This window comes from Cyclopterus lumpus, chromosome 4, assembly GCF_009769545.1.
Source record: "Cyclopterus lumpus isolate fCycLum1 chromosome 4, fCycLum1.pri, whole genome shotgun sequence".
NCBI lineage: Eukaryota > Metazoa > Chordata > Actinopteri > Perciformes > Cyclopteridae > Cyclopterus > Cyclopterus lumpus.
In genome coordinates, this window is record NC_046969.1 from 25760321 (window position 1) to 25866271 (window position 105951).

Consider the following 105951-nt stretch of genomic DNA (forward strand, 5'->3'; position numbering starts at 1 on the left):
GTCTAACCTCACACCAGGACATGGTCTAACCTCACACCCAGGACATGGTCTAACCTCACACCCAGGACATGGTCTAACCTCACACCCAGGACATGGTCTAACCTCACATCCAGGACATGGTCTAACCTCACACCCAGGACATGGTCTAACCTCACACCAGGACATGGTCTAACCTCACACCAGGACATGGTCTAACCTCACACCAGGACATGGTCTAACCTCACATCCAGGACATGGTCTAACCATACACCCAGGACATGGTCTAACCTCACATCCAGGACATGGTCTAACCTCACACCCAGGACATGGTCTAACCTCACACCAGGACATGGTCTAACCTCACACCAGGACATGGTCTAACCTCACACCAGGACATGGTCTAACCTCACACCAGGACATGGTCTAACCTCACACCAGGACATGGTCTAACCTCACATCCAGGACATGGTCTAACCTCCACCAATCAGCTTGTAGCTCCTTCACTTCGAGCTAAACACTCAACACAATCACGACTGTTTGCTGTGCTGGCTCCTCATTGGTGGAACGAGCTCCCCATTGACATCAGGACAGGAAGTCTCTACAGACTAAAACACATCTTAGTGACTACACCTTGAATAGGGAAGGTAGAGCTGTAGTAGCACTCTAGTAGCACTTAAATGTCTCTTACTGATGGCACTTTGTAGTTTAACTTTATTGAAGAAATTGTACTTTCTTGATTCTTGTTGTTCTGAGTTTGGACTCATGGTTTAATCACTTATTGTAAGTCGCTTTGGATAAAAGCGTCAGCTAAATTACATGTAATGTAATGTAATGTAATGTAATGTAATGTAATAGCTTCACTAATACCACATATACTAATACCATACTAATATATACGGGAGGAAAAAAACTAAACAATGGTCATCGGAAAAAAAGAAGAGAGAAAGAAAACACAAACAATGAATTGACGGTAAACATGCGTCAGTGAGACTCACTGTGGTGGGGAATAAATGAGCTTCAGATACCATCAGGTACCACGCAAAAGTAAAGCACAACTGAATATATATATATATATATATATATATATATATTAATATCTATAGAAGGCACCTGAGTGAAAAACGCTTCTTAACACAATGAGCTTTTTTTCTCACTATTATCTGAGCTTAACTGACGATTAACTGATTATTCCATCCATCCATTTTCAATACCGCTTATCCTCATTAGGGGGCGCTGGAGCCTATCCCAGCTGACATAGGGCGAAGGCAGGGGACACCCTGGACAGGCCGCCAGTCCATCGAGGGCACATGTAGGGACATACAACCATTCACTCTCACATTCACACCTATGGGACATTTAGAGATCAATTAACCTGCAGCATGTCTTTGGACTGTGGGAGGAAGCCGGAGAGCCCGGAGAGAACCCACGCTGCCACGGGGAGAACATGCAAACTCCACACAGAAGGACCGCTCCGACCGGGAATCGAACCCGCGGCCCTCTTGCTGTGAGGCGACAGTGCTAGCCACTACACCACCGTGCAGCCCCCTGATTAATACAAGAAAAATAATAAATGAATCTGGCTGCTGCTCTCTAAATACTTTGAGAGCAGCAGCCAGATTTTGAACTCTAGCCAAAAAAATTAATTAAAAAAACCGGTGGTTCACATGACGCTTCCTCGAATCATAGCTGTGATCTCTGTGTCTTTTTATTTTATTATATTATTATCATCATCACCCCCCCCCCCCCCCCCCCCCCCTCAAAAGAACTGGCATTGGCTCCCCAGCATGTAGCTCAGGGCCACGGTCACGTTCTTGACCTTGAAGCCGGCGGTGGAGGTCAGGCGCAGGCTAACCATCTCCTTGTCCATCAGGTAGGCGGTGCTGTGGAGTCCCCTGCAGACCTCCAGCGAGGCCCTCAGGGTGAAGGAGCTGACGGGCGCCGCCCTGCCGGCCGCCAGCAGCTGCAGCGCCCCGCGGGCTCGATGCCCGCCCATGTCCTTGTAGCACAGGTACATGTAGAGCACGTAGGGCCCCGTGCAGCTGACGTAGATCTGGTCCCGCTTCTCGCCGGCCAGGCTCATCAGGTTGCTGCTGTAGACCTCGCCGAACTCCACCGTCACGTTGCCGGAGAAGTCTGGAGGGGGAGAAAAGAAATACATTTTTAATTTTAATTTTTTAATTTTTAATTTTAATTTTAATTTTAATTTTAATTTTAATTTTAATTTTAATTTTAATTTTAATTTTAATTTTAATTTTAATTTTAATTTTAATTATTTTAATTTTTTTATTTTAAATGGCTCGTGAGATTTTTTACAATTTTTATTTACTTTTTATTTATTTATATATATAATTTTTTTGGAAGTCTGCATCATGAAGTCAACTTTTTTTTTTAATCAGAACATGAAGGTCTTCTCACCTGAAACGGGATTAAACCGGATGTGGACGTTGTCTTTGGACGCCTGCTCTGCTCTCGGCGTTCGGCTCTGGGAAAGCACAAAGCATGTTTGTTTGTTTGTTTGTTTGTTTGTGTTGTGGTTAAGGGATGGGAACAAGGGGAAAGTCTCACAGGGGGATGATTGATATCAATAGTGAGAGAACGAAGAGTCATTAAAAGATTCACACCGCTCATAAATTGGTCGTTTTGACCAGAGAAAAAAGTTAACCTCTTCGTGCTCGTACAAGGGGAGTTTCCAAAAAAATAAAATAAATGTGTCTGAGGAAATAAAAATGTTTGTGTCCGATATTTAGAATCCACTAAATATACTTTTGTATTACATCGACTAAATATACTTTAGTATTACATCGACTAAATATACTTTTTTAATACATGCATTAAATATTATTTTGTATTACATCCACTAAATATACTTTTTTAATACATCCACTAAATATACTTATGTATTACATCCACTAAATATACTTATGTATTACATCCACTAAATATACTTTTTTAATACATCCACTAAATATACTTTTGTATTACATCCACTAAATATACTTTTTTAATACATCTATTAAATATACTTATGTATTACATCCACTAAATATACTTTTTTAATACATCTATTAAATATACTTATGTATTACATCCACTAAATATACTTTTGTATTACATCCACTAAATATACTTTTGTATTACATCCATTAAATATACTTTTGTATTACATCCACTAAATATACTTTTGTATTACATCCATTAAATATACTTTTGTATTACATCCACTAAATATACTTTTGTATTACATCCATTAAATATACTTATGTATTACATCCATTAAATATACTTTTGTATTACATCCACTAAATATACTTTTGTATTACATCCATTAAATATACTTATGTATTACATCCACTAAATATACTTTTGTATTACATCCACTAAATATACTTTTTTAATACATCTATTAAATATACTTTTGTATTACATCCACTAAATATACTTTTGTATTACATCCATTAAATATACTTATGTATTACATCCACTAAATATACTTTTGTATTACATACACTAACTATACTTTTTTAATAGGACACTCAATAAGTTTGTTTTAAAAAAAAGTTTAATATTAAGTTTTAACTCATTAATTAAATTAAAAAAAGTTAATTAACGAAGTGTTTTTTCAAATGTCTCGATTCCAACGTGCACGTCGGCTCCTCCCCCTCGCTCACCTGGACGTCCCAGCAAAGGTAGAGCGTGACCGCCAGGCACGCGGTCACCAGCACGTTCTGCACGGCGACGACCAGCGCGAGCTTGCTCGTGCGCCTCTCCCGGTGGAGCGCGCGGCCTCCGTCAGCATCCATCACGCTCCGCTCCGTCCGCGCTGTGAGCGCGAGCTCGGCGGAGGCTTTTTAACACGCGAGGGGGCACCGCGCGAGGAGGGAGGGGGGAGGAGGGGGGAGGGGCGGGGAGGAGGGGGGAGGAGAGAGGAGGAGGGGGGAGGGGGGAGAGACCGCTGGTGAGCTCGACTCTTGTGTGTGGGTGGGTTGCAGCGCGCACATGCACGCGCACACACACACGCACACACACACACACACACACGGGGAGCGCGAGAGAGTGAAGTTGAGCCGCGGCGTTTTTAAATCTTTTATTAATTATTACACTGAAAACAATTCACTAAGACGTTAAATTAAAAGAGTGAATCCGTTTTCATTAAAGTCACGTGTGAGTCTTTAAAGCAGCTTTTACAACTTAAATCAATGCTTGTGAACATGAGCAATACTTTATGTTTCAGTGTATTGTTTATGTTTCAGTGTATTGTTTATGTTTATGTTTCAGTGTATTGTTTATGTTTCAGTGTATTGTTTATGTTTATGTTTCAGTGTATTGTTTATGTTTCAGTGTATTGTTTATGTTTATGTTTCAGTGTATTGTTTATGTTTCAGTGTATTGTTTATGTTTCAGTGTATTGTTTATGTTTCAGTGTATTGTTTATGTTTATGTTTCAGTGTATTGTTTATGTTTATGTTTCAGTGTATTGTTTATGTTTCAGTGTATTGTTTATGTTTCAGTGTATTGTTTATGTTTCAGTGTATTGTTTATGTTTCAGCTGTACATCAGTGTATTGTTTATGTTTCAGTTTATTGTTTATGTTTCAGTGTTACATTAGTGTATTGTTTATGTTTCAGCTGTATTGTTTATGTTTCAGCTGTACATCAGTGTATTGTTTATGTTTATGTTTCAGTGTATTGTTTATGTTTATGTTTCAGTGTATTGTTTATGTTTCAGTGTATTGTTAATGTTTCAGTTTATTGTTTATGTTTCAGCGTTACATTAGTGTATTGTTTATGTTTCAGCTGTACATTAGTGTATTGTTTATGTATTGTTTATGTTTCAGCTGTACATTAGTGTATTGTTTATGTATTGTTTATGTTTCAGCTGTACATCAGTGTATTGTTTATGTTTCAGTTTATTGTTTATGTTTCAGCGTTACATTAGTGTATTGTTTATGTTTCAACTGTACATTTGTGTATTGTTTATGTTACAAAGTGCTGCAAGACGTCCTCGTCCAGGTGAGTCGAGCTAAGTGAGACCAGACTTTTATGTTCATAGAACATCTAGCCATCAACTACCATCATGTCTTGTCATGACTTCAACACACACACACACACACACACACACACACACACACACACACGATCCTAGAGGGACATCTAGTGTTTGTGGTTCGTAGTAATCAGTTAAAAGTACTCTTGTCCCGAGGGGCTCAGAAACTGCTGAAACATGCGAAGCAACAGATATTTAGAGACAACCAGACTCACTGTGTGATGAAAAGACTTCAGGAAGCTCGAGTGTGAAGCGGCTCAGGAAGCCGGTAAAACACCTGCTTAGCTGAAACTGAACAGGTGTCCTGCAGCTTCTGGCTCGTTGCACTCGTAAACAAAGAGCGGCCGAGAGTGAACACCTGCTTGTGGGAGGGAGGGCCTGCGACCATTAAGTTTCCCTTCACTCGAATCAGGTTAAGACTAGTAACTGTGTAAAACCACCAGCGCCATGGCGACCAAACGAGCTGAAGCACAAATGTCAAAGTGGTGAGGATCCACTCCTGTGGTGAGAGGTGATCGGTGACGCTGAAACGGGGGAAATCCATCACCAGAAGAAGCGCCGTACACTCAGATTCTCTTCACAGTACTCAGAAATACAGTTTCAAGGATCAACTGGTGGAAAAAAGAAAAAAGGACAAATGAAAGATTTGAGTTTGTGGAAGGAGAGCGGAACTATTCCTAACAACTTTGTATTATTAAGCTTTAAAAAGAGACGATGTCGTGAATTTACTTTTTATTGTGTGCAAACCTTTTTCATTCTTTTACTCTCGTCAGCGTGTTTTATAAAAGAGAAAAAAAAAGGAACTGCTCATTAAGGCGGATTTGTGTGTTTGATGCCGGCGCTCCGAACATCAAACCCGACTAAAACCCAGCTGATAAAGTAAAGTTTTAAAAAGTTACTGCCGCCTTCAATTTGAACTAAATTTAGGCTCCGAGAGGCGAATGAATCAAAACTAAACGTTCCGGAAAAGTTGAGACGAGGAAAAGAAAAACTCTTAAATCAAAATGTCAAATAGAACCAGATATGAGTCTCACAACCAATAAGAGTAAATTAAAAATATCTTTTTTTTTTTTTTAAAGTAGCAGTGACATCATCAACACTTTACTTCACGACATTGTGTGACCACACGGAGAAAAGAGAGAGAACCACAATTAAATAGATCATAGTTTAATGCAGAAGATGAACCCACACACACTCAAGTCCGTCACGTCAGTAGCTTTTCTTATTCACGGCATAATATGGCACTCTTCCACACACACACACGCGCGCGCTCGCACACACACATTTATTTAATATCATAATCCACAGATGTATATTCTCTTGTCTCATAATTCTAGGTCACTACTTAGTTTAAGTATGTACACAAACGAAGGAGGAGGAGTCAGAATTCTCCTCAAATGGATTTAAAGTTCCTGAACTTCCTTCGACCGGAAGTCTTCAGCTTCTTGGACTCTGAGGCTCCAAACAGCCGGCGGCCATCTTTTCACCGAGACGCCGGAGGCTCATTTTTCTCCTCCTCCTCCTCCTCCTCCTCCTCCTCCCTTTTTTGAGTTTTCCGCATCTCTCTCTCTCCCGAGCTCCATCCGGCCTCCTCGGGCCGGGAGGAGGAGCTGGACGGGAACGGAGAATTTGGCACGAGCGAGAGAAAGCAGACGGCGTCCCGTTGTGCACAACAGTCCTGAGGGAAGTTTCTATATCGTTGAGTCAAACTTTACTCGTCTCTTTACCTCCCGACGCCCCGGAGGAGAGAGGGGAGGGGGGGTCCCGGCTGTCTGCTCCGGTCCCTGGTTCCTACGGGTGCGGGAGGTTCATCCGGTCCTCGATGAGAGTGTTGTCGGGGCTCTGCGCCTCCATGCACTGCTTCACGGTCGCCATGACTCCCGACAGACGGCGGTCCAGGGCCGCGAGGTGCGGCTCGGCCAGCGCCGGGCGGATGGGGTCGAAGGCCAGGGCCTGGCGCACGGCGGAGCTCAGGGCGCCGCTCTTCAGCAGGTTGAGCCGGTTCCACGTGGACACGCGGACCCTGAAGGGGACACGGAGCGACGTCACGGCGAGGACGGACACGGAGCACATTTAAAAAGAATAATTAGGATTCAAGAGCACTCACATGCAGCACTGGTAGAGCGGGGCGAGGATGCTTCGCTCGTCCAGAGCTGCGTTCCCAAAGCTGCACACGGGGGTCAAAAACAACGACATGAAACTAAATGACATAAAACGGGTGTGAAAGTAGGAATAAAAAGCATCAAGTAGCATTTCTAACAAACCCGTCAACCACCTTTCAAACTGACTCAGATCAAGAGGATCGATGTTAAAAAATCCTGCACATTATCACTATTAAATTAAAAAAACAATCTGTGGTCGGTCCCAGTCCCGTGAGCACTCGCCTCTTGGCGTTGTCCAGCAGGATGAGCATGCTGGCGCCGCCGTCGTCCTGGAAGCTCTCGTAGTGATGCCGATCGGCGTTCCCGATGAGGTAATCGAATATGGCCGTGTCGATGACGTCCAGCAGCCTCGGCCCGGCGTCGTACGGAGGCATCTTCTTCACCGCCTCGCAGTAGCTCTCGTCGTACTCCCACCTGGAAAATTTTACACACACACACACACACACACACACACACACATTCAATCACTCATTAAATACTCAAAAGTACATTTTTAGAGGATTTTTTTTTCTTTTCATGTTTCACGGAGAAGGTGGCTGACGACGATTTCCATTCCCTTCCACTGAAAACACAACAACAACAACAACAACAACTGGGTGAAGCACCGGGATGTTCCCTGACCACCCACCTGGCCAGCTTCCCCTCCCGGTACGTGCGGCCCCAGGGGTGTCGGTGCTTCTGCAGCGGCCAGACGTCCGGCAGCCAAAGGGTCAGCGACCCCTCCATGATCTCGCCCTCCGCACACGCCGGCTCGCTCTCCCGACAGTAGTAACACTTCCCGTAGAAGCACGTGTTGTTACCTGCAGAGGGACGAGGGGACGATGTGAATATGAATCTTACACGTGGAAAGAGATGCAGCGCTAACGTCGGCAGACAAAAAAGCCGTTTGTGATGTTTCACATTTTAAACCTTGAAAGTCTAGTTTTTTTAACGCACACACAGATGCTGAAGTACTATTAACACAAACAAACGATGCAAATTTGCGTCACCTTTTTAATAAAAAAAGGTTAAAAAGTACAGTTCATAAAATATATATATTGAATAAATAATACTAAATACCTGAACCCACAGACAGGTGGCGCCAAATGTTTCCCCCATCGCTTCGTTTAGTCTCGATTTTGTTGCTTTTTCCCTTTAACGTTCTACTTTTCGCTGCTTCCGTCTCACTTCTGTCTTTACTTTTGGGGTGAATTGGGGTTTGTGGTGGCGTTCGAGGTCTCAGGTCCGTGGTTCAAAGTCAGCTCTTTGAAACCGGACCCACGAAAACAAGATGATTTAAAAACCTGGACGGACGAAAGCTAAACGTACAGAGGGAGCAGCCCGTCTTAGTTTTGCTTTCTCAAACTGTGAAAGCTGAGTGACACATCTGTGGAGCTGCCGGTGGCCCCTGAACCACTGACTTTAAGACCCCCCCCGCAGGTGAGTCATGTTAAGGCCCCCGCAGGTGAGTCATGTTAAGGTCACCGAGTGGCAGCTTTCGACATGAAAGCATCTTACAGGACACCAAACAGCTGGTGAGTCAGCGGCAAACAAACACATAAAGAAGAAGAAAAGAAGTCTGCTATGTGACAGAAACCCAACATGATATTATTGTTATGATACATCATAATGAGCGGTGGTCCCACGTTCACCTGTAACACCGACATCTGAAATCATTCTTATCACCCGGAGATAAGGCGCACAGAATCATTAACTTCTTTTAAATCACTTCTTATAAAACCACTTTTTATACAATTGCTTTTATGCTTTTCTTTTGTTACCCTAATTGTTGGTTTGTTGTATTTATTTGTTTGTTTTCTATTCCATTTGGTTGTTGTGTTGTGTTCATTGCCTTTATGTTTACCTGTATTGACGTTCTCTTTATAAAGACACTATATATATATATAAATAAAGTTATTATTATCACAACTTTCTGTCTGTCTGTCTAAAAATTAAAGACATTATATCAACGGTCACACCATCAGCAAACATGATGAGGCGACGGACATCCTGGTGTAGTGCTGACTGAGAAAGAGATTAAAAAAAGAGAAGAAGAGGAGCGGCGAGGTGAGATCAGACGGAGAAAGAGGGTTGACTCCTCCCTCTCTCCCTCTCTCCCTCACTAGAAAGCTCTCTACTCACCCTGCATGAGGAAGGTGCCCAGCAGCTGGTCTGTGGCCACGGGTTTGATCTCCGTGCGCACGTTGACATTCCTCCCGACCACTAGGGGCGCCCTCCTGAAGCCCAGGATCCTGACGGGACACCAGAACCTCGTCACACAGCAGTTTACAGAACCGTAGTCACGGTTACATCTCTTTGTAAATCACTTGTCATTAAAAAAAATATGTTTTATTGCTTTTATTCTCTTTAATTGTACTGTTCTTTCATCAGATCGTAGAGGCCTAAATTGAGTGCCGTCGACACACCTGTCCAGGTGGAAAGCGGCCACCTCCGCGTTGTGCCGGTCGTAGCCTGCGTACGGCTCGCCTTCGACCACGTAGTCTCTGTTGTACCTACGTGAGGACAGAAAAGGAATGAGACGTCTGAATTACGCGAAGCCTAAAATAATACTAATACTAATAATAATAATTGGATTACCTCTTGGGCTTGAAGACCACCTTCTGCCCCCCGTCCAGCACCAGCAGGGCCTTGAGCTGCGTGCCCTTGTAGCCGACGTCCGCCCGCTCTATCCGGGCGCTGCTGAGGGCGGTGAGCACGGCCGCCAGCTCGGGGGTCTCCTCCGGGTACACCTCTCTGGGACCCACCCACTGGCTGGCGATCTCCCACGGGGACTGGAGGGTGTGCGTGAGGCGGGCTCCCCGCGACAGAGAGAGGCCAGCTTCCATCTGTCGGGAGAGTGTTGACGACACGGTGACGACACGGTGACGACGACACGGTGACGACGACACGGTGACGACACGGTGACGACGACACGGTGACGACGACACGGTGACGACACGGTGACGACGACACGGTGACGACGACACGGTGACGACGACACGGTGACGACGACACGGTGACGACGACACGGTGACGACGACACGGTGACGACGACACGGTGACGACACGGTGACGACGACACGGTGACGACACGGTGACGACGACACGGTGACGACGACACGGTGACGACGACACGGTGACGACGACACGGTGACGACACGGTGACGACGACACGGTGACGACGACACGGTGACGACACGGTGACGACGACACGGTGACGACACGGTGACGACGACACGGTGACGACACGGTGACGACGACACGGTGACGACGACACGGTGACGACACGGTGACGACGACACGGTGACGACGACACGGTGACGACGACACGGTGACGACGACACGGTGACGACGACACGGTGACGACGACACGGTGACGACACGGTGACGACGACACGGTGACGACGACACGGTGCCGACGACACGGTGCCGACGACACGGTGACGACGACACGGTGACGACGACACGGTGACGACGACACGGTGACGACGACACGGTGACGACACGGTGACGACGACACGGTGACGACGACACGGTGACGACGACACGTGACGACAACACGTGACGACAACACGTGACGACAACACGTGACGACACGGTGACGACGACACGGTGACGACACGGTGACGACGACACGGTGACGACGACACGGTGACGACGACACGGTGACGACGACACGGTGACGACGACACGGTGACGACACGGTGACGACGACACGGTGACGACGACACGGTGACGACACGGTGACGACGACACGGTGACGACGACACGGTGACGACGACACGGTGACGACGACACGGTGACGACGACACGGTGACGACGACACGTGACGACAACACGTGACGACAACACGTGACGACAACACGTGACGACAACACGTGACGACACGGTGACGACACGGTGACGACGACACGGTGACGACACGGTGACGACGACACGGTGACGACGACACGGTGACGACGACACGGTGACGACGACACGGTGACGACGACACGGTGACGACACGGTGACGACGACACGGTGACGACGACACGGTGACGACACGGTGACGACGACACGGTGACGACGACACGGTGACGACGACACGGTGACGACGACACGGTGACGACGACACGGTGACGACACGGTGACGACGACACGGTGACGACGACACGGTGACGACACGGTGACGACGACACGGTGACGACGACACGGTGACGACACGGTGACGACGACACGGTGACGACGACACGGTGACGACGACACGGTGACGACGACACGTGACGACAACACGTGACGACAACACGTGACGACACGGTGACGACGACACGGTGACGACGACACGGTGACGACGACACGGTGACGACGACACGGTGACGACGACACGGTGACGACGACACGGTGACGACGACACGGTGACGACGACACGGTGACGACGACACGTGACGACAACACGTGACGACAACACGTGACGACACGGTGACGACACGACATGGTGCTACCGGTTGGTAAACAAAGAATGAACAATGGAAAAAACAAAACGGTTTAACCGGGAGTCTGACCTTGCGAAACGCTCTGAGGTCCCTCCGGCTGGCCGCCGAGCCCTCGCCGCCATCCAGCAGGAAGATCTTGGCCAGGCCCAGCAGGAGGAGCACGGCACACAGGACCACCATGCGCTGCTTGAGCTTCATCTCCTCACCCGACTGTGTGTGTGTGTATATATGTGTCCTTCACCCCTGATGCATGGCCCCCACGCAGCTCGCTCCCCGTCACCAGACCTGCCCACCCGCCTCAGACCAGCTCTTCAGGACAGGGTGCTCTCCTCTTGTGCTACGATCGGAGCCAACGGGGGAAGTCACCTGGAGGGGGAGACACAGAGGAGGGAGGAGGGAGGAGACAAGACGAGGATTCACAAAAAGGAAACAAACATGCTGTCAATAATATGTGGCAAGAAAAAGTGATCGATGTACTGGCCGCTCTTGCCTGTTCCCTCCCCCCCTCCCTCCCTCTCCCCCCCTGGGGGGAGCTGATGACCCACTACTGCAGCACAGCCGGAGCCCGTCCAGGATGTGCGAGTAGGTCTGGATGACGCGCCACTAAAGTACACACAACAGCAAAGTGGACTTTGGCTGTCAGATAAAGAATACATTTTTAAAAATGTTAAAAGGTGCCACAGAAGTGGGGGCCCTGTGTCCCTCTACAACACTGGCTTAATTTCCAGTGAGCAGAATGATTGACAGGTAGTCCTGCTGTGGTGCAGAGGGGTGTGTGTGTGTGTGTGTGTGTGTGTGTGTGTGTGGGAGGGGGTCATACGAGGTGGTGGTCTAACCGTGCATCAGAGAGCTTGACCCCCCCCCCCCCCGCCCCCACAGTGACGTTCCTCCAATTACAAAGCGTCACGTTGACTTCATCTGCACGTTAAAACATAATAAATAAAAGGGGAGGGGGGCCTTTAACTGTTAAACGTGTCAGCCTTTTAATGACGGCAGTCAAAAAATGTACCTTAACACAACTGCCACGTTCACCTGGCCGTCAACGGCCGGTTGACGCCGACGGACGCAGCGCAACGCGCAAAAGGGCTAAAATAGATTATATATAAATACATTATATATAAATATATATATATATAATGACGGTTGACTGTTTTTAAAACGGCTTAAGACGACACAAGCAACCGCTTCATTCACACAATCGCTCTTTTCACGCTTTTTTTCCTTTTTTTTAAACCAACGGCTGCATTAAAAACACACGCACGCGCACACACGCTCGTGCCTACCATGATCACTCCGACGTTAAACTGCCCCCCTCCCCCCGTCAGGTCACCATGACTACAAGGAGATAGTCAACCGTCCTGTCGCTAACAGGGTTTCTTGTTAGCCGCGTTAGCCGCGTCGGTTAGCTTAAAGCCGCCAGCTAGCTCGTCAACGTCGGCGGGTGTTCCTACTGGCTGCCGCCCGGAGAGGACTCACCTTACGGCCGCTAGCCCTTCCCGAGGAGACGGCTGTGGAGTCCCTGCGATGTTGGCGTTAGCGAGGATATATCTGCGTAGCCCCGCCGCTAAAAGTCACGATGTGGTGTGTGTGTGGGGGGGGGTTAAAAAATATATAAACACTAATTCATTTAGTTCCGTTCCGTTCCGTTTCTCCCCCCCCCCTGGTAGCGCCCTCTCCTCCGCCCTTATCCCTTCGATTCCTTCCGTGTGTCCACTTCCGAAAACACTTCCTCCTTCCTGCAGGAGCTCCAGGCGGCCGCCAGGTGGCGGTGGCGCACTGTGTCCGCACTGTGTCCCCTTTTTAGTTCTTTTTTATTTATTTATTTTTTACAAAAGGCTATATCATTTCATTAAATAAATAAATATAAAAAATCTATTATATCATAGTTATGTAAACAAGAAAATATGTTGAATATCTTTATTTATTAAATACATTTATTTATTTATTAAATGGGTGAAATTCTATATTCTCAGGACGAGTCAACACCGATGTAACCAAACTATTTGGTAGTATGCCAGAAAAAAAAAGAAAGATTTAGGCTCAATCCCAAAGCCTTAAAACCCTGAACCCTCAGGGACTTAACCTATTAAATGGCTGAGTGAGAGGGACTAATGGGACGTCACTTTGGTGCAATTGTGAGCATTTATTTTATAATTTAAACTTAAGCCTGGAGCTGAACGATTTCAACGTCTTCCACACTCCTAGTTGTCAAATAATCTATTTACTTTTATCAATAACACAATTAAATGTTTGATGCTGCTTTCATGGTCCATCTTTAATCCCCGTGTTTGACGTCCCCTCGCTATGAATTGTGGGTAAAACCCTGAGGCAAAGTGTGCACTCACGGAAAGTGTTTCCTCGAGGGCTCTAAACGTCTGCGAGACTCAAAAACACTCAGCGATTTGAAAAGTGTGACAAAGTCTGAGTCCGTGAGTGTGGACGTTGGGTTTGGGCCTCCAGGTCTCAGGACGTCGACTGCAGTATGCCAAAGAAATACCAGGATGTTCATTAGTGCAGTTGTGCAAAGCCAGCATTAGGATGGAAATATGTCCACATTGAATGCATTCTGCATGGGACAGTACACACTTTGGAAGAGCAGCTGTGGTATGTACAAGAAAAAAACATCAGCTTCTAGCTTGTGAGTGGACATTTTTATTTGAACTTCTTTAATAGAGCCCTTTCCCTCAGTAACTCACAAAGAAAGAAGCCACATTTAGAAATATATATATATATTTATCTTTCAAATTTGATTTGTCTGTTCCGATTTGACATTAGGAAATACCTTCAGGCACATTTCCTGGCAAAGAAGAAAAGATGGAACTGATTGTCAGTATTTAAATAGGAATCAACCATGTAAACCCCCCAAATAAACAGTCACAGTCCAACAGAAAAATGAGCGTGAGGCCGATGTGGAGTAAAAAAGGGCAGAGTGTTTATTGGTTCAGTCTTCACACCAGGCAGCGCATCACTCAGTGTTGAGGTCACAGCGCTCGCCACAGGCACACACACACACACACACACACAGAGCCAGGCTAAAGGGCGTGAGGGTCAAAGGTCATTTAAACATCACCTTCGTCGCCCTTCGGCGAATGACGCCCGTCCAGATTCACATTTGATATTTCACAAAAAAATCTGAAGACAAAAACGCACTGAAAAACACTTTTTCCTCCGGTCGAGAACCTTCATCTCGACTGTTAAAAATAAAGAGAATTCATTCTGAAGGCAGATTCAAAGGAGGGGGGGGGGGGGGGGGTCGATTCTAAAGGGAAACGACACCACAGAAAACAAGTTTCTTTGCAATAAACCAAAAATCTGACCTTTGAACTCTCCCCTTTCACCCCAAAAACAGGTGATCGCCGGGGGGGTCAATCTGAGAAATGAGTCGGCTAAAAACACCCAACCGCAAATAAAATACAAATCAAACGTGCGTTCCCATTATTTTGACCACACACACTGTACAGAAATGACAAAAAAGACGGGAACGTGACGACATGATGGTTCTCGATGGGAAAAGACCGTTAAACACAAATTCATTCAAAGGAACCTCCCATCAAATAAAGCAGAAAGAAGGGACACGGGATGGAGATGCTTTTTAAAAAAAGGACAGTTCATCCCAAAATTTAGATTTTTCTTCCCAATTAATCTATTTAGCATTTGTAATTGTTTTGGTGAGAGTATAAATGGGAGAGTATAAAAAACTAATACTCTTCCTGAAGATGATCCACAGACCTCGTTGCGAGTGGGTTTTCCCTGCAGGGGAACTACTTTCTTTCCACCGAACTACACGCGCCCACGTGGACGAGAGGCTCGGGACGAGGTCCGCGGATCATCTTCAATTCAGTGGACTTTTGGGGTGAACCGTCCTTTTAACTGAACCAAAATGACTGCAGGTTTAAGCTCCACACAGGTAAACAACCTCTAAACCCCCCCCCCCCCCCATTTCATCCAGACCCTTTTAGCCCCCCGTCCTCATCTGCTCTCGAGTCCCTTCCTTCACACACTTCTCTAGTCGTGGAGTCACACTGAGGAGCAGCAGTGCCCGTCTTTGGCTTCCTCGTCCACTCGTCCACTGGTTCCTCCGCTACCATCCGTCCTTTAGTCGGCGTCCCTTTAAGGGCTCCTCATTGTCTTCACGTCATTGTCTTCACGTCATTGTCTTCACGTCATTGTCTTTCGTCTCGGTTTGTTCTTGAAGCGGCGGACACGTTCACCGTCTCCTCGTCGACACCTTGGAACCCAATGAGCTCAAAAACATATCCGGCCAATACTCTCCAGCGTTGAAGGGATTTATGGGGCAAAAAGATTGCGTAAACATACAATGTAAACAGCTGTTTAACAAAAAAAGAAAAGAAAAAAAAAGAAGAAGAATTTGATGAATATTTCTGGGCGAAAACAATCTTCCCGTCATCGTCATCTCAAATCCTCCAGATCCCGTTTGGACTCAACGAAGAGACAGAAACGGCCGTTTGTGGCACCGTGAAAAACATCGGCGGTCCGATTCCAGCTCCGCTCTCCCCCCCCCCCCCCACACACACTTGGCACTAATTATAACCCTCTATGGAAGAGGTCTAAAATGAAGCCGGGTCCTGGTTGATAGAACGAGGGGCAACAAAAAAAAAAGAATACATAAAAGATACAATGTAACTGCTCCAAAAGGAGAACATTAAAAAAAAAACACACCACAAATATGTAACATTCAAATTCAACAGACAAAACTACACAGACGTGCGATCGTTTACTACGTGGTAATACTGTGTAATGCACCCAAAACAGGAAAACAACAACAACAACAACAACACAAAACCAGATTTAAAGTAGAGCTCCAGAACACAATCGAGCAACCGGAAGAAGAGATCACATCACGGACTGGAAGTTCTCGTCGCCTCTTTCACAGTTTCAAGTCTTTTAGTGTTTAGTGTGTGTGTGTGTGTGTGTGTGTGTGTGTGTGTGTGTGTGTGTGTGTGAGTCTGGTGAAACAGAGAGCACAACCCTGGAGAAAAAAAATAAAATAAGAATATATAAAAGGATGAACTCTCGTTAGCTTAAACTCTGGGATGATCGTACCTTTGGGGAACACGAGGAATATAAGCAAGTATGTGCGTCTCCACCCCCCCCCACCCAACGCAGATAAACAAGCACACACATACGGACGAACACTTGGCAAGTATATGAGGAGAGAGAGAGAGAGAGAGAGAGAGAGAGACCTTTCATAAGAACGAGACACAATCAGGAAGTGTGGGAATCGTCTCAGCTGGATCGATAGCGAATCAGAGCCCTCGACGTCGACGCGTCGAATATGAGTGAGAGTGAGAGTGAGAGTGAGAGTGAGAGTGAGAGCAGCCCGTGACTCCAAGACCAACACGTGAAGTGAGTGGGTACGTTTGTAGTTCGATGTGATTGTGTGTCAATAAAAAAGAAAAGAAAAGATCTTGCGATTGAGAACGGTGGCGACTAAAAAGAGTCGACCCCTTAAAATGAAGATAAATGGAGGAGAGGACCACAGTCTGTCTGCGAGAGAGGAGAGTGGAGAGGAGGAGGAGGAGAGAGAGGAGGAGAGGAGGAGAGAGGAGAGAGAGGAGGAGGAGAGAGAGAGGAGGAGGAGAGAGTAGAGTGTAGGAGAGAGAAAAGGAGCGTAAAAACAAAGACGCTGAGAGCAAATGGAGACGAGAGCAGTGGTGCAGTTCATGGTACACACGCGCGCGCGCGCGCACACACACACACACACGCACGCGCACGCGCACACGCACACGCACACGCACACGCACACACCTCTGGCTACTAAGGCAGTGGTGGCCGGGGCTGAGAATCTGAGAATCGGCGGTCAGGGCTCATGGCAGTGAAAGCTCCCACTACTGATACAACACTCCTCCTCCTCCCCCTTCTCTCCTTCCTCCTCTCCTCTCCTTCCTCCTCTCCTCTCCTTCCTCCTCTCCTCTTTGCTCAGTCACACTCCTCAGTGTCGGTCACTCGAATGACATCAGATTGGCTGGCACCTGTGGAGAGGGGGAGGGGGAGGGGGAGGAAAAACAAAGGTGAGATGTGTGTTAAATAAGTTGAATAAGTTGAATTTTAATTGACTCATTTGGTTCTTTTTTTGTTACATTCAGAAGTTACATTGATTTAAGGTTCTTGTGATTCATATACTGAAACACACTGAGGCAATAAAGTTTTGATTTATGTTATTATTATCTACTGTAAAAATAAATAGATACCAGTATTTCCAAACCAATGTCATTACAATACATTTTTTGCATAGTTTTACATTCATTAATTGAAGATTGCCAAAGTTAAGCGTCACTTTCATGCTTTCGATAAAGAAATAGACCTTTATATCAAGACGATAACCAAATGTAATGTTTCCATTTAAAAACAAATATAACGGTTGTTATAACACTTACTGTACCTGAGGTGTGTGTGTGTGTGTGTGTGTGTGTGTGTACCTGTTGCCTGTTGCTCTGACAGGCAGCACTCAGATGTTTGAACCACAGCAGCGCGTTCATCCGGTTCCCTGCTTGGTACTTGTAGGTGTTACCTAGGCAACGGAGACAAACACGAGTGACTACTGTTGGTGAAACTCACCAACAGTAGTCAAAAAAAGGCAGACACAACCCACTCCCGATCTTACCTTTCAAAATAAAAGCCTTAGACACACGATATTCACAGACGAGTACATTTCCCCCTTTATACGCGTAACATGCTGATGCCCCGCCCCCTCCTCTCTACCTCCTTCTGTTTCATGGATTGGAGTTCCATTCATACATTGTCATATTCATGTAATGTGTTTATGTAACTCTGTAACTCTGTTCATCTGGTCACATGACATCTATTGCTTCTGTCCATCCGGGGAGAGGGATCCTCCTCTGTTGCTCTCCTGAAGGGTTCTTCCCTTTTTTTCCCTGTGAAAGGTTATTTTTGGGGAGTTTTTCCTGATTCGATGTGAGGTCAAAGGTCAGGGATGTCGTATGTGTACAGATTGTAAAGCCCTCTGAGGCTAATTTGTAATTTGTGAAATTGGGCAATACAAAATAAACTGAATTGAATTGAATAAAGGCCTTAAACATGAGCCTATAAATGCTTCTATCCCCGGTGTGTGTGTGTGTGTGTTTGTGTGTGTGTGTGCGCGCGCCTCACCCTGCTCGGAGTCCGTCAGCAAGAAGACGTCGGGATGTTCGGGGTCGTCGGCCATGATGGCCATCAGTCCCACCACACACACGCTCTTACTGGACGTGGACTTGAACTGCGCCGGAGGGACAAGCGGAAACGGGAGTTTATTTTTTCTTTCTCGTGGCGACTCTGTTGTGTCTGAATGCTACTCAAGAAGAAGAAGTCATGTTGTGTGTGTGTGTGTGTGTGTGTGTGTGTGTGTGTGTGTGTGTGTGTGTGTGTGTGTGTGTGTGTGTGTGTGTGTGTGTGTGTGTGTGCGTGCAGGCGCTCTCCACAAGGTTCTCATTAGCTGGTGAGTGACACACAGCACTGCAGTGATGTCATTGGTCTCATTATTCAATGAGTGCTACCATCTGTCTGTCTGTTGCAACACACACACGCACACACACACACACACACACACACAGCCATGATTTCCATTTTTCTTTTGCAAACAAACACAAGAAGCACGATTAAGCGTGTGTTGGCCGGAGTTCATTGTGTACTCAAACGTTCTGAATGAGTAAGTAATGGCTATCGTGTGTCGTCTCCTCGTTAAACGGGGGGGGGGGGGGGGGGGGGGGGTGTTTTGGGGGCAATCCGGTGCATTCACTCTGATTTTTATTAACAACTGCGGTTCACGTGGAAGGAATCGGAGACTTTTTCAGATATCGATGTCGATTTCCTCGCCTCCAGAAAACAAAAGAAACGGGCAATAGATGGCGTCGGCGTGCAGGACTTACGTGTTTCCTCTCCGTGGCCTTCAGGGACTTGGCGGGGTAGTAGTAGAGCTGCGTTTCGCAAAGAGCGACCCAGAACTTGGTCCACGACGCCACCTGGGCGACATTAAAAAAAAGGTGAAGTCGAGCCTCTGTGTGGTCCTCGTGTGCCACCAGACCGGGATGTTACCGTTACAGATAAAGAGATGAAGCAGCTGCACTTGAACACAACGCAGAGAAGCGCAGCCAAATTGCTAATTAGCACGAAGACGTTCTGCACCCGCATGACAGGAAATGACCCTCCAGACCAGCAGGGGGCGCTTTTGTCTGTTTTTGCCAGAGAAGAAGGGAAACCGGAAGACTCTACTGCGGAGACACACTTATAACCAGGTGTCTCTCCACTGGCCGGTTCAAAAAGAAGTCTGGTTGTACTCATGCTTCATGTGTTAAAGCTGCATTCTCTCTCCTGACCACCAGGGGGCGACTCGTGTGTGTGTGTGTGTGTGTGTGTGTGTGTGTGTGTGTGTGTGTGTGTGTGTGTGTGTGTGTGCTCACGGTTGGTTTCTTGCCCTCCTTGAGCACCGTCTTCCTCCTCAACACCCCCTGCACCGTGACCGCTCCGGGATACAAGTGCACCGCGAGCTCCTCCGACTCCGCTGAGCTGCAACGACGGGACAAAGACAAACGATTATGGGATGCATATGCTAACGCGTGCGCGCGCACACACACACGCACAGGAGAAACATGCATGTTCTCACGCACGCACGCACGCGAGATCAAAAGAAATCAAAGGATGAAAAAAAAGAAAAAAAGCCGACGCAATCTGCTAAGCCACCTTAAAACTCTGCATGGTACTTTTTTTTTTTTCTTTCATCTATTTACGTCTTGTTTTTTTTCTTCGCAGGACTGAATTTCACAGACATAAATCTGAACACAGAGGTTTGGACAAGGTGGTGTGCAGATTGTGTCTCTCTGGAGGATCAGAGCAGGAGCCCAGTGAAGCCTGGTGGAAAGAGAGAGAGAGAGAGAGAGAGAGAGAGAGAGAGAGAGAGAGAGAGAGAGAGAGAGAGAGAGAGAGAGAGACCCATCTCTAACCGCAAAAGGGACGCTTCTATATGCAACGTCCCTGAGAATTGGATTCAAGGACCCCGAAGAGTCGGTTCCTCTCTCCCTTTAGGAATGAGGATGCAACAGTTGTTTCCAGCCACACACGGAGCTCCATGTGACTGGAAACGCTTTTTTTAAAGCTCCAAGCTGTGAAAATATCTTGGAAGAAGAAGTCCAGGCTGACCGTGTGTGTGTGTGTGTGTGTGTGTGTGTGTGTGTGTGTGTGTGTGTGTGTGTGTGAGAGAGGCAGACATGCAAGATATGTAAGGAAAGCAAAAAGGTGGATTATACACTGATGGTACGCAGCAGAAGATGAAAAAAAATCATGACCCCCCCACCAGACAGATCCTTTGCCCTGCACCTGATTTCACCAACACACAGGTTTCCCCACCACCAGCTCTACACACACTCTTAACCCCCCCACCACCCCCCACCACCCTTATCAGGGACTGAAGGGTCTGTGAAGTGAGGACAAGAGGGGGTTTTGCTTCAGCTCGGGTTGGTTTCCGGTCGGGATGCGTGTACCTGCTGGACCTCAGGACTCCTCTGTAGGGGATGCGTGCCACGCGGGTCACCGGGCCCAGAGAGTGATAGAACCGAGTCCTGTTCAGAGTAGGATAAGACAGGACAGGGAGGGGTGGGGGGGCACGGGACACTGTTAAGGCTGTGAGGGTGTCTTCCCCCCCCCCCCTTCTTAGATTGCATGGTTGAGGGCTGATGGAGGAGCCGTCGTTTGGTTAGAGGAAACATCGATGGATGTGACCCTTGTTTGCACAGAGGGACTCGTGGTTAGAGGGGGGGGGGCTGCAGAGGCATCTGCGGTGGAGGCGTGACAGCGAGGTGGGGCACTCGGGCGCCAGGTTTTTAATGGCCGATCACTATACAATCACATCGGGTATGCGGAGGACTTCATGAAACACTGGCGGCGCGGCCGTAGCGACCTTACCTCTCGAACGCCGGCCAGGACACCTCTTCGCTGAGCTCGGAGCCCTCGCTGCTCCCTGTGGGCGGAAAGAAAAACACATCATTGAAGATGACACACTGTGTGTGTGTGTGTGTGTGTGTGTGTGTGTGTGTGTGTGTGTGTGTCCTACCAAGTGAAATGCCACTGGACAGGGTTGAGCTCTCCGCTTGGCCCCTGGTGGGACTGTGGCTCTCCATCACACTGTCGTCCAGCAGGTGGCGAGAACCGGCGTTGGGGAACGTGGCACTTTTAAACTCCACTGTGTTCATCTTGTGGATAAAACTACGTGGACAATTAAAAGGGGGGGGGGGGTACGGATTTGTTACGCAACGAGGAACAAACGCCCCATAGGTCATGCAAACCAAACAATAAATGACATTTAGACAACTGACTTGTAGCCCAAGCTGTGGCACTTCCGGTGTCCGTAGGGCAGCAGGTTCCTGGGGGAGGGCGGCGTGGCCGGGACTTTGGTTCCCTCGGCCGCTATCGTGCATTTGCGGCCGCAGAGAGGAGACGCCGACGCTTCCTGGCCTGAAGGTGAGAGCCGGGGGTGGGGGGGCATGAGACAGTGTGGACGTAGTCTTGGACGGATTCACGGATAATAAAAAAGGGCTCCAAGGACGACCTCCTGTCACTCAAGGTAGCCCCGCCTTTACTCATGCATAACTTTAATACGGCATTTAACACCCGACTCACCCACGAGATCGTCTTTGGGGGCGTTGGCTCGCGGCGTGCAGGTGCCCGGCTCGATCTTCTGAGACAACCTTAAAAAAAAAAAAGAACATCGATTAATCCAAAGTGTCTCGAAGAAGACAGACTTTGACCCCCGCGGCGAGTTCGGTTCACTCACTTGTAATTGTCGTCCTCCACGAACTTCTGCAGCTCCTCGATGTAGCGCACCGAGTTGAGATACTTCTGCACGTGAGGCAACACCGTGACGTCTGAGAGGGGGAAGATGGAGACGAGCGTGAAGCGCGTCTGGAGTGAGGACAGAAATACGGACGTGTTGGAGGAAGAGGAACCCACCGTAGGTACAGGACCTCTGCAGGTCCGATATGATCCGGAGCATGTTGTTCATCAGGTTCGACCTCTGCTCGTTCTCCAGGATGCTGCCCGTGGAGGGGTAGGCCGAGTCGATGTAGGTCAGGTCCGACAGGTACATCCCTGAAACCAAGCGGAACAGAAGAAGACGAGAGTCGTTACGTCACGTGAAAATCTAAACGCCTTCAGTGGACGATGGATCTGCTCTTCGGCTCTTCCAACTCGAGGCCATCTCCCCCCTCCCCCCCGATGTTCCATCTCGTCTTCCCTCTTATTGGCAGACTCGCAGCAGAGCCGAGATTATTAGTCTCTCATTACATAAATATTAACATTAAGAGACAAACTCGGAAGCGGCTCACACACACACACACAGAGATTTGGGGAGAGGGGATCCGGAAGGCTCAAACCGCTGTTACACACACACACACACACACACACACACACACACACACACACACACACACACACACACACACACGGCAAGAATAAAAAGAGGAAGCGTGGTCACAGAGTGTGGAGAAATCCTGCTGCACCCGAACACATCCGAGTCGATGACAGCGGCGATAAGGACCAGATGGAGCGAGAACAAATAAATATATTCCTGCTCTCGCAGCTGAAGCTGAACAGGAAGCAGCTCAGAAACCTCGGCAGCATCACAATCAGCTCTTCGCTGGGCTGGAAGGTGCATTCTGCTCTGGGAAAAGGGAGTTTATTATTACTCTCGTTTGAAACTAAAGTCAATAAAAAGGTTTTAAATCACACGGTGTCTATTTAAATAGACTCGTGTATTTGTTCTATTGCATGTATAAAAAAAATCTACTTCGCTGCCCACTTGTTATTTTCTGAATGAATTCCATTTGGTTAAATTAAAAAGGTTAAATAAAAAGAGGGGGATTGGTAATAAAGGGTCTCGTCTCCTTCGTGTTCCGTGTTGAGACTCAAGACGCTCGTTGTTGAGGAACTCTGGAATTCTCTTTTTTTCGTCTTTTTTTCTCTGCTTCTTTCCATCAGAGTGACATCAGAGGGAGGCTGGGCCACTCCAAAAAAAGAGAGAGAGGAAGAAGAAGGAGAAAAAAAAAAAAGGCAATCTCAAACTCCCACACCCTCACCCACCACCACCACCACCCCCCCCCCTTCTCCTCCCCCTCCCTCTTCCAGCCCCCCCCCCCTCCCATCCTTTGTGAAAAACTCCCGGCATCAGTCGTCAGAGCTCAGTCTGTTGAAGTGGCCGGCTACTGAACCATGCCCCAGCCCGGGCCCCAGGACAGCTGAGTCCACACAGAGGAGACCATCTTTTGGAAAGTAGGGCCTCGTTTAAAAAAAAAAAAAAGAAAGAAAGAAAAAAAGACGACTACCCGTGATTTCTCCTTTTTTTTTTTTTTAAAAACAGCAGGACAGAAGTGGAGGGGGAGACAGAGAGATGAGTCCTGAGCACTGCAGCTCGGGGAAGACACGACACAACACACACCTGAAACTATAACTGAAGGAAACACACACGCACACACACACACACACACACACACACACGACTACTGGGAGCACACAAACAAGGAGAGAGAAAAAAAAAAAAAGGTAAATATTGCCCGAGTTCATTCTGTTTCCAAGTTTGTTTTTGGAGTGCAAGTAATATGTCGGCATGACAGCATGTGTGTAGGTATGTAGCGAGTGTGTGTGTGTGTGTGTGTGTGTGTGTGGTTAGGATGTTTCATGACTGGAGGCTCCGACTGCAGACACAAACATTTTAGCAACGCTTCTTTGGGCTTTTTCCTCTGGAGTCTGAGGCCTGAGATACACGGTGTGGAGTGCACCGTGTGTGTGTGTGTGTGTGTGTGTGCGTGTGCGTGCAACACGTGTAAATGAGGCAGAGTCAGGGACGTGAACGGGGGCGCCATTTGTTGTGGGGGGAAAATTACAGGAATGAATGACGGTGTTTGGGGACATCGGTGCCTTCATTGTGTGGAGGGCTTCAGTACTGAAGAGCTGGTGTTGGTGCCTGTGTGTTTTCTTGAAGTTTTCTATGCAACAAGGAGAAACACATCAACTTTTAAAATGTAGCTAACCAACCTGAAGAGAAACAGAAAGCTAACGAGAGAAGGGGGGCGAAAGAAGGGCATTCCAGAGAAACACTTGAGGGAGGCTGATCGGATGAGGAGATTTGAGCTTTGGAGCCAGGCTTGTTTATTTTCTCGAGGCTTTCAGTTTCCTCTTACACCAAGTGAGCCTGCCCACTAACAGGCGGGGGGGGGGGGGGGGGGGGGGGGGGAGTTTAACCTGGTGGGATCGGGGGTTAGATCAATAACATCACGCCTAATGAGGCGGTGACACGCTTCTGCCCGTTGAGACGCACGGAAAACACACTGCAGAATCCTTAAAAAGGTGACTTTCCATTGAACAGAGTTGTGGATGATACGATGTAATCCGGACCACAACCACAACCACATCCTCCATCCGATCGCCACCTTGACCCGATAGTGGAAAGAAAAAAGAGAAACTGAAGAAGCTTTGAACACTAATGGCATCAATCTGGTGCAACTTCCATATCGCTCCTCCTGTTGGTCGGATCTGTGGAAAATACTCTGTTTCCCTACAAAGGCACATCTGTGAATACTGTAAACAACCACGAAGAGAGAGAGAGAGAGAGAGAGAGAGAGAGAGAGAGAGAGAGAGAGGACACTAGTGCATACGTATGAGAACTTGCACGACTCTTTGAGCTCATGTTGCAGACAAGAAAAAAAAAAGGAGGCTAAAATGGCAAAAGGCTAAGAGCAGAGCAATAAATCACAAGATCAATAACTCAGCTCGGAAAAAAAGACATATATATATTTTTTAAAGAGCAGAAAAGAGGAGGAGGGAGCAGCTGCTTTTAGGGATACCCAGAACATTCTGTGCTGCCGAGCACCGGGTTCACCTGCACAAAACTCTTCACCCGAGACCCCCGGACCGTAAATCACAGGACGGGACAAAGACGGGAGCGAGAGAGAGAGAGAAAGAGAGAGAGAGAGAGACACTCAGAGCCGACTGTCAAGAGCTAGTTAACCGCCACCGTCCTGTCACACGCCATGTTGGAGCGTCGGGGGAGACTGAGGGCTCACTTGGCCGGCAGGGGAGGGGGAGAGAGAGAGAGAGGGAGAGGGAGAGGGAGAGGGAGAGGGAGAGGGAGAAGGAGAAGGAGAAGGAGAAGGAGAGGGAGAGGGAGAGAGAGCTACAGCTGGAGCACAATCATGTCTTATTTTGAATCCCCTTAATGAGCGCTTGGACACAGTTGAATGGAGAGGTCACCATAGGGGTCAAGAGGTCAGCCTGGAGGTCGGGACAAACAGACAGGGGAAGTGGAGGTATGTAACTAAGTAGGGCCAGTGGGCAGTGAGTGTGCTGTGTGTGTGTGTGTGTGTATGTGTGTGTGTGTGTGTGTGTGTGTGTGTGTGTGTGTGTACACGAGTTCTTCCTTGCTGATTCAACTAATAGAAAGCATGTGCGGTCGGAGGTTTGAGCTTACGAGGGATCTCCTGAATCTGAACATTTATTAACACACATTGATATTAAAAAAAAAGGCATGTAGTTAATAACTCCCTCCCGGCTCTCCTCTCTCCCCCGACCCTCCTGCAGCTCTGACTCATGAGCAGCGGCCGCGGCGTGCGTTCGACGCTTAATTAAAAAAAAAAAAATAATCGAGAGAGAAAAGCCTCTCCAGAAGGTCGCGAGGTCACCAGTCAGCGAGCGCAGGCCCACAAGGTCGTCGTTTAAGAGAGAGAGAGAGAGTGTACAAGGAGAGCTGTGTTAGTGTTGAGGGGCAGGGTGTGTGTGTGTGTGTGTGGGGGGGGGGGGGGGGGGGTGGAGGAGGGTGTTGGAGAGTTGAGAGCCCTTATCTTGACAAAGTACGACAGATGGAGAGCGACGGCCCGACGTGAACTCTGTGCGAGGGGGAACCCACAAAGGCCGATTGATTGGCGGGCTTGTGTTTGTGTGAAGGGGGGGGGGCGGCACCCTCATCCCACATATAGACCTCTGACCCCGCCCCCAAAACACATCAGCCCACATGTTTAGAGTTTCACTCCAGAAGAAGGGAAACCAGATGGGAGCCGCGGGGCCTCGGAGTTCCCTCCTCAGTAAGACGGCATCACTGAGATGAAGATGAACCACGCCATGTTTCAACAATCCTTAAGGAACCCTCTCTCTCTCTCAAAAGGGTTCTCCGGGTGAAAAGGGTTGTTAATGGAACCCTAAAGTAACCTTTGAAACCCTGGGTTCTCCAGAAGCGAATGGTTCCTAGTGGGTACCCCAAACCCCTTTTGGAACCCTCATTTCTGAGAGAACTCTGTAGAAAGCTGGAGGCGTTCTAACCACAAGCCAACGTGGTTCTAAAGAGAACCACTCGATCTAACTTCTTCATTTTTACGACCTCACCCTTATTTTTATTGTTTATTCTAGCGATCGACCCACGTCTCATTGACCGATAACTCAAAGTTATAAATGCAAAGAACAATCTTATTCCAGCTTTGCATCCGCCTCGATCTTCCCCCTTTTTTTAAATATATTTCCACGCTTTAATGAGGAGATATAAAACAATTTCCTGTTCCACTGTGGTTGCATCATTTAATCCGTCAGCTTTCTACATTTTCATTGATGAGGTTTTTTATGAATTCTCCTCGTTGTTAGTGCAGTTATTTTCTTTAATCGTTTCATAATGCCAGTACTTTCACTGCCCACTCATGCTGCGCCCACGTCCTCCATAAACCTCACGTAGACGTTTATTTGTATTATTCCAAACGATTGTCTCGCGCTCTCGATGCCTTTGAGGGACGACGGCGAACGCGACGCGGTGGTCGTGTAACTCGGGGAGGAAGTCGGCCTCCGGCTGAGCTCCATGTCGTCGTGCAGCGCTGTGTGTCTTTCCTCTGACCAGTGATGATGTGTTGTGTGTTTTTAGGGCATATTGGACTATGTGGGGAAAGTCTGAGGACCAGATGGGGGAAGACGTTTGAGGCTGGGAAATACATTGTCTATGAAAATATGACTTGAAGTGCGATCCATCAGGCCACACACACACACACACACACACACTGGTAAATCCCAGCAGGAGACCAGGAGCTCTGAAACACACACGGAGTCCAAGACATTCACACTAAAGGACGCTTCCTGGCAGGATGACAGCCTTGTTTGTGCTGCTCACCCCACGTAAATACTGTATGATAAACGGCAACGTACGCAGACGCCTCGCTTAAGACTTCTCTGGTAGTTTCGACGACGTGCTCCTGATCACTATTAATGTACGACGTCTAAACGGTGAAGGCCAGTGTCATCGCCACACACACACACACACACACACACACACACACACACACACACACACACACACACACACACACACACACACACACACACACACACACACACACACACACACACACACACACACACACACACACACACACACACACACACACACACACACACACACACACACACACACACACACACACACACACACACACACACACTAAGACAGAGTGTGTGGTGAACAGAATTGAAGCAAAAATAAACACAAACTGAAATATCCGTGGGCTCCGTCGAGGTGCGAGAAGAGCAAAGGAAGTCACATAAACAGCGCTCGGAAAAATCAAAACCACGGCTCAGACAGCGGGGGACGATTTAAAAAAATAAAATTTAAAAAAAGGAACCGTCACGCGTCTCCTGACTATTAATAACCGTTAGCCGAGTGAGGACCCAGCAAAGCACTTTGGGAGACGTCCGGTGCCAAAATACAAGAGCGGCGGAGTCAAAGTCCTTTAGTCCACAGCTAGTTTCATGTGTAATGGAACATGAGAGCCAACGAGAAGTTTCATAAATCACACACTTTTTCGATGTCTCGTCTTTGCTGCCTATGGCGTCGCTATGGATCTGCAATGTGCTGCTCAAGTGATTTAGGTGAAGGCAGCACAAGGCCGAGCAAGCGAGGTATTAAAAAGGAAGGGGAAAGGAAAGGGGGGGGTTCAACAGAGAGGAAAGCAATTAAATGGAAAGGAACAGAGATTTGACAGTTAGGAGAGTTATGTTCAAGTTATGTTCAAGATACTTGGCCGGGAGAGGAAGAAGGGGGCCCCCGCTTTCCATCACTATTAGCCTCATCCAGCTGTAATCCACTGCCGTCCGTGCTATCCTTTAAGTCTTCGCTCTTTGTTTCAGCCTCCTCATCTCCTTCCCTCGTTCCGTCTCTGTAGCGTCTGCGTACAACGCTTAGTGCTCCTCTTAAGTTCCCGATTGTAAGTTACGCTTCTTGTTGCAGGCTGAATGAGAGGAAACATGGCTCGTTCGAGACGAGGCACACGGAGTTCACTATAATTTATTGACACCAGCGCATGGCTAACAGTTGAATTGTTTGTGTCAGTTTGTAGTGAGAGACGTCCTGAACTCAAATCCACCCAACATTAAACAGTTAAGAGATAGATGCAAGCGACTCGTGTTGGTCTTATTAACGTTACCCATCCATGTCTGGCTCTGCTTCTTCTGGTAATGTATGAAACCCAAAGTGTGTCCATACTTTACTCCGTGTGTAGTGTTTACCATACGTTGGATGTAAATGTGAGGGGTCTCGGACCATCGACAGATTTCTGCTTGGGCTTGTTGAAACGGATATGAAGTCACGTGACAGACTAGAACACTAAAAGCTGTAACTTGCTTCTACCTCAGCACAGACTGAAATTAAGCAATTGCAATGGATTCAGGTATTAAACATAAATAAGTAAAGATTGAAGTGCAGCCTTTTAAGAGACATCCAAGCCGGTGTGTCGTTAGCCATGCACAGACTTTTATGTGTTAAATCTGTAAAGTGGCCATTTTATGGCATAAATACCCCTTCCTGCTGCACAGGTCGGTACAATCGCGACATAGAGGTTATAAATATAACCGCTTCCAACCCACAAAACAAAAACAATACATCCGACTGTGAAGGCCCATTCACGCGCACAACGTTTTACGCCCCCGAGGTGAGCACTTTGTTTTACGCCCAATGGCCTTCCTGGTCCCCGAGCGCTTCATCAGTGTCTAGTTTCCGTTTGTCGGGGTAGAAAAAAAAAAAAAGAAGCCGCACTGCATGCTCAGAGGAAACGCTGTAGAGCTTGTACACACCGGTGGTGACCTCTCCACGTTCCCGGGAATGTCTTTGATATGTTGTGGACTAGGCCCCTCGTACCCTGAACCACAACCCGACAGAAAGTCAGACTCCAGAAGACAGGAAAGAAAAGGAAAGGAGAATGGGTAAAAAAAGAAACATGGGAAATGAAGGAGGTGCTAGTTGATGGATTATCTGTAATGTTATGCGAGCCGTTCATGCTAAGAGGGCATGTGGACGATGCCAAATACGGACACTTTTATGGAGCTCCCAGCAACGGTTAGAAAGCCCTTCATAGACACTGCTGACGCTGCTGTTAAAGCCATTAGCGGCTCTCACTCGGGTCAGCGAGGACACGGTACCTGCGTACGCCATCAAGACACATTCTGCTTCTGGAAAAAATGCCATGGATAGTCTCTGGATAGTCATTTACACACACACACACAGTATTCAATCACACGGATGGGTACGGGAGATCTTCGCATACCAGCGAGATCTACAGATCGGCAGTACCAACTGTAATCCTGTCCCCTCTGGACTCGGTTCCAAGTGACAGGATTGCCAGAATTCCCGTAGAACCACAATGGCGTCATGTGGGCGAGACACGAGGGTCCCGAGTTTCAGGGCGGAGGTAGGATTTGATGCCGTGGCACAGAGTAAAGAGTGGCTCGGGATTGATGCGGTGGATTAGGAGGTATGGACCGTCTTGGCCTCCTCGCACACGACCATGGTACGAAATGGAGCAGTGTGTGCGTCTGTGGAAGTGTTGTTGTGCTCGTGCATTGATGAGAAACAGAACTAGAGACTCAGCGGGTTATGAGATGGAGGCGAGAGGGAGCGCCAGGCAGTCGCCCCGCGGATCAGGAGAGGGCAGAAGACAACTCGTCTTCTTCACTTTAGTCTCTCGCCCCCGCAGAGACGGCCTGTTTGTGGAGTCTTTCAAGTGAAACGTCAATACCGCCACCTACTGAACATTCCTGTTGAACGTATATGGAGCCGTTGGGCGCTCAGTGGTGAGCATATTTAACCGGTCTCGCAGGAAGCTGCATCGGAATTAAGGGTCAATGTGCTCGTACAGGGACAGTAAGGTCAGGTCTCTGACCAGGAAGGGAGGTCATGAACCCTCTTAGCTCCTGATTTATGTTTATAGAGTTTGGTTAAAAGGCCTCCAAGAGTTCCTTAAGTGTTTTTGACTTGCATATTCGTTGCATCCAGACAAGCGTGAGGATCATTTTGCATGTGGAAAAGAATGCTTGAATCCATGTTGGAAAAAAGCTACAGAAGTAGAAAAGGAGACTAAAAAGGTGAAGATAAAAAGCGCATAACAAAAGCAGTTTGGAGAGCTTATTTCATAGTTATTGTGTCTAATTTCATTGAAACAAATAAAGGAAAGGACAGAGTGTAAAGAGACTATTCACATCCTTCTGGTGAGATTGATACTCGTGACAACCGTTGTTTGAAAGTCTTAATGCTCCTAACTGCAAACCGGAGTTACTGGGCCATCGGACTGTACCAACTCAGTTTCTGTGACTGTATTAGGGGGCCAGAAGCCCATTCAGGTCCATACTATGCAAGACATGAGGGTGGAAATATGCTAGAATAATCTCACCCCCCCAAAGTAAAAGGAGCGAGGAAAGGTATCAAAGATAAAGCGAAAGCCAAGCAGCCACATGGCAGAGCTCTTGAATAGAAGGGAAACCAACGGGGTGTTTGTCAGCAGGGGAAATAACAGACAGAAAGCAGACCTTCTCCCGTGGCCTGGACAGCAAATGTGTTCCACCTTTCAATCTTTCCACACAAACAACTCTCAGTGGAACAATGTCCTGACCACCCCGGCGTGAACACAAACAATAAACAAATTACCGATTGTGAATATTTGAAAAAGTCTCAAATACCCTTTTTGTGTAAATCATTCAGGTGGTAATTTCCTCCTCTCTGGAACAGCATTCAATCAACACCCCTGCGGTTAACATTCCTTCAGAGTCCCAACTCATTGAGATCTTGTATTCTTGCAGGGAGGCCTGGGGGGGGAGGGCGGGGGGGGGAGGGCGGGGGACTTGGAGGGAGCACCAGCCGCTGTCCATCCATCCGTCCAACCAGCCTGCAGCAATGCCGGGGCTGATGTGGAGCCTGTGTGCCCTGCTGTGCCTCTCCCTCTGGGAGGAAAGTTACTGCAGGAGCTCCAGGGAAGCCCGGAGGACCAAAGGGCCTTCGATCATCAGGAGTAAAAGAGCCCCCATCGACCCCGATGCCAAAAAGTGTTCCTACACCTTCCTCGTACCCGAGCAGAAAATCACAGGTTCGAAAAAGATAACTTCCTTTTGCACTTTCAGTTATTCGCCATGTGGCTGTCTTCAATCAAGTATTCCATTATTTTCTAAACATCTAAATAGCCTTTTGGTAACCAAGTCACATCTGTCATCAGGTCCAATCTGTGCCCAGCGCCACAGGCCCGGAGCCAGACAAGGAGAGAGTGACCCGTATAGACATTGCAGATGTGCGGGAGGTGCTCAGCAAACAGCGGCGCGAGATTGAGACGCTGCAGCTGGTGGTGGACGTGGACGGTAACTTGGTGAATGAGATGAAGCTGCTGCGGAAGGAGAGCAGGAACATGAACTCCAGGGTGACCCAACTCTACATGCAGCTGCTGCATGAGATCATCAGGAAGAGAGACAACTCCCTGGAGCTGGCCCAGCTGGAGAACCGCGTCCTCAACGTGACCTCCGAGATGATGCGACTGGCTTCGAGGTACAAGGAGCTGGAGGGCAGGTTCTCCGTGATGGCCGGGTTGGTCAACAACCAGTCCGTCCTCATCTCCGCACTGGAGGAGCAGTGTCTGAGGGCGATGGGACGCGGCGAGCTGCCCGTGGTTCCCCCGCTGGTGCAGGTGGTACGCAGAATCTACCGGTTAACAATCGGTTCACCAACGAGATACAGAGGGACAATAACAACCGGGCTTTTCCCAGAGGATCCCGCATGGAACCCCCTACCGCGAGCCCGTTTGGGATCAACCCTCCACCACCACAGGGAACACTGACCTCTGACGGTAAGTACCCAATTTAAAGTGGCAGGGGATGACGAAGACATAAGCGACCGATCACTTCGGTAATTGTACTTTAGTGCTCGATTGTGCAAATAATTGGGACGATTACTCAGGACAAATTAAGAACGTCGTTCCTTGCATCAGCTGGCATTGCTGAGGCACAGGGGGTTACATCCTTGGCGCGGTAGCGAGGCAGTGAAATCATACATTCCTATGATTCCCACTTGGCCAGCTGTATTGGCAGCACAACACTCGGCATATGTACCAAATTAGTAGGAGGTGGATTAAGCCTCTGAACAGCATTAAAAAAAAAGATTTTAGAGAACGAGAATATGCATATATACACACAGCCCATGCAAGTCGTAAAGGTAAAAGACAAAAAGAGATCTCATCTGATGGACTAGTGCATTAAGTCACAGGCCCCTAGACTAAGCTATCAAATCAAGTAAGTGAGGCCACTTTGGTACTTTTGTCACGGAGATTGACCGATTCTGAAATCGGAGATCGCCTCTAATGTGAAACCAATTTGTGAGGGTTTGAAGGCTACTTGGAATCGACTCGTATTTTGACTGGCGAACAAACCGTGGCGGGGAATGTTGACAGAGGTCGTACAACAGATGGTGAATCATTCATCACATCCTTTTCAGACAGAGACGGGAATCAAATGTTTGAACACCGACCGGGGAGTTCCTTAGTAGGGTGACATTATGAGTCACATACCTTCTCCCGTATTTGATTAAAATCACTTTAAAAGCACTGGCGCAATCCAACTCTTTAAAGACTTCAGATAAAGCCATCATTTATATCTTGCTACTTGGCTGGTCTCGTTGCATTATTAATAAAACATCAGCTTTCTGCCTCGGCCAAAACCAAAAACAGGATATATCTTTTATATTATTTTAACAACACTGGGCTGTTTTGTAGTATTGGCGAGAATCTGACAGTAAGATAAATCTATTTTGAGGGAACACTGTCAAAGTATAAAGGACAGAACACCATATGCAGTAAATGTTTTACTTTGCTAGTGCAATTTAACGGTCCCTGGAACATCCAACGTCATAGCGCTACTTAGAGAGGCCGTTTCTGAGAATCAATACGGCATCAAAGCGTTATCTTCCGACATCTCCGTTTAAGTCATAAAAAGTCCATATTCAAGGCCACGTTTTTTTCTGATTGCCAAGGAGCTCGCAACCCTTTCAACCCACTTGACGATTGGCCTTTCAAGTTCAATGAGGTAAGGGCAGTAAAATGGCAGGGACTTGAAAAATAAAAAGGGCAGAGTGTTACAAGGATATTTCAGCAATGCCTCGCATTGAACTATCATTTTACAGATTTAATAGTCAATTATAGCTCATCGGAACAAAGAGCTCCTATGTCAGATACATGGATTTAATGGTGAACATTTAGCTGCTGCCAGAGTCTTCTGGACACCTTTTGATTTATCTACAACCGAGTGAAACAAAGGGAAGCCAGGGATGGATCACATCTGCTTCAGTGGCCAACACATCATCCGTCACCGTTACATTTTCAGGAAAAGAACAAATCCCCTGAAGCATTTCCACGTCTCGTCTACATTAAACATATGGACCAAATCCCGAGTGATAAGGATGGGTATGAGATGACGTACACACTGACGAATGTAGGCAGAAAGCAAAATAGGCAAAAGGTCGACCGAAATACAAAGTCACCACTAACAGGTCCTCTTCCATGGAGGTTCCCTACTACTGTGAATACACATTGCCTGACCACAGTTTGGATCTTGTCGAGCCCTTTTCTTTTTTAAACTACTATGACTATTATTTTTAAACTCAACCCCTTAAAGCTCAGTGACAGAAAAGGAGCAATAAGTCCGAGAGGTCTGATGAAGACGTATCATTACTAGAAAAATACAAGTGTGTGTGCCGCGGAGGTTTAGGTATCTGTGTTGGGGGCAATACACTGGGTGCCTATGTGCTCCTAAACCATCTTCCATGGGGCCTTCAGGCCTCCGGAGGACCCCGGTACAATGCCGGTGTTCATAACCGCTTTAATACATATTCACACGGGGGAAAACAGAGGAAATATGCCGGGTTTAGGTCCAGATGCTGCCACACATCTGAAGGCTACGTCTAGGTGGATATCCATTTAACAATTTAAGTGTGCACGTACGTTTGTGTAACTTTGTACCGTTTTGAGCAGACGGGAGGTATTTTCCAAAGAATGAGGCCACATTGGTACATCCACTCAGACCCAGTCTGCTGTTTAGAGCGCCTAAGGGTTGATGATGATGACTTTTGCATATGCGATAAAAAAGAAGGAGAGAAATAGGCCATCTTGGTCAATTTGAAGGCGCGGTATGGTATATTTGTTCAGGTGGATAAAACGGACTATAACTTCGGAAATGGATGGTTTTAGTACGAATCATGAGGCTATAACAAAATATATAGATATAGCATCGATAAGGCCAATCAATTATATGGTCGTTCCTATCTTTTTACTGGCCGATATGAATCATTTTCAAACCCAGAATACTTGGAAAACTGAGGAATATCTTCATCACACGGATTGTTGAAAATGGGAATTTGGCAAAAAGGTATTTCATCACAAATCACAGCCACAATCTCTATTCAGACACATTCCTTCTACCACGATCCTTCCGACCACAGGTCCCTTCAAAGACTGCTACCAGGTGCGAGTGTCCGGACACACCACCAGTGGGATGTACCTGCTCAAGACCAATGGCAGCGAGCGGTTGATCCAAGCCTGGTGCGAGCACGGCCTCGACAACGGAGGATGGACCGTGTTGCAGAGGAGGAGAGACGGCTCGGTGAACTTCTTTCGGAACTGGGACAACTACAAGGTAAGCTGAGTCGGGCATTCGTGGGGGGAAAACCCCAACCAAAATAAATATCTCGAAGCGTGACAGAGAACGTAAGCGACCCGGTCTCGCTCACACTTGCTCCTTCGATTCAAACGAGCTTAGCGGTGGATTTCCTCTCACACACACATACACACACACACACACACACACCGAAATCACAGCCAAGAGCTGGAGCCAGAGAACCTACGTACAAATCTACGCAATCACAGAGTCACGGTAGGCCGAGAGGGGAAACGCAGCTCAACCCAACTGGAAAAAGAGGAGTCAGCCTCATGAGTCAGCCTTTGTGATTGGAGGTGTAATCCAGGATCTAGCTGAGCAAGAACAAAAACACATTTAACGCTGATACACAGCTGAATAAAAATGTCTGCTCTACCAGTTTTCTCTTCAACCAAAACTAAATAAATAAAAATGGCATGGGGTAGACCTGCTGTTTGGATCATTTACAGACGTGCAGCTCTGCATTTGCTGCATTGAACCATCAAACTGCAGCCTACGCCCCATCGACCCTGCGCCGCATTATCAGCTCAATAGGGAAGCCAAAATAATAAATAAAATACTGCACATTTCCCCGATATAAACCACGACCTTTTAACGCTTTGTGCCCCTGCAGAAAGGCTTCGGGAACATAGACGGTGAACACTGGCTCGGGCTGGACAACATCTACAACCTGGGGAAGCAGGGCGACTACAAGCTGATGGTGGAGCTGGAGGACTGGACGGGGAAGAAGGTGTACGCCGAGTACAGCAGTTTCCACCTGGAGGCGGAGAGCGAGGGCTATCGGCTGAGGCTCGGCACCTACCAGGGGAACGCCGGGGACTCCCTCAGCAGCCACAACGGCAAACAGTTCACCACGCTCGACCGGGACAAGGACGCATTCTCTGGTAAGGGGGCGGAGTTACCAATGCATTTTGAGTCATTATATTTAAAGTATGTAGGGAAAAATGACATCTGGTGATGGGCTGATTGACTACTCGGCTGATATATGGCAGATTATTTTTACTTTATCGACTTACCGTGCGATATATTAATATTTTGTTATCCGTTATGAGACACTGCACATTTCGTTTTACAGAGCCTGAGAATCCATTGTATTTATTGTTTTCAAATCAATTGAAATGTATTTAAAAGTTTGCGTTACAATTCGAACGTCTGAACATTCTTAATAATAAAAAAATAAAAACCGGCATCGCTCATCGAAAAGGGTGCCATCAAATTTAAAGAGTCTTAAAACCTTTCTATAAAGACGTTGTAACACCCAACCAGACGAGTTCTCGAGACGGGCCTTGTAGCGTCACGACGCAACAGAGATTAAGCTCCGCCTTTGTCCGTCCGCCAGGTAACTGCGCCCACTTCCATAAGGGCGGCTGGTGGTACAACGCGTGCGGCCAGACCAACCTGAACGGCGTGTGGTACAGCGGGGGAGTCTACCGCAGCAAATTCCAGGACGGGATCTTCTGGGCCGAGTACGGGGGAGGCTTCTACTCCCTCAAGTCTTCGCGCCTCATGATCCGACCGATCGACTGAAAACGCCGGACTCACCGTCAGACGCACCTGGGGTTTCCCCTCCTTACCTTCATCTACCCACAAACCAAAAAAGGAGGCAGAACCCAGGAACCCAGCAGTGCGAGGAGGACGAGGAGCAGGCAGGCGTAAGAGCTCTCCTGGGAAGTCACGGTGCAACAAGGACCGTCAAGTATTACTCTCACGTGTCCTATTTTACCCACTCTTGTATGTAATAAAAAAGAAAAAAAGGGAAATGATCTGTTACCAAAAAAAAGAATTTCTTCCGAGCAGCTAACGGGGACATAACCAGAGTATTCGATGGATGTTTAACCGCAGCATGAAACATGTAACGCCGTGTTGCCGGTTGACTGGGTTTTGTCAGGACTTGGGGAGGGGGGGCGGGGGGGGGGGATTCCTTCAACCCAAGCAGTGAACTTGCGCAACAACGCGCTTGTCCGATGTGGCTGAGCCGGCTTTGGTGTGTAAATATCTTTGTTTGTAAAAGGTAATTTAAGGAGGTGCGACTCAGGCCGAATGTGTCACCATGTTGTCGCTCTGCCATTCTTTGTTATTTATCAGTGTATTTATAGTAAAGATATAGTCACGGACATTTTATATCCACCCCTGTAAGAAAACAATTCCCCAAATATGTTTTTTTTCTCCATGTAAGAGATACAGTAATGACACTTGAACACACACACACACACACACACACACACACACACACACACACACGCACACACACACCAAATTAAATTCTTTTGTAAACAAATAATGGTCTTTCATTCTTCACTCTGATTCATGTCAACGATAAAAAAAAGAAGAAAGGAAAGTTTCTAAATTATTTCCATGAGTGTAAAACTTGGGAGTCCGTGAGACACGAGCTTCAAAAGGAGGAGCGCGAAAGCCAAAAAAAAAAGGAAAAGGAGAGGATGGAAAGAAAATACGTTATCGGATTGGACTTCATCAAGGTAAATGTTGCTGCGATAAGAATATTTTGATAAAAATGGAGACAGCAAGGTTGATGAAAGGCAAGAGAAAGACGGACGGGGAAGAGGAAGGAGGAGGGGAAAACATTCCTTCCACGTTAAAAAACTATTCTCCGAAATACAAAACATATATATAATATATATAATATATATATATATATATATATATCTTGGAATAGTGGCTCCCCTGAGGGCCTCCTGAACGCGAACACGGCAGCAGCAGGCGGACACGACACGTGTTTATACACACACACACACACACACTTTACTGTCAGCCATCTAAAACGCCGTCCTTCACAAGCGTGTGCGTTGCGTCTCAGTGGAGCCGCACACCTCTGTGGGCTCTTTGTCCTCGAGTGATTGGCCGGAGAACAGGAACCGGCTCATCTGAGCATTTAACAAGCTGGGCCTGTGGGGAGCGCGGACAGGGGGGGGGGGGCCTAAAAGCAGGTCAGAGTTCATTCACACACACACACACACAGCTGGGTGACTACAGAGCCGACACACAGCGCTCTTTCATCAGCAGAGATAAGAGTCACAGCGGCAAAGATGCCAAATGGAGCGAAGACGTGATAGAAAGTCACAAAAAGTGAGCGCAAACACACAAAACACACAAGTTACAGGTAAACCCTCCTGTGGCGTGTTTAGCACCATAAAGAACACACATGGAAATGTAAGCCCTCAGCAGCGGGTTGGGACTTTTTAAATGTTAGATTAACAAAAAAAAGGTACTTCAGAACATTACGGAGACGCCTACCGACCGGAGAGTCTTCCCTTCTAACACACACACACACACACACACACACACACACACCACACACACACACACACACACACACCACACACACACACACACACACACCACACACACACACAACACACACACACACACACACACACACACACACACAACACACACACACACACACACACCACACACACACACACACACACACACACACACACACAGTTGAACTGTCAAATATGTGCCATTTCCCAGCATAAAGCTTTGCATTGGTTTCCCCCGGTCTGGCGGTTAAAAGTGTTGAAACAGTGTCTCTCTCCCTCTCTCCCCCTCTCTCCCTCTCCCTCTGTTCTTGTGTTTATTTGCACACACTTGAGTGGCTAAGCTTGAATCACACAGCAGTAGCTATGATACGAGCCCGATGGCGAGGGAACAACAGAGCACACCAACGTCTTCAAGTCCAAACAAGAACAAACAGTACAGAAACAAACAGTACAGAAACACACACACAGAGTTCTCCTTGAAAAAAAAATCTGGAGTTCCTCTGTGATGTCATGTGACCGAGCGGGCGGAGGATAAAAATGGAAAAGGATAGTTTGCGTGTTTTGAAGTGGGGCCTGTATGAGGTACTAATATACATATATTATATCTTTATATCCATCTTTTTAATGCATTTCTCACGATTCTTTAGTTTTTTTTCCCCCACGTTCCGCTACTTCGAGAAGAAAGAGACGAAGTGAACAGCCAGGAAAACTAAAGACCGGATAGACTTTAGTACCTCTTTAAATGAGCATCTTGTTTCCACTGTGGACGGAGGAACAGACAATAAATCGCGACCGCGCTGAATAAACCATGAGATAAAACGGGCATTCAGAGACGGCTCGTTTAGTAAAAAAAAAAAAAAAAAAAGAAAACACACCAGGCGATTTGTCCAGAGATTAGCCGTCGGCCCGTAAACAGGCCGTAAAGATCAAGAAGCCGAGAGTACGGCTTTTAGTTATATTGCATCCTCCGAAGGCCGCGCGGCGGTGCACGTGTTGTGTGGGTTACCTAGGTATGGGATGCAGGAGACCATGCTCTGGCTGCTTATGAAGTCCCTCAGACGCTTGTAGTTGTCCTCTTTGGACATCAGGTAGTCGAGCCGGTCGAACGTCGCCTTGTCCTTACGACTCAGCAACTGCGAGGGAAGGAAAACGGGGAGCGTGAGGATAAAGAAAAGCATCGATCGGAAGACTAACGAGCCGTTTAACTTGCCCTCGGAAGAAATACGACGTGATTTAAAGACGCCTCCCTTCAGCTGGCTAGTCTAGGGACACCAATTTGTTTCTTTTAGAGATCCAACTAGAAAAACTAACTCTGAAGTCAGTCCTGTCAGCTTTCCAAACAATGACCTTTTAACGTGCTGCCCATTCCTGAAAATGGAGTAACAACATTTTTTTTTTTTTTTTTTTAAAAGCCCCATGGTGATATTCTGCCATGATTTGCAGTCGTCGAGGTCAGAATAAAAAGGCCGTCACTCTCTGGCTGGCTGCTTGTTTTAATGAACTGGCCACAGGGCCGGAGGCGTGCAGCTTTACCAGGTAGAGAAGGGCCGTGTGCATAAAGCGTCCTCGTGCAACAGAGAAGGTAGCCTCTGTGGAAAAGCATCAAATGACAGTCCATCTGATCGGCTGACAACAGGAACCTTATAGTGTGTGTGTGTGTGTGTGTGTGTGTGTGTGTGTGTGTGTGTGTGTGTCCTCTCAGAAGCAGGTGAGTGGTGTCCTTTTAGCCAGCAACAGCATTATTTGCTGACTGGCTAAAAGAATATCTTGTGGGTTTTTTTTGGAGCCGGGTATAATAAGTTTCCACCATTACATCAGAGCATCGCCATGCCGTTATGTAAGCTCCACGTCTTCCATCAGGATACTGAAACCGATCACTAATCCCTCACACAGGTTGTTGGTTTTATTTTTCGCTGTAATGGATACCGACGCATAGTTTCCTGCATGAAAAAGGGTCCATTGAAGATGTTCTAAATGCTCTTCTGCGTATGAAGGACGGACGGCACAAAGAAATGACTGGATAGAAAACCTCAAACGTTCCTTTATCTAATGAAAAGAGACTTTAAATGTTCTAGACCAGTACGGCAGGACTGAAAATTCTCTATAACCAGTGTAGCACTGAAGCATGGTAGCTAGCGGTCCGTTAGTTAGCGCTCTAGCTAGCTCGCTCGCTAATTCTGCGACGCTTTGACGCAAAACTGGTCACCGAGAATGAGAAGAACAAACGTATCACTCATCTGGGGTGAACGAAGAATGACATCTTACACATCAACTCCGTCTCTCTGCGCTGCGTAACTACTGGTTACGAACCCCGGCTTAGTTTACCCGCTACGAGGCTAGCAATGGCAGCGTTAAAAATGGCCGCCGCTTTGACCGCCCTGCCATATGTTGATATGAATTGGGAATGTCCGTTCTACTTCTATGGTTTAATACTTTATAAATGGCACCAAATAAAACAAAAGGCTCTTTTAACAAACAAAAAGAACGTACTCTAGTCTTTCATATCAGATTAAACGTTATAACTACGATTAGAAAAAAACAATATGAACACTCAGGCTCGCTCATGTGGCTCAAAGGTGAACTGCAGATAATCATTTAAAATAAAAACAAGCAAATGTATTTGTTGACCCTATTAAATTCTCCAGTCTTTGGGAATGCCCCCCCTGAACATTCCCCCCCCCTTTTGGTTTATATACATCTGTCCCGTCACTTGTGTGCTAGTTTGGATTAGCCTTTGTTTACGCGTCCCGTGTTTTCGGTACAGATCTGCGTGACATCCCAGTTTATTGACGGCGGTCTCAAAAACAAACCTTCAAGTGCTGTAAATACACTCACCGCCCACGTTTTGGCCAGCCTGAAGATGGGGGCACTTTGCAACGCCGACACCACAGCCATGACCGCATGGAGGTTGTTCATGTCGCACAGTTTCTGTGAAAGAATTATTATTTTTTTTTTTAAGTACAAAGAGCCACGCATTTAGGTGGGATTTGCAACGCAAACATCCATCACGACGGGACAACGGTGGTGCGTTTGTGTACCTTGGCGGTGCGAATGTACAGACTCAGCACCTCCGCTCGGATCTTCAACGTCTGAGCGTGGAGGATCTCTCGTACCCCCCAGAAACTCGTCGGGGGGGGGGGGGGGGGGGGGGGGGGAGAGAAAAAGAAAAAGAGAAGATGGAGATTACGACACCGAGCAAGCCTCGCAAACTGTCCACCCACAAAAAAAAAAGAAAACAGACCCCGGGAGAGGATGCTGCAGAAGTGAGGACACAGAAAACTTCACCTCCCACGTGTTACACTCAATGAGGGTTGCAGACATGACGGCTCCGGACTGCGGACCGCTAACGGGGAAACGCTCCATTAAGAGTCGATTAGGAACCGGCTCTAGAGGAACAACAAAAATTTCAAACCCCCGTTCCAACTGATTACACAACAGATACACACAGTGACTCCCAATATGTCAACCGGAGAAGTGTGTTCGGAGTACTTGGAAAGAACGACAGCGATGTCGGGGAAATATGCGTCTTCGGGGAGAATAAGCCAGCGTTCTGATTACACACACGAGTCGGTGAATCAATCCGCGTTAATGCTCTGGGGAGAGAGGGATTGGAAAGAAGAAGAAAAAAGGAGGAGAGGAGCGAAGGGACGAGGAGGGGAAGTCGGCTTCAACCTGCCGAGGGCTTTTCAAGGCCCACAGACGTCTGCACATCGTGTCCCAATGAGACCGTCCAGGGTCGTCTCTCTCCTGCCGGACTTTAACTCGCCTTTGGAGCCACGGCCCATGAGGCGCGCGTCTTCTAAGTGTCAATAAATTAAGTGTGTTTAAAAAAATAATAATTTACTACCTTCTTGACGTGCACATAATTTGAGCCTACAGCTGGCTCTCTTTTCTTTCCCCTGGAAACAGCCCCGAGACTAGTTTTTGTTGCAGGGAAGAGGTGAAAAGACACACACAACACACACACACACACACACACACACACACACACACACACACAACACACACACACACACACACACACACACACACACACACACACACACACACACACACACACACACACACACACACACACACACACAACACACACACACACACACACACACACACACACACACACACACACACACACACACCACACACACACACACACACACACACACACACACACACACACACACACACACACACACACACACACACACACACACCGTCATGTGTTAAAGCTGCATTCTCTCTCCTGACCCCCAGGGGGCGAGTCCTCTGGTTGTATAGAAGTCTATGCTTCATGTGTTAAAGCTGCATTCTCTCTCCTGACCACCAGGGGGCGACTCCTCTGGTTGTATAGAAGTCTATATAAATGACTCTACTTCTCTTGATGTATTCCCTCAGTAAACATTGTAAACATTAGTTTTTGGTCTCAATCTCTAGTTTCAAGTCTTCTTCAATGCAGCGTGATGTTCATTTAGTAAATTATGGTGTTTGGGACGTCACACACACGAACACCTTGACTTCTTATATAGACGGGTGCTGGCTACACATAGAAATATGTTAATAAACTAAATATGTTACACCAATATGATGCACTCTGTACCTACTGGTGGGAATATCGTCTGTTCCCATTTGCTTCTAATCACCACTAAGTCTCGTAAAAAAAAGAAAGCTTTTTGAGTGCCGTGTGCCAAGTCGCTGCACAGAACCAGGACGCATTGATCATAACGGGCTCACAGTTATTCTCGCCTGGCGTCACCGGGCCGGTTCTCTTCTCCCGGAGCTCCGTGCCAACGAAGGGAGGAATGAAGGAAGAGGAATACGGCTTTGGCATCGCAGCTCGGGAGCTTTTTCTGGGATTCTCTGGCCTCCCGATCCAAAATCCCATTATCCCCCCCCCCCCCTCATTTTACTTGGCTCGCGGCGGAGCTGAAATGTGTGCAGCTAACATCTTGAATCACCGTTTGGGGATCTGCTATACATGCCGAAGTTTCCACAGCAACACATTCTTGTCAGCTCGTCTCATATTTATCCTGGAGGGCGGTGAAGTGGGGTCTTAAAAAAAAAAAGGAGCCTGGCAATAACACTGGAAGGGGGTTAAAGGCTCCCCTCTTACGTCATTACCCACAACTTCCTGCTGATGACGTCACGGGGCGCCGGGTGGGAATACGCATACACCGAAATATAACAAACTCCTTCCTGTCAGACGACCCGGGGGACTATTTATGACGAGGAGACCTGGAGATATTTAGGCGCTGCCATGACAAGCCGGGCTTTCTAAAAAAATAAAACGACCACCTCCGGGAGAGCCGGGGTGATGATTTAGGACACGATGGAAAGGGGAGCTGTGACTTCTCCATTCCTAAACGACCACGGCTCATAAATCCTGTTTTTTTTTTTGTTTTTTTTCTTCCTGACGACGTGCCGAGAAGCGAGCGCTCACCTGGTTGAACCGGCGAGTGAAGGCCACGACATTTGGGGCGGAGCTGTGTTTCTCCTTCTTGTTCCAGCCGCAGCTCGACAGCTCCTGAAACGGACGAGCAGGAAGCGGACATTATGAACAGAGCCAAAGCACGCACACACACACACACACACACACACAGAGAAAGGAGAGAGCAGGTGAAGTTACGCAACAACACGATCTGCCTCGGCATGAAGCACAAAAGTCAATATTGATTAAATTAGGGCTAAAACGGATTTGATTGAACTGGTTTTGGCTTCCAAAGGATTATTAAAACTAGAAACTGCATTTCATGACGACGCTCTCGTGTTATAAATTGAGGAGGCGCCCCCCCCTCACAGATCTTTTAAAAGTTGCCCTCAAGGTGCACCAGGCTGATCCGTTTCACTGTGAAATGTCCTAAATGTCTAAAATGCGATGTGATGTTTCCAGAGTCAATTAGTAATCGTGCAAAATCAGCAGCAACTCAATTTTGACCCCAAAAAAAGATTCCAATATTAGACCAAGTCTGGAGCCGAGGAATCAACTTGAAAACGTTACATTTGAGTTTCCATGGCAGGAAAACCACCAACTAACCACTAACGATGACTCGGCCCCAATTAGCCCCGGGACACCCACGGCGACATTTTAAGTACGGTTTTCTGTGCAGGACGAGATGCACAGAGGGGGGAGGGAAGGGGGGGGGGGGTCATGTGACAAACTTAAACAGTATGAAAAAAGATGAGGCGTACTTAAAGCTTGACGTCCATCACAGGTTCCTAGAGACCTAAAGGGAAGTCTTCCAAGTAATTACCGTGTTTGCCAACTGTCGAAAAGCTGAAGCTGAGGGTCGGATAATAATAATATTGGTCTTAAAAAGCAGCACTTTTTGTGTAAAGATAAGGGGGGTGGGGGGGGGGCACCAGGCTGGACTCACACAGACTCTGGGAGGGGGAACCCAGAGCCTCCTTGTGGCCCCCGCCGGCCAATGACACCGACGCAGCAGCAGGGGAAATGTTGTGAAAGCTCTCCTCTCAATGAACAGCTGAATCAGGCGGCGGCTGCTGCTGCTGCTGCTGCTGCTGCACCCCCCCCCCCCCAACGTGGGACCGGCTGTCTGGAAGCAACAACCTCTACCTAACCCGCCCGACCTGGACCGCACGGGGGCGAGTCTCTGGAGGTCGTGGGAGGCGGCCGGTGGGCGTGAAGAGACGAGAAACGCAGCCAATACAGACGTGGCGAACGGAGACGTTCAGCGCGTGGGCGAAAAGGCGACGCTGCCCCGAGTCAGGGTTGAGGAAACGAGGAGAGGAGACGAGGGGATACGGTTAAGACTTGAAAAGACAACATTGAAGTCGAAGCCCAAACAAGCATCTCCCCGCGAGGTCTACGAGCCCGTGTGGAGCTCTCCTTTATTTTTTAAATAAGCGCTTCCCTTTTCTCCCTGCCCATCGCGTCAATCATCCTCCTTCCAGGCGACGAAGACATCTCCGGTCTGTGTGTGTGTGTGTGTGTGTCTCGCGGTGCTCGGACCACCACCTGACCACCCAGGTATGCCGGTGCACCCTCAGGGGCGGGCCTTCCCTCATCCGCCTCGTGTAAGCTTTAAGAGGCAGCAGCCTCTACGGAAAACCATTACGGTTTAACTTCCTTTGTTTTGCCTTTCACGGTCTCTTTTCTGTTTCTTCCTCCCACACCCTGTCGACGTTTTAAACATTAGAGTCTTTGGAGAGCGGCCTTGACGAGAGACAGCTCTGGAGAGGAGCTGCAGTAAATGCTGCCGCCAAGCCTCAGACGGCCTGTCTGAGGAGCATCAGCACCAGGCCTGTGGATCCAACCCAAAAGGTTAATAAAGATCGGATTCCAGGACAAACATCCCACACCCAAACTTGACCTAATCCCAAACATCTCCCCCCCAGCCAGTCGCTCAGCGCCGGCATCGTGAGGAGCATCAAACGACTGAAGAAGACGACCAGCTGCAGCAGAGCCGCAGATTGCCGTGACCTCATGCGATGCCTTTTGTTCTCCGTCTGCATTGTTCATGGAAAACTGAAGCGCTGGGATCCAGGGGGATATTAAGGAGAGGCCACGGGGGCCGATGAAGACGAGGAGCAGGGTGGAAAAAGGAGGAAGACGGAGGGGGTTTAAGGACGAAGGTTTGCCATGAGAAGAGATGAGTTTTTTTTTTTTTTTGGAGAGCTCTTGAGGATGACGACGAAAAAAAAAGATGTGGACTAGTGGCGAGACGGGGGAACCCATCGCCATGTTCTGCTAAATGTCTCACGGGTCTACGGGTGTGACCCGTTCTCTGTTCTGGTACCAACGCAACTAGAAAACCTTTAAAATATTGAATTAAATGTCTGATTTCCACGAACTCGCAAGCCCGAGGATCTGGAAAGTCCATTTGTTCCGGTTGCCAATGGCGATGTTGGTGGTGAATGCCCTTAGACAGATTTCTGTTACCAAACTGATCCAATTATCAATCGGAATTCTTGGAGTTTGGGGGTTAGTCGTTCTGTGAAGGTCACAGCGACCTTGACCTTTGAACACTAACTACTATCGGTTCATCCTTTAGTCCAGGTCTGGGCCAAATTTGCAGAAATTTTGCATGAATGGGACGGACGGACGACCCTCTGAACGTAGTTCCTCAGTTCATGTCCGTCTCCGATTCATAAAAAACCAAAGACCGAACAGAGAGGAGGGGAAGGAAGGCCGAGAAATGAGTGATTGTTCCAGCAGCAGCGTCCATTACCTCGCCGTGCACACCGTGGAGGGGATGACTTTTCCAGGTGCTCCGTTAGTACACGGACCCCATGTGACGATTCTTACGGTAGTCACGGCCATCTTTCACGAGGAGACTGTAAAAAACGTCATTTAAAAACTCACTGTGACGACGGAGAGTCATTACGATTCTTTGAGGAGAGCGTTTCAACCCAATCTCAGCAACACAAATCGTACACTGTACCTCCGAACGCCCACAAACTGAATACATGTCAGGTTTTTCTTTTGCCAACCCACAGTCTATGCTTCATGTGTTAAAGCTGCATTCTCTCTCCTGACCACCAGGGGGCGACTCCTCTGGTTGTATAGAAGGCTACGCTTCATGTGTTAAAGCTGCATTCTCTCTCCTGACCACCAGGGGGCGACTCCTCTGGTTGTATAGAAGTCTATGCTTCATGTGTTAAAGCTGCATTCTCTCTCCTGACCACCAGGGGCGACTCCTCTGGTTGTATAGAAGTCTATGCTTCATGTGTTAAAGCTGCATTCTCTCTCCTGACCACCAGGGGGCGGCGACTCTGGTTGTATAGAAGGCTACGCTTCATGTGTTAAAGCTGCATTCTCTCTCCTGACCACCAGGGGGCGACTCCTCTGGTTGTATAGAAGTCTATGCTTCATGTGTTAAAGCTGCATTCTCTCTCCTGACCACCAGGGGGCGACTCCTCTGGTTGTATAGAAGTCTATATAAATGACTCTACTTCTCTTGATTTATTCCCTCAGTAAACATTGTAAACATTAGTTTTTGGTCTCAATCTCTAGTTTCAAGTCTTAGTAAATTATGCTCATTTAGAGTCAAACAGACCATAAAACAGGGGATGCTTTATTTCTTACTGTGATTGATCTGGTCCAGAGAGGGAATTATGACCCACGTCCCTTTTGGTTTTAAAAGCATACTTGAAACCGTCCGACATCTCTACTCTGATGTCACTACTGGTTCCAAAAGATGGCGGCGGCCTAATTGCCGAATCCGAGGCTTCAAAACCGCAGTTCACGAACCCGTCGGTGCCGTCACAGTGTCCATGTCCACTTTCTAAACACACAGATGCTTCAGCCCTTTCAGAAAATCCTCGTACGTTAAGATGAGAGGACGCGATTTAGCTACAAGCCATCCTTTCCCCTCCCCGTCTCCGGGATAAGAAACATGCAACTCAGCGGAGGGTTGTAGATCACACATCCGTCTGCTCTGTAGATCTTTTTTTTTTTAACCATCAGAACATCTTCTGGTGTATCACATTACACTCGCGGCTCTTTGTCGATCCTCTCCCGGGCAGCATTGTGCTGACGCAGGGCTCCATTGCTGCGCGTGGGAAGTGGATTACAGCGATGCCTTTTACGAGCCGCCACTGAACACATCATCGGGAGCAGATGTGTTCAGGCTCTGCGCCGGCGGCTGCGGCATAGTTCTTGAGGAGCGCTGGCCTCTACCCGGTATCGTGCAGACCCCCCCCCCGGCTGCTCTCCATACATCTGCTCCATGTCAACGACGGACCACTCGAGCTAATGAGGTTCTCTGTTCTCCTGCTTGGGGGGGGACGTTCTCCGCGTGTGCGTCATGTTGTAAACGCCAGCACGCTAATTAGTCGGCCTCTCTTTCTATATGAAGACCGTTTATGATGTGTTTATGGAGAGAGGGGGGGGGGGGGGGGGGGGGGGGGGGGGGGGGGGGGGGGGGGGGGGGGGGGGGGGGGTAAATATTAACACACACAGCCACAACAGGCCGAGTGACAGTTCAAACGTTTAAAAACCGTGCAGGAGGAAAACGATTCGCAGCGATAAGACCGAAGACGTTTTTTTTTCTACAGCAAACGCCGTCGTCAAGGAAACGTTACGAATGCGTGCGGCCGCAGACCGGCGGGAACACTTTGGAACCAAAAACCTCCCCCCGGTGGAAAATGTGATTCGTCTCGAGTTTGTTATCATGCAAGTAGTCAGAAATTGGTCGAAAAACCTTCTGAAGAACATCTGGTCTCGTCTGAGTCCGGGACGCGTGAAACCGAAATGTATCCCCCCCCCCCCCCTCCCCTCGACGATCTCAACAAAACGACAATTATCTCTAAAAATGAATGTCCTTCATTGTAACTACGTGTACGTGCATGAAGAGTTCAGTGTCGTAAACAAGGCATTTAAAATGGTGCATAACAACAAAAAAAGGCATAAATGGGCTGCACGTCAGTAAAAACATTATTGCACAACAGATTCAACAGAGTTATTTAATATGTTCCTGTTCAGGGAGTGAGCCCAGCAGGCACACACACACACACACACACACACACACACACACACCTGCTTATCCCATTATTTGTCCGAGGAGGGCGAGGAGACTGACAGCAGTGGAAACTTTAGCCCAGTTTCTAGTTCGCTCAGAGCTGCTGTGCTTTCTCTCAGGAAAAGCCTCTCTGGTCACTCTCCCTCTGCAGCCTTCATCCCCTTGTCAGCCCTCCACCTGCCCCCCCCACTACAGGTCCCTCCAAAAGATCTTAAAAGCAAGAAGTGAGCCACCGCCCCCCCCCGTGCACCTGACCCTTGTAAACCTTACTTGCTACATTGAAAACTAAAGAACGCGCGGACACACTTTCACGAGGCTTATAAAAACCGGCTCAGAGGAAGACGAACCATTTAAAAAGAATCCGAAAAGGTCGCGGGCGCACACATGCATGGTTATCATTTCAGTGATAACCATGCATGTGTGCGTGTGTGTGTGTGTGTGTGTGTGCGCGCTGACAAGTGTTCCCCATGTGCAGAAGCAGCAGTCAGACTGTAGCAGACCACACTGGGATGTGGTCTGTGTGCGGCCGACCTTTAAACACAGGTTGCCCCACGACGGCTGTCGGGAGCGAGAGGTTTTTATGCCGGATCTCACTGGAGGGCGAGACCCCAGATGTCCCCTTTGATCTGCATCACTGTGATGAGTGTCTGTGGTGGGCAGGGTGGGGGTGGGGCGGGGGGGGGGGGGGGGGGGGGGGGGTCTGATCGCGGCTTCATAGCACAGCACGGTGCAGGACAACAACCGCATGGACATTTCACACAGGAGAGTAAGGAGAGTAGAGGAAGAGACGGGAGTCGATCCTTAAATATACCTACGTGAAATGTACCGGTTGTCGACTGATTAACATTTGTTTTGTTGTGCGTGTGTGAGTGTGTGTGTGTGAGTGTGTGTGTGTGTGTGTGTGTGTGTGTGTGTGTGTGTGTGTGTGTGTGTGTGAGTGTCTCACCTCTGGCTGGATGGCTTTGAACACAGGAGCATCCATGAGCATGATCTGACCCTGGAGGAGACAAAAAAAAAAACACTCCAGTTTGTTTCAGACTAAAACACCGTTTCGCCAGAGCGGCGGCATCCCGTGGAGCAGGTGGTTGGGACCTTCCATTGGCATTTATATAACTTGATACAGTTAGAAAGATGAAGAGCGCCCCCTTGTGGTTGAAACGGCGAGGACCACCGGACACTTGAAGGCCTCGTCTCTCAACCCCATCCTGGTCATTCCTCACAACGAGGAGAGGCTGATAATTCAGAGGAGATGTGACGTTGGTTTATTGATGAAATCCATCAGTGCCAAACCTCATCTATTATTACTGATTACCGATCCCAAACCCGCCTCAAGTCAGCGTGTTTGTGTCTACTGAACATCCCTCAAACACTCGAGGCGGACTTCAAACTTCACTTACTGCATATTCTTCGGGAGTGACCTTCAGCACATCGAACACAACGGCGTCAAAACTCTTCTTCAGGTCCGAAGAGCCCTTATCGCTGAGAGACTCGGCGCTGCTGCTCTTCTAGAACACACGCACGCACAGTTGCGTTGTAAAGAAGGATGAAGAAGATGGCGGTGCTTTTAGGGAACAAATTTGTTAAAGGAGTGTGTGTGAGTGTGTGTGTGGGGGTTCCTCACCTCGGAGAGCGTTGCAGCGGTGGTGGTGATGATGCTCGACCGGCCATTGGGGAGGTCCATCATTCCCACACCATCTAGCTTCAGCGCACAAGACCGTTCATCATCCTCAGCAAAGCCCGCCCGGCCCTCTGAAAGAAAGCAAACACACACACACACACACACACAGTTTATATGGCGCCACATCTCCAAAGGTTAAGCAGACGCTCAGCCTGCAGCAGCAGCGCCGCCTACTGCTGGATCGGAGCACCGGCAGCTCATCATCAAGAGACCCACCGAACCTGAATTCAAGGAACTTCGGGGAGTTTTGAGATGGCGGCCGGCCAGTGAACGCCACACGGACGGACGCCTTCACAGTCTCGATGCCTCTTCAAAGCCACGAGGCTCCATTGACTAACGCAGTGACTTTAACACGAGGAGACGCTGCCTCGGTAAGTCGGTGTGACTCTGGTGTTTTTAAAGGGTTAGTTCAGTCACCAAAAGGACACAATAACATAAACAAACTGGCCAATCGAGGTGGAATTCATGTTGTTGTTGTTTTAATCAATGGAGTCTCGTGGCCTTGAAGAGCGAGTAGATAACAATATTCTAAAGATAGCATACACTTAAACTGATATTGATTTGTTTAGGTGTCGACAGTAAGTTGTGTTGAGTTTCTTATTTCCTATTATTAGGATAATATTTCTCTGAATGTTGTTCTCGGCCCACGACCGGGAAAAAAATTAATAAAAAAAAAAAAAACACTTTTCCTCGCCGAAAGGCACACAGAGAGAGACGGTAATGAAAAATAAGTGGCGGCTTAGAATACTGAAAAGTCCCCTTGCCTGACAATGCCAGCCTCTGTGTGTGTGTGTGTGTGTGTGTGTGTGTGTGTGTCTCAGTCTTTTCTGGCTGCCTCAAGGCTGAACCGGGCCGGTGCTTTAAGAGCCATTAGCTGCCGTCCACAGTTGCACTCTGCAGAGCCAACGACACGACACAGGAAGAGATACGACAGTCGTTACACGCCAGAGTCCAGACTGTTGTTTGTAAAGTGCGCGTGTTTGTTTGTGTGTGTGTGTCTTGTCATTTTGATACAACACACACACACACACACAACGGGGTTCTAGTTAAAGGAAACGCTGTGACTAACGTGACTCATTTGGCTCCATCTGCACTCTTGTGTATCTAACAAGCGATGCGTCACGCGCTAAAACTATTTTGACAGTTAGCATTCAAACCCCCCCGCGGGCGCACAAACGGGTCCGTGCTGCCAAATAACAAGAAAAACAACACAAAAACAAGATGCCCTTGAAAAAAAAAAAAAGAAAAAAGCGAGCCCAAAAACTCACCGGTCGTCGCGTGTCAGATGCGCATGGCGTTGGAGGCGAGGTTAGCCGGTTGTTGTGTGTGCCGCCGTCTCGAGAGTCCCGTCTTTCTCTGGCTGCCTGTGTGAAAAGTGAGGAGGGAGACAGAGTGATTCTTCTGAACACACACACACACACACACACACACACACACACACACACACACACACACACACACACACACACACACACACACACACCACACACACACACACACACACACACACACACACACACACACACCCACACACACACACACACACACACACACACACACACACACACACAACACACACACACACACACACACACACACCACACACACACACACACACACACACACACACCACACACACACACACACACACACACACACACACACACACACACACACACACACACACACACACACACACACACACACACAGTCTGCGTCATGTGTTAAAGCTGCATTCTCTCTCCTGACCCCCAGGGGGCGACTCCTCTGGTTGTATAGAAGTCTATATAAATGACTCTACTTCTCTTGATTTATTCCCTCAGTAGGTTTACATTGAGACCGTCTCGTCACTACTTTAAAAAGTACCTCGCGGTAACGTTAATATTCTCGCATCACTCGGCCTCATTGCTCACCTGGTTCTTGGAGATTAGTCATTCAGTGTGAAAAATAAATAAATACACATTTTTTTATAACAAACACTAATCGTCTGAAGAAATCGTTGTTGATTAAGAACAAAAAGACAGTAAAAAATTAAGACGAAATCACCCCAATAATCTAATTTCATAGATCGTCCACAGTGAATCTCAACTGAATATTAAATGACCTCTAATATCTAACTAATAATCAGAAACCCAACTCCAGACTTGGGGGTTTGTTTTTAACTCAATTCACTGGCCTCGTCTACAAGGACAGGTGAGGCCCGACAAGAGTAAATCCCCCATCATGCTCTCTGCCTCCGGCCCTCTCGCGTGAACCACCTCCCATCAGCCAGTAGGTGTCTCACTCCCCCCGAGAGAGGAACGCCTGTGCAGGAGACTTAATGCTGCATGCTGGCAGACATCAGGTGGTGGCTCAGATCTCGTCCCCGCCTCCTCCAGGTCGCCGTGGCGCTTGAGTACGAGTACAAAAAAGATCAGGCGCGGGACAAGCGGCGGATTAAGCTTTCCACCTCGCCAAAGTAAAACTTTAAACCTCTGCCCGACATAGAGCCCCGTGCACTCTGTCACAAGTAAAACCCAAATCTGGAGCTTGAGAAGAGCTCGGGGCGCAGAAATAACGTCTTTGAGTGATCCGTCTGCACCTTGAGACGGGTGGACGTTGCCTGGCAACGGCCCGTCTCCGAGCTTCCTCGTCTCCAAAACGTAGCGGCTCCTCGAGACGCCCACGCCTCCAGCTACGCCTCTTCAGACAACACAGAGAGAGGCAGCACCCCCTCCTTCTGAGTCACTGCCCCCCCACCACCCCGTCAGTCTCAGGGATCCTGATCCCCACTGCCCCCCCCCCCCCTCCCCCGTCTCTTCTTGGCAACATGCACCTCTCGACAGTGAGCTGAGCCGACGTGTGTTTGGTGACATAACCCCACGCGGTGGAGTCCTGACCTCGAAGGTTCAAGTCAACCATTTGTTCCTTCGCAAATCAGAACATCCGTTATCATCGAGTTCAGTGACGATTTCGACCACATTGACGTTACATTTAGCAGCCGGCCGCACGACCAACGTGTCCGAGATCAACATGTCAACTCGGGCACAAAACTGTTCACGAGAACACAAAGCTCTTCGCGGATTTAGCCGACTCCACTTGGCATTTCAGGTCGACTGGAGGGGTCACCGACGGATGATTGGACACACACACACACACACACAGTGTGTCTGTGTCCTTGCTGAAAGAACAGCATGAGCAATAATAATAAAAAGGTGTGTGTGTGTGTGTGTGCGCGCTCGGATGGGCCGACAACACGTCGGCATCATCTTCAGGGTGGGAATGTGACGGGTATGGAGGAGGAAGAAGAGGAGGAGGAAGAGAGACCGAACGTGAAATGATTCGTGTCGTCGCCGTGACTCAACACACTGCACAGCAGGTTGAATCTCTCTCTCTCCCTCTCCCTCTCCCCTCTTCCTAAGTGATGGCTTTTTGACATTCACGAGTGGGTTTGTTGTGTGCGTGACAACACGTTCCACACGCCGCCCCTCTTCACATTCCCCTGAAAACAGGCCTCCGGCCTCTCCAGCGCTATCTATTCGGCACGTTCTGTCCTCCCTTACGGTAAGAACATCCGTTGTTTGGGTTTAATGGACGATAAGAACAATGTTCCAGGAGCATAAATATCAGCAAAGAGAAACATTAAAAGGAATAAAAAAAGAAAGTAGAGAGACTGTATTTTAAAACCAACGCATGCCAACCTTTATTACAAAAGAAGGTGGCGCTCGTGGAGATCAATACCGCTTTTGTCCACAGGGGTCGCCACAAACACCACAAAAGTAAAGTCCTCTTTAAAGTTCAGACGACTCAAAAACACCTCGTGATCCTGAACACCCGGTAAGAGCCCTGGCCTTCTCCCTGCAAAAAATAAAATAAATCCACTTATTTTTGCCCCACTTTGCACGTTCATAATAAATTCCCAGTCTGTAAAATAAACTCAGACTGAAAAGCAAAGTAGGTCAGTGTGTTGAGCTGAGCAGTCTGACAGCCCATTAAGCTGTGCCCTCTTCTCCTGAGAGAGAGAGAGAGAGAGAGAGAGAGAGAGAGAGAGAGAGAGAGAGAGAGAGAGAGAGAGAGAGAGAGAGAGAGAGAGAGAACACACACACAAAATCATATCCACAATTAAATGTGGTCAAATGTGGGCTCACGTTTCCGTATAGACTTTAGGAGCAGATTTAAGAGGCCGGATCGATGAAGAACTTTGTTCAGTTAAATAATAAAAAGTCACATGCGAAACGAGACCGGGTCCCCGTTTCAAGACTGGGTTTTTTCCCCCCCGACGGACCCCTTAACGCACCGAGGACGGTCGGCGCTGGGCGAGAAGGCGCCTTAAGGATATGAATGTAGGTCTACAGTCCTTCTTCATCCTCCCCCTGTTTAAGGGAACCGAATGGAGACGCCACACTTCCAACTTTGGTCATAACTACAGAGCCCGTTTATCACCGAAGGAGTCTCACTGGTGTCACGGCGTCGAGGATCGGATCCGGGGGCCATCTCTCCCCCGGGCGCTAGTCAAGACCGCCCTGGAGAGCACCATTGATCTGGAGATAAGAGGGGCCGCGTGTGTGTCTCTCTCTCTCACACACACACACACACACACACACACACACACACCTTTCACTCGGCAGGTTGGCCGTTCACGCCGAGGTTAGCGGCACCGCCTGGTGTGTGTGTGTGTTGCCAGCTACATCTGCAATAACTTTCATCTCTCCATGAAAACAATGTGCAACAATGTTTTTGTTGTTGTTGCACAAGACTCTCTCCAACTGGTCCTTCCGAGAACAGGGTGTTTCATCATTTCAACTCTCACAGGCTCGTAACTCTGAAGTCTCACAGTTTACGCCACCCCGCTGCTTGTGGAGGCTCACACGCACACGCGCACACACACACACACAACAGGAAGTGAGAACTTAGCTCCACATTCCTAATTCACTCACACTTCCAGACGAGGAGACGGCAGCGAAGTGCAGAAAAACACGAAAAACACTTTAATGACGCCCCACACCATTTGACAGTAAAAGCTTCCTCTTTTTTATTAGTATAAATCAATAGGTACTGAACCCAGTGACACACACAGACAGACAGACAGACAGACAGACACACACCGAGAGCCATCGGTTCATGAATATTTAGGCCCGTCTGCGACTGGAAATAAGCATAATCTCGCTGGAAAGAACAGAGCAGCCGAGGGCAAAGAGTGCCTTAAAGAAAACAAACAGCTCCATCACTTACAGAATATAATACTTTAAAGGATCCAAATTCAGAAACCGAAACCCCCCCTCCCCGATCAGCTGATCTGGAACGACAATCCAGGATACCGACGTGAACTTGAACTTAAACAAATGCGTCCACGTGGTTACGGTGCACCCGTTTCCATTAGGCGAACACGTGGAGCGTCTCTTCAGCTGGTAAACGCGATTACATCATCTTGGCCGGTTTATCATCAAGAGTGTTATGCGACGACACGGAGCGCAAGATAGCCGCCTCACTCTGGTCGTTAAGATACGACGACGAAAGCACACACACACACACACACACACACACACACACACAGCTAACCCGAGTTCAGTTAGATCCGTGTGCCTTGTTTGTAAAATTCCACTGGTTCTAAATCGGTGTCGTAGCAGCAGCTTGCACCGCGGGGTGTGATCAGGCTTTTTTTAGATGCACTTCCCTTCTCCCTCCATCCCAGCAGCGCCCCCGGGGTTGATAATTAGAGCTCAGGCCGGCTCGGGAGGCCTCACTCCCGTCTTTTCTCCTTTTACCACACGCGCCGAGTGACACGGACGAACTCTACGAACCCACCCTCACCCAGAGTGAGCCAACGCCCCGCTGGAATCGGCAGTTTAATTGATCTGCGGTTGTTAATAGTTTTTAAAAAAATCGAGAGCCGCTACGATGGGCACCAACCGGTCTGGATGACGGTATCCGGTTAATCCATCAAAGCGAACCGAAGAGAAACTACGGTGCCGAGCTCGTGAGTGGCGGCATGTGGGCCACCAGAAGAGGCAGGCCTTCATGTGTGGGCACAACACTGGCGTGTGTGTGTGTGTGTGTGTGTGTGTGCGTGTGTTGGCAGGCAGCCCAACTCTACTGCTGGTGACGGATGAGTAAAAAGGCCAAGGAGCGAAGGAGGGAGAGAGAGAAGCGGAGGATGTGCGGAGCTGATGTCTGCGCTCGTTTCCCTGCGCGGACTCTTAACGAGCAAAGGGGGGGGGGGGGGGGGGGGGGGGGGGGGGGGGGGGGGGGCAACGCCACGACAGAGCGGCCGCTGATGTTTAGAGGAAGCCGATACGATCTCCATGTCTTCCTCTCCGAGGACTCCGACACTTACGGCTAAACGCCAGTGTGTTATTTATTTTATATATATATATATATATATATATATATATATATATATATATATTAAAAATATATATATAATAAAATAAATATTATATATATATAAAATAAATATTATATATATATATATATATATATAAAATAAATATATATATATATTAAATAAATATATATATATATATATATATATTAAATAAATATAATAGATATAAAATAAATATATATAAAATAAATATATATATCTAAAGTAGTCACACAAAATGATTCAGTCCAGCGTAGGAGGATAACACACAACAGATTCTCTGTAGTTTTGGTCATAGCAGATTAGCATCAAAAGCAGCGTGTTTGAACTGAGATAGCATGCCCCCCAATCCCCCTCCCCCTCCCAACAACACCACCATCACAAAACTACAAAAGCAATAGGAAAGTGTTACCACAGAGAGTAAGTGATGTCAGCATGATGGTAATACAAGGGCAACACTTCCTGCGGCAGCTTTTTACAGTAAAAGCAGCCGCAGCTTTTATTGTGGCGGTCACGTGAAACCAAGAGTGAGAGACTGGGAGTGGAGGTTTAGTCTGCTGCCGAGATTGTAACCCACCAAATATAAAACTTTACCATTTATCCCCCCCCCCCCAATTCTTTTGTTCTCGCGGTCACAAGGGGGTTCGAGAGCCACGCTTTGTACAACACTTCCTCGTCTTCATCCTCTCAAAACACGGTTCTTCTGCCTGACAGGCACACAGACAGACAGAGACAGAGACAGACAGATAGACAGGCACACAGACAGACAGAGACAGACAGATAGACAGGCACACAGACAGACAGAGACAGAGACAGACAGATAGACAGGCACACAGAGACAGAGACAGGCAGATAGACAGGCACACAGACAGACAGAGACAGACAGATAGACAGGCACACAGAGACAGAGACAGGCAGATAGACAGGCACACAGACAGACAGAGACAGGCAGGCAGATAGACAGGCACACAGACAGACAGAGACAGGCAGACAGATAGACAGGCACACAGACAGACAGAGACAGGCAGGCAGATAGACAGGCACACAGACAGACAGAGACAGGCACACAGACAGACAGAGACAGGCACACAGACAGACAGAGACAGGCAGGCAGATAGACAGGCACACAGACAGACAGAGACAGGCAGGCAGATAGACAGGCACACAGACAGACAGAGACAGGCACACAGACAGACAGAGACAGACAGAGACAGGCAGGCAGATAGACAGGAACACAGACAGATAGACAGAGACAGGCAGGCAGATAGACAGGAACACAGACAGATAGACAGAGACAGGCAGGCAGATAGACAGGAACACAGACAGAGATAGACAGAGACAGGCAGGCAGATAGACAGGAACACAGACAGATAGACAGAGACAGGCAGGCAGATAGACAGGAACACAGACAGCATTTTCTGATGACTGAGTTCCGGTTGCGCCCTCGGGGCTTTTGGAGGGAGACACTTAAGACACATGACATGCTGCAACCTGACAAACCATACAATTATGCAAGAGCACACACGAAGGCCTGGGACAACAACACCTTCTTTCTAGAACAAACAAACTGCCTCTGGTAGTCCTGTCAGCCAAAAGGTCATACAGTTCTTATGTTACTTAAAAAAAAAAAATAATACAAAATAAACAGTTGTTATTTGAATCCCAGCAGCCGTGTGTAGCTGCCTGCTGTAGACGACTAGGTCAGAGGTCACATGAGGACATAAAACATGACACACACAAAGAGGAGAGAAATAAAACCGGGCCCATCGAACCTGGAGGTCGTGATGAAAGAAACAAAAAACGTGATAAACAGATTTAGTTTTCTTAACTCTTCTTCGTCTTACTGACATGGAAAGCGCTCACTCTTCACCTCCGATAGCGGCTGTGAAAGATTGATTGTTTCATCTTTTTTTAAATCACAAGGCAGAACAATGTTACGCTGTGTGCTTCTTCCAGTTAGGGTGTGTGTGTGTGTGTGTGTGTGTGTGTGTGTGAGAGAGGGAGGGGGTGGAAGAGAAGCAACAGCTGAGACCGGAGGAACAGCTGTATCTTTTCAAGGCCTGCACTACCTCCTCCTCCTCCTCCTCCTCCTCCTCCTCCTCCTCCTCCTCCTCCTCCTCCTCCTCCTCCTCCTCCGAGCTACACAGAAGACTACCGGTTCCTCCTCTCAGAGGACGAGTACAGGAAGGAGGCTGCTGAACATAAAGAGTGCTTGAATTTACGTAAATTAAAAACAGATTCATATACTTATTGCAAATGTGGGTGGGAGGAAAACAAATTCATTCATGAGCGTGGATGCCATGTTATGTGGGACGGTGAGACTGAATAGCCTCTACTGTTGCAACTTATTTTTCCTCAAATAGTATTAGAAATAAGGGAAACACAGTATTTAAAGTATTTACTTCATTAGCCAAATATTCAGAAATGTACTTTAAACTAGAGCAGCAACTAATGAGTATTTTTAATATCAATTATTTTCTGGTTTCAATCGATTAATCGTTTCATTTTTGTATACTATGTTGAATATCTTTTTGTTTTGGACTATCAAAACAAAAGACATTCAACATAGCATACATAAACATACATTTTTAAAAAAGCAGGAAATATGTGTATTCAAGGCTGCAAAAAACAGCATTTCTGCATAAAAGGATTCCTTAAAAATTTATATTTGCTAGACTGAGCGTTGAAAATCCACTTTAAATAAAAGGTACACCTGTATGGAAGTCGTTTTTCCCGTTTCATTTGTCTTCTACGTCGAGCACTTTGAGTCTAAAATGTGCTATAAAAATAGAGTTTAGTTTTCCATCTGGATTGTGTTGAGTAAAGTGTGTAACCTTTATTTAAGGAGTTTCACTGCAGCCGCACGTCAGCTCAGATGACATGGGCCTTAAATACAACTAAATGAAATTATTAACACCCAGTTCTGACAGTTGGTGATGTTGAAGGGTGTGTGTGTGTGTGTGTGTGGACGTGTGTGGACGTGTGTGTGCAAGTCTCTGTCTGCATGTCAAGACCCGACCGTTGGTTCAGACAGGTGGACGAGGCCTCGTCTGGTGGATCAGGACAATGAGAAGGCAAAGTGGAAGGGTGCGGCAGCTCTGTATATGTACAATAGAGCCTGTGAGGGGGGGGGGGTTCATGGCCTCGTCCTCAGTCTGCATCTGTAGAACACCACAATAGTCCCGCCGACATCCATTTTACTGAACACACACACACACACACCCACACACACACACACACACACCTCTGTTGGTTGAAGTTCACGGGGCGCGGTGTGATGGATGAGGCCGGTTTCTACTTAACAGACTTACGCAACACTGAGGAGGGTGGTTCCTAATATTTTGTCCATGCCGTTTATCTCTACCAGGGGAGCCCGGGGCTTTCTTTGCCGATCTAAAGAGTCTGAATTTCCTTTTCTTTTTAAAAAACAATATAGACTCGTGCCAAAATAATCCCTCTCAATGGACACCAGCCGCTAAGTGCGTCCTCTCTGCCTTTGCTCCTGAATGTTCCAGATATGCAGCGTCACATGACACAGGAGGCAGAAGAGCAGCCTGGAAGTGTCCGTGGAACGAGGCCCTCACAGAGGACATTCTGCACCGCCTACAGCCGAACGTTGGACCTCCCCCCTAACCTCTTGGCCTCAAACATCTACAAGGCAACACATATGACAGGGCGGGCGGAGCTGGTGCTGACCTTAAAATAGTGATTTATTTTTTTAAAAAGGCAATCAATATACTCTAGAAATAATATGAATAGAAAAATAAAAAAAAAGGCGAATCCTATGACGGAAAAAATAAATACACCAGCTGCTAGTGTTCATTCCGTAGCAACCGCCATAGCAACCCTCTCTGTGTGAGTCCAGAACTTCTAATGACGCTCTGCTGAACGTTGCCCCCTTTAGCTGAGATGTAAAAGACAACAACAACCACAACAACAACAGGTAAACAGAGTTCACAGTCAGAATAAAACGCTATCTCAGTTCAAACACGCTGCTTTTGATGCTAATCTGCTATGACCAAAAACTACAGATAATATGTTGTGTGTTATCCTCCTACGCTGGACTGAAACATTTTGTGTGACTACTTTATTTATATATATATATATATATATATATATATATATATATATATATATATATATATTAAATAATAAAAACACAACGTGCGCAGGGAAGCGCCGTGGTTTCCTCAAAATTGTTGCCGAATTTTAAAAACGAGGACATGAGAGGGACCTCAAGGGCACGTAAGGGGGAAGTGGCAAACGGCATCTCAATGGCTTGAAATACCGGAACGCACGGTGTTTGCATTGTCGAGTCAATATTCCCCATTGACATTTAAATATCCAGCACTGTGTTTTATTCTAATGAGAACACCAACGGGCTGACACGGGCAGGAATGGATTAAAAGAGCAACGACCAAATGCATTCTACATGAGTTTTTATGACTCGGCACATATAACCATGAACTTATGGTATCAAACCTGATTGAGTATTTAGGTCAGATTCTTCGTGAACAAATGTTATGACTAAAAAAAAAAAAATAATTAAAAAATATCCTACTTTTTGAGAAGCTGTACTCATTTATACGACGATGGGATATTGAAAGAGCCATTTTGTAGTATTTAAAAAACGTCCCCAGTGGACGAGGAGCCGACGGGAGCAGGAAGTCAGGGGTTTGTACCTCCTCCACCTCCTCCTCCTCCTCCTCCTCCTCCTCCTTTCACAAGGAGAACGCAACATGGAAAAAGGAAAACCGAGAGACGCGAAAGGAGAAGCTGGTAACTGGAGCCATCAGCGGTTGAAACGAGCCGAGATTACGACACAGCAGGAACCACATGGCAAACACTCATAAGAGAGGGAGGCCAAAATAAAAAATGTTTTTAAAAAAGACACATTGCTCAATACGCAATGAAATGCAAGCGCCTGCCTCATCAGCCTTATCCTCATCTTTTATCTTCTCACACGTACGCATGCTCGCAGTCAGCTGGTCAGGTGCTAGCCGAGCTCGCGTCTCCAACACCCACTTCAACCCCCCGACTGCCAAGCGACATTAGAAACACCTCGCGTATTGAAAAAAAAAAAAAGGCCCCCACTCCCTCCCCCCCCCCCTGTCAAAAACACAAAATCATACACAGCGTCGTTATCAGTGTTGGCGAAAAACACGTGTCGACCTGAAAACCCGGAGCAGGAAAACGACCACAGGTGACGTTGGCTGTGCGTGGAGGGCGTCGGGGGGGGGGAAGAGTGACGACGTGCGACTTCGCAGTTCCATCTGTGCTGAATGGATGTGCCAGACGTTAAGTTACCCTGGCAACGCCGAGCACCGGTTGGAGGTCACACAGAGAGAGGAAGGGGGCTTGATGCAGACCCAAAAACGCCTCTAGAATATGTATAAGCGCTCTGAGGGGGACGGACTGCTCGTTCACCTCGGAAAAAGGAAAAGCTTTATATACGTTGCGACACACGCGGACGAGCTCGTAATGCATCTGGGAACATTTCACATAAACTGTGGAGTGAACATGATGCAATGCAGAGCAGAGAGAGAGACGAAAACATAACCTGAGAAAGACCAGGGATTGAACTCGATGACGCAAATGAAAAAAAAGAAAAGCCCTCTGGTTGTTTTATCCCTTTCTCTTGTAAACACACGGATCTGATTCCGAGAGGGGAGTTTCCTCTTTCTCTCTCTCACACACACACACAAACACACAGATTTAATCTCCAACTAATCACATTGGCAGGCCTTGGACAGAGCTTGGACATGGCTGAACAGATAGATGTACACGAGGCATCTCTGGGATTAGCTCAGCCCAGAAGGTGGAGGTGGTATGTGGAGTTTCCTTAAAAACGAGCGACATTGAGGGGATTCTGCAGACGTCTACCTGCATTATCCTCCCGGTGGCGTTCCTCCTGAAACCGTCGGCTCACGCCCTTTTCAAAAGACAGACCGTTTAGGTCGTAATACTGATATACTCAACGCGGTGCAATTGAAAAAAATTGAGAACGGCATGTGCACATCCTGCAGGACGCTCGCGTTGTTTCTGTTGGCGAGCGACACGTATACAACGTGACGCTTTTAGTCTACAGTCGGGAAGAGAGACGAGGAGCAGGACGGTCCCTACAACACACACGGTGATCATTTAAAGCAGTGTTTGCAGATATAAGGCGTGGGGGGGGGGGGCTGAATCAACCGTATTGGATTGGATTAAAAACCAAAGCCGGTCGTGCGAAGACTACTTAAGGGGAAACGTTTCAGATGCGCCTGTAGGCGAAGCGTTCACTGGGTATCAGAATCAGAAGAAGAAGGGATTCCAAGAAAATTCCTTCTCCAACGTTTGGAAATAATGAAGTTTAGTCTCCCTCAACTTTTTATCCGACCGCTCAAATCGGACGAGGCTTCCCGGGAACTAGCGCGGCTGCAGTTATGGACGCCTGCTGCGTCCGTTTCACTGCGGAGGCCAAAATGAGATTGTTCCAGTCTTGACTGCTGTAAAAAAAAAAAATGTATTAAATTAAATTTACGCTGGCACGCTGGTCACGAGTGCGGCGTGACCTCTGGGTCATGTGTTAAGTGTCGAGAACAGCAGCGCTGCACAGCCAGGAGCAAATATCGATATGGAACATTCCTCAACGTAATACAGGGGGGGGCAAAGAGTGTGTTAGATAGGAGGTTTGAGGACAGGAGAAGAGGGGGGGGGGGGACATTGTGTACATATCTGTGGATATTCATGACCTCACAAAAGAACATGCTCTGTCTCGTCTGTGATACAATAAAATCCGAGCTATAGATTGCGGATCAATAAACAGGTGGGTCTGTGTATACACTTGTTTTTAAATTGATCACCATCACTGCTTTAAATGGATATTATTGCTCAACAAAATGTGATTACAGACGGTTATCGGACACGTGCGCTCCGCTGGGTGTTGTTGATGAGAGCTTTTGATTTGATATATTTAAAAACTATATTTATCAAAAACTGAACATGGAACTTTTCCCCGGACTCAAAAAAAAATAATTAAAAAATTAACCCCTCGCGACTCACGTGGTCGCTCCCTCTAACCGAGATGAGACCCAGGCTGCAGCTGTGCACGGTATTGTTCGTGGGTGAACCCCCACGCCACACCCAAAGCACTCTCCCCGGATAGGAGCGACTGTGCAGGGGAGGGGGGGGGTGTTCACCTCAAATCCGCCCCCCGCATGCAGTAGGTATGTCGTGGCTGTTTGTGCTAGCACTAACGGGGACATTAAGGACCCCCCCCCCCCACCCCACACTAGTCTCCCCTAAACACAAGCAAAACTGTGTGGCCGACTAAAGTGGAGCAAACTAGGATTCACAAATTGCAAACTCACGCGACTCTCCCCCCCCCAAAAGGTGTCCGCGTTATCGGCACGTTGCGGGTCCTCCTCGCTAGCTTGTTTCCCGTCGGGCTAACTTAGCTTTTCGGTCGAGGGAGCGCATGATTTATTATTATCGCCATCGCGTCATAACTCTTCTGTCTCGGTGGGTGCGTGGGTGGGGGGGGGGGGGGGGGGGTGGAGAAGAAATAATAAATAAATAATAATAATAATAATAATAATACACATACTTTGTATGACATTTATTTTAAAGAACAGGACAAGTCATAATATCGGGTTCCTTGTCCCCGCCTCCCGATGGATGCCGATCTACTTTGATAACGGAGCATCCCGAGTGTAAAAACAAACACATCCAAAAAAAAGAAACCCGCTCGCGAGGCTTAACCGTTAGCTAGCTACCTCGACGGTTGGTGGGGGGGGGGGGGGGGGGGGGGGGGGGGGGGGGGGGGGGGGGGGGGGGGGGGGGGGGGGGGGGGGGGGGGGGGGGGGGGGGGGGCACCGTTAACTTCTCCGGTTTCCTCCCGTCTTCCTCCGGTATTCCAGCGGGTACATCCGAGGCCACCGGGAGACAACGGTGGTGGGTGCGGTGGTTGTGGGGGGGGTCTATTTCTTTTAGGCTCACGTTCAGGACTCAGACGATGCGCCTTCCTCGCAACGCTGTGCTCTGTTTTGAATGAAGGGCGGAGGAGACGCGCGCGGCTGAGGGGAGGAGCCTAGAGAGCAAAAAGAAACGGGACGCGGCCCCGCCCATCGAGGCCCCTCAACACGCCGGGTAGTTGTTCCCTTTACAGGCAGAAAGATGCTTCTTTTTTTTTTTTTTTTGTCAGTTTGCACCGCTGCTAATACAACGTGTCGGTTAAAATAAGAGTTCGTGGAGTCGGAAGTACGGAGGGGCGTTAGGGTGCATCGTGCCCCGCTGAAGGGGACCTCATGACAGCGCCCCGTGAGATGAGAAAAAGGGCGCAAGGTGCACGTCCTTTGATTCGGACTCCCTCTTGTGGCGCAGCTGTGTAGTGCAGGTGCATGTAACTAACAGGCTGGACTTACTTCTTCACTTTAGTATTTAAACTTTATGCTACTTTCCACTTCATCTTAAGGGTGAATATTATACTATACGTATTGCACTGTATTTATTTGACACTTATAGTTAGTGTCAAATAAATGTTACTTTTTTTCTTGAATGCTTATAAGAATTGACGCAGTACTATACTAATCTACCCAGTAGTAAAAAATATATATATATATATATTAAACTGGCTCCACGTTGAGAAACAACAACATAGAAATGCTCCTATGTGTATTTGTACTAACAGTTTGACTTGTATATGATATATTATAATATTAAACTGCCTCCACAAGAACAGAACAGCATTTAAATGCTCTTAGATGTATTTGTTAGAGATAAAAAGAGAATATATTAATATCTTAACATAACACTGGGAAAAGGAGGCCACTCTGCATTATATTAATCCAACTTAATACTTTAAGTACATTTTACTTGTAATGGAGTATTTTGGGACAGTGGTATTAGGAGTACTTCTTTCGAGTCATTAACAAAACTTTATTATTCATCATCTACACCACAAATAGTCCCTGCAAGGGCATTAAATATCATCTTGTACTGTACACATATCACGGACTAATAGTATTGCTTTTACATTTTGGCTGAAATCTACCAATACAAATAGTCATACTACTCCCTGAATCTGACTGTGGAGACACCGAAGCAGGGACAAACACATCATCTCCTACATGTGAACAAGTTGTTTACACACACACACCACACACACACACACACACACACACACACACACACACACCACACACACACACACACACACACACAACACACAACACACACACACACACACACACACACACACACACACACACACACACACACACACAACACACACACACACACACACACACACACACACACACACACACACACACACACACAACACACACACACATCACACACACACAACACACACACCACACACACACACCACACACACACACACACCAACACACACACACACACACACACACACACACACACACACACACACACACACACACAGTGTCACGTTCACTCCCCGAACTTGAGCTGCCTCTCCTTCTGCAAACCGTGGCAGCTCCTTTGCTCGATTCTTCAGCGCCTCGTCCTTCTTTTCGTCCTTCTCCGTGCCCTCCCCGAGTCGGTACATGCGACTGGCGTTGGCGCAGCCCCACACGTGCCCCAGCTCGCAGGCCCTGTCGGCGTACTTCACGGCCTGCCGCATGTCCGGACGGCATCCCCTTGGCGTTGCCCTCGATGAACAAGGCGCTGAGGTTGAAGCAGGAGGGAGCGAAGCCGCCGGCGCAGGCCTTCTCGTAGTACTGCCGGGCGACGGCGAGGTCGGGGCCTCCATCGCCGGCTCGCCCGTCGTGGGCCAACAGGGCGACGTTGTGGCACGCGTCCGTGGACTTCTTCCCGTCGGTTTGGCAGGAGCGCAGGAAGCAGGAGTAGGCCGTCTTCAGACCTCTGTCACGCCGCCTGGTGGGGAGAACTTTAAATCCATCACTTGAATACAAATCAGACTGTTGGATCGTTTAAACTCCAAGAAAGCATTAGATTTATTTCATCTTTCATGTATATTTGCTTGGTAAACTTATCTTGCAGTGTAACCGGTAACTTCAATACATCTATAAACCTAGAGTTCACTTTGCTTGAATACCTAATGTCGATCTATTAGTCCCGTTCGCATGCACGACGGAACGGCAAGCGTCAGCGAGGACGAAATGAGGAGAGCAAAGAGCCACGTCGTCCTTCTACCTTTGCCGGTGACGTGGTACGCCCCCAGCTTGTAGCAGCTCTCTCCGTGTCCGTTCGTCTCACAGTTGTGTTTGAGCACCTGAGCTGCAGACTCGTAGTTCTTCTTCACCCCTTCCAAGTAGTCCGAGAGCCTTTGGCACCCTGAGAGCGACACGAGAACCGATGAGCCCAGACGTCACACATTCACAAACTAAAAGAGAGACAAGCTTTTGAAATGGGCTGAGAAAATATGATACCTATACGGGGCATTTATCTTTATCTGCCGGACAAGCTGACTTTAACGGGTTATCTTCTGCTTCTAGTGAGGTGATGCATTTCCAGTGGATCCCCGAGTCACCTCAGAGCTACATTAACAGAGTTAATGACAACCTCTTGTGGAGTGTGTGGCTCTTCCTTTATGATCTTAGTGATATTGACAGTGCTGTCTGTGTCATAGATGGACTTATGCAAATGCAACCCATATTAAGTCACTTCTTCATTCATGTTCTGTAATTTGGTAATACCTGTCTTGTTCTTGTATACATTCATACTATACATTACATGCACATCTAATACAATGCTAATATCTAGCTGCTGTCCAGTGTTTCATCTGTTAATTACCTTCGGGGTCGTTTTCTTTGTGGCACTGGAAGCTGTACTCCACTCCCAAATTGTCCAGAAACTGCTTCACTTCCTTCTCGTCTTCAAAGTTTATAAGTCCAGCCATATCTCCTGCAAAAAAGTGTTTAACCTGCCTACTATAACCGCACGTGCTTGAAGGCTTAACTCCCCCCAGTACATCCACCCGCACTCGTGACCTTGGTGAACGGGTTCACCGAGCGCTGCTACACACACGCGTTTCCTTAAAATAAAAGAATAAAGCACCAAATACAGATAATAACCGATAAAGTTGTTTTAATAATGCACTCTAGTTACCTATCAAATAGTTTCCCCCTATGCAAACAAGTGCCCCAAACATGACCGGCGGGTGGTGTCGGCGTGTCTCTCCTGCTGATGACCACTTCCGGGTTTTTTATAATAAACCGTCCTTTTCCAGGCTTCCGTAGTCCCGCCCCCCTTCTTCTTTCGCTAATGCTCTTCCAGTGTTGTGACGGTTGTGACCTTTTGTTTACTGTCTGTCAGAAGTAGAAACTAGCTAAGTGCGGCGGAGGGGACTAACAACACGCATTCCTCCTTCCGGGTTGCGTCATTCAGAGCTGCGGTCGCCGCGGTGATTATAGTCGCTGCTGCTGTGTGTATTTATTTATATTTTTTTAAAAGATGAATTCCGCCACAGCAGACAGCTTTCGACACGTTAGCTGTGAGAGGCGATGTTCCTCAACGGAGGCGACAACAAGTGAGCTAGTTAGCTGGCTTCGCCGCGCGCGGTCCGGTCGGTGCTCGTCGTCTCGTGTCGGTTACCGTCTTTTAAATAAAAAATAAAAATAAAAAAAAAAACGTCCAAACTAACGGAAACTGCGGGGGGGAAAAAAAAAAAAAAAAATCGTTATTTATTTTTTTTTTTTTTCTACCATGGCCTGTAGCTTCCTAAACACGGTCAGTTGTGCTCTTTAATTTACGCCATTAACACATAAAAAAAAAAAAAAAAAAAAAAAAAAAAGGACATTGAACGCAACCTTTCTGTGCGTGTTTTTTTTTCCAGGGACGAGGCGTCCCCGCCGGCTCTCGCGGACCTGTGTCTGACCCACGTGAGTCAGAACCTGGAGTGGTTCTGCGTGAAGCGGCCCGATGGATCCCTGCGCTTCAGAGAGGCGGTGCTCTTCCCGCAGGAGCTGGCGGGACCAGCTGCTGGCCAAGATGGCCACTGAAGGTAAACAGGCCCCTTTTTATTAATTATGAGAGATATGTTTTTGTTTACTTGTCAAATCACCTGTTGAACCGGTACATATAAACAGGAAGACTGCACTCATTTCTTGATTTATTATTATTTTTTTTTAACTTGCATACTTTCAAAAGCTTCTTGTTTAAGGATAAATCCTGATGTGATGTTGTAACCCCAACGCGCTCCGCCTGCAGGCCTGTTGAACGACAGCACCGTGGGGGTGTTTCGTACCTGCGAGTACCTGCGTCTGAGGCGGGCCTGCGTCCGCACGGCGCGCATCTCCGCCGAGGCCTTCCAGAAAGCCCTCTGCTCTCACAGGCTGCTGGAGCTGGACGCCGCCAGGGTCAACGCGGACCTCACCATCCCGGACATCCTGCAGGGACTGGCCACCAATAAATATTGTCAGGTAAAGTGAGCGTTTGTTCTTGATATTGAGAGTAATTGAACCTCGTTTTTTAATGTTTTTTGTTTTTCTTCCTCCAAAAAACATCCTGCAGGAGTCCCTCCAGCGACTGGTCCTGACGGGTCTCACCATGTCCTCTCTGGAGGAGCCCATCCGCTATCGCTTCAGCTCCCTCCGGGGGCTCCGCTCCCTCTCTCTGGCCAACGTCGACTTCTACAACTCCGGGATGGCGGACGTGTGTTCGCTGCCTCGGCTGGAGAGCCTCGACCTCTCCAACACCTCGGTGACCAACCTGAGACCCCTGCTGGGCCTGAAGGAGCGGCTGCGCTCGCTCACATCTGCACCAGCTGAAGAGGCTGGAGATGAGCACCGGAGCAGCTGCTGGGGGTCATCGGCCAGTTGGATGCTTTGCAGGTTTAGTGGGAGGACGGAGCTGTTACGCCTGTTTTTTTTTGTTTGGTTCGTCACTTTCTTTGAGGTTTCACCAGCCGTGCTTGTTTTTGTTCTTTACACACACGCCGCTCATGCAGCACCTGGACATCAGCGACGACAAGCAGTTTACCTCCGACGTGGCTCGGCAGCTGCTTGGACAGCGGGGGATCCTGCCCGCTCTCGTCTCCCTGGATGTGTCTGGGAGGAAACAGGTGTGTGTGTGTGTGTGTGTGTGTATTTGTGTCTCGGCATTTCAGTTGCAAAGAAAGCACGCAGACTAAATGTGTGTGTGCAGGTCACCGATGCGGCGGTCAAGGCGTTCGTGGAGGAGAGACCGGGGATGACCTTCGTGGGACTTCTGGCCACCGACGCTGGATTTTCCGACTTCCTCTCAGGAGAAGGAACCCTCAAGGTAAGCGCGGACGTTAACGTTTATCATCGCAGCCTTTTTTTCCGCGTAGAAATGCGCAGGAGTCCTTCCACGGGTTTCTCGCGTGCGAACAGGTGACGGGAGAAGCCTACGAGACCCAGGTCTGCGAGGCCCTGCGGCGCTACAGTGAGAGGGAAGGTTTTGTGAGAGAAGCCCTGTTTCATCTGTTCAGCCTGACCCACGTGATGGAGAAACCCAGGCCCGACATCCTCAAGGTGAAGCCACGTCGTTATACTTGGAAATTAAGTCATTTCTTTTCTCATTTCAATGAAACAGATTTATTTTGTGCCTTTTATATTTCAGAGAAAACAATGTCGATTTATATAATATTTTATCGTACTTAATGTTAATGTGGGATACGTCTAACTGGTTATGAATTTGTAATCGCGATGCCTCTATTTCACCGGCATAAGTAAACGAGACCATCAGCGAGAAGATGCACTGTGGGACTCTGGCGCTTTGAAACACTTCCGCTTGTGTCCACAGGGGGCGCCAAAGGCACCACGCAATGAAAGTTCCTCGTAGTCGCTTTTCAAGCAATGCGTATAGCGTCTGAACCGCATATTTATCTGACGTATTTTCCTTCCGCAGAGTATCATGTCAAAGCCCAACGCCACACTCGCTTCTCGCACACTTCCTCATCCGTCCTTTTCCCTTCTCCTCCTCCCAGCTGGTGGTTCTGGGGATGAGGAATCACCCCGCCACTCTGAACGTCCAGCTGGCAGCGAGCGCCTGCGTGTTCAACCTGACGAAGCAGGACCTGGCGGCGGGGATGCCGGTGCGGCTGCTGAGCACCGTGACTCAGCTCCTGCTGGAGGCCATGAGGACGTTCCCCAACCACCAGCAGGTATCTTCACGCCGACAGTGACTGCATCGATGTGGCTGTCCCACCCGATACCTGATTACCAGCACGAGGAGCTCAGAGTTAATTCTCACGGATGAAACACGACGAGATCTTTTGTAAAGCGTGTCTCCAGTCTCCATCAACAACGGACAAGCTAAATAATTGTTCCTATAGCCCCAAAAGTAATGAGTTGTCCTCACCGTGGATGGAGAGCAAATGGAGAATACAGTGCAATGCAACACCAGTGTGCTTTGTTAACGGTGAATTACATATTAAAGTCAGTGTGAGCTTCACCGGAACCAAACACAGAGTCACAGATGCATTTACTGGATATTTGTTTTTAAACCGAACACTAGGGGATATTTCTTGAATACATATTTTACTGTTAACTGTCGTCCAGTGGTTTTTGAACCGACGTCGTCTTTGTTTCCTCCGTCTGCAGCTGCAGAAGAACTGCCTGCTGTCTCTGTGCAGCGATCGCATCCTGCAGGAGGTCCCGTTCAACAGGTGACGAATGCTTCTTTTAAAAGAGTCACTGTCGTGGTGAAGAACATCTCAAATGGCACATGTATACATATATATATATATATATATATATATATATATATGTATATATGTATAAATGTATACATGTATGTTCTCTCTCCGCCTGGCAGGTTCGAAGCGGCCAAGCTGGTGATGCAGTGGCTCTGCAACCACGAGGACCAGAACATGCAGAGGATGGCCGTGGCCATCATTTCCATTCTGGCCGCGAAGGTAAATGTATTTATATAATATATATATATATATATATATATATATACTGTATATCACGTGCATTCCTGTCGTGTTTTGTCCTCCACGCTAAGACGTTTTGCTTCTCCCAGCTCTCCAACGGAGCAGACGGGCTCAGCTGGGAGCCGAGCTGTTTCATCGTGAAGGTGAGCTTCTCTTTTTTTCCAGCTCTAATAATTAATTAATAAGCAAAAAAATATTATTTTCATTGCTTCATTTGCTCTCTCTCCCCCCCCCCCCCTCCCTTCCCACACTGCAGCAACTGCTCCACATTGTGTGTCAGAAGGCCACTAAGGGCGTCGTGGACGCCACCCTGAAGTTCACGCTGAGCGCGCTCTGGAACCTCACCGACGAGTCGCCGACGACCTGCCGCCATTTCATCGAGAACCAGGGCCTGGACCTGTTCATCAAAGTGCTGGAGGTACACAGGGATGAGCAGCGTGCTCGTTAATCATCACGTACGTGTGCCTTCAGGGTGGGGGGGGCCGGCTGACTCACTGTTGTTTTGTCCCCCCCCCTCTGCAGTCCTTCCCCAACGAGTCCTCCATTCAGCAGAAGGTTCTCGGCCTGCTGTGAGTTCACCGCTCGTTGCCCTTTTTTAATAGAAACGTAATAAATTAACAATAATGTCGTTATTCCCCTCTTCTTCTTCTTCTTCTTTTTTTCCGCCGCGCAGAACAACATCGCCGAGGTCGGGGAGCTGCACGTGGAGCTGATGGTGCAGGGCTTCCTGGACCACATCAGCACCCTGCTGCACAGCCCGGAGGTGGAGGTCAGCTACTTCGCCGCGGGCATCCTCGCCCACCTGACGTCACGAGGGGCGGACGCCTGGACGCTCGGCCCGGAGCTTCGGTCCTCGCTGCTGGAGCAGCTGGTAGGAACCCCCCCCCCCCTCCTCCCCCCCCCGGACACTGTTGTTGTTGCTGCTTTTAAATGTCCGTTGAGTCTTCTGCATTTTGCGTCCGTCTCTCCAGCACGACGTCATCATGAAGTGGCCGGCGCCCGAGTGTGAGATGGTGGCCTACAGGTGAGACGTTTCTCTGCTGGTGGTCCGGGTTTCTAAAAACACTCTGCAGCCCGTTTCATCTAAGGAAATAAATAAATAAACCTTTTTTTGTCACATTAACTATGTACTGATAGTGAGCAGCAGTGATGCATGAAATGAGGAGGAGAGCGTCCGATGGTTCTTTAGAGCGCAACCGACAATAGATGCGTCTCTCTCTTCTGCCACTCGCACAATCCCTCTATTAGAAACAAACAACAACAAACTTCCCTTTTTGTTGTCATCAAAGCGAGAGAGACACACACGCGAGAGAACTTCCTTGTTTCGTGAATGAAGCAAACCCTCAAAACGTTCCTCTACTTTCATAAAGTACCACCCCGACTTTCTTGAGGGGTGCAACGTGCCCCTGTAATGTAGACTCTGATCCCTGCAGTCAGATCGCAATCAGTTCCTCTAAGAAGGTCAAAAGACGGCTCATAATAAAGCAGAAAAACAATAAAAAAATCTAAATATTACACAGGTGTTACGACTAGGACCTGCTTCACAAGTAAAGTCTGTTTATTAAGTACATGTTCATACAATAAGAGTCATGCCACAGATACACAGCCAGGAGCAGGTGACTAGATGCTCAACATGTCCTCCTCGTCTCAGGTCGTTTAACCCCTTCTTTCCGCTGCTGGAGTGCTTCCACACGCCCGGCGTCCAGCTGTGGGCGGCGTGGGCCATGCAGCACGTCTGCAGCAAGAACGGTGAGGCGGACGCCGATACAGAACTCATCGTTTCATAGAGACGAGGTCGCTCGCTCGTGACTCTGTTGTGTGTGTGCCCCCCCCCCCCCCCCCCCCCCCTTGTGTTTCCGCAGCCGCTCGCTACTGCAGCATGTTGCTGGAGGAGGGCGGCCTGCAGCAGCTGCAGCTCGTCCACACGAACCCGCAGACCCACAAAGACGTGAAGCTGCTGGCCACGAGCATCCTGGAGAGCCTGCAGCGCCACAGAGGGGGCACCGGCCAGCCCGCCGCCCCCCAGAGGTAAAAGGCCCGCGCTCCGAGGACGCCGATCAGTGGACGCCGGTCTTTAAGTCCTTTTTTAAAAAAAAATTAAAATGTTTCCTCTTTCAGGAAATGAGGCTCCTCCCCCCCCCCCCGACCCGAGCACGCCGGGTCCCACCGCAGGGGCGACGTCCTCGAGGAGACACGACGCGATCCTTTGCACAGAAACACACTAACTTTATTTATTTTCTTTGCGTTTTTTGTTTCTTGTTACAAATAAAAATAAAAGGATAAAAGAAGAATTTAAATGATGAGAACCGTAAAGTAAATCAGCGCTCACGTACCAGTCTACTAGTCTCAGTCTGAGGGTTCTCCCCCCCCCCCCCCCATGTCACTGAACACTGGTCGTCTGAATTAGGTCGATTTAGCTCGTTAGACGTGACGCCGCATGCTGGAGTTTGTCTGAATGCTCGCGCACGCTTGTTTGTTTGTTTGTTTGTTTGTTTGCGTCGTGTTCACTGAAACTCCCCTCTGGGTCTCTCTCCCCGCCGCTACGACTACCAGCTAATGCCTTTTCTTTGGATTTGACGCGTCGGGACACTCGCCGTGGGCGGAGTTCACCGGGTTCAGAGGAAAATGTTTAATTAGACGTCTGAGGGGCGGTTTATATGTTGTTTGGCCCCGCCCCCAAATCAGAAGAGCCAGAGAAGAGTTGAAAGGATTCGATTGGTCAGTTTCGTCACGAAGGATTTAAATGTGTGTTTTCTCTCTTTTGGGGAAACGTGCGTGTGTGTCGGGGTTTGTTGACTTGTGATGCGAGACGGAGCTTCAGTGTGTGTGTGTGTGTGTGTGCGTGTGCGCATGTATGTCAGTAACTGCATCTTTAAAAACAACAACAAATGCGTCTGTCATTTGTACATATAAGATAAATGAGAGCGTTGTTCAGTATCGGTTGCATGGAAATTATAATTGTGTGTGTGTGTTCCGTTGTTTGTTGCATCTGAGAATTATGATGCAGAGCAAAGTAAACGGAGCGAGCGGGTTTTTATTTTATTTTTCTTCAGTTCTGAAGTGAAAACATTCAAATGTCCAGAGGAGCCACCGAGTTCCTGTCGCCCATGTTCAGCCCCGACGTCGCCCTCCATGCGGTCACGAGGAATGATAAAGTTTTACACACACACACACACACACACACACACACACACACACACTCCTTATGGGCTCAGTGCATCGGGGCCTTATTGTTTCCTGTGGATCAATACTTGTGTGAGCTTGATAATCGTGCATGAGCTGATCTCATCGGCTTTAATAAAAAGAGTTTAAATTCAAGATGGAAGTCGTGCGCCGTGTTGCTGCTGGAAATAAAGAATGTGCATTCCCATGAACTGAGAGGACGCTCGTTTGTGTGTTTGGTCTTTTTATTACAAAAGATGACATGAACACGTATGAAATCTGAGTTAAAGTGTTGGGACCTTTTTTATCGATAATTATGAGTAAATTAATCTGGAAGCAGCATTCTGAGAACTTGGGATGAAGGAAAGAAAATTAATCTATCACAAAATAATGAGTTAGCATCTCTGAAAATAATTTGAAACTCAATATTTTCGACTTGGTATCTAAAAAATAACGAGGAACTTTCTAAATGTTTGAGACTTTGTTATTTTGAGAACGTTGCTCAATATTTTCAAACTTTTTGTTTGTTATCCGAGGCAGAAATGGGCCTCCGAAGACCTGCCTCCGTCAGTCGGCTGCTGAATGTCAGCGACCTCCAGCGACCTCCAGCGACCTCCAGCGACCTCCAGCGGTGTATCGACACACACAAATCAATGGGTGTTAATGGTCCATCAGACACGAGGTTTAATGAGAGAGTTCATTCCCCGGTGAAGCGCGGGGGTCTCTTCTCCAGGAAGGCGGCCATGCCCTCCTTTCTGTCCCGTGTGTGGATGACCTGAAAGCAGAAGGGGGGGGGGGAGGATGAGGGGGGGGGGAGGATCTGACTGGAGGCCTCAAGAAGGTTTTTGCACAAACGTCATGGCGATCGTCACGAATGAAAAACCCAGAGATGAAATGAGGATCGTTGACGTCCGACACACAATGTTTTTTTCCAAAGCATTAGATAACCGGGGAGGGGGGGGGGTCTTACCCGAGTGTAACACATCCTCTCTATCGCCATCGCTGCTGTAATGTCGACCTGGAAGAGACGGATTTCAGTCACAGACGTAAAAAAGAATAATATGACATATTAATAATACCCCTGTGAGTCTCGTCGTACCTCCATGCCTCGGTTCATCGCCTCCTTCGCCAGCCGCACCGCCACGGGAGCCTAGGCAACGGAGACGAGAGTCAGACAGCGCTGGACGAGGACGGCCAAACAACAGGAAGTAAAACACACTTGTTGCGTTGCAATATATTCTGTGGACTCTGCAGGAGGCCAGCTAACAGCTCCTTGTGAGTCTTTAAATAGAACCTCCAAGTCAACGCTCGGGACTCCAAAACCGTCACAAACATTCGTCTTGTTTTAAAAATAAAATAAAATAAAAAGGTCCTCGGGCTCAAGCGGCTCGTTATCTCCTCCGTGCTCCCTCACTGTCACTCAATGCAAAGCCCTGTCAGTCACTACATCCACACCAACACAGTGTGTGTGTGTGTGTGTGTGTGTGTGTGTGTGTGTGTGTGTGTGTGTGTGTGTGTGTGGTGCTATTCGCGGTCCATTTCTCCACTTGACTGCCACTATGGCCCCCGCCAACTGAGGGCATCTGAGCTGGAGTGAAAGAAATATGGAGCGACAGAGGCCTAGAGAGAGAGAGAGAGAGAGAGAGAGAGAGAGAGAGACAGACAGACAGACAGAGAGGAGAAAAACACAAGGAAATAGAGTGAAGAAGAAGAGAGAGAGAGGGAGGAAAAGGCGAAAAAAACAAGGAAATGGAGTGACGAAGAAGGAGAGAGGGAGGAGAAGAGGAGAAAAGAACAAGGAAATGGAGCGAAGAAGAAGAAGAAGAAGAAGAAGAGCGTTGCCCTCTGACCTGGGGCAGTATCTCTCTGGCCAGGCTGAGCGCCTCTCCGTGTGCAGCGTCTCCGCTCTGGTTCTGTTCCACCGCTCTGTTCACAAGCCCGATCTCCAGAGCCGCCTGTCCTCCCAACCGCTTACCTGAGAGCCAGACAGGCAGGCAGACAGACAGGCAGACAGACAGACGGGTGAAAGGTGTGTTAAGCTAAGCCAATCACATCCTGCGTCCACGTGTCGGCGTTGCCGTGACTCCACCTGTGAAGATGAGCTCTTTGGCCAGAGCGAGGCCGACGGCGCGCGGCAGCCGCTGACTGCCCCCTGCAGGGCGAGAGAGGCACGTCAAGGTCAAGGTCTGCTTTGTCTCTCTCTCTTTCATTATTGTGTGTGTGTGTGTGTGTGTGTGTGTGTGTGTGTGTGTGAGACCTCTCGTCGTCTTACCCGCCCCCGGGAGCAGCCCCCGCGTCGTCTCAATCAGACCCATCTGTGCAGTGTACGCTGAAACACACACACACACACACGTAGAGGACAGTTGAAGGTCTGTGCTGCTGAGTGCCATTAAGGTGTGTGTGTGTGTGTGTGTGTGTGTGTGAAGTCTGACTGATGCCTCTGAAGCCAACACCTGCTAACCAAGCTGGCGGGCACTCGGCCAATCACAAGAGCTGCTGCTGACCAATTGAACCAATGGCGTGTGGATTCCGGAGACGTGATGAACAGACGTGTCGGGCCCTCGGCCGCCATCATCATCATCATCATCATTAGTCCCCCGAGCTCAGCGGCGGATCATTAAAACGGGAACAACAACAACAACAACAACAGACAGAAAACAAAGTGCTGCTCCCGTCTTTCCACCGCGCCGCTGAGCCTCTGATGTGATGCGACCGGACTGGTGACAGCTGTGTGACGAGAACACGGCATGTTGATGTCCCCCCCTCCCCCCCCTCCTCTTCATGCACGGTTAACATCACTGAGGAGGTCAGGTCAGAGGTCACTCACCGGCGGTGCGGAGGTCACAGGCCATGGCCAACTCCAGCCCGCCTCCCAGGGCGGCGCCGTCCATCGCCGCGATGGTCGGCATGGGCAACGATGCTGCCGGGGGGCGTCACAAAGAACAGGAGAGGGTTCATACGCACACACACACACACACACACACACACACTTTCTCTCTCTCACCTATCTCCGTCATGAGGGTTCGCAGGCCGTGAACAAACAGGTCGGACTCGGCGGGGTTCATCCCGGCCCTCTCTTTCAGGTCGGCACCTGTAACAGCACGCGGTCATTTAAAAACAGCCTTCACAGAAGCTCCAGACAAACAAACACACAAATAAATAAACAAACAAACAAACAAACTCACCTGCACAGAAAACACCCGGCACCAAACTCCGGAAGACGACCACTTTAGCGACCGAGTCGTTGGACAGAGCGGACACCAGGTTCCTCAGCTGGGAGACACACGGTGGCTCAGTCAGTGTGTGTGTGTGTGTGTGTGTGTGTGTGTGTGTGTGTGTGTGTGTGTGTGTGTGTGTGTGTGTGTGTGAGGCGACGCTCACCTGCGACACGAACACGTAGCCCAGAGCGTTTCTCGCCTTGTGTCGGCACAACAACACCTCCACGATGCCTGAGGAGCAGAGACTCAACATTAAACCTACTGACGGTCATCAGCTGATCAGCTGCGCTACGGAAGCCCGAAAGGTCAGTGAGGGAAAAAAAAAAATTATAATTTAATCTGGCGATCCATTTTTTATAAAGTCTGATTCATGTATATTTATATATTTTTTTTTTTCCCATATGTGAAACAGGTGAATAAAAAAGAAATATGTTTGTTGTTGTAATACTCATCTTGGCCACAGGGGGCTGAACTGCACCGCTGACGCATGTTCTAAATAGGACTGAAAGCATTAAAGTTTCCTTCCAGGTGAGTTTTTAATACACAAAATATAACAACCTTGTGTTTGGAAAAAACTTTTTATTTCATGCAATAAGGATTATCCTGGCAACAATATGTAGTCATCTGTTCCTAAATCATTAAACCCAGGAGGGAACATTTTAAGATAATGATATCTCACTTCCCTCTCTGGGCTTCCGTACTGCACGCGGTGATCTTCACGTGCACACGTCATGACTCACAGTCAGTGTGGAAGTTTATTTCTGTCTGAGAAATTAATGAATAAGAAGTAGCAACAATTTAAAGAAAAGAAGAAAATAAATATATCACATTGTGACGAAGGGGATGAAATGTGCAAAGACACGTGGTGCGTTCACGGATTCATAGTTTGATTAATTATACTTATTATATTGGAACTGATTGAATATTTTGGGGGGGGTTCTAGGAAAAAAAATGCGTGCAATGACGGGTATTTATTTTATTTTTTTCATCTTTTTTTTTAGGATTCTAACGTCCAACTATGAAAATATTAGTAGATTTAAAATAAATAATTTTCAGTTGCATATATCCCCTAATTGTAAAAATAAAAAACCAACCGCGTAACTCATATTTGAGATCTTTCGACATTCATTTTCTTATCTTGTGTTTAATAATTAATTTGTCGTGACCCAGTTCCATAAAGTCACAGAAAGTACCAAGAAATGTTCTGATGATATTCTTCAGCTCGGAGAACCGTGAACAAATAAAAACACGTTCACACGTGGTCCAAATAATCTGCATAATAAACTAAAACTTCCCATTTAAATACGCATTTCCATAAACACCAGCACGTGTCAGTAAGTCTGAAAACAACCCACACGTCTCTCGACGCGTGTAGTAGATGCATATTTCATCGCAGCGTATTATGGGATGGATCCCAGAAAGTGACTGCATATATATACATGAACTCCCTCCTACCATCGTCGTCCCCCTCTAACCGCTTCACATCCACCTGCACCGGCTCCGCCTCGGTGTGCTGCCCGCGGCAGAGTGCGCGGCGGCCCGCCGTCAGAGGGCGGCCGTCGCCGGCCAGCGGCGGCCACGCGGCCCGGGGGGTGAGAGCGGACGTTCGGCCGTGCGCTTCCCGCAGAATCACTCCCGTCCACGGCCTCGGCGAGCACCGGAGACCCGCCAGTCTGCGGAGGAGGGTCGCCATGTTTGCCGTTGAGTGTTTTAGGAGCAGCGGAGCAGGAAGTTTGGTTTCTTCCTGCGAGAGGAGGGACTTTCAGACCCGGGTGTCATAAAGCTGTACGCACCGGAGAGCCAGGGGCGGAGGACACGGGGCCCCGGGCACAGGCATGCAAAGGGCCCCACCAGCTCTGCTGGATATACAGTATATATATTTATAAATATATGGAATATATTATAAATATATATATTTATATTTATATATATATATATTTATATATATGTGTATATATATTATATGTATGTATATATAATATATATACATATATATAAATATATATATATATAAAGACATATAAATATCTATAGATATGTATACATGTATACATATATATATAATATATATGTGTATATATATATTATATATACATATATATATAAAGACATAAATATATATAAATATCTATAGATATGTATACATATACAAATATATATATATAAATATATATATTATATATATATTTGTATATGTATACATATCTATAGATATTTATATGTCTTTATATATATATATATTTATATATATGTATATTATATATACATATATATAATATATATATACACATATATATACATATATATATATAAAGACATAAATATATATATAAATATCTATAGATATGTATACATATACAAATATATATATATATAATATATATATGGGCGACTGTGGGTCAGTGGTTAGCAGCTCTGTCTTTCATTCAGGGGGTTGGTGGTTCAACCCCCGCCCTAGTCGATGTGTCCTTGAGCAAGACACTTAACCCTGAGTTGTTCCCTGTAGCTGTTCTACAGTGTATGAATGTAACATGGTTGTAAGTCGCTTTGGATAAAAGTTAAATGACATGTAATGTAATATATATATATAGTCTCTTTGTGGTAATTGTGTGCACCTCATTGCAGCTGTGTTGCATCCATTAGTTATTGTGAGTCTCTTTGTGGTGGTTTTGCATCTCTAAGTTGACTTGTTCTCTTTCTGGTCTTTTTCTTGTGCCTCTTTTCACAGTTGCTGTGAGTCTCTTTGTGGTCTCCTTGTGACTCGTTGCACCTGTAAGTTGTCTTGGTCTCTATTTGTAGTCTTTTTTTGTGTGTGACATTTGTGTTGTTTCTTTGTGTGGTATTTGTGTCACGTTGCAGCAGCTTTGTATCTCTTTGCGGATGCTTTCGTCTCTTTTTCAGTGCCTCCATAAGATGCTTTGGTCATTTTGAGTCTCTTCTGGGTCGAGGTGAAGGCCAGCGAGGCCCCTCGGGGCCCCTCGGGGGGCCGCTCCTACGAGATAAGATAAGATACACTTTACTTTATTGTCCCGCCGTGGGCTCACAATGTGTGTTGGGTTCACTTCAGGGCTGAAGATAGTGTTGTTCTGTTTCCCTTTGATCTTCACTGCGGTTTGTTTAAGACGTGCGAGTTTAGACTTCACCTGACGGGTTATTAAACCATACTGTTAAGCCTCATGCTCACCTGTGCTCGTGGATTTAAACCCAGTTGTCGCTTTATTTGATCTTTTACATGTTGGACTCTGTTTGTTGGGAAGGAAACCATTTGATCATGAAATAATTTACATTTATCCGTTTCAAAAAATAAGGCTGAAGAGTATTACAAGCAGAACTAAAAAGTTCACATGCATGTGTCTCAGGGCTTCACACACACACACACACACACACACACACACACACACACACACACACACACCTTAATGGCACTCAGCAGTGCATCGTCTGGGTTTACCTCATTTTTTTCCTGAAGTCCTGTTCAATAATCAATCCAGAGAGCTAAAACATAAAGATATATTCGGGAAAATGATTGTTTTGCACTTCCTGATACGAGTAACTAATTCTGAAAGTTTATTTTTACTTCCTCTCTCCGTCTACACACACACACACACACACACACACACACACACACGGTCTCTGGACTGTCCAGACAAAGTTCCAGGCTTTCCGTCCCGCTGCCCACGTCTAGTCTGACCATGCATTATTGAGCAGGTCTTTACAGGTTACGCAATTACACGGTCACACCGGGGCTCTGATGACACAAGGCTCTGAGCTGTGTGTGTGTGCGTGTGTGTGTGTGTGTGTGTGTGTGTGTGTGTGTGCGTGTCCAGCGTGCACGTGGTCCAGACGTTTGTGATAGAAATATTACTATCGTAAAAGATCATTTGTGAAAATATCACAAATGCTATTTGAGCAGTCGCGTCTATCGATGGAGATGACTTGCCGTCAGTTTTTTGTTTGTTATTCCCACCTGACACGGACGCCGGCGACTCGTATTAATTAATGTATTAATTAATGTATTAATTGGTAACTGAGAGGTAAACTCATCCAGAGAGGAGAGCGTCGGTGGCCGTGTGCCGCAGGGTGTCGGGTCAGGAGGGGCGAGCGGCGTTAAGTGGAGCCGAAACCAAAAACCACCAACCCGAGTAGGAACACGCCAATCCCACGTGTGTGTGTGTGTGTGTGTGTGTGTGTGTGTGTGTGTGTTCTCACGGCAGGTTTCTGACAGACTGGATGAAAAAAAAAGAAATAAAGAGACGCGGCGAGGTCACCCGAGAGGTAAAGAGAGATCGGCTCCGGGTTGGAGATCTGCAGGATTCTGTTGCAGCGGTGGGACGGATCTCTGAGGGGTGTTCGGCCTCGGAGGCCAAGAGGCTGCTGGGACGTGGTGTCTGGCGTGCGTGTGTGCGTAGTTCCTCCTCTCACGTGCACGCGCCTCTCGAGTGAGCCCGATGGCGCGTGACGAACGGGGGGGGGGGCTTGTTGTTTGACGTGGTCGCCATTAATCATCAACAAAGGAGAAGGGGTTGTTTTTGAGCAGTGTCTTTTTTTCGATGAGTTTGCACTTTTGTCTCCTGGACAGACACCCCCCCCCCCCCCCCCCCCCCCCCCCCCCCCCCCCCCCCGACCCCCCTGCGACCTCCCCGACCCCTAACATGTGATGACACTAGACATTTAGGCCCAATCTCAGCGTCCGTGCTTGCAGATTTTTTTGAGTCACGCTCATCAAGGAAAAGTCCGTCAGGGTTTTTTTGGGGGGCTTTTTCTTGTGGATCCGCATTTCTGCAGACTTTGCCTGAGGGAATTTACCCACAATTCCTAGCTTTGTGACTTTAAAACACGGGGCTACCGAGGATGGGCACATGTCCTCAGCCCTGCATCCAAAATGTGCACAGAATACATTAAGATTAAAGATTTAAAGATGGACCAAAGATGGATAAAATACCCAAAAAAGTAAATAGATTTGATAATTAAGTCCCTTGAAGTTAAAATGCTAAATAAAACCTCCACAAATTGTACAGACCACACTTTGGTGTCGTCACGGTAACACGATACGTCTTATTCGTATTTATACCATTTTAAACCCTTAGCAGCCAGGTGGATTTAAGGCTTTATGGGGGGGGGGGGGCACTGGCCCTCAAGGAGGTGCCAAGCACACGGCATTCCCCCTCCTATCCTGCAGGGGTCAGCCTCGTACCAGAGGGCGGATTGGTGGTTTGTTTTGCTCCCTTTGCTCATTTTGCTCGCCACCACTTATGTCATTTTCACAAAGGGGGGGCCTTTACCAGCGGTTTCCTTCATCATCAGTTCTCAGTGTCACTGACTCCCCCCCCCCCCCCCCCCCCCACCACCACCACCACCACCCTTTACCAACAAATGGCTTGTATGACTGCAGCACAACATCCACGTCGTCCGCAGCCTCAGCAGAGCCCGGGGGCCGAGTTCGGGCCCCTGGTGGCCGGGGCACGAGGCCGTGGCGTGAGTCAGAGGGGAGTGAGTGGCGTCCTGTTACCGGAGCTGTCCGTCACGGGCGAGACGGCGGCGCGTTCGAGGGGGGGGGGCGCATACAGTGTGTCTGACTATGGCGTCCCACGTTTTTTCCCTTACACAGATACACTGTGACACTAACACACATAGTGCTCCTGTTCTTCTACATCCACGGATTGTTTTTTTGCTCTATATTGCAGAGTCACCTTTGATAAAAAAAAAGAAAAGGAAAAACATCCCCCGAGGCACGGCTGTTTTTAAACTTGTGTTCGGAGCTAATTTACTAATGACACCGTGGAAGGAAACAACACTGGTGTTGAAAACAACACTGGTTTGTTCTGGTGTGTGTGTGTGTGTGTGTGTGTGTGTGTGTGTGTGTGTGTGTGTGTGTGTGTGTGTGTGTGTGTTTGCGTCGGGAGGATTAGTGCGGAGATAAAGAACATGAGAGAAGAAGAAAATGTGCATTTGAGGTGTTTGTGAGGAGATGCAGGACAGTGGGGGCTCGTCGACTCCACTGAAGCGTTGCAGCAGAACTGAAACCCGGCGCTATTCTTCATCGTTTCATTCTGCCAACAAATATCATAAAAAAAACAACAACAACAACAACAACAACAACCATAATTTGATCCTACAAAGTACATTTCACCAGAAACTGCCGATTTTTGTCCACAGGGGGGCGCCAGAAAACAACACAGAATAAAAGCTCCTTGTAGTAGCTTTAAAGAGGTCTTCAGTTCAGTGGTAAGAACTCGACTTTGAACCAGGAGAGCCACCGACGGGGGGGAAGGAATTGTATAATAACAACAGTATAATCATTCTCCTTTAAGATGTGTTGTATGTGTGGTTCAAAGTGAATTCTCCACGTACGGAACCTAAACTAAACTTATATTCTATATTCAAACCGATTTTCAGATGTGTTTTTTCCATTCTTTACTCCGGGAATTATGAGCCACGGATGGAAAACAATTTCCATTTTAGAGGCAGTGTTTTTATGTTTTTAATCTTCTCAGGAGCGCGCACACACACACACACACACACACACACACACACACACACAGTATGGAGGCAGTCAGGGTGACTGATAGAGGTTCTTGGGTTAGTTACATTAGAATGATGTGAGGTGGTGCTGGGGAAAAAGAAAGACCTCGACCCCGGTGGATAGAGGCGAGTCGGTTAGGAGAAGAGTTACGACCTCACCGAGCCGCAGTGAGAAAGAGCTCCACGCGGAGGAAGAGGAAGAGGAAGAGGAAAAAACATCCATTTGTCATTATTTAATCCAGGGAATGGCTCCCCAAAAAAAAATTAGGCTAAAAGATGGTGAGGTAATGGGTGTGAAGCGAAGGTGAGTGAAAGGTGAGTGACGCCTCTGACGGGGAGGTCGGGGGATCAGACCGGCGAGCCGACAGCCGACACTGCGCGTGTGCACACCTTATTAAAAAAGTAACGACGAGGCCCGCACGTGCACAACATCCACGCAGACAGGTAGAAACACAAGGTGCAGACACACACACACCACACACACACAGGGGTATAAACGAGCCCGCTCTGGAAGCTGACACCGTTTGGAGTCATGGAGGAAAGTCACATTAAGGATTCTGCGGGGCCATTTAGACCATGACTCAGGGGTCAGACCCCCACCCTGATCCGATGGGGGTCCTCCTCCCCTCCAGACGGGGCTTTCCCTTCAGTGACAATTCACTTTCATATCTGTACAGTGAAAAAAACAACGTGTTAATTTGGTGAACTTTAAAGGTGCTGCATGGTGTTTGTCCTTTTAAATCTGAATTACGCAACATCTGTGAAAACCTTCCATTCATTGTGATGACGCTACAGTGACCTCTGGTTGACCTTTCGAGGAAAGCCCCCTTCAAAATGCATCTGTACTGCATCCAAAGAAAGGGAGGAGCTGCTCGTGCATTATCAGTAATTATGCTCATTATTAGAATATTTAAATCTCTTTACTAATGACTTTAATTTGCGCGGCACATCTATGGTTGGGATGGCAACCATGGCGCCACTTGGCATTCAAATATAATAAGTCTGGATGAGGATGAGGAGACGCCGGGGCCACGTGGGATGAGGAGACGCCGGGGCCGCATGGGATGAGGAGACGCCGGGGCCACTTGGGATGAGGAGACGCCGGGGCCACTTGGGATGATGAGACGCCGGGGCCACATGGGATGAGGAGACGCCGGGGCCACTTGGGATGAGGAGACGCCGGGGCCACTTGGATGAGGAGAACGCCGGGGCCGCATGGGATGAGGAGACGCCGGGGCCACTTGGGATGAGGAGACGCCGGGGCCACTTGGGATGAGGAGACGCCGGGGCCACTTGGGATGAGGAGACGCCGGGGCCACTTGGGATGAGGAGACCCGGGGCCGCATGGGATGAGGGATGAGGAGACGCCGGGGCCACTTGGGATGAGGAGACGCCGGGGCCACTTGGGATGAGGAGACCCGGGGCCGTATGGGATGAGGATGAGGAGACGCCGGGGCCACTTGGGATAGAAGACGCCGGGGCCACTTGGGATGAGGAGACGCCGGGGCCACTTGGGGATGAGGATGAGGAGACGCCGGGGCCGCATGGGATGAGGATGAGGAGACGCCGGGGCCACTTGGGATGAGGAGACGCCGGGGCCACATGGGATGAGGATGTAGTTTTAATAGAGCAGGAGAGAGGTGGAGAGGAGGGAGAGAGAGGAGGAGAGAGGGAGGGAGAGATAGAGATAGAGGGAGATAGAGAGAGAGGGAGAGAGATAGAGAAGGGGGTAGAGAGGGAGAGAGAGGAGGAGAGAGGGAGGGAGAGATAGAGATAGAGGGAGATAGAGAGAGAGGGAGAGAGATAGAGAAGGGGGAGAGAGGGAGAGAGAGGAGGAGAGAGGGAGGGAGAGATAGAGATAGAGGGAGATAGAAGAGAGAGGGGAGAGAGAGACCTGTCCTCCTCCTCCTCTCATACTTTGAGTCTCTTCTCTTCTCGATGGTTTTCCTCATGAAGAGCACCGGCTGGCTGACGTCAACCACCATTGCAATCAAGCCAGTGTCAAACTCGTGCAACACGAACACAAAGCACGCACTCTAGTGTGTGCGTGCGTGTGTGTGCGTGCAGAGCTGCAGTGTGTGCGGTGCGGGGGGGCGGAGCGCAGTCACGGGGGGGGGGGGGGGGGAGTTAGTGGGAACAGCACCACGCAGCGGAGAGTCGGAGCTCAGAAGCGGTCTGAGCGCAGGACTGGAAGCACGCGCTCTCTCCATCCAGCGGTCAAGGAACACGCACTCAAACCAACACCGTGAAGGACGTGCACGCGCGGGGAGTCATACAGCCAGGATTCTATTGTGGTTTGTTTTCTTGTCATGGCATTTGTTTGTAAAACTACATAAACAATGCACTCGTTCACGAGGATGAGTCGCCGAGCGGGTGGTCGGCAACATCCAGCTGTGGGCTTCACGCGCCGGCCCGAGTCCGGTGAGCCGCGCGACCCTCACCCGCAGAGCGAGACGCAGTGCCTCGGTCACCTTCTGAAAGAAAAACACGGGGGGGGTGGGGGGGGAGAAAAAAGAGAAAGATGTCTCGTGGCGACGTGCGTCGCGCGCCGGAGCGCGCGTGAGTGACTGACCGACAGTCTTTTTCTGAGAGAGAGAGAAAGGGAGGCTGGATACAAACAGCAGCCGGGCTTCCAGGCAGCGACAGCCAGACACTCCGCGCAGCCCCCTCGCCTCGGTCCCTGCTCCGCACACCCATGCAGGATGCCCGGAGAGCGCCGGGGAGTCCTGGTCCAGCTCAGCCGGAGTTCATGACGCTCTGGGCGGCCTCGTCATGCGTCTCTTGCCCGAGCCCAGCGCCCAGTCTCTCCGGCTCCTCTTCCTCTTCGTCTTCGTGATGGGGGTGACCCCGTCCCCGGCTCTCACGGCCGGCTGTCCCGACAGATGCGTGTGCGACGACCAGCTGGTGGTCCAGTGCGCCGGGCAGGAGCTCACCTTGTTCCCCAACGACCTGCCCCTGGCGACCCGACAGCTCATCATCTCCAACAACCGCATCGGGGACCTTCCGGCGCTGCAGCTCAACTACCTGTCCGATCTGGTCTACCTGGACTGCAGCAACAACTCCCTGACCGAGATCTCCGAGTCCACCTTCGGGAATTTGCGGAAACTCGCCTACCTGGACCTGTCGTTCAACACGCTGCTGCAGGTCGAGGACCGGACTTTCGGGCCCCTGGCGTCGCTGGTGATGCTCCGGCTGACGGATAACCCGAGCCTCGGGGAGATCCACCCGGACGCCTTCTCGGAGAACATGGCCCTGCAGGTGCTGGACGTGAGCCGGAACAACCTGACGGCCCTGAACATCAGCAGCCTGATCGCCCTGCCGGCCCTGCGGTCCCTGGGGCTCAGTGGGAACCCGTGGAGCTGCGACTGTGACACGGAGGACCTCTGCCTCTGGGTGCAGATAGAGGGCTTCAAGTTCCAAGGTGAGGATGGAGGTCCACGCAGACACAGACACACACACACACACACACACACACACTAAACTGTAAACAAATGAGATGAGTTGATTTCTTAAAATGAACATTAAAGTTCTGTCAGTGCCACACATCCCAAAACGTGGTGTGCTGAGGCCTGTATCCCTGTTCAGGGGGTGGGGGTGGGGGGGGGGGGGGGGGGGGGATCTCTTGTCAGTTTACACCAGCTCATTTGAGATAATGTGATTGTGGGCGCTCGGTCAACTCAGTCCCGCTTACGACTCCATCCCCCTTTTAGTTTGTGCATATGAATGCACACCCACACTTCCATGTTGCACTCACATATGCAGAGTCAGATGCAGACTCTCCCCCCCCCCCCCCCCCCCCCCCCCCCCCCCCCCCCCCCCCCTTCCTCCCCCCTCTCTCTCCGCCACACACACACACACACACACTCGGACTCTATTGGTTTGACCTCAGATTCAGAGCATGTCTTAATTCAACCCAAGGAATCAACAGACTTGTGTTGAGTTGAACATGAAGGTGGATCTGAGTCCTCAGGAGGTGAACCGGTCTTGAAACAATGTGTCAGAACTTCAATGTGTCGCCTCTCCGGGCCCTAAAGGTCAAGATAATGCTGAGAGGATGATTGTGTCCTTTACTGCCTCTCCTACATGCACACTTGTACACACACACACACACACACACACACAGCGTGTACCTGCGTGTGCGCTGGCGCTCCCATTGTCGTATGCGCGTTGGCCCCTTCAGTCCAGATGGTTAATGATGATGCTCAAAAAAGCTGGACTCCCATGCTCCTGTTAAGGACAGCGTGTTCAGTGGTGTGTGTGTGTGCGCGCGCGCGTGTGTGTGTGTGTGTGTGTGTGTGTGTGCGCTTGCGACTCACTCCAGTCAAGTGTGTGTGAGTCAGCGTGCGATCAGGAGGCAAGAGGAGAGCCTAAGGCCGGGCTTGTGGGAAACAGGAATGAGATTACTGTAAGGAGACGAGAGAGGCCACTAGAAGACAGCAGCTCCCCAAAGTTGTTATCCCCCTTAACTTTCACACACACACACACACACACACACACACACACACACTCAGCTCTGATGTTCATCCCAGTCAGTACTTACACAAACACATTTCTGCAACAAAAAGGAAAAAGCTTTTGAGAGAAGTGCTTTTGAATCGTTAGTGACACAACACGCCGCCAGCTGACGGTTCGAGTCCCGGCTGACAACCACGGTACGTTTGACAAGTGGACGTATTGTCTGGTTTGTGGACCGCACGGTTTTATAGCTTCAAGTTCTTCTGGGCGTTTTGGACGTCGCCATCTTGGTTTCTGCAACCAAGTGAGATATAGAGTCATTAACATAGACTTCTATACAACCAGAGGAGTCGCCCCCTGGTGGTCAGGAGAGAGAATGCAGCTTTAACACATGAAGCATAGACTTCTATACAACCAGAGGAGTCGCCCCCTGGTGGTCAGGAGAGAGAATGCAGCTTTAACACATGAAGCATAGACTTCTATACAACCAGAGGAGTCGCCCCCTGGTGGTCAGGAGAGAGAATGCAGCTTTAACACATGAAGCATAGACTTCTATACAACCAGAGGAGTCGCCCCCTGGTGGTCAGTAGAGATAATGCAGCTTTAACACATGAAGCATAGACTTCTATACAACCAGAGGAGTCGCCCCCTGGTGGTCAGGAGAGAGAATGCAGCTTTAACACATGAAGCATATACTTCTATACAACCAGAGGAGTCGCCCCCTGGTGGTCAGTAGAGAGAATGCAGCTTTAACACATGAAGCATATACTTCTATACAACCAGAGGAGTCGCCCCCTGGTGGTCAGTAGAGAGAATGCAAGTTTAAGGCACTTCACTTGTCAGAATCGGAGGTTAACAATAAAGATCACAATACACTATGAAAGTACTAAATGTGAGAGGAGCGTGGACTGTAAACTCTAAACAACACACTTCTCCGTTACACACTCCGTCTCTCGGACTCACAACAAATCACGTATATCGATGTGCTGCTATGCCACTCGTAAACAACTCCAGCAACCAGTTTAACAGAGGGAATGGGGTCAAGTGAGTGTGTGTGCGTGTGTGTGAGTGAGTGTGTGAGTGAGTGTGTGTGTGAGTGTTAATAATGCCCTCCGATCTGACTTCAGGGCCGTGAGTCTGATTCCAGTTGTCGCTACCTCTCAGTTTGAATGTGAATCAGGAAAATGCAAGTGTGTGTGTGTGTGTGTGTGTGTGTGTGTGTGTGTGTGTGTGTGTGTGTGTGTGTGCGTGCAACCCGTCTTCACACTGTTACTCATTTAGGACCCTTTAACATCGCTGGTGATTTCCTAGTTTTTAATGAGCACATTGAATTATTGCTGTAAAAATCTCCAGATTGTTTTTTTTTGTTGCTGTTTAGTGTTCAAGTAAGTTTCTCTTTGTCCGTCCCGTGTCACGGATCTGGATGTATTTGACCTTCAGGGGTTCTCTCTGAGCCGGTGGAGGTCGTTGCCTCTCGGCGTGCCGCTCCCTCGTCTTCCTCCGTCACATCCGCCCGAACAGCAGGAGGTCAATAAATGTTGACAGATGTTTTAGTGAGACAAATGATGTTGAATTGAATCAAAGGTCACCTTCTGAGACGGATTACTTTAAAGAAATACAAACAAAACGCTTTATTTCCACCGCAAGTCATTTTCAATGGAAGCCGAGAACGAGACGCTTTAACCATCGTTGTGTTTCACTCTTTTTCGTTTCCTTGCTATTTAACCACATTAACTGACTAATACACTCGCCATGACAAATCCAAGTCCCCGAAGTGGCAGACGATTTGTAATTTAGTCTTTTTCTTTTGGCTCTATAAGATTATATGTTTATATTTAATTAAAAAAATTGTTCTTGGGGGCAGTTTGGGAATCCTGGGCAAACGAAACGAACCGGGTATTGTTTAAAAAAACAAAACGGAACAAATCGCCTACTGGTTATAATTTATATTTTTTTTATAATAACAATCTGTCAATTTAAAAGTAATGTGAACACATTTGAACCCATTGAGAATTATCACCTGAATATGCAGTTTAAAAAAACAGAGCAAAAAAAGAGAGAGAATATTGCGCTTGTATTTGCCGTAACTCTCTAATAACTTTTATATTTGTTGCACTTGTTTTGCTTAGTTTAGTTTGTGTATTGGCATTCGACCTCATTCGACCTCATTCGACCTCATTCGACCTCATTCGACCTCATTCGACCTCGCCTTGGTCGTGATGATGCTCATTTGGACGCAAGAGTTAAATATTCATAAACATTCACGCCCATTTAAACTCGATTCATCCGCAATGAAAGTGAACCTTTTTGACGACGAGAGATCAGAGGACGAAAAGACGAGATAAGAAAAGAAAGAAAGAAAGAAAAAAACACGAGCAAACGGATCAAAGACTTTTTGCGACGGAGGGCGAGAGCCGAAAAACAAAAGGGGGAGTGTCCGCGCCCCAGATCTGTCACTCAAATGCGTTAAAACATTCATTATGACGAGGAGCCATCGATTCAATTTAATACAGGCGGACGATCCATTATTCACGGGCTGGAACGGATCCTCGGACCCAGCTGGTTCACGGAGGACGCGGATCGGATTCGGGACGGCCTACTTTGGGTGAGCTTTGAGTCAACTACCAAGAGGGATGCCACGCTCGCGTGAGTGTGTGTGTGTGTGTGTGTGTGTGTGTGATCACCTGAGGCACGGAGGCGCTCAGGTGTGTGTGTGTGTGTGTGTGATCACCTGAGGCACGGAGGCACTCAGGTGTGTGTGTGTGTGTGTGATCACCTGAGGCACGGAGGCGCTCAGGTGTGTGTGTGTGTGCGCGCGTGTGTGTGTGTGTGTGTGTGATCACCTGAGGCACGGAGGCACTCAGGTGTGTGTGTGTGTGTGTGATCACCTGAGGCACGGAGGCGCTCAGGTGTTTGTGTGTGTGTGTGCGCGTGTGTGTGTGTGTGTGTGATCACCTGAGGCACGGAGGCACTCAGGTGTGTGTGTGTGTGCGCGCGTGTGTGTGTGTGTCTGATGTGATCACATGAGGCACGGAGGCACTCAGGTGTGTGTGTGTGTGTGTGTGTGTGTGTGCGCGCGCGTGTGTGTGTCCAACCAATATGCTAGAGAATAACATTGGTAGAAGGGAAAAGTAGAGTGTGAAGATGACAGAGCAAAACTGAGAGAAATGGAGGCACGAAGAAGAAGAAGAAGAAGAAGAAGAAGAAGAAGAAGAAGAAGAAGAAGAAGAAAAAAAGAGGGAGGAGAAGGAAGAGAAAAAGGAGTGAAGAAGAAGAAGAAGAGAGGGAGGAGAGGAGAGGAGAGGAGAGGAGGAGAAAAAAACAAGGAAATGAAGTGAAGAAGAAGAAGAAGAGAGGGAGGAGAGAAGGAAGAGAAAAAACAGGAAATGAAGTGAAGAAGAAGAAGAAGAAGAAGAAGAGAGGGAGGAGAGGAGAGGAGGAGAAAAAAACAAGGAAATTAACGTGAGAAGAAGAAGAAGAGAGGGAGGAGAGAAGGAAGAGAAAAAAACAGGAAAAGGAGTGAAGAAGAAGAAGAAGAAGAGGGAGGAGAGGAGAGGAGGAGAACAAAACAAGGAAATGAAGTGAAGAAGAAGAATGGGGAAGAAGAGGGAGAAGAAGGAGAATGGGAAGAAGAAGGAGAAGAAGGAGAATGGGGAAGAAGAAGGGGAAGAAGGAGGAGAAGAAGGAGAATGGGAAGAAGAAGGGGAAGAAGGAGGAGAAGAAGGAGAATGGGGAAGGAGGCTGAAGGGAGAGTAAATGTGAAGCGTGCCAGAGTGGAAATGAAAAGTGGTGATAAAGAGGACGACTGATAAGAAGAGCGATAGAGGGAAGAGGAGAGAGAGAGAGCTGTTGCTATCTGACCTTCACTCTCTCTCTCTCTCTCTCTCTCTCTCTCTCTCTCTCTCTCTCCTCTCATCCTCCGCCAGAGGAAGAAGGGATCTAATGGAGAAATGATGGAAAGGAGGACGGCGGTAATCTGACTAATGCCGTCTATTGGAGAGGAAGGCGTGCGCCGCTCGGCCCTCGTGGACGCGATGGAGGAAAGGTCGGCTATTCTTAGTCTGAGCCGAACCCTCGTGTGCGGCGCGGTTAAAACAGGTTGAAGGAGAAGGTTGGAGGAGAAGGTTGGAGGAGGAGGTTGAAGGAGGAGGTTGGAGGAGAAGGTTGGGAGGAGGAGGTTGAAGGAGGAGGTTGAAGGAGGAGGTTGGAGGAGAAGGTTGAGGAGGAGGTTGGAGGAGAAGGTTGAAGGAGGAGGTTGGAGGAGAAGGTTTGAAGGTGAAGGAGAAGGTTGAAGGAGAAGGTTGAAGGAGAAGGTTGAGGAGGAGGTTGAAGTAGAAGGTTGGAGGAGAAGGTTGGAGGAGGAGGTTGGAGGAGAAGGTTGAGGAGGAGGTTGAAGGAGGAGGTTGAAGGAGGAGGTTGGAGGAGAAGGTTGAGGAGGAGGTTGGAGGAGAAGGTTGAAGGAGGAGGTTGGAGGAGAAGGTTGAGGAGGAGGTTGAAGTAGAAGGTTGGAGGAGAAGGTTGAAGGAGGAGGTTGGAGGAGAAGGTTGGAGGAGAAGGTTGGAGGAGGAGGTTGGAGGAGGAGGTTGAAGGAGGAGGTTGAAGGAGGAGGTCGAAGATTGAAGGAGAAGGTTTGAAGGAGAAGGTTGAAGGAGAAAGTTGAAGGAGGGGGTTGAAGGAGAATTTTGAAGGAGAAGGTTGAAGGAGAATTTTGAAGAAGGAGGTTGAAGAAGGAGGTTTGAAGGAGAAGGAGAAGGTTTGAAGGAGAACGTTGAAGGAGAAAGTTGAAAGAGAAGGTTGAAGGGGGAGGTTGAAGGAGAATTTTGAAGGAGATGGTTGAAGGAGAATTTGAATAAGGAGGTTGAAGAAGGAGGTTTGAAGGAGAAGGTTGAAGGAGAAAGAGAGAGTTGAATGAGGAAGTTGGAGGAGAAGGTTCAAGGAAAAGGTTGAAGGAGGTTGAAGAAGCAGGTTGAAGGTTGAAGGAGAATTTGAAGAAGGCGGTTGAAGGAGGAGGTTGAAGAAGGAGGTTGGAGGAGAAGGTTTGAAGGTGAAGGAGAAGGTTGAAGGAGAAGGTTAAAGGAGAATTTTGAAGGAGGAGGTTGGAGGAGAAGGTTGAAGAAGGAGGTTGAAGGTTGAAGGAGGAGGTTGAAGGAGGAGGTTGAAGGAGCTCCTCCTTCAACCTTCAACCTTGAGCACAGAGTTTCATTGTGTTCTTTGTTCACGATGTGAAGCGACAACAACAACAACAACAACAACCTGTTGTCAACAAAACAAGCCATGTCCTAAAACACAATAAAAAGACAATAATGACGCAATCAATCAATCAATCAAGGAAAGATGGGCAATGCCGATAAAAAGATTATTTATGATATGATACAAGAGAAGTTCAACTAGTGGAGACGGATCGTGTGACCTCTTGAAACTCATATTGAAACAAACAAACAAACAAACAAAAACGTAATAACCGTAGAAGAAAAAACACATTTCCCCACTTTTTAGGACCTGAAATATAACATAAATGTTCCGGAGGCTACCTCACACAACAAGTGTAGAAGCTCGTTAAACTTCCTTGTATTTCATTGGATGGCGTCGTTGGGTTTCCTGCTAATCTCCTAAAATTAAGAAGTAAAATAAGGAATTACAAAGATGGACAATTTGTTTTTTTAAATGCTCTGGTTGCTGACTTCGCCCGTAACGCCGCCAATCCGCCCGTTACGATCACGCGTGTTCACCAATACGACGTAATGGAGAGAAAAAACTCATCAGATCAGATTTTTTCGAGGGGGGGAAGCCAGCATCCACGGGGAGGTCAGAGGTCAAGGTCACACACGCCTCGCACAGGAGCGCTCCTGCGCGGTATCGCCTCCCCCTCCCCCTCCCCCCCCCTCCCCCCCTCGCCCCCTTCTGCATGAGACCACCACCACACTGATTAGCATATGCATTGACATAATTAATCCGCTTATAAATAGCTCCGTTCGCAGTTCATGGGACCGGGCGCTCCGCCTCGCAGCGCTGATCATCAGCACGTGCGTGATGTGAACGTTCTGCGTGTACGTGCACGTTCTGCGTGTACGTGCACGTTCTGCGTGTACGTGCACGTTCTGCGTGTACGCGTGTGTGTGTGTGCGGAATGGTTGAACCGGTGTCTCTTTTTGTTGTTGTTGTTGTTCACCATAGCTCCTCCTCCAGGGAGGTGACGAGGTGGATCGCCGACCCTTTTAGATGAAGAAGAAAAACCCATTCACGGGGTCCCTAAAGAGCTCTGCTTGTGTGTAATGTGTGTGTGTGTCTGTGTGTGTGTGTGCGTCTGTGTGTGTGTGTGTGTCCATTTGTTTTTCTTCCTTCGGTACTATTTCTGTCCTCGCGGCCTCTGGTCGGTGGCGTGTCACGGGGGGGCGGGGCTTCTCCACGCCTTTTTTGGTTATTTTGGTCTCTTTCCAGTGGATTTTTATAGTCTTTTTGGGGGGTTGCTTTGCCCCTTTTGGTATGTCTGTGTAGTTTTGTGTAACTTTGTATTTTGGTATTTAGATAATTTGTCTATGATTGTTTAGCCCCTTTTTGTAGGCATTTTGTGTCTCTGTATTTTCACTTTGTGTCTCTCTTTTTAGTAATTTTGAGTCTCTTGGCAGTTATTTTGTATCTTTGTGGTCATTTTGGGCTCACTTTGCAGCTGTTTTGCATCTCTTTTAGTTGTAGTTCTTTGGGTCTCGTTTCTAGTCCTTTTGCATCTCTTTTAGTTGTAGTTCTTTTCGGTCTGTTTCTAGTCCTTTTTGCGTCTCTTTTAGTTGTAGTTCTTTCGGTCTGTTTCTAGTCCTTTTGCGTCTCTTTTAGTTGTAGTTCTTTGGGTCTGTTTCTAGTCCTTTTGCATCTCTTTTAGTTGTAGTTCTTTGGGTCTGTTTCTAGTCCTTTTGCATCTCTTTTAGTTGTAGTTCTTTTGCTGTCTGTTTCTAGTCCTTTTGCGTCTCTTTTAGTTGTAGTTCTTTCAGTCTGTTTCTAGTCCTTTGGCATCTCTTTTAGTTGTAGTGTTTTGGTCTGTTTCTAGTCCTTTTGCATCTCTTTTAGTTGTAGTTCTTTCGGTCTGTTTCTAGTCCTTTTGCATCTCTTTTAGTTGTAGTTCTTTGGGTCTGTTTCTAGTCCTTTTGCATCTTCTTTTAGTTGTAGTTCTTTGGTGGGTCTGTTTCTTAGTCCTTTTGCATCTCTTTTAGTTGTAGTTGTTTTGGTCTGTTTCTAGTCCTTTTTGCATCTCTTTTTAGTTGTAATTGTTTTGGTCTGTTTCTAGTCCTTTTGCATCTCTTTTAGTTGTAATTGGTTTTGGTCTGTTTCTAGTCCTTTTGCATCTCTTTTAGTTGTAGTTCTTTCGGTCTGTTTCTAGTCCTTTTGCGTCTCTTTTAGTTGTAGTTCTTTCGGTCTGTTTCTAGTCCTTTTGCATCTCTTTTAGTTGTAGTTGTTTTGGTCTGTTTTCTAGTCCTTTTGCATCTCTTTTAGTTGTAATTGTTTTGGTCTGTTTCTAGTCCTTTTGCATCTCTTCGTGGTTGTCTTTTCTTGTGGTCATTATTAGTCTCTTCCAGGTCGGTTTGCGACTCTTTTCTTTTCGTTTAGTCTTTTTGTCTCTGGGTTTGTGCCCAGTAATCCATCCACGACCACATTGTCCATCCTGTCTTGTAGTGGATCACAGGAACCAGACCCCAGTAATCCATCCACTACCATGTTGTCTGTCTTGTAGTGGATCACAGGAACCAGACCCCAGTAATCCATCCACCACCATGTTGTCTGTCCTGTAGTGGATCACAGGAACCAGACCCCAGTAATCCATCCACCACCATGTTGTCTGTCCTGTATGTGGATCACAGGGATCAGACCCCAGTCAGACTAACTATAAATGTGCTGCCAAAGATTAATGTTCGGAGCAGACTATCTCATCATAAGAGTGCAAAGTGTGTGTGTGTGTGTGTGTGTGTGTTTGGGGGGCATCCTGTATCCATCTCACGCTGCAGCATTTTCTATAGTCAGTGCGTGTTTAAGGTGCAGGAATATAGAAACTGCAGTGCAGCATGCGAGCAGAAAAGTGTGAATTCCTCAAGGCTGCAACCCGCTTTCCTGAACCCGCTTGAATCAGACGACACGGCGGAGAGTCTTTATCTCTATATTTAGAATTTAAGTTTCTTACTCTAATCTAATTAATGCATACGCACGCTCTATAACCTGAACATGTCCTGAGGTACTCTCAATTAAGACGTCCGGGCTCCTTTAAAAAACATTTTGAGGACAGATTTACAGAATCATGCGTTCGGCAAATGGCATCTTTGAACTTTGGGGGTGAAAAACAAGAGCCCCAAACACGAGGAATCAAAGGCTTTTTTTATCTGCCTAGAACCACGAGTTTGAAAACACCGAGCGACAGAGAAACAGACGCTGAGGCGAGAGGATGAGTGAATCATCCCGGCTGCCGCCTCCTTCCTGTGTTCTTCAAATCGTTTTCTCTTATCTCGGCATTTTACGAGGCATTTGTGAGCTTCTTGCTTCTTATGGCTAAGGGGAAAATAAATGGATCTACAGTGTGAAACACAGAAGCCTTTTTTTGTATCCTCATACAGAACATGATAATTTTTTCCGTGTGTCTTATCGGCCAATAATTGGTATAATCTGGTATGACCAATAGCAAACAGCTGTCTCTCAGGATTGAGTTCTGTGTGTACGTAGAGGACGTGTTGAAAAGGCGATGACTAGTAACGTAATCTATTCAAAACCCGTTGGAAAAAACTATGTTGGCTCTTCGTGCCCACAGCTGGTACTCGAAGCACCGCACTCAATAACAGGCGATAATTCATCGAGGGACCTGTTTCCTGTTCCCTGTTCCCTGTTTTGTGTTCCCTGTTCCCTGTTCCCTGTTTTGTGTTCCCTGTTTCCTGTTTCCTGTTTCCTGTTCCATTTCCTGTTCCTTGTTCCCTGTTCCCTGTTCCCTGTTCCCTGTTCCCTCTTTCCTGTTCCCTCTTTCCTGTTCCCTGTTTCCTGTTTTGTGTTCCCTGTTCCCTGTTCCCTGTTCCCTGTTCCCTGTTCCCTGTTTCCTGTTTTGTGTTTCCTGTTTCCTGTTTCTTGTTTTGGTATCTGGTATCGATCGAGAAGCTCGTCAGACCCCTGCAGGGTGGTCGATCCGGTATCTTCAACCCTCGCAGACATATAGACCAATCAGCCTTGGGGGTTGTCGTGGGGCTACAGTGGACATTAAGGGAATAAAACACTTTAATTTAAGGGCTCGCGTCAATTTCCATCCAAACTGGGCTCGGTTTTATAATAATTTCACAGCTTTTTTCCTCTTTAAGCCTCTCTGGCGAGTATTAGTCAGAAGTATAGATCATATCTGACTCCCCCCCATCACTCATTTTCCATGTTCAGACCTTTGGCCTAATTGGTAGATGAGTGCGGTTTAATTAACAGCGTTAATACATCAGCGGGTGGGACTGCAGCCAGATCTCTCATTCTCTGAGGTCACACTCGCTGCATCTGTCGCTTCCTTTAACTGCGTTTTGCATTTAAATGTTTCTAAATTATGTTTTGTGTGAGCGTGTTGTCATCTCGATTATTCCCATTTTTCAGACCGCTTGTCTACCACTCATTGTTCCCAACCCATCTTTTTTTTGAAGGGGGGGGGGGGCTTAATTGCAAGTGCAAGTGCAATTAAGCCTTCAGCAAGGTTGGGAGCAAAGGAGCATGAGAAATATCCTGAATCGAGAGATGAACCGATAGGAAACAACGCGTGCCGCACGCCTCTCTTCTCCTTTTTAACCCTCTGCGCTCGCGCTAATTAGTTAAAGTACGCGAGGGTCCGTGCTCACGCTAGCGGACTCACTGTAGCGGAGGGGAAACGCGCGGCGCGGCCCCCGATTAAGGCGCCGCCTCGAGAGGAGCTCTGGAGCCGCGGACCCCGGGACACCCTGCGGGACAGATTTTGACCTTTGACCTCTCCGCGGCGAAGCGCTTCACGGTCGGCGATGTTTTAAGTCACGCCGGCTCGTTATCGTATCGCTCGGCAGATGTTTGGTCTAATCGTTGGTGTGTAACGATGTGCATGAGGGTTGATGTGTCAGAGCTTTGCATTCAAAGTCTGGTCGCCTTTGTGTGTGTGTGTGTGTGTGTGTGTGTGTGTGTGTGTGTGTGTGTGTGTGTGTGTGTGTGTGTGTGCGCAGCATAATAATGTTGCCATGTCCTAGACCTACATTACCCAGAGGAAATCTATAGTGTCTCACGGGATAATTTACCACAAAGGTTATCACTGTGTGTGTGCGCGTGCGTGTGTGTGTGTGTGCGTGCGTGTGTGGTGTGTGTGTGTGTGTGTGCGTGCGTGTGTGTGTGTGTGTGTGTGTGGGTTGTACACCCTTTTGCTCCAGAGTAATTACATCCTTTTCCTCCCTCATACTCTGCCCTTCATCTTCCACCATATGTACTGATCATTCTCTGTTTTCTCTTATGCTCTATCTTCCCTCATTAATCTCCTCCATCCCCCCCCCCCCCCCCCCCCCCCCCCCCCCCCCCCTCTCCTTCACCTCCAGACGAGGGCCAGACGGTGTGCCACAGCCCCCCAGAGCTGGCGGGCCAGCGGTTGGCGGAGGTCGGCATGCAGCTGCGGGCGGACTGCCACCAGGGCCTGGGCTACTGGGACTACCTCTTCTTCATCGCCATCGGCTTCGTCATCTTCTCGGCCGGCACGGTGTCGGCCTGGGTGATGGGCGTGCTCATGGTGCTGTACGAGCGCTACAGCAAGAGGAAGAGCGAGGACATGGACAGCGACGACGAGGACGACAGGGGGGGGATGGGCGGGGGAGGAGGAGGAGGGGGGAACCAGGGCAACGGGGACCTGAGCAAGCCCGGCATGCAGGTCTAAGGAGGGAGGACCGGAAGTGATGAGAGGACTCACAATGAACCAAGATCTGACTGTCTCCTGTGTGTTCCAGATTTAGATATCGCGATGTGCTCTTCACCATATGGGACAGAAAGTGTGTGAGTGTGTGTGTGTGTGTGTGTGTGTGTGTGAGAGGGTGTGTGTGTGAGAGACAGAGAGAGAGACAGACAGAGACAGCAATAAGGATGACCATGCCTTCACTTCAGGACTACAGAATGACCTCTGAGATTATTGAGAGCAATAACCCCCGTACACACACAACACACACAAACACACACACACACACACACACACACACACACACACACACTCACCTCAGCACAGATACTCTCCGGAGCTGCTGGTTTCTCCGAGTGGGCGGATGTACCTGCATACTATGTGAAGTGCTCTTGAGTAACATTCTGTAAATTAAAATTATAACAAGTTGTGTTACGTGAGAGACTCGCACCCACACACACACGCACACACACACACACACACACAATACATTAATACATACAACAAAAGGTATTGGGGGTCACAAAGAGAGTGATGCCTTATCTCTGCTACAATAAAAAAGACAGAAAAGTAGTACGTTTTGGTATTAAGAAGTGATTTTCCTGAACGCCTTAAGGCAAACTGACTGGAAACGGTGAACCGTCGTCTCCTATAGACAGAATCTGTCCAGGAAAAATAACGGTATATATATATTTGGGGTATACGATCCCAAATGATTTGAATGTAGAAAACTATGAAAGAACTCCTTCTATAACTCACTGCTGGTGGGATCAACAGGACGTTCCCCAGTTTCAAGTCTCCATTCAAATGCACGTTTCCTTCTGCGTTGCTACGGAGATGAACAGCAGGTGGCGCTAATTTTGCGGACTCCCAAGTTTTGTGTGTTTTCGAGTGGATTTCTTTCCTCTCTCCGGTTTAATCTAGTTTACCAGGATGAAGAAACCTAAACGGACGTTTGTCTCTTAAAGAAATACAGAGACAAACAAAAAATGTTGTTAAACCTTCTGGACGGTCAAATCTCAAACGCGGTAGCTTTATGGAAATGCGTTGATTCCATATTCAATACGAGGAACGTTAAAGTCTCCTTATAAGTCCACACCGATCTGATGTCTTTCATCTGACGCCATCTTGTCCATTCAGTGGAGTGGAAGCTTCAGCGGATGTTAAAAATCATACTTAAATGCGTCCCATTTCGTTTTTGTTGTTGTTGTTGTTGTGATGTTGTTGTTGTGATGTTTCAACTTTTTCTTTTCAGAAGTTCCACTCAGGTTATTTTTTTTAAGTGCGTGAAAAACAGGCGGATGGAAACAAGACTTTTGGCGGTTTAGAGGTCAAACCAAGAGAGGTCAATGAAACACTGGTGCTAAGCTAATGTTTAAAGCTAATGTTTAAAGCTAATGTTTAAAGCTAATGCTTTAAGCTCAAGTACGGGCAGAAGAAGCCTCCCTGTAGCATCACTATGCGACTGCATCACATCGCGTGTGAAACCACGCGTGTTGTTTTTTTGCCCGACGCCGTCTCCGAAACCCACCGTGGCTGCACACGAAGACGGCATCGGGGTCGATCGCGTCGGTCGTGCAGCTAACGATGAGTCTACACTATGTGACTGGAAGCCCCCCCCCCCCCCCCCCTGTGTTACAGTTGAGCACATACAGGCCGCAGTCTATGGCCCCGGCTGTCAGAGTGGAAGTGGAAGCCTCTGGAGTAGTGGTTGTAGTCGTGTGTGTGTGTGTGTGTGTGTGTGTGTGTGTGTGTGTGTGTGTGTGTGTGTGTGTTTGAGCCGGGCAGAGCCATCGCAGAGCATCTCCGTGAGCAGAATGGACGAGTGATTCATGAGCCCGGACTGATCCGCTTAGGCCCCCCTACGCCCCCTACACACCCTACACTCCCCTACACCCTCTACACCCCCTACACCCCCTACACCCTCTACACCCTCTACACCCCCCTACACCCTCTACACCCTCTACACCCTCTACACCCCCTACACCCTCTACACCCTCTACACCCTCTACACCCCCTACATCCTCTACACCTCCTACACCCCCTACACCCCCTACACCCCCTACACCCCTACATCCTCTACACCCTCTACACCCCCCTACACCCCCTACACCCTCTACACCCCTACACCCCCCTACACCCCCTACACCCCCTACACCCTCTACACCCTCTACACCCCCTACACCCCCCTACACCCCCTACACCCCCTACACCCTCTACACCCCCTACACCCCCACACCCCCCTACACCCCCTACACCTACACCCTACTACACCCCCTACACCCCCTACACCCTCTACACCCCCTACACCCCCTACACCCTCTACACCCCCTACACCCCCTACACCCTCTACACCCCCTACACCCCCTACACCCTCTACACCTCCCTACACCCCCTACACCCCCTACACCCCCTACACTCTCTACACCCCCCTACACTACACCCCTACACCCCCTACACCCCCTACACCCTCTACACTCCCTACACACTCTACACCCCCCTACACCCCCTACATCCTCTACACCCTCTACACCTCCCTACACCCCCTACACCCTCTACACCCCCCTAGACCCCCTACACCCTCTACACTCCCTACACCCTCTACACTCCCCTACACCCCCTACACCCTCTACACCCCCCTACACCCCCTACACCCTCTACACCCCTACACCCCACACACCCTACACCCTCTACACCCTCTACACCCTCTACACCCTCTACACCCCCTACACCCCCTACACCCCACCCCCTACACCCTCCACACACCCTACACCCTCTACACCCTCTACACCCTCTACACCCTCTACACCCCCTACATCCTCTACACCCTCTACACCCTCCACACCTCCTACACCCTCTACACCCCCTACACCCTCTACACCCTCTACACCCTCTACACCCTCTACACCCCCTACATCCTCTACACCCTCTACACCCTCCACACCCCTACACCCTCTACACCCTCTACACCCCTACATCCTCTACACCCTCTACACCCCCTACACCCTCTACACCCTCTACACCCCCTACATCCTCTACACCCTCTACACCCTCTACACCCTCTACACCCCCTACATCCTCTACACCCTCTACACCCTCTACACCCTCTACACCCCCTACACCCCCTACATCCTCTACACCCCCTACACCCTCCACACACCCTACACCCTCTACACTCCCCTACACCCCCTACATCCTCTACACCCTCTACACCCTCTACACCTCCTACACCCTCTACACCCCCTACACCCTCTACACCCTCTACACCCTCTACACCCCCTACACCCTCTACCCCCCTACACCCTCTACACCCTCTACACCCTCTACACCCCCTACATCCTCTACACCCCTACACCCCTACACCCTCTACACCTCCTACACCCTCTACACCCTCTACACCCTCTACACCCCTACACCCTCTACACCCTCTACACCCTCTACATCCTCTACACCCCTCTACACCCCTCTCACACCCTCTACACCTCCTACACCCTCTACACCCTCTACACCCTCTACACCCTCTACACCCTCTACACCCCCTACATCCTCTACACCCTCTACACCCCCTACATCCTCTACACCCTCTACACCTCCTACACCCTCTACACCCTCTACACCCTCTACACCCTCTACACCCCCTACACCCTCTACACCCTCTACACCTCTACACCCCTACCTCCTACACCCTCTACCCTCTACACCCCTACACCCTCTACACCCCCTACACCCTCTACACCCTCTACACCCCCTACATCCTCTACACCCCCTACACCCCCGCCCAGAGATGATGAACGGCAAACTGCGGATAGAAAGAGGGGGGGGCACCATCAGAAGTGGGAAATTCATCCTGATTGATGCACTGAGCAGCTGTATTGAAAGACTGATTGATAGTCAGGCTTTTATTCGTTTCCTCAGTGGCTACAAATGCCCCGGATGAATGGGCACGGTTGAATGATAACCCTCCAGAGGGCTTGGCGGAGTGTGTGGTGTGTGTGTGTGTGTGTGTGTGTGTGTGTGTGTGTGTGTGTGTGTGATACATGCATTGCATGTATATATTCCTTCCCCCAGCTTGTTTATGATGATGACAGTATGTCTATAAGAGGATATATAATAGATGCAGATCGATCTCCTTCACAAACCCGGTCTCACGGCGTATAAAAGCCACGACGTTTGTCCGCGTGTCATTTTACGGCACAGCGTTCAAGGTGCTGAACTCTGGGAGGTCGGGAGCATTGCTATCGCCTCCAAAGCAGGCTCTCATCACGGTGACCTAAACAGCTAGCGGCTAACAGCTAACGGCTAACGGTTAGCAGCTAACGGTGCGAACAACAGCAACACCGCCGACAGAGTGGACCATGTTTACCTGCGTCAATGTTTACCTTCCGTGTATATATTGCACCTTCAACGTTGTAAAGACGTCACTTGGTGCGTCACGCCGTCTTAAAGCAACACAACCGCTTAATTCTACAGAAGAACGTCGAGGTTGGACTTAAAAATAAGGACGTGAACTCAGTAAAATACCTGCGGGAACAAAACATTTACAAAATGTAACATAAAACTCTTTGTGGTCTCACCTTTTGACACCGTGCACACGTACGTTACACGCGTTTACTTTGCGGTCGGTCTCAGACGACGTGTCTTTCATACGCCAAACACAGAATCTCCTGCTCTCTCTCTTTATTACACACACACCTACACACACACACACACACACCTACACACACACACACACAGACTCCCCTACATGCATGATAAATCTCAAGGGCACAGCTAAAGTCGGAGCCGTGAGCCCCGAGAACATTAACACTCCTGTTTTGGTCTCTCTTACGATGCATCACCACATCCTCCATCCTCAATCTGACACTGTCATCAGCTTTCACACACACACACACACACACACACACACACACACACACACACACCTGGACCTTCGATGCATCTGTTAAATCTTTAGGCTGTCGCTATCAGATCATTTGTTCAAGGGGAAGCTTAGACTGAAGGACCCGCTCACTGCTGGGATCCTTCTCACGTTACGTCACATTCATAAAAAGATATTTGCCCTCCGAGAGCGTGACCTCACAGCTACTTACGTACCAGAGCACATCCCTGAAGCGGTTAGCGGACGCGAGGATGTCGTCGCCTTCGGTTAAGGGGACGATCCTCGTGTTGACTTGTCACAGGGCATTGTAAAAATGCATCACATTCAGGAGGGTGAAATGGTCCGTGAAGGGGCTAAAAGGTGTGTGCAGAGACATTTACAGTGCAGAGTGTAGACGAGGGGCTACACATTGTGTGTGTGGATGGATCACTGAACTGGACACAGCCACAGGGGCCCTTTGCCCACAAAATGTCACTCAAGAGACTCAAATGAGGAACAAAGACACTCGGAACTATCAAATGGCTCAAAGAAAAG

At 48.3% G+C, this 105951-nt stretch overlaps 7 protein-coding genes across 11 annotated transcripts; 3 read left to right on the forward strand and 4 right to left on the reverse strand.

Annotated features, from left to right (window-relative positions):
- Nucleotides 1-6173: 6173 nt before the first annotated feature.
- On the reverse strand, nucleotides 6174-13373 carry fam20b (FAM20B glycosaminoglycan xylosylkinase). The gene is made up of 9 exons (XM_034531467.1): nucleotides 13112-13373; nucleotides 11705-12001; nucleotides 9762-10009; nucleotides 9590-9676; nucleotides 9306-9415; nucleotides 7813-7984; nucleotides 7407-7598; nucleotides 7130-7189; nucleotides 6174-7045 (listed from the first exon to the last, which is right to left on the reverse strand). The coding sequence occupies exons 2-9, from the start codon at nucleotides 11831-11833 to the stop codon at nucleotides 6814-6816; spliced, it is 1230 nt and encodes a 409-aa protein (XP_034387358.1). The 5' UTR covers nucleotides 11834-12001; nucleotides 13112-13373; the 3' UTR covers nucleotides 6174-6813.
- Nucleotides 13374-14545: 1172 nt separating this feature from the next.
- On the reverse strand, nucleotides 14546-65447 carry ralgps2 (Ral GEF with PH domain and SH3 binding motif 2). 5 transcript variants are annotated; one of them, XM_034530473.1, is made up of 21 exons: nucleotides 65261-65447; nucleotides 52329-52424; nucleotides 51004-51131; nucleotides 50780-50887; nucleotides 50329-50379; nucleotides 44343-44425; nucleotides 41943-42033; nucleotides 41740-41832; nucleotides 39911-40037; nucleotides 22595-22732; nucleotides 22419-22509; nucleotides 22265-22332; nucleotides 21961-22099; nucleotides 21699-21850; nucleotides 21551-21605; nucleotides 21130-21207; nucleotides 20053-20158; nucleotides 19522-19614; nucleotides 18767-18872; nucleotides 18076-18167; nucleotides 14546-17628 (listed from the first exon to the last, which is right to left on the reverse strand). In XM_034530473.1, exons 3-21 carry the CDS (start codon nucleotides 51064-51066, stop codon nucleotides 17599-17601), a joined length of 1764 nt encoding a protein of 587 aa, XP_034386364.1. In that variant the 5' UTR covers nucleotides 51067-51131; nucleotides 52329-52424; nucleotides 65261-65447; the 3' UTR covers nucleotides 14546-17598. The 5 variants fall into 5 exon arrangements, with proteins under 5 accessions (XP_034386364.1, XP_034386366.1, XP_034386365.1 ...); XM_034530475.1 differs by lacking the exon at nucleotides 65261-65447 and adding an exon at nucleotides 56272-56927; XM_034530474.1 differs by lacking the exon at nucleotides 65261-65447 and adding an exon at nucleotides 54741-54846.
- On the forward strand, nucleotides 31809-37147 carry angptl1a (angiopoietin-like 1a). Its single transcript, XM_034530479.1, is given in 7 exon segments — nucleotides 31809-32016; nucleotides 32143-32156; nucleotides 32158-32608; nucleotides 32611-32763; nucleotides 35406-35599; nucleotides 36234-36504; nucleotides 36960-37147. Coding segments are annotated over 7 exon segments (1461 nt in total). The 5' UTR covers nucleotides 31809-31826.
- An 862-nt stretch (nucleotides 65448-66309) lies between the features above and the next one.
- LOC117729298 (cytochrome c oxidase assembly factor 7) lies at nucleotides 66310-69054 on the reverse strand. The gene is given in 6 exon segments (XM_034530259.1): nucleotides 66310-66542; nucleotides 66823-66898; nucleotides 66900-67064; nucleotides 67066-67291; nucleotides 67570-67723; nucleotides 68183-69054. Coding segments are annotated over 5 exon segments (693 nt in total). The 5' UTR covers nucleotides 68289-69054; the 3' UTR covers nucleotides 66310-66542; nucleotides 66823-66856.
- Nucleotides 69055-69060: 6 nt separating this feature from the next.
- On the forward strand, nucleotides 69061-75664 carry zyg11 (zyg-11 homolog (C. elegans)). Its single transcript, XM_034531353.1, is given in 21 exon segments — nucleotides 69061-69118; nucleotides 69226-69360; nucleotides 69362-69392; nucleotides 69599-69810; nucleotides 69902-70144; nucleotides 70146-70178; nucleotides 70180-70221; nucleotides 70338-70451; nucleotides 70535-70651; nucleotides 70744-70884; nucleotides 71340-71516; nucleotides 71956-72020; nucleotides 72170-72269; nucleotides 72329-72433; nucleotides 72547-72708; nucleotides 72813-72859; nucleotides 72963-73161; nucleotides 73262-73314; nucleotides 73942-74039; nucleotides 74153-74318; nucleotides 74409-75664. Coding segments are annotated over 21 exon segments (2271 nt in total). The 5' UTR covers nucleotides 69061-69094; the 3' UTR covers nucleotides 74416-75664.
- A 15-nt stretch (nucleotides 75665-75679) lies between these two features.
- Nucleotides 75680-80436, reverse strand: echdc2 (enoyl CoA hydratase domain containing 2). The gene is made up of 11 exons (XM_034530258.1): nucleotides 80126-80436; nucleotides 78834-78901; nucleotides 78638-78725; nucleotides 78457-78543; nucleotides 78280-78372; nucleotides 77725-77781; nucleotides 77542-77604; nucleotides 77303-77427; nucleotides 76552-76602; nucleotides 76423-76470; nucleotides 75680-76227 (listed from the first exon to the last, which is right to left on the reverse strand). Exons 1-11 carry the CDS (start codon nucleotides 80361-80363, stop codon nucleotides 76150-76152), a joined length of 996 nt encoding a protein of 331 aa, XP_034386149.1. The 5' UTR covers nucleotides 80364-80436; the 3' UTR covers nucleotides 75680-76149.
- Nucleotides 80437-87716: 7280 nt separating this feature from the next.
- On the forward strand, nucleotides 87717-100523 carry LOC117729940 (leucine-rich repeat-containing protein 52-like). Its single transcript, XM_034531354.1, has 2 exons — nucleotides 87717-88613; nucleotides 100192-100523. Exons 1-2 carry the CDS (start codon nucleotides 87965-87967, stop codon nucleotides 100521-100523), a joined length of 981 nt encoding a protein of 326 aa, XP_034387245.1. The 5' UTR covers nucleotides 87717-87964.
- Nucleotides 100524-105951: the final 5428 nt, after the last annotated feature.

What these genes read in the sequence shown, in the direction of transcription:
- fam20b (XM_034531467.1), bottom strand. Translation starts at nt 11,833, where the DNA reads ATGAAGCTCAAGCAGCGCATGGTGGTCCTGTGTGCCGTGCTCCTCCTG. An exon ending in GCCGCTTTCCACCTGGACAG is followed by an intron (nt 9,416 to 9,589) that starts GTGTGTCGACGG and finishes GTGTCCCGTCAG; the next exon opens with GATCCTGGGCTTCAGGAGGG. An exon ending in CGGGAGGGGAAGCTGGCCAG is followed by an intron (nt 7,599 to 7,812) that starts GTGGGTGGTCAG and finishes AAAATTTTCCAG; the next exon opens with GTGGGAGTACGACGAGAGCT.
- ralgps2 (XM_034530473.1), bottom strand. Translation starts at nt 51,066, where the DNA reads ATGATGGACCTCCCCAATGGCCGGTCGAGCATCATCACCACCACCGCT. An exon ending in TCAAAGCCATCCAGCCAGAG is followed by an intron (nt 44,426 to 50,328) that starts GTGAGACACTCA and finishes CGTCCGTTTCAG; the next exon opens with GAGCTGTCGAGCTGCGGCTG. An exon ending in GTCCAGTGGCATTTCACTTG is followed by an intron (nt 21,606 to 21,698) that starts GTAGGACACACA and finishes TTCCGCCCACAG; the next exon opens with GGAGCAGCGAGGGCTCCGAG.
- echdc2 (XM_034530258.1), bottom strand. Translation starts at nt 80,363, where the DNA reads ATGGCGACCCTCCTCCGCAGACTGGCGGGTCTCCGGTGCTCGCCGAGG. An exon ending in GTTAGAGGGGGACGACGATG is followed by an intron (nt 78,902 to 80,125) that starts GTAGGAGGGAGT and finishes TCTGCTCCTCAG; the next exon opens with GCATCGTGGAGGTGTTGTTG. An exon ending in CCAGAGAGATACTGCCCCAG is followed by an intron (nt 76,603 to 77,302) that starts GTCAGAGGGCAA and finishes TCCGTTGCCTAG; the next exon opens with GCTCCCGTGGCGGTGCGGCT.
- LOC117729940 (XM_034531354.1), top strand. Translation starts at nt 87,965, where the DNA reads ATGCGTCTCTTGCCCGAGCCCAGCGCCCAGTCTCTCCGGCTCCTCTTC. An exon ending in AGAGGGCTTCAAGTTCCAAG is followed by an intron (nt 88,614 to 100,191) that starts GTGAGGATGGAG and finishes CTTCACCTCCAG; the next exon opens with ACGAGGGCCAGACGGTGTGC.